The following is a 134,808-nucleotide window of genomic DNA, read 5'->3' on the forward strand; positions in this document are numbered from 1 at the left end:
CACCATCGTCCTCGCCTTCTTGCGCCATCAGCACCTGGCAAGAGGCGAGCTCATCAAAGCTCGCGTCGACTAGTTCAGTCGACTCCTCCGTCACGGTGGCTAGCGGTCTGCCCTTCTGGAAAGGCAAAGGCTCGAGGTGTGCCACAAGTCGATCCTCAGCTTCGAGTAGATCAGAAAGGCTCATGCCTTCCCAATGCACGAAGCGCCCCTCCGGAGTGGAGGTGATCATCAGACTGTTGGCACCGGAACAACCCGAAGCCCCCCGACGTGCGGTGGCTTCTGGCTTCTGGAGAAGAGAATCTAAGTCCTCCTCCAATATGGAGAGGGACTTGGAGCTGTTGGCCTCCTGAAGATCAGTGGCCAAATCGCGTTGACCGAGTCGTGATCGGTTACGCGAGTCCTTAGATTGGAACGAGTCCAACCCGAGGAAGGTTATCGCTGCGCCGGATGAAGTCGTGCCGGAAGCAGACTCCACCTTGGTTTTTGCGGCGGATGCATGGTTTGACAGGTCGTCAAGATCATCAACGAACTTGTCAAGATTGCTACTAGGACCCGCCGCGGAAGTTTTTGGCCTCATGTCGATGAGGAATCGACGGAAACTACCTGCATCATCTGCGATGCAAACCCACGAGCCAAAAACAAATGTCGTGCCTTCAGAGGGAACTGACCTGGTGAACTGAAATGATGCCATCGAGTTCGCTGGTGGATCTTCGATGCGCTCCCCTACCTGGCGCGCTAGCTGTCGGTGTTTTACCGGCTGCCCACCGATATGCCAAGGTGGTAAGTTTTATGTGAGGAGACGTCAAAATCAGGAACTCGAAGGTGCAAGGAACACAAAACTTAGACAGGTTCAGGCCGCGAGGTGCGTAATACCCTACGTCCTGTATGGTGGTTTGTATTGCCTTGGGTGTAGAATGATCTGATGATCTTTTTTGTTTCGAGAGGGTCCATGTCCCCCATTATATATATCCGGGAGGCCAGAGTTACAGGAATCCTAACCGATACTAGCCAAGAAATCGTACCAGAACATATCTCAAGTAGATTCCCTCTGTACCGACTAGTTTTATCTCCTACTCATATGGGATAAATAAGAGATAAACGAGATGAATAAGAGATAAGACGGACTTAATCTCTTAAACCTGTTTAAACTACGTTATGTACACAGTCCCGTGGCCCCGGGACTGACAGTATGCGTGAGGCTTGAGGTATGCGGTTCAAACTCTGGGTGATGCAAGTGTGCATATTTCATCAAAAAAATTATACCTCGACAGTAAGGGTCCTGTGGTGGTGGCTGGTTGGCTGCAATATTTTATCTTTTATCTTTTGCTATTTTTGTTTTTTATTTTTTATTGTCTGGAAATTGATTTGTAGGGGCGGGTTATGCCGTGACCCGCCCGTAGAAATCGATTTCTAGGTGCGGGTCACAGCATGACCCGCCCTAGAAATCATTTTTAGAGATGGACACATTACCCGTCCCTAAAAATAGTATTTCTATCTGCGAGAAGTAAGGACAGGTACCGCACCCGCATCTAAAAATACATTTTTATCCATATCTAAAAATACTTTTTTAGTAGTGGGTTAAGCTTAAAGGTACAATTTCACGGTCATCTTTGCTAACCATCCAACCGATGCTCGAAATGCAGATCTTCTCTTCTTGGAATAATGTTGTGTGATCGGTAATCCCCTCCCTCAACAGTTATTGGTCCCACCCATATGAATTAGCATATGACGTGGCAACCATATGTGATGGAATCACTTGCGAGGAAGAAGAAAAGATCTGGCCAATAATGTTGGCAAAGGCGGTTGCAGTGCTGGTAACGAACAGCACCAGTTAGTTACAGATTCTCCCTCCACGGGGAGGCGTCGCCGTCCATGCATGCATCTTTCCTAGTCAGACCACAACTGTAGCCGCCGCGTGGAAGTGTGATCCTTCAGACAGTCATGCCACGTCAGCTTTTGTTTTTGTTCTCCAGGGTCAAATCATCAGCCCGCCCAATGTCAAAGGGAATACTTCTACAGGAGTCTGACACGTGGATGGCTGCCATGGCGTGGCCTTTCTATCGGCATCCCCCTACTCTTCAATAACAAGCAGAGCTCGTGGCGCCTCAAGCACTTTGTACAGCAGAGAAACCTAAAAGTCAAAACGAATTAACAAAATATTATTAAGATAAAAAGCTTCCCTCAGAAAAAGATTAGTAACAATAATGTCGATTAAATTAGTATTTGATTGAGAAATGACCTTTTTTTTCGCTCAAGTGATCATGCTAAATTCTTTGGGCGATAGATAATGCCCATTGATCTTGATGTTTTTTTATTCATGGAGAGAGATGCCATCTCAAATAAAGTTCATTTTGCGACATTTCGAAAATGATGCATATAAGATTCACTCACTCGTGTGGGTCCTGGAACCATATGTCAGACTCACTCTCTACTTGCATTCTTTTGGGGTGAATCATCTTTTATTTATTTGTCACTTTTTTTCTCAAAAAAAAAAGTTCCTCCGTATAATTTGTCGCCACTCACTTACACTCCCCTCAAGCATCTTGTGTATTCACAGATGCTACATACTGCATGTCCATGGACAGGTGTATCAAATCATCCTTTTGACCCAAAAACTCACATCAACAGGCTCACAAAGAAAAGAAAAGGCTACCTTGCAGAGATGCAAAAATACGTCTCTGCATGATGCATCCAAGTATAAAAGTTGTTGCCATTGCATACATGCTGGTCTGGATGACTGGATATAAGCTAAGCCGTGTACGCGTCTTTGTTGGAAGTTGGGACGCCACGTAGCAATTCTCATCGCCAATGTTATCCTCCGATGCTTGCATTGCATGCTGCCCTGCTGGCTTTCGCGACAACTCATATTCTGTCGCTATCTCTCCATCCCTACTAGCTGCATGCATTCCTACACGAGGCTAGCTATAGCAGCAATCTATTGGCTACATAGAGTTCAGATATTTCATCTTACAGTGCCATGCATGAACCTAGCTAGCTAGGATTATTTCTATGAGAGATAAATGGAACATTCGAACAAAAGAATTATCTCAACTCCTATTTTAAACTGAAGGTAGTTTCAGTTTTGTGCTAAGTCAAACTTCTCTAATTTTGATCAAATTTATAGAAAATACATCATCTACAATTATCAGATTAGTTCCGTTAAATCAACCAAGAAATATTTCTTAATAGTGTATTGAGATGTCTATATATATTTTTAACTTAGAACAAAACTAAAACGACCTACATAGCTGGTATATATACCTTTTGTCGGCACAAAATAGGAACACCCTGCGTGTGTGTAGTCAAAACTTTTTGAAACTTTAATTTGACCATTCTACAAGCCTATACTCCGTATAAGCTGTCACATCAACATGGTATCAATAGTGTTTCTGCCTAACAAAATACTCTAATTGGTATTATACTTTATTTATTTTGGGTAGCGTATGCTTACGAAAAGTAATGGTCAAAGATTCTTCCAAAGAATACTTGGTGTGCTAACAGTACATGAAAACAAATCGGACCGAATGTAGTATTGACTATCTCTACTTATTTTCTTCAGGAGAGATATACCTCATCAACTGATTTCTGAAGAGCTCATGCATGTCAAATATAATCTTTGGCAGTTCACTATTTATCTATGGTAGAAATGAGATTCTTAGCGGCCACTTGGTTTCTCTAACACCCCAGTTCTCTAGGCAGAGGCATTACATTGTTAATGCTCATGCACCCAAGTGGAAGGAGAAATATGTCTAAGGTTTTGCTAGTAGAATATGCAAATGTGCCACAATTTTCTTTATGAGGTAAAGGAATATGCTGTCTACTAGGCTAGCAAATAGCATACGAATGCCTAAAGTAGAAAAGCGCGCACACAGATTGCCCAAGAAAAAGAACATAGAATTTCAAGGGATGCGAATGTTGTGAATGATTGAATTTCAAAAATCTTTTGTGCATAACCACCCCCTATTTCTTCCTATTATGCATCCTAATATCTTTATTTCACTAGTGAGATCTGAGCAAACTAATATTTACTGCCTCAGAAAATCTTAGTCCTCAACTTCCTAAGCTAGATGAATGTACTCGTCTAATGTGCATAAGTTGAGGACTTAGATTAGTATCACCGCATAAAAATGGCATGGGTGATAAAAAGAGTGGAGTCCCCATAAACGAGCACACCCACGTTCCTACGAGCCTTCGAGAGGCTGACATAGTCACCACAGGCGACTCATTGTTGAAAGACACTTCACCAACCACTAAGGCTACATTTGGTTCAGCTTTCTGAACCAGCTTTTCTGAACCTGCTTCTGCTTTTAGAAAGATAAAAGCAGAAGCTGAACCAAAGGGGTTCAGCTTTTCTGCAGCTGTTTTGAAAAAGCTGCTTTTCTGTAGTACAAATTTGAAAGCAGGTTGTATCCTACTTTTGCAGGTTTTTCGAATTTGTGAAAACTACACACCTACTATTGGTCACATATATATACCCTTTCAATTCTTTTTTATATATAAGAAAAAATAAAGATTTTCATATATAGGAAAATAAAAATAAAAAAGAATACAAAAAAGTTAACTCCAAATATTTTCATATATATATAAATAAAGATTTAAAGGAAAAAGAATTTGGTCATCACAAAGAAAAAGAAATATTGTATACTGTCAATTTGCATGAAGACAATATATAACTTTTTCACAGTCGACAACTCACAGCAGTTTGAGCCAAACGACTTTCAGCTTTTTCACAACAGGCATTCACAGCAGCTTTTCACAGCAGATATTTGACAGGAGCTTTTTCACCGCTCACAGCTGAACCAAACGCACCATAATAAAGCAAGAAAAATTCAAGCATCATGCCGATGGGTAGATTATACCATAAGAAAAATTTTTGATATGTCCTCTACATAATTTGCATGCAGCTGCCACGATTTTGTGCAAGGAATGGACATTGCGATGAAACTTTCAAAGAAAAAAATGTTTGGTGCTTGCATGCCAAATGAGTGATTGAGAAGCAAAGAATAGGAATTGTACCTGCATGCTGCATCCCAACAACAATATCTGAGAAAATTATGATATCGATCCAAAGTGGCCGAAAGGCTAAACATCGAGGGCCATTCCATCCCCCATTCCCAAATCACTTCCTTTCTCTCAGAGGAATCCAATCACCTCGATCAATCAAGCTGAAAGTTCTCTATCATCATCGTCTCAAGCTCTTGCTTTTAGTTTTCTACGGTCTATAGCAGCTAGGTACTAGGTAGAGAGAAGATTAGTGCCTTAATTTGACAGACGAGAAGACATTCAGACAAGCTACAAGTGCGCATCGAACAAGCTAAGATTATACAATACCTTGGGCGATGGAAGTTTTCAAGCATGTGAAACACGATCCCAACTGTAGAAATTGCGACTTGTTGCAACTGTAGAAAAAGCCACGATTTGATTCACTCGATTGCTTTAAATTGCTCTTTGAAAGAGTAGCTAGGCCCGGCCTGAAGTCTAGATAGGTTGCTTGGTGTTGGTCATGCATGCATGTAATCTTTTTCTCCTTGATGAAATATATGTGTTGCGCATTCTTCTCGCCAAAAGAAAAAAGGGTGAGAGAATCTAACTAGCTAGCTGGTTTGAAATAAACGTGTAGGCAAACTTTATGGACACTTAACTTAGGTTTAAGTACAAATGAAAAGGGTGGTGTATAGTACTCCCTCGGTTTTCTAAATGTTTGACACCGGCATTTGACCATTGATATAATTTAAAATTTTAGTGCAAATATGCAAAAATATAAGTCATGCTTACAGTACCTTTAATGATAAAACAAGTAAAAAATTATACATATATAGATTTTTTAATAAGAAAAATGTAAAACGTCGTCCTGCATAAAAGTCAACAATTTTAAAAACTTACAGAGGGAGTATTTCTTTAGTAGAACATATGGACAAACTTACAGAAAAAAATACATACATATGTTAGTATCTACAGTAGTACTGTATAAGTAGTCAAAGTTGCACTGATGTTAACATAAAACTCGGTCAAAACACCAAAGCACTAGAACATATGGACCGCAAACTGACCAATCTGTTGAGGTATTTGCAAAAATTGACCTAACAGTTTTCTAGAAAAACCAGCCTCAGAATTCTTGGGCTTCGTCGCCTTGCTTGCCCAAGAGGGATAGCTCACGCTTTCGTGGCGGAGGACAACTAGGTTTATGAGCAAACTAGTAAAGGGAAGCATCACACTTATATGGCAAAAGATAGATATAGTTTAAAGGCATACTAGCAAAGATGGTTAAAACTCTCATCCGGGAGGGACCTCTTTAGGGCATGGACGTGGGCGGTGTGCCCTAGGTCGACTAGCAAGCCTAGGGCATAGTCGATGGTCATCTGGTCAGTAGATGAACAGTAACTATGGTTTTGAGGAGAGTTTAGGGTGAGAGGTAAAACGTAAATGCATAGTTGTCTGGATTGGATTGGGCGTTTATGAATTGGTCATGGTCTTTCATATTTATATATTTGTAGGTTGGGAAAGTCTTGCTCCAATAGAAGTAGAAACTCCTACAAATCTCATGCCAAAATATATCTCCTAATTTGACAGATTAGGCTGATAAACCACTCCAATGTTACTGGTGGGGATTTTCCCATAGCCACACCTCTCTCATCCAGAAAGAAAAACTACTTGTCCTATATGACCGTCTCGATAAAAGCTAGGCAATGGGTTTTTTAGAAAAAGGAATAGTTTCGGCCTCTGCGACGCACACAGCCTGATTCTTACATCATTCTCAGCATAAGCACTGAGGATACATAAATTAAAGGGAAAGAGCACACACAATATGAGAAAAATTAAAAGCAAAGTCTATTATTGCTTCTCCATCCTTTTTAGCGAAAATCCAGTGCCTTGCTTGCCGAGCGGATGGTCTCCCTTGTGTCCTCACGCTGCAACAGGGACAAAGCTAGGCAATGGTGGAGTCTAATTTATAATTTGGAATAATTGCATTTGGACTCGTGTCCAAATTCATCGCACTATTGTCATGAGAGAGAGAGAGATGTCATTTGGTGCCATGTGTATAATGAACATAATAATTGTGTAGTAAAGCAATGCAACTTTTATTACTTGTGTGGCATCGGCTTATCACATTTCGACACAACTTATCGCAGAAGCTTATATTATATTTGGTTGATGGACTTATATATATGTTGGATTTGATTCTCCTACGGAAAAACAAAATTAAATTTGTGAAGTTCAGAATCGTTGGCATGATGAACTGGAATAGCTTTTCGTAATTAGGTCTGGAAAAGAAACGGGATCAGTTGTAAACAAATGGCAAAAAAGAGGAAAGGATGAGACTTGTTACGTGGCAAGGGTCACTTTACATTCAATCAAATATTCCCCCAGATCACATCATCTTGTAGAAGTTATACAAAAAAATTTCTTTTCTTTTAAGAAAAAAGATGTAGATCTTTTGCGTGGAAAAAACATTAAAAATAGTAATATTGCTAGGAAGGTTAGATAAAATGTATATTACAAGTTGTTGGAGACTTTTTTTTGGTATAAAAAGATTGAATACACTGCTTTACAATTCAGATTAGTATCACACAACTATACATAAAATGCCCACAACAAACTCAAATCAGCATCACAAAATCAATTCGAGATGTTCATACATACTAAACAGGTTCACCTGAATCAAACGAGAGTTAATGCGTCATGTATAAGGACATGTACAGTAGTGAAGGTTTTTAATGGAGTTCACCTCTGCCTAGCTAGAAAATATTGCGGCTTCGTCAAGTTCTTTTTTTCTGGATTTTTTTCCCACGAGGTAGTCGCTCCATTGAAGCAACTACTACCTGACCATCCTGCAGGCCGGAATGAGAACACAAATTGAACATGCATGCTAGCTTGTTCTTGGTCAGTGCGTTCGTATATATTATCCGGTCAAAAATGCAGGTGCTACGTACGTAAGATCATCGAGGTGCTAGCTTATCGTCTCATGTCTCGTCATCCATGGATCGTAGTGGTGTTCCAGGATCAGATACAATCGTACAAGCGTGCGTGCGTGGAGATGCATGCATGGTTACTTCCTCGCGGAGACAGAATCAGGAGACCGTCATCAAAACTTATCCCTCTTGTGGGAATGTTAGATAATAATATTCAGTGAAAGATCTTGACGGGTAGAAAGAATATACAGGATAAATTTTATCTACGCTCGCTTGTAGCTACTTTCACTATTAGTATACCACTATATGTATGTTCATGTCCTCATTTATCACTTTGAGTATGTTCATATACTAATTCTAAGATATTTTAAAAGGATATGTATGAAATATTTCGAAAGCATCCCTATTTTTTAAATCCATTCTATACGCGCTTGTAGCTACTCCTACATGTGTATCTCATGATGTAGGGCGTATCTGACCAACGAAAGATATGTATGAGGTGCATGTGATCATACTAGATCATCTATGATGATATATATTTTACGTATATAACCATATATGGAGTATATAGACATACTTATTTTTATATACCAGTACTACTGTATAATTGATTATGATACCCACACCGGCTACTGGCTGTCAGTTTATGCGTGTGTGAATCGAACATTCCATCCCACGCCCCACAGACACAGACTCTACTCTTTTTGGGTTCGCAAATATTATAAGTATCTCTACTCTCATCACCCTGATATAAGTATTTCTGAGTATCTTAAGTTTGACTAAGTCTATTGGGGATAGTATTAATATATAACACGTCAAAAAGTAATCTATGAAAAATATGATGGAGTTACTAATGATGCTAGCTCGTTTGATATCTTAAAATTATTGATCTTTTTCTACATAAATCGACCAACAACTCTAGACGGTAACCTATACAGACTTTTTTTTTGAGGAAACCTATGCAGAAATTTTTTTGAAGGATTTTTTTGACCTATACAGACTTTAGAAACAGGGATCTAGTTAGTTTTGCGGTATTAACAACAATAACAACTAGTTATATTCACGGTAAAGTTCTCGTGGCTGCAGCAGAACCAACAGCTCGTTGGGCCGACTCAGGTCAAGGCCCAGACCAGCTCGAGAAGCTGCTGCCACGGATCCAATGTCCTCGACGCCTCCGCTGCTCCGTTTGTTACTTGGACTGATTTAAAAAGATGTTCGGATACCGAAACTAAATAAAAAATTAAATATAAGTTAATTGTAAAATTAATTGTATAAAATTAATTGTATAAGCGGGTGCTGATAGACGAATCTATTAAATTTTCTATTAAATCTAATTAATTTATTATTAGTATATATTTATTGTAGCACAATCTGATCATCGTGAACTAATTAGATTTAATAAATTCAGCTCGCGAATTAGTTTATACTTATACAATTAATTTTATAACTGATTAATGTCAAAATATGTGATATGATAATGACTAAATTTAGTCGTGGGAGCCGAAGAGAACCTTAATTGAAGTTCATTTAGGTTGATGTTCGAATTTAACAAGGATTCTAAAACGAAGCTCCTCTACGATTACTTGACGATCCCGGATCGCCCGTTCGTTCCCTTATTATGAATAGTTTGCCAAACGATTGATTGATCACCGAATTCCTCCTCAAGCGGCGCCTGAGGACGCGGATTTCCCTCGAGCAGCGCGCCGGCGGCTGCACCTCCGGCATCTGCTTCGCCGTCGCCTCCAGATCTACTATAGCCGTCCCTGGTTCGGGATTGAGGTGCGCTCCCGGTTCCCCTCCGTCCCCCCCATTGCCGCCACCGCTCGGCTCTATTTTTTTCGTTGGGGGCTGATTTGTGTCCGGATGTTTGTGTGATACTCGATTCAACTCTTCGCCTGCTGCTACTTGATGGTGCCAGTGTAATCGATTCATCATCTATTCGCATGGTTCCACTAACTTGTTTCTTCTCAGGGCAGTCAAGATTTTGGCCATATAAGATAGTCCGTTGTCTGTGAATATGGGCATGCTTCACTTGGCCCTTGCTAGTATGGCCCTTCAGTCTGGCTTCGCCGCTGATGAAGGAGATGCCTGCTTTCATTGGGCACGAAGATGACATTCAACCTGGTTTTACCGACGAGGAAGATGACGTGCTTAGTGATACTGATTACGAACTACCTAAAGCTGAAGAGCGTATGTTATCTGTCCCTCTCTCTTCTTTTTTTTTTGTACTATTTACATAATAAAAATGTGTCTGTGGCTTCATTTGAAAGTCCGCGCTTCAAATAAGGCCTAAAAGAAGCATCTGGTATTTGAAAAAATCCTAGACTACAAACTTTTAGCATGATAGGAAGTTTTCAGTGCCTATTCATCGATGAATTTATTCAATCATAATTGATGACAATATATGCTTTCTTGCTAAAGTGGCAGGATTTATTGAAAAACTTGGCCCAGTGGAACACGAGGAGAGACTAACCTTGATGAAAGCTTCTTTTGGCATTCCATCTGAGCCTCGTCTCGACCATGGCTTTGATGCCCTTCCTGAATGCTCTAGAGACCAGAGACATGTTGGGGATTGAGTTTGGCATGAGTAATACCGCATGAATAGACTTTTAGAAAGTAAGTTATCGTCTACTTCCCAATCTTATACACATTCCAATACATTAGCTTATCTTTACATTCTTTTTAAGATTTAAGTGGGTGGTTGTGGATGGTTGCTTCACTTACACCGCTTCTCTTAAACCTATTGGTCTACATTGGTATATATTAGATTATTAAGGTTTAAATTTTCGTTACTGATTTGAATGTCATTTAGAATTAGTAAGGTATTAGAGTAGGTGAGTACTTTGTGTATTATTAATAACTAGAAACTGAGCAGTTAGTGGGAAGTGTGGGTGTACACCCCACAAACCAGGTTCAAGTTCTCTTTAACTTGAAATTTAGGTGCCTATTTCTTCTTGTTGCAATGTCACATAGTTTCTCTTAGATTGGTGGAGTGTTTATTTTTTTATAATCAGACATGCATAACCATAAGAGTAAATTTGACAAAAGTACACCTATGTGCAAAAGGTAATCACACCGTTCTCACAAAACTTTGACAAAAATTTCACACCTAGGTGTTTGCTCTAGTTATCTAACGCATAATTCAGGGTATAATTGAGCATCTTGATTTACATGATAATATAATCTAATTCACAGCCATATAACAGTATCATTTATTTTAAACCTCATCATTATGCATGGTCACTTCGCTAGTACTGATCTCTTCATGTGTCCTTTTCATTATAGCTAACTTGCCGGCGATGCGCTACACCCAATGCAATGATCCAAGTGCTGGGCAACAGTGTTTTCATATTCCGACCCCTATTCTACAGATTTTCAATGTGAAAGTGCAAACATCTCTAGCGGATGTGTCTGGTCGAGTCAAGGTGTATGGGATTGTTGCTGTCCGTGATGATGAGGACTATCATTGTAATTATCTTTTCAACCGATCTTGAGAAAATCCACTCGATATCAGTCTTGTAAGTAATCCATAACTTTGTTTTGATGTGATGCTTTGGAAGTAAGGGTCTTTCATTACGCTAGAAATTTGTATGAATATCATTATAGAATCTACTAGTTCCTATTTTGATGTTCGATTTTTGGGTTCATAGATTATCTCAAAACACTAGGTTAGAAATTTAAAAACTCTACAGAACATCAGGGATATTGCGCTAATTCAAAACATAAAATTATAAATACTTTTCCACTTAAAGTTAAAAACTACGAGCTTTTGTAAAAAAAAAGTTGCCTTTGGGCTTCGGTACTTATTTATGATCTAGGGTGTTGCAATATTAAGCACGATTTTTGGTGATTTTGTTTGTATAAACAACCCTGCTATACATATGACTAGACTGTACCACTTGGCTCGGCTATACGATTGGTTCAAAGTAGTGACTACTAGACACACACTATTACATTGGCCATACAACTCAACCGTACAGGTCATAATGTGTAGTTATTTCCACATGCAAAGATGTGAAAGTAAGACGATGTTTATATATTCTTGCTTTGTTACAAACTTTCAGACCGGTGGCTATCTCCACTTGTTGAGCCCTAGAAGAGGCATGTCCATGAAATTTAATTGCCTGATTGAAGTTGATATCAGGGCGAAAGCAATGGGAGATGATGGTACAGAAGACAAGACTCTGGCTGATGGATGCATGGAGTTCGTCGAGGATCGAGTTTGTTATGAGAGGCTCTCCAGATGCTCTATGAGCGGTCCATATGGTTCTGTGGCTTTTGATTATATTATATTTCAGGAGGGTTTTGAGGCAACCATAGAGCTGGACTTGTTGGAAGTACCAGAAGGCGGTTTCAACATGCAGATGTGTGGGTACACCACTGCTCAGAAGAACTATTATACTTTCATTGACAAGAATTGTGACTGTGACAGCTTCGTCAGCTCGACCGGGAGATTCCCGCAGTATTTTGTGGCAGCTGGGCACATGGATGACTACTTTCTCGTGGGCTTTGTGGAAGGAAAATCACCTCTTATTTTCAAACCAACTATTCATGGCAGCGAAGAAAAAGAGTACTCTTTCGAAAATGGCGCTCTGCTGTCCGTCAAAGTGTCATGGTCCACAGCCTGCTACTACGGACAATGTAAGGCTTGAGCAGTAGCGGTTGACGTTTTAGAATCGGCTCTGCCATCATTTAATAACGCTGCTCTATAATGGCAGCAGTTCCAAATCCATGTGTCAAATCTTTCATATTTGATTGTTGCTGTAGGTTTGAAGAAGACTACCTGCCAAACAACAAGATGGCTCGGTCGGCTTTAACAGGTTATGGAGCCGATACAAATTGGTATGTTGATAGTGGTGCAACGGACCACATCCCCAGCGAGCTCGAGAAAATGAAAATGCGAGAAAAGTATTCCAGGCATGGCCAAGTACACACTGCGAGTGGATCAGGTATACAAATTAGTAACATTGGTCATCCAACTTTACAAACCCCAACTTGTGATCTACAGCTTAATCATATCCTTCACGTGCCTAGAGCCCACAAAAAATCTTGCATCTGTACATTGTTTAGCTGCTGATACTAATGCATACCTTGCGTTCATCCAAACTTTTTCCTTATAAAGGAGTGGGCAATGAAGACAATCCTTCATCAAGGAAGATGTGAAGGAGGTCTCTTTATCCCCTTGTGGCGAGTTCTTCAGGAGCAAGTCAAAATAAGCAAGTCCTTGAAGTCAATAAGCCGTCTACATTAAGATGGAATAGTCGTTTAGGGCACCTCACTTTGCCAATTGTTAAGAGTGCTCTCAGAAACAATGAACTTCCTTTTGTTAATGATGATAGTGTTGGTTCAGTTTGTGATTCTTTTTTTTTGTGTGTGTGTGAAACAGTTTGTAATTCATGTGCAAAAGGTCATCAGCTTCCTTTTTTTCCTCTGATAAAATGGTGGATTTATTACTTCTTTACTAGAAAACAATCGAAAAAAACAGGGCCCATTCTTTTTCCAGGGAAAGGCGAAGTTTTAGGCCTTACGTTCCAGGCCGCTTAATTTGTGCAAAGCTACCTTCTGTTAGAATAACAGTGTCTCCTTGTTTCTATGGCCACAGGTAAAAGCTGCACCGCAGTTTTGAGAAGGCCATGAATTAACTTCCTATCGCCTCTCTAGTCTCTACTGCTTTTTTTGTCCGTATATTTCTCGCATGTCTAGAATCTTCCGTCAGACCTTCACCTATCACGGCCTATATAAAGGCCGGGCACCTCTACCTCCTCCCTTCACCACACCAAGCACTCTCATCTGTAGGACAAGCGCTTTGGCTGTGCATGGTAGCTTTGCATTGGCAATGCCATGGCTTGAAGCTGCAAGGGAGTTATAGAGATTCAACTTCTATAGGCAGGTAAGCATAGGTTACGATGGTTTGAGATGTGCCTGGCTCCCTGTATGCCACTCATCTAGAGCAACAACTCGACTCCTATTGTTGCCTACGATGGATGGCGTGCACGGTGCCAAGCATATCTCTATTTCCGAGCTCGTTCTCGATCCCTTCTTTCATCTCTTTTGTTTTAGAATTTAGTTTTGTTGCATTTTATTGTGGTTTTTATATAGTGTATAGACTGCTATTATTCTCTCTATGGCGATTGGACTCCGGCTTGGTGAGGTACAATGGTTGTTTTCAAAGGCTGTTTTTTCTTCCACATTCAAAGGAATGCTTTTTAATTTCCATTGTCCATGAATGTTTTCTGATGTTCATGCATTAAACTGAAATTTCAACGGAAGATTTGCATGAGTTCAATCAAAATATCAATGCATTGTTTCCAAAACCACACCCACCCACCCAATCAATGGAAACATGGCTAGTCTTCAATGTTTATTTCACAACGAAATATTGTGCAAATGCATTTTTTTTTTTGCTTTGTATACTAAGTGTTGCATTGTGAGCAAAGATAAGAAGTATTGAAATGGATAAGGGTCGCCTACAAGGCCTGAAATTAATGGCATTTTTATTTCAAAGTCTTTGTAATGCCATTATCTCATTACTAGCCGAATACGTGTTGCAAATTGGACATAGCAAACGGAACCATTTCTGAAGAGGGGAAGCAATGGAAGGATTGGTCAAAACAGTTTATCTTGAAGCATGGTTCAGATAACCAACAGTGACCAGCAACTATTCCACAAGTGTCCTGAAAGGGTGGAACATCATCAGATCATGACCGCCTTGATTCATAGAGTTTGTGCCAAGTTATGGAGAATGAACTCAAAAAAATTTTGTCACTGTTACGCCTTATATTTTGTATTTGAGTGTTTCACTCTGCAGGATATATACCAAAAGGCAGCTGGCAGCATTTCAGGAGTTGATCCTGTATTTGAAGAGCTACATGGCTTGCAGTTTTGAATCTTCACTGCATGGTTCAAATGTAACTATTTCATTTTGTCAGCAAAAAGAAAAGAAAAGAAAAGCTGAACACTGGTTTAAGTGATGTTAGTTCCACATCTGTATATTCAAGCAATCATACATGTGCAGTATATAAACAGTGTATGAAAGTCTGAATTCAATCCAAATTTGTTCATAAGTAATCTGCCAATTACTCTGAATGCCGTCAAATCAGTCGACATTAGGTTCAGTCTTAAGGACTGTAAACTGCAACTTGCCAATTACTACTCCGATCGCAGAATCGGCACGTGAAACCGCCCTGTTCCGTGTCTCCTCTCCCTCTCCCTCTTTCACTCTCCCTCCCTGTCAAGAAATTAACTGAAGAAGATGGCTGCACGACATGATTGAGCCACGCCAACAGTTGCCCATATAGTAGTCGCCCTGAAAAAAGCCATCCGCAGATGATTCAGGTAATGGTCGGCGTACCATCACTCACCGAGGCCGGCCGGCCGGCCGGCTGTCACTCTGACGGCCGCACAGTTTATATAGCAGTAATTGTGTGTACCTCAGATGTGTGCCATAGAGTCTCACGTCCCATGTGCAACCCTACCTCCAAACGCATGCATCCATTGGTGCAGTGGTTACTGCTCATACTGACCAGGCAATGCACACTGTCGATCAGTGTATCATCAGGTAAAGAGAGATGCAGAAGCAATGGCCCCTCCCTTTCATATTCTCAAATCCGGGATCCATATTGTTGCATCACATTCATCCGTTAGCGGGTAAAAAGTTCCGGTCGGCGTCGCGCCTAGCCGCCTACCATGGCGTCCCTTGAAGAAGAGTATCTCACCACCAAGGCACCAACCATGGACAACCTTCCATGCATAAGGAATGTGGATCAGATATAGATACATGTGCATATAAACAAAGGACCAGGATGAGGGTTCAGCACCAGGCAGGCAGACACAGCTTCTCCATGTGTGTAGCCAACAATCATGCATGCACCGGAATTATTGGAGGCGAAGCCCTGGCGCCGGCGAGGCTCGCCGCGCCGGCAGCCTTGTCGCCCACGTCGAGGTGCCGACACGGCGCTACACGTCACGACCGCTGAGCTGGCGGCATCCCCTAGGCCTCGGGGGCCCAGCTGCTGGTCGGGCTGCAGATGAAGCTCGAGGCTGCCGGCCAGCCGGCCAGCCAGCCATTGCTGCCCCTGAGGAAGGACAGCCACCATGTTAGGACACCCAGAGCAGCTGCAGTGATGGAATCCGCCAGGCTCCAGTGTGTAGACAAGCTAGAAAATGCCACAGGGGTGAGCACTATGCAGATGCAGGCGGCTGCTCAGCGGCTGCGTCCATTTGCAAACTGCAGTGACCTCTCCATTGCTTGTCCCTGCAGTGGACAGAGGAGGGAGCACACTCAGATCTTGCAGCAGCCCATTATGCAGGAGATGTCCAGCCACAGATGGAATCATGTACTAACATCTAAACAGTAGTGACAGGGCTCCAAGAAATTTTCATGGCAAGCCACATTGTGCAGACAATGTGAAATCAGTGGAGGAAAAGATTCTCTCAGTGACAAAACAGTGGCTACTGTGAGAAATTGGTAACCAGGCCACCAGTTTTTACAGATGCCTTGGCACAATAGTGACAAGGAAAATATATACAGCTATGATGATCGCGGTATGATTCGTCGACTAGCTAGGAGTACGAATGATGGGCTCTGATGATATTTCGAGAGTATTCTCTAGATCTGAATCTAAAAAAAAACGACCCATTTCACCAATCCCTCTGTAGTTCAAACAACATGCTAATTGAAAGAAGAACTTCCACCAACAGCAAGGAACACTGGACATAGTTACACAACATTTTGGTTGACCTCATTTGTGATTTCCTGGAAGACCCGCAGACGGTTCTGTGGCCTCCATGTCACTGTACCTGCCATGTTATTATGCCACCGATGAGAGGCCTCAGTACAACCAGGACCCTGAGAGTGCTCATTATCACCAAACGGCACATAACCATGGCCATATCCTTCACCCTTTGAGTTCCAGTCAGGAAAAAGCGCGCGCTGAGATGCGCTGCTTCTCCATGGTGCTTGTTTGCTGCCAGAGGCGTTCTCGTTCAAATGAGCTGTGTTAGGCCTTTGGCAAACTCGGTCGCTGTGATCTTGTACCTTATGCTTGCTCCATGTTGGAGCGGTCCTGACAAGATCCCAGTTCACTCTGTTATCCCTTGAGATTTTGGAGTCGCTGTGTCTCCATGAATTCGCTGAAGAGCCTTGTTGGTGACCACCCACGACTGGTCTGTGGAGGGTGCTGCTTCCTTGAGAGGATGATGGTATTCTGTACTCCTGCTTACTTGCATGCTTGCTGCTTTCAGTTTGCTCAGTAGTGCCCACACCCACTGTTAACTTGTCATCGTCCAATTGCTGTTCATCCTTAGCCACCATGTCAGCCCATGGCTTGTCCTCACCCAGTTGTTGTTCCTCCTCATCCACCATGTCAGCCCATGTTTTTCTAACACCTTTGGCCAATTGCTTGCCCCCTTGCACAGGATTCTCACTAGCATCTTGATTTCCATCGGAGTTGGGCAAACATTCAGTTGCTGTAGGAGTCAGAATCTGATCATGAATAATGCTAATTTTTGGTGCCTCTTTAACTAGCCGCTTTCTTAGTTTCTCAAGCATTGAATGAGGTGTAGCAGCATCATTGAACAGTCGAGAAAGATCTTGGAACTTTGCACAGCCTTCATTCTTTTCTGCATCAACGATAGCCAAAATTTGTGGTTCTTCGCGCTTCAACTGAGTTATGGGAGATGGAAGCCATGAACTGCAATTCTCATGCTCCTCTGCTGAAACAGAAATATGTGGTTCTTTACATTTCAGTTGACTCAAAGGAGTTGATAGTATTTGTGGCTGTGGATCTTCAAGCATCTCCACATCAGCAGCAAGCAAAATCCGTGATTCTTTGGACTTCATCTGAGTTATGGGAGAAGGGAGTGATTGCAACTCAAGTTCCCTAAGCATTTCAGTGGCCCGGGAAAGAGATTTCACATGACTTTCATCGTCGCAGTTGTATGGTATAGCTTGGAGCAGGTATTTAGCTTCAGCCAACTTTCCAGTCTTCATCAAACAGATGGCTAAGTTACACTCTTTATTGTAGTCAGCTTCTACAGCAAGAGCTTGCCTGTTCCAAGTCAGTATTAGCCAAAATTAGTTGGTTTTCCCTTTTGAGATATAGGGGAGGTGTACACAGCACACCACATGCACACATGTGAGTATGGCCATACATGCACTTAGTATTGTGGAGAGTTTGCAGGTCCATGTCCATCCACAATATGCCATTTGAGATAGTTCATGATATCTAAAAACAGAAGAATGAACTCAGAATGTACCTGTAGAGCATTTCTGCTTCCTCGTAATTTTCAGACTGCATATAGGCCCATGCAAGGTTCCCCAATAACCTTTACAAGAAACAAGGGACTTAGTGCTTACAAGCCAAATTTCGAACGGGAATATAAAGAATTTCAGTACCTTGCTTTTTCATCTCTGAGAGAAAGGTATACTACCCTTCCATGAGATTTAGACTGTTTTGTTTTCCACCGGCCAGAAGCTAGCTCCTCATCAACAATTCTTAGCTTTATCGTCAACATCTCAATCTGCTCTTCTGTCCTACCACATTTCTGGTTTAACATGGAAATTATTGGTTTCACGAAATTGTATTGGTGACATCTTCATCGAAAATTCACATGATAGTTGATTATTTTAAGATGACTCAATCACAATAGACAATGCCATATTCTAAACGTGTTCCATATCTATCTTCATAGACTAACCTCAGAGATACCTTGTATAGGGGCAAGATTTAGCTTATGAAATTAATCTTTTTCTTTGGAAAAAGACAGAGATACCTTGTATAGGTCAAGAAGAATATTGTCAAGGGACTCCTGAGCTTCATAGGGACAACGATCACGAAAGGATCTAATTGCCTCAATGGCTTCTTCAGCCCTATTTGCTTGTTTCAGTACGTTGGCCATATCTTTCAATGCACTCTCAATCCGGTCACCACTGTTTATAGCTGCCCAGAACAATGGAACTGCCTTGTTTGGGTCCTTTTCAATTACCTGGAACGAATAGAAACAACACAAGGAAACAAAAATCTGCATATTCAGCTTATGGTAGTTCCTATGTTCAGTATGGCAAATGCAATTTTCTTTAAAAGACAGAAGAGCTGAAGAAGATGCGTAACTTATTTTTTAGCATGTTATGGCAAAATAAACAGAAGAGCATGGAAATGAATATCCACATTGAAAGAAACAGCTGATGCCAGTACACATAAAAATCTTGACTTAATAGTGCCAGTCCAATCTTGTGGCCGTACAATAAATTTTTCGTAAAATGATGTACAGTCAGAAGGACAAATTTTTGTTTCCCTTACTGGCTTCATGCTAATGCTCATTTAATCTACAATTTTATCTGTGCAATGCAATTTTCTGGTCTTTTGTTACAGCTACATGGTATCCTAAAACGATGGGGGCTTTAGCATGTTAAACAACCAAAGCTTTCCTTAAAGGCTACTGCATCCTTATCTCCCGATATTTTACTCTCGCATTTGCAAAAAAATATGAGAATGAGCCTGCTGCACATACAGCAAACCAAATGCCATCACAATGCAGGGTAACTGTGTGTTCGCTGAAACTTCCAAGCTAGAAGACTTGATATAATTGAAATGTTAAGGGACTGCACGTCAAGGTACTGATCACTGTAACCCTGTTGACGAGAAATGCCTAAACCATTTCGTTCTAGCACCGTAGAAGTAGCAGAGGCTGGTTCCACGTGTGAGTCCAGATAACGATTTAAACCAATTGCCGACTTTATGGTAGCCATTAGCCCACAATTAGTCGCGGAATGACCAAATTCTGAGCCTGAACATGGCGGGAATGGCACCCGAGGCACGACGATCACGAATTACCTGCGCCTGCTTGGCCCGCACGTAGGGCGAGTCCAGGGAAGGCGGCGGCCTCGGCGGCCGCGACGAGCACCCCCCGGCCGACGGCGGCGTCACGCGCGCGCCCCCGCCGCCGCTCGTCGGCGGCGTGACGCGCGTGCCGAAGCAGCACCCCGCGCTCACGGGCGGCGTCCCGTAGCCCGATCCCGGGCCGCCCGCGCCCGCGGGGGTGCCAGCAGCGGGGCTCCACCTCGGCACCCCCGGCCCCGCGCCCCTCGGCGACGTCCACGGCGGCAGCCGCCTCCCGCCGCTCGACATCGGCCGGCCGGTCCCGGGGCCCCGACTTCCGTCGAACACCTGGCGAGCGCGCGCGCGGTGGGCTGCCTGTCACCACCTGCACCCAAGGATCCAGGGTCGGATGCGATCGGCGATCAGCACCAGCCTCGTGATTCTCCGCGGGGTCCGCGCGCCGTCGGGGAGGGGGAGGCGCTCACCTCGGCGAAGCGACGCGGGCGGGGCGCCGCAAAACCCTAGCCGCCGTACTTGCTCGCTTGCTTGAGCCGACGCCGCGGCGAGGTGGCCCCCGATCAAGACGAAGCGCGCGCGTGGAGGGAGGGAGAGGCAAGGCGGCGGGCGGAGCAACCATCGGCGTCTTATAGGACACGCGTCGCGTGGGGGAGCGTTTGGATTTCGAATGGGCAGGGGGAGCTGACGTGGAGGGGGCCGCGGGGCCCGCCTGCCGACGTGGACGTCGCGGCGTCACGGGAGGCACGCCCGCCGGGGAGGGTGGGCGCACGAATGGAGTGAATGATGACTTGGCATAGTAAGTGCTGCTCATGCGCTTCCTGTGAACTGTGATGGAGAGAGAAGAGCATGAACTGAAACGGTTAATCCAATTGGACCTCATTTTGCAATGAGGATTTTTTTTCCTCAATCGTGGAGGAATTCGAGTTGAATTATTTGCCTTTTCTAAAATCCGTGCGATATTTTAGTCGAATTCAAGCATTCTACCCAACCATTTCATGGAATATGTGATGGATGCACGACGGGAAGAAATTTGGTGTTGCTATGGTGGTAAATTGAAAAGGGAAAATTTTGGTTACAACCTCGAACTACCATAAAAATTTAATTTTAAACCTTCAACTACAAAACCGGATAATAGAAATCATCCGCCTGTCAAAACCGGGTAAATTTAGCCCTTTGGATGGTTTCGAATGTAGTTTTTCATTTTATAAAAATTAAAAATATTTAAATTTTAAAAATTATAAGTAATTTATTTTAAATCAAAAAATACGAAATGGGTACTTATCTTTTGGCACTATACTTGTTAGTTATTCAGATCTAATTTTTTATGTTCATAGTATTTGGTTGCTTGTAGTTATGCCTATTATTTTTAAATAAATAAGATTCAAATAGAGCAATAATAGATAGGTTACATTTTTAGAAAATTTTTGGTACTAGTTTCATATTTTTCTAATTTAAAATAAATTAGTTTTGATTTTTTAATCTAATTAGAGTTTTTTATTTTTAAAAAATATAAAACCACATTCGAAACCACTTTAACAATTAAATTTGCACGGTTTCAACAGTTGGATGTACTCTCTTTACAGTTGAAGGTAGAAAATCTGACTTTTGTGATAGTTCGAGGGTATAAATCGAACTTTACAGGTTAGATATGTTTGGATATCTAAAACTCTTCTTAGGCTAATCCCAGTGCAAGTTTCATAAATATTTCATGCGCATTAAATATAGTGACACATCATCATTTGTGATGATATGGCAAGGTAATTATAAAGAAAGAGAGGGAAGGAGTTTCATCAGGATGAAACTGTGTATACACAATTTCCAAGACTATGAAGCTATAGAGTTTCATTTTATGCAATTGCATCCGATCATATGCCTTATAATTAAATACTATAGCTAGTATATAAAATTATGAAATAAAATTTTGCATTGGAGGATCTTGTTTCATTCGCGAACTCAAACTCAAATGTATTTAGATGACATTGTACTTTTTGAAATCGTACAGTGAAATCCAATCCTATGCTGGTAATAGCCTTATATCAATCACATTCGGATTGGTTCAAGTGTAGAAAATTGTTCGTGCCACTTGCACCCCTATACAACGGTGCATGGTAACCGGTAAATAGAGGTTTTATTAGTAGCACAAGCAACTTATTTTCACTACCTTTTACTCTTCAAACAAAAATTACTTCGTGCGACGGTCATTTGATTTCTTGCCTCACAATGCATGATCTGACACGAGTAAAGAAGGTATCACAAAGTAAAGGTGCTGTGGCATGAGGGTGCTGAAAAACGCCCGAGGCATGAACGCATTGAATCCAGAGCTTTGCACGCACGCCCTGCATACCAGACTGCACATTCAGTGTGTGTCACTCGCCATTACCAGGGAGCAGAGCAGAAAGCAGAGACTCAGAGAATGGAAGTCACGCGCAGGCTGTGATTTCTGGAGGCAGTGGAACATGAGCAGATACGGGAGGCAGAGGAGAAACTTCATGCTGGTGGCATTGAGATTCTGGAAAGGCAGACGCTCGAGGCATCAAGGCATTCAATTCAGAGTTCCACACGCGCAGACAAATCAGAGTGGGCCTGTTTGGATCATCTAGACCAAATTTTAATCCCAAATATTAAATATAGACTAATTATAAAACTAAAATGCACAGATGGAGCCTAATTTACGAGACGACTCCATTGAGCCTAATTAGCCTATGATTTGATAATGTCGTGCTACAATAAATATTTGCTAATGATGAATCAATTAAGTTTAATAGATTCATCTCGTGAATTAGACTTTATTTATGCAATTAATTTTGTAATTAATCTATATTTAATACTTATAATTGGTGTCCAAACCTCCGATATGACAGGACTAAAGTTTAGTCACCTGGATCCAAACAGGCCCAGTCTCTACCTCTCAGGCGATTTCTTTCGAAATACGGCAGTTTGAAAAAAAAAATATTTGGCAGATTTTAAAAAGATTGTTGGGAGCGACTTTTCAGGAGCAACCCTGGCCCTATGTATCATATACTTTGAAATAATGCAAGATTTGTTATGGTGAACGCCGCTTTATCTAAGCATAGTTGTGGCAAAGTTGAATGCTGCCCTAAAAAAACATAGGCTTGGTGTTGGGATTGGGATGAATTTCTTCCGCATGGATCAAAACTTCAGTGCGTTTTTAGCTCATAAGCTCACTATTGATTTTGGTTGGGAGTCAGTGTTTGATATTCCTTTCCCCTAGTGCTCCTGGCACAAGAGTGAAAGTGTGCGTGCAACACACACAGCACACACTATGTTGGATTGTTCTACCTTTAGAGTATTTCTATTTGGTAAAATTGTTTAAGCTTATCTGAGTCTGAGTGTAGTAGTAGATTTGAGAGGTGTTTTGTCAGTTTGGGACACTGTAATTTCACCATAGGGCAGATTTGTAGATGTTTAGTTTGGGTAGTAAAACCATGTCCGATTGAGCTGAATTTTTGCGTTCTTGTAAGTGGTTCAAAAAGATACATGTCTGCCAAATTTTGTTCATTGTAATTTTGTAGTTTGCAAAATATGAACTATAATTGAAGGAGTGGATACAACATGCACAGCTCCAAGGAGTCAAAAATGTGTGCAAGATCTTGACCTGTTGTGTATGGTGGCAAAGACATAAAACTGGAAGATGAAGCCAGCAAAAAGAACTATTGTTATTGAGAGCGTCCTACTAATCGATGTGGGTCAATTCCTCTACATTCATGATGTAGCTTGTTACTGTAAATGTATATTTTTCTGGAGTGTTTTTTATTACTAACTCTATTACAAATTATAAGTTGTTTTCATTTTTCTAGATATATAGTTTTTACTTATATATTTAGAGATGATGTATATCTATATATAAATATATACATCAAAACATCAAAATGACCGGAGTATTTGTTTAAGTTGGATTTAATTCTTGGAGTTGGGTCAGAACTATAGAAGCAACCAGTGCAAGTGAGGAAAACAATCATAATCCTACAAATGGGAACAACGAACCAAAATGACATCAACCATGGACCGAAAAATACACTTATTTGCAATAACCTCTTTATTAGCAATGTCTCTAATTAGCATTGTTTGGCCAAGTTAGATCCAGATGCTTACATCTATGATTGGCTCTCAAAGTAGATTTCTTCACTCTAAATTCGGTAGAGTATTTTGTCGCTTTTTGCTACTATCTTTGTCCTAAAATATAACAACTTTTAGACTTGTCAAAGCCAAATATTTTTTTTATCTTTAACTAATAATATTTTTAAAAATAATTACTTTTAAATAGAGAAGGTTATATATTATGATAGCTGGTTTCATTATAAATAAACTAATGTTATTTTTATGTTATCAATTTTTATAATATTTTTACCATATATGGTCAAAGTTTAAAAGGTTTGATTTAAAAAAGTTTAAAAATAGTTATATTCTGAAACAGAGGGAATAGTTTTGTTTGAAGAAGCCATGCTTAAAGAACGAACCTAAACGCTACAGAGACACAAAAAAGTCCTTTTCCGTTTGGATATTACACGTGCTATCCATGGATTAGTTGGTGGTTATAAGCTCATGAGACTGAAAAAGGAGGGACTAACGATGCTCTGCTCTCAAGCACACACGCTACAAAACGAATCCTTCTCCTACCTGGAAAAAAAAAATCTTCGTCAGGGTTTGACTCCCTCGCCCCCTATCTCGCCGCCCGAGAAGCGAGGAAGGGGCCAGGTGCGAGATGGGTGGCTACGAGAACGGAGACTCCCTGGCGGCCGTCGCGGGTGAGGACGGCGTTGTCCTGGGCGTGGACGGCGGCACCACCAACACCGTCTGCGTCTGCCTGCCGGCCGCAATGCCGCAGCCGGAGTCGCCCGCCGCCGTCCCCGTGCTCGCCCGCGCCGTCGCCGGCAGCTCCAACCGCAACTCCGTCGGAGGTAATCGCCAAAGGATCTCCCCGTCCAGAGGGTGGCTGGTGCGTGCCTCGTGTGAAAAATTGGATCTTGCGAAATAGGCCGCGGGTCTTCGTGTCAAATTTTGGGGATTTCGTGTCCATGAGTGCCACAAGTGTTGCGTGGTCGCGGTTTATTGGTCGTATGTAGCGTGCGGGTGTCTTGAGGCTTGCAGGTAATATCGGATCTTGGCAATTAAGGGAGAGTTTCAGGAAAATAGATGAATTGCTTGCATAACACTGATTGCGTATGCCTTATTTTGTTTTAAGCTTTTGTTCGAATATTATCTAATTATCCTGTCCATCCTGTTTGCTGTGAATTCTTTGGGTTCCTACATATTAATCATTTAATGAAGTTACTGAAGAGATAATACCATTACTTGCACTAAGCTTGGTGCCTATAGTCTAGTCTAGTAATTTTTACTGATGGGAACACATTAAGGCTGCGTTTGGTTCGACTTCGGGAGCGAGCGTTCGCGTTCGGAACGCAGAATCCGAACCAAAGGCATCCGACGGAGGCCTCTGCTTATCGAACGCAGCTGCGTTCGCTGTGTACAAAAACGAACGCGCATCGGAGCTGCTTATGGAGCGTTGTGGGCGAACGAAAACCTCAGAAAATTACCCGCATGCCATCGATTATAGGATACCGCTTCGATCTTCTTCTTTTCTTTTCTATTCTTTTTCACAGCAGCTTTCTCACAGCAGCTTTATCACAGCAGCTTTTCACAGCAGCTTTTTCACAGCTCAAACCCTAACTTTACCTCATGCTGATACCACTGTGGCTAGCACTTCATCTGTGGTTCTAAAGGAATACTGCGCCCAATGTTTAACCAGAATCTTTAGTTCTGTACGCAAATCATATATGTTTTTCTTTGGGTAAGCTGTAACACAGTATACAATTGAAGCATGGAATGTTTTTCCAGTGATATGAAATATTTTTTTTCTTGCCATGTTGTGATATGTGTACGATAGCATAAAATTCTTTGCTCAAAGACATACTGAGCTCTTTATCTTCTATTTGCCAGAAAGCGCTGCGTTGGAAACTCTAGAGCAGGTCATGACACAGGCTCTAGCAATGGCCAACACAGTTCGTTCAGCTGTCCGTGCAGTTTGTTTAGCTGTATCTGGAGTTAACCACCCATCAGATCAGCAGAGGATGCTGGAATGGATCCGGTATAGTTTTCTCTATATTTTAATTAAAATCCATTTATCCTAATACGTAAATTGTCGCATTGTTGTGATCCATGTCAACTACTTGATTTCATTTTATGCCTTCCATGCTGATATCCCCAAATACTTACTGGATGCTCAAATAACCGAGCTAATTGTCTTGTACATTGTGACACCATGGATAATTAGAGTGAGTGGTGCTGCTTTTGTGCGTATCATTATGAATCACAAGAAGCTGACAACTAATGGATAGTAAAATCATCATTTTGTTGTTCATTTGCACTCAACCCTAAATGCTATCAACCAAACAAGGAATCCCTCACATTTGTTCTATTTTACTGCTAAGTGAACCTTGTTTGTTCTCCAGGGATCTGTTCCCAGGCAATGCCAAGTTTTATGTGGAAAATGATGCCGTAGCAGCTTTGGCTAGTGGTACAATGGGAAAGCTGCATGGCTGCGTGTTGATTGCGGGCACTGGAAGCATTGCTTACGGGGTCACAGAAGATGGAAAAGTGGCAAGAGCAGCTGGTGCTGGGCCTGTTTTGGGCGACTGGGGTAGGTGAGTTATATTATTTATGCGAACAAGATACTTTAAATGATCCTCAAGATAAATGCCTTGTTCGAACTTTGAAATTGGATAGTTGGAACATCATTCTTTGTTTATGATTTGGGCTTTAGAATAGATATAAGTGTTTTCAGTTGCCATGTGCTCTTTCTTCAAAAGTTTATACCTGATTTGCAACATGAGAATCAGATAAAAGTTTACACCCAGTAGAGATTATGCAACTCTTTTCAGATCTTGTATGGATCACCTTTTAGTCCCCAGCATTGGCAGGAAGGCTACTTGTATGTGCCGGGGGTTGCCGAACTGTGAATTGGGAAGATCAGGGCCGTTCCTGGGGGCGTCAGACATGTGTGATTGCACAGGGTCTGCAGCATGCAGGGCCCGTAATCATATACTTAACCTGGAGTCATTGTGTGCTTTAGAGAAAAATTAACATTGCATATGCTATGCTTGGCATATTTATATGAGAATCATAAGGTCGTGATAAGACTATATTTCACATGGCTCAAGTAATAATATATTAGTGAAGCCTAGCCAGCCAATCTTAAACAAAGTAGCTTAATTTGTATTTTTTATGAGCTTCATGTAAAGTTAATGTAGTGTCTAGTGAGCAAATTTTCTAAAGCAAGATTCTCAAACGTTGTTCAAACATTACTGCTTTTACTTAAATTCAATTTAATTAGTATTCATGCAGTTACACAAATTAAGTTCACCCACAACATCATCACAAAAAAAAAAACACCCACAACATTGAAGCACATTTTCACTACTTCCTCATTTTCTGTCTTCACTGTACTCAAAATACATCCTAATCAATGAAATAACCATACCACTCACATGAGATATAGAAATGAATAATGGACAATGAAAGTCTCTGTAGCATCTACCTTCAGAACATGGATTTGGCTTTAATTATGCATGTGGTTTTGCTACCGTTTGTCATATGGATTGCTCTTAAAAAACATACATAACTCCTCTGTTCATATTCACAAGGTGTATTTTGTTTCACTAGAACAAGGCTTTGGCCTATAATTACTCTATTAATATTTCATTTATGTAATAAAAATCAATTATAAGTACATATTTTTATGTGAATCTAATAACACCATTTTTGTGTCACAAAAATGATGTATTAATGCAGTAATTGTTAGTCAAAGGCTTATCCTAACAAAAAAAATACGCCTTATTTAGATGAACAGAGTTGTTTCTTCTGGGCCTAAATTTATCTATGTCACAGGGTCTGTGATGTCAGGGACAGCTGTGGGTCGATGCCACTTGTTGCTTCGGTTAAGGAGGGGTGGCCAGGGGAATTGCCAGACTGAATTGGGATTCAGTGTGAGTGATTTGGTGGTATTAGGGAGAGAGACCATTGAGTGAATAGTTGGCCGAATAGTTTGCCCGTTTGTCCTTCCTGCAGTCCATTTGACTCAAGTGTTGCAGCTCCTGCCTCCCACAAAAATTGATGGGTCCTCCATTATCTTGATTGTTCACTAATTGACTGTTGTAGTTTAAACGATTTGTTTCTGTGCTTGTGAAACCTATTATTGTGTGACTCCAATACCACTTCTTGTGAGAAGGAACTTGTAGGTGACTATATGTGTACATTAATGCAGTGGATATGGCATTGCTGCACAGGCCCTGACAGCAGTAATAAAAGCACATGATGGTCGTGGACCACAAACTAGTCTTACACAAGATATCCTTAAGAAGCTTGAACTTTCTTCACCAGATGAAATCATTGGGTAAGTTCTGTCATGCTATTGGGTCCTTTGTATACAATTCATATGTCCTTGGAAATAGAATGATAGCTTAATATGTTAAAAATGGTACACAAGTGTTATTGCATAACTTAGGTATTTCGTGTAAAAACAAATGCACGCGGCACTTTCCATGACCATTCTATGGTACAATATGGCTCGTCAACGTAAAGGATAAATCTAACCAGGCCTGCATCATTTCACCAGGCTTTTGCCATTAGGCATTGATACTTTACTTTATTTGCCAGTATTGCACTAAGATCCCTGCATTCAATATTTCATATTTTTAAGCTCCTAGAAAGATTAGCGGTGTAGTATTCCATAATGGTTTGATATCCAGAGTTTGATATTTGGAATTTTATACTTGATTGTCACTCATGTATCTTGAACAGGTGGACATATGCAGATCCATCTTGGGCACGTATTGCAGCACTTGTACCTGTGGTGGTATCTTCTGCTGAAGATGGTGATGAAGTAGCTAACAAAATCTTGCATGATTCAGTGCAAGAGTTAGCTGATACTGTTATAGCTGTTGTTCGGCGTCTTAGATTGTGTGGTGAAGGTAATGAATGCAGCTAGATCTCTACTATACTCTTAAGTTGCTAACTATGCTATGTGTTGGAACTCACAGTAGTAAAGCATGCTCTGTATACCTGATTGTGCCTTTTTAATCTGGCAGATGAAAAGGACAAATTCCCTCTTGTTTTGGTTGGAGGGGTCCTTGAAGGAAATAAAAAGTGGGATATTAGTGGTGAGGTCATAAAGTGCATTTCCAAGGTCTTCCCAGGCACCAATCCTATTTGGCCTGAGGTTAGTATATTTGCTACTGTCTTCTTTGGAACTTTATTTCTCTGCTGCGCACATAGCCACGCTGGTTTTTGGATGCTTGAGCATTCCAAGGATTCAAAAGAAGGATATAGCCATTCTCAGGATTAATCATTTTTTCTCTCAGTAACTTGAGATGATATATGGCATCTATAGCTGATATAGCTGGATTAAAGGTGCATATATTTCTACCATCACGAAAGCAAATAATCAGTTAATTTGAAAACACCACCAAGTATCAAAACATTCAGTCTCAAGAAAGGGGGGTAGGCATCAGTCTACTTGAAATTGGATAAATTGCCCCCTGTTCAGAGGCTTTGTTTAACAAAGTTAACAAAATGTTATCACGGAATTCAAGGTTGAACCTGCAATTGGTGCCGCCTTACTAGCCTGGAGCCATCATCGCAAAGGATTGAAGCTGGAGAATGGAAGTTGATTCCTAGCATGGGAGGAATGTGACTTGTACATTGAGAAGTTGGCCAACTTAAGGATAAATTTGGCCCCAAAGACACATTCATCAGCATGGAGGCTGCTGTTGTGTAAATAATAAATCTTGGATGGGATGCAAACATAAGGCGGGGACCTGGGATGAAAACATATTTCTGATGTAAGTAGGTAGAGTGTCCAAAGAGTTGTAAAAATAGACCTTTGATCCTAACTCTTGTGATCTTTGTATGTGTGCTGTTTGCGTTTGGAGGGGCGAACATGTATCAGTGTATCAATGATAATTGATCTTTCAAATGTACGATACTTTTTTACATCTTCAGTTTACTTGGCCTCTAGACTTGGTTGAAATATTGAACTTGAGATTAATGGCCAGCATTTTTTTTTTGCTGTTTATGATTATGTCAAAGGGAAGAGCTTGACCAAATTTGCATTGAATTTACCTGATGAGAAGAAGCCTGTTCCTGCGACAGGGATAAAAGGAATTCTGAATAGTCTTCATTTCAATCAGTCAATTCTTGACAGCAAGGACCAAATGATAGCAAAATCCAACCGTGTCTTTGGAACACAAATTTCTCATCAGGTTACCATCACAGACCGTCAAACTATCGTACCAACGCAAGATCATCTGAAACTCATCCTTCAAACATAGAATCCATTACAGCTCTTGCTCATTCAAGTCGGTCACTGTTACAAGAGTTCACCTTTGCAACCGAACAAAGCAGGTGACAAAATACATGGCACCAAAAGCCAAACACAACTAATAGCTATGGTTGGGACATTTACAAAGTAGTCAAAGGCTACCAAGACTACTTGCCTACAAAAGGGAGCAAGCCACTCTGCATCACCTAATCCTTGAGTTGGAATTTGGAAACAAAATCTAGCAGCCTTCTACAAAAGTTATCTCAAACCACTAGAAGTACTATGCTACTATCCAAGCCAATGATACCACGGTTAAGTACGATGTCAAGCCAATGATACCACGGTTATGGTTGTTAACATTGACCACCTGGTGTTAACAGGAAGAAGCATTTCACTTTGCCATGCTAATATGTTTCTTAATCATGGTCAAGGTCTCCATAACCTACAAGAAAGAGAGAGTACAGTTAATAATGAACAAAAAGACTAACTTGTAAGGATACATGATGCAAATTGGGTTAGTACAATTGCTAGTAGTTATGGAATTACTGGTAACTGAAATTTCTGTTAAAGTCTGTGCTGGGTCACATCATATTTTTTTCACTGAAAATTTTGAGAACATGAGATGGGCTAAAATAATATAGATATTTTGGCAGGAAAACGAGGAAAATGTACTTCATTGACAACATATAAATTCTTGCAACTAAAGAGTGAACCTAAGCAGGATATCAATGGACATCTGTTTATTTAATTGAAATATGACCATAAAGAAGCAGTTTATGGCCAAGATTTTAGGTAGAAAACATGTAGGATAAACAGAAGCAGAAAACAAAGGAATCATGCCAAAAGTATGCTACAACATAAAAATGAAACTTACACCAGTATAGTGTTGCAGGACAGGAGAATAGTGATCTAGTGCGATATAGATTTTTGCAAGAAGATCTGTTAAGGCCTCAACCTCATCACCAAGTAAATCCACCTGAACACCAAATAAAACTAATTAATTCTGTTATTGTGCTGCAATCCTTGATCCTTAGCTTAGCTAAATGCAAATCTGAACCATATTACATCAACTTTAACCTCCTTAGGTTATGAATTTGTCATGGTTTGCAGGTTAAGCTCTGAAAAGGGAAGCCAAATCACTACTAGTTACTTAGCTGCTAGGCTTCACAGATAAATTACCTCGAGCTCAGCTTTCTGAAGATTAGAGCCTCTTGTCTCAGATATCTCTTTGTATCGCAGTGCCTTCTTCCTTAAAAGATTGCCTTCTTTTACAAGGTGTTTGCATTGTTCTTTTAATACAAGGAACCTGAGAAGAAAAGTGTGAGCAAGATTATGGCGAACAATAGTAGATTGATTAGATGCTGTAGAGTACAAGCATTTATATAGGCAAGGAAGACCTATGTTGGTTTATACAAGTATAACCACTGTCGGATATCCTTGCCTATCATAATTCATAGACACATCAATCTACAAGTGCACGCTAGCCTCTTTATTCACAGAACATTCTATAAATAGGAAGTAAGTACCGACAACTACCGAGGTAATAATATTAAGACCAAAAAGAGAGAAAGATGAAACTTATAATGACATAACCAGCATTTGCCTAGAATGAATAAGTTCAAGGTGAATGAGAAAACAGGCACCTTGATTCATTGTGCTGGACTTTATTTGCAACAATAGTTTGTTGATCCATCATGAAGTTTCCAAAATCTCTCACAGATTTAATAATAGTTTCCATGAACTCTTTCAATTCCTTGTCTTTGAAAACAGCAGATGTTAATCTCTTCTCTTTTTCTTCAATGATAGTACGTAGAACTTGATTTTGTTTCTCCAACTCCTTTAGAGAGGCTGAAACAGTTCTAAATCTATCATTCAAGTCACTCAAAGTGGCATCATTGTTCTGAACATGGTGCTGAGCTTGCTCCAACCTTCCCACAACGATATCAAACTCCCTGTTCTTTTCAGATATGTAGGAATCTTGCTTTCCCACTTTGTCCCTTAGCAAATCAATTTCACGGCACAGAGAGCTCACACGAGCCTCCATTGCCCTCAATCCAATCTGTGAAACAAATTCTTCCTTTTCCCTCACTACTTCAGTGAAAGAATCCACAATTCGTTTCAATTTCTCAATCTTTAGCTTCTGTTTAGATTCCTCTTCAGCACAATCCTTTTTCTCCTTGCACTTCAACAACAAAGAATCAAGCATTGCTCGAGAAACAGCCTCATTCTGAATTATTGAGCAAACTTCGTGCTTCATATCAAGCTCCATCTCATAACCATGCAATCTTATTTTCATTTCACTAAAGAACTCTTTCATGACAATCTTTTCTACCTCTTCTCTAATGGTGGCTGCAGTACTGGCAACTTCAATGTCAGATTCGAGCCTTATAATATGCTTTTTATGATCTGCTTCTAAAGATGCAAAATGCGGAGCCTGAGTTGGAAGAGACCAAGGTTCTTCGTTATTAGTTGCACCACCTTGTAGCTGCATGACATCAGAATCTACTACATTGCTCTTGTCATGTTGACCAGGAAATGTATCTGCCTTGCTGCGAACAAAGGTTCTTTTATTCTCCAAGAGGAGCACATCCAACTTCGAGAGGACTTCCCCAATTTCCTTCCTCATGTGTTCAAGTTCTTTGTTGTTCCGTAAATGCCAAGGATTAGGTCCTTCTCTTTTTAGGAGCTCGCGCTTTAGTTTGAATATCTGCTCTGTCTGCTCATGCACAGTTGAATCATGCTGCCTTTTCATCTCATTCATCGATTTATTAAAATAGGATATCAAAGCATCATTGTCCATGTGCTTCAGCAGTTTCGGATCAGCAAAAATCTCTTCTTCAGAACATATTTTCTTTGCTACACCATTTCTAGATTTTTCCTCGCTCCTCTGCTTGCTAGCATCTTCTGAACCTTCTGAGTTAAGCTGTGACCCCAAAAACCCCCATTCAGAACTCAATAGTGACTTTGAAATGGTATCAAGTTGCTCACGGAGACAATAAAATTCATCATATCTTTTATCCCTGCCCTCATGTGAAATTAAGCTGCTATTTTCGACCTGCTGAAGCTTTTGGTTCAGTGATGCTATCTCTTCATCCTTAGAAGCAATCTGCCGAGCTGCTTCTTGCTGCACATCAGTTAAAATCCCCTTCATGACTGTTTCAATCACAAACTTTGAAACATGAAGCCCGGCATTGACTTCTTCCCAGAACGAGTCCATCTCATCTAGGAACGACACACCCTCATTAGACGAAGGCTCACAGTGAACTGCAGCACTTCCATGGGCATCATTAGGCCACACATCTGGGATATCTGCCATGTCTGGCTGAGTGTGACTTTCGAGTGACACCACAGCTGCATATATAGAAAGGCACAAAAAGGTGCATTAAAATCATGCCTCATGTAGGCAAAGCAGATTGCTAATAGTTTCTCAACAAGCATAAGCAGGAAATTAATTACATGTATTGAATTAACTAAATCAAGAATAAGCAAGATATTAACTACATCATGACAAGTTTCTAGCAGCATGTCTCTGAGCCAAATCCTACCTTTGCAAGCTGACCAAAGCTTACAAATTTCCGGAATCGGCTACCACAATACGCACGCCTAATAATGGCATGTGAACCAGTCGCCCAGTCCAAAACAACAGAATAGGACATCTGGCTAAGCTAACCATGAAAGGGACATGTACTGCAGTCCAAAGACCGAAAGCGGACTTGGCAAACAAACAAGACCAAACTCCCAGCTACCCAATCTGGAGACTGATTCCGAGAGGAGGTCAAGCCAAGCTCGAATCAAGAAACGGAGATCGAAAAATCCCCCCAAAAAAAGTCCCGGCGACGAAGCTCAACAAGAAGAGAATCACAATCACCAAGAACAGAGCTGCATCCATTAATCCATAGAGCAAGAAGCAGGTACCGAAAGGCGACGCAAGGAATCCTGCCCGAAAATACAACAGCAGAAGGGGGAAAGAAGATGGTGCGGGGACGAACCATGCTTTACCTTTCTCGCCTGCCGCCGTCAGTGCCGCCAGTGGTGGGGAGACAGCGAAAGCAGCCGCCTTTCTCCTCTTCCCCCCGCCGCCGTTCCGTACTGCCTGCTTTCGCTGTCGTGGTGGTGCTGGGCATGTTGCCGCCGCTGAGCCGCTGACCTCCCCTATAGTTTGCACCCTGGCCCATGGTTTTGGCCCAAATTTCCTTTTGGCTCTGGCGGCCCAATACTCCATTTTGTTCTCCTTATTTTCCGGTCAGGACTCATGTATTATTTTTCATTAATCAAATTGTTCCGGTTTTCGTTCAAGTCTATCAAAACAATTACTTTTCTCAAGTTGAAGATGAGTCATGGATGTCAGAATTCACCAAGAATCATATACATCGTTTTCAGATTTGTGGTGAAAACATTCAGAAATGAGGTTGCAAAAATTATCCACCAGTGCTCAGAAATGACAATATTTCAGTTGTCAAAGTCGCTCACATTTGCATGTTCTCTCTCTCTGTCTAGCATCTCAAAGTCTAACCTGATCAACCACAACTGAAAAAATTAAGATAAAAAGAAAAGGAACACGTCATTGAGACACCAGATAAACCCAAGACTTAAATTCAAAGCAAATTGATCCACAATTTGGTTCATAATAAAACCGATCTTTGCCTCAAAAAACTACAAGTTGCTGGGTATTTGCATTGTTGCTAAGATTTCCCTCTTGAGCTCCTCTCTTCTGATTTTGCCTGTGCTGGTCACTGGGAACGGCTGCCTCCACTGATAATATGACCTTGGTACCTTAAATCTGTAGCACAAAAAATTGAGAACAATGGTAAACTGATGATAGCTTCATTGGTAATTAATTTGTTCTCGAACATTGTTTGGGAAAAAAATTCAAATGGTTGCCCATTCGGTTTCAAAATGATACTATATTTCTGGGGAATACATGACAAGATCACCTGCTCAATTTTTTCATCCTGCAGTGGTCATGAAGGATCTGAGGAGAGACTTCTTTGGTTTCGTCTTGGTGCTCAGCTCTTGCATCAACCCACTTCCAGCCATACCTGATGCTAACACAAGCAATAACTTTCTCACCAAGACGACTATCCGGTATACCAACTACCACAACTCTAGCTACTCCAGGGTGCTGGGACAGCACCAGTTCAACCTGAACAATTTCAGGTGATATATTGTCAAATCAGATGTTTACAGTTAAAGATTGAAGAACATGTCGAATTTTGACTTGTTATGGAGAAGTACCTCTTCTGGGAAAACATTTTCACCTCCTGTTTTGATGCGGCCCTTTTGCCGACCCATGAGCCATAGATTACCGGCGCTATCCATCCATCCAGTGTCACCAGTGTCCAGCCATCCGTTCCTGACACAATCTAATGAATCCACCTTCTTGTTTGCCCAGTACCCAACCATGGTATGCAAGCCTCTCGTTAAGATGTTTCCAATTGGCGAAGAACTAGGGTTATTACCATCCATGCCGATTTGTATCTCGACATGGGGTGCTGGTTTACCAACACAAACGCCCCCAGAATGGTTGCCTGGTTGGTTCTTGGGTTCTTGGAGTTTTGGTTTGTTGAGAGCCATGAATGTCAGAGATGAGCATGCCTCAGTCATCCCTGTTTAAAATAAGGCACACTTTTTTAACAGAAGGAGCACTGCTATATAATTTTAAGGAATAAGCATGCCAAGTTTTTACACTGGTGAGATTACATAAATGAGATGAGACTCTAGCTCTAATAGTCCTTTCCCAAAGTGTTTAACCCAGTAGGTAAATGTGAAGAGTTAATAGCAACAGAAATTTGGAGTTCATGAGGATAAGGTATGACAAGGTGTTGCTTCATGCTTGCAAATGGTAACAACAATTAAGGAAGTCCAGTGTAGTTGCTGGTAAGAAGATATACCATAAGCAGAGAAAATATCAGCACGAGGAAATAATTGAGAAGCTCCATCCATCAATTCCTCTGACAATCCACCACCACCATTCAGAATCTTGGTCACTATCATCACAGGGCTTGATATCCTCTCCTTTCTGGTTGAGAAAGTCCCAACAAGTTAGTGAGCCACCAATAAATTATGCATTCCTAGGCTTTAAGAAAATTTGAGCACTTCCACAAACCGAGCATAAGACAGTAGATCAGCCATGATCGCAGGGACAGTGATGAAAGAAGTTACTCCATGTTCCTTGATGGCATCGAAAGCTGATTTGGCATCAAATTTCGGTATCAGGACATGACAGCCTCCAGCCATCAGGATGGCCATGCATGAGGAGATCCCACCGATATGGCACAGAGGTGCTGTATGCAGGTAGACCTGCAGATCAACAAGGGAAAACATTAAAGTTCATACAACTATTGTTTATTCTGAAATGAAACCGAATTACATTAACATGACAAAAGTTTCTTTTTGGTGATTTATGAAATTGTCAACTACAGCTACAGGTCAATGCAATTTTGAGGGTAAAGCTGTAACACAGAGTACTTGGGATCCTGAAAGCATACATCATCCTCACCGTAGCCAACAATGGCGATCTTTGCTAGGGATTGAATGATCAAAGATGTATGGCTTATCGCTACACCCTTTGGTCGTCCAGTAGTACCTGAATCAAAATAGCTTACCACATAGCATCAATTAGGAACCCAGTTTCAGTTCCAATTGGGTACAGATTGAAGTAGGAAATCAGCCACAAAGTTTGGAGATGTACCAGATGTGAAGCATATCAAAGCAACATCCCTTGGAGCGGATACGGGCTCTGCCGCTATAGGTCCTCTCACGCTCCTCTTGATGTGATCAACTAATCCAACTGAAACAGCATGTTGAAGACAGAACATGGACATTTTATATATGCTAGATGTCGTGCAGTTTCTTTTTAAGCTTCAATACAGATCAACCCAACAGGAACAACAGGTTCCAGCTCCAGCCAAAATCTTACAGTTTGCAGCATGGCCTGTGCTGCAAGCGTCCCCCAGGCCCAGAATGAGGTAGAGGCCAATGGATGAATACTTGTTGCTGGCCGTCAGTCGGAGCGCCCAAGAGCTGAAGACGCCGGCGAAGATGAACGCCGTTGGCTCAACGAGCTCCAGCGCCTGCGCCGCCTCCTCAAAGCTCTGGCTCACAAGAAAATCAATCGCAGTTTCAACTGGTGCAGATAACTAGCAGTAGCTGCTGAAACTGAAGATTACGACGAATCAATCGCCGTTCCAAACGGCTGCAGGAGAAGAAGCAGAAGCTGGTTACCCAGCGGTAGTTGAGAGGGGCGATGATTGCTCCGACGTGTGCGACGGCGAGGAACAGCTCGACGTACTGGATGCTGCGTGTCAGAGGATGGCTCGGTGAGACTAAATTTTCAGAAACGATGTTGAGCGAAACTAACCGGCTCCGCCGCTCCAGCTCTCTGCACGTACCTGTTGAAGGCGACGGCGGCGACGACGTCGCCGGGGCGCACCCCGCGGTCGACGAGCCCCGCGGCCAGCCTCCGCACGCCGTCGACGAACTCCGCGCCGGTGATGCTGCGACCGCCTGAGTCCACAGCGACGGTGGCGCCGCCGCGGCGAGCAAGGATGCCGCCGAGGCACTGCGCAATGTGGCCCTGGCAATGCCGCGCCATCGCCGTCGCCTCCCTCCGTCGACCGTGGTGGTATTAGTACGCCGGTTTGACGCGACTTTGCAGACGCGGCACGGCGGAGAAGAGCGGTCATGTTGCGGCCACAGGAGGCAGATAACGGGATAGGGAGATACGCCCATGCTGTCATGTTGTTGATAAACTGGGCTAGGCGACCTTTTTTTTAAAATATAAACATGGAGCTTCCTGACACTTTGGACTACACAGCCATGAAGATTTGTGACACTTGGACCATGAAACATTATTTAAGGCCCACAGGCATGCTGCTTTGACTGGCAAGCTTGCCAATTTAAAAGGTGATGCAGATGATGACTTTGGAGCATTTGTTCTCTTGCAGCACCTAAAGGCTGTTCGGTTTCTGAGGTGTAAAGTTTAAGGCTGTTCGGTTTCTGAGGTCTAAAGTTTAAAGGGTCATATCAAAAGAGAACCTTATCATTTAGAAGTATTAAATAAAATCTAATTACAAAACTAATTACAGAATCCCGTGCTAATTCGCGAGATGAATCTAATAAGGTATATTAGTCCATGGATGATTACTGTAGCATCACTGTGGCAAATTATGGATTAATTAGGCTCATTAAATTTGTCTCGCGAATTAGCACCCAGCTGTGCAAAAAATTTTATAAACAGATTTTATTTAATACTTCTAAATAGCAAGATTCTCTTTGATGTGATGGGCCTAAATCAACGTTGACACAAGAGCAGTAGAACACAAGGCACGTGCTTAACATAACCAGATTACCATTACCATCGTCGATTACACACTAGGTAGGGACACAACTGAGTTCTTTGTCTACTAAAAGCATGGTACGCTAAATAATAAGGTGACAGTACTTTGGTGTCTCATAAGCAAAAGCCAAAAACTTGCAGCAGCACAGGCGTTGCGAGCAGCTTAGTCGTCGAACAGGCTGAAGCCCATCTCCTCGTCTGACTCCTCAGCGGGCTCGGGCGCCTTCTCTTCTTCCTTGGGAGCAGCCGCCACACCAGAGTCCGCAGCGGCAACAGGGGCAGCAACGGCGAACTTGCTCGGGTCCTGCAAACCAAAACCATCACAAGATTAGGACCGGCTAAAACACCGGCTTGCAAAAATTCTCTGTAATACTCTATTTGCTGCACAAGAGGGGCTATGCGTGGGGAAATAACATCACTACAAAGCAATTTCCCAGTTATTCGGAACCAGTAATGAAAGCAGATATAAGAAATTTGCTTGCTCGTATTTTTAGCACAGCTAGGATACAAAAGCAAAAGGATTACCTTGAGGTACTCCTTGATCTCATCAGCATGCGGGTACGAGTAGTCCGTCTCCACAGCAACAGCAAGCACGTTCTTGTACCCATTGATGAACATGTGGGGCGCAGCGGCAAGGGTTGGGTATGAGAGCGCCAGGGACAGAGAGGCAACCATGGAGACACCAGTGGCGAACTTCTCAACCAGGTCGTCCTCGGTCAGGTCGAGCACCTCAGGGCTGAAGACCGACCCATCCTCATAGACATTGATGACCTGAAGACCGTACGAGAAGGGGCGGATACCAAGCTTGGCGAGCAGGGCAGACTCGGATGAGCCCACCTTGTCACCCTTCTTGATGAGCTCCACTGGTGTGATGATTTCAACAGTACCCTTGTTAATCTTGGTGGGGATGTTGAGCACCTGAAACAAACGATAGGTTTGAAGTTATGCTGTTGGTACTTCAAACATACTGTTACAGAGATGTATTTCCTCCAATGCTCACCTGGAAGAAAGATGTCTGGGAGGGATCCAGGCCAGTGTTGCCAGGGGGGACAACGACATCAACAGGAGCAACCAGCCCAACACGAGCTGGAGCGCCAACCTGTATTATGCCAAAATAAAACATGATTAAAACGAATTGATATACTGTATTCTATAAGTAATTACTGATGTTCTGATTAAGCTTTGGCCATACAGTGATTCTGTCTGTATCTGAGACAAAAGAGTTGACATAAACTAGAACGTCACTTGACATGCCTCTGCTGAATATTTTAATGATAAAACTATTATTTTCAATGTAATAACAGGCATCCCAACACGGGCAGGTACCACAAAGCCTATAACATCAGTGATAGAGCAATGCAACAGATTACAGAATATTAGATTTTTCGCAGTACAAACTTTTTACTGCTAACTAAATAGCTATTTCAAAGCAGATAACTACCCAAATTCACAAAAAGAATAGCAAGCACCTTATAACAAGAAAATATCATCAATCTGCAAACCCCCAAAATATCCCAACAACACAAATCTGCAACAAAAATTGAACGCACATGTACAGGCTTGTCACATACAAAGCAACAGCCCTACCTCCATCATTAAAAACAACTACAGATCTACAACACGTAATGGTGCCTCTTAATTGACCAGCCACAGGCAACACAGATGGAACTATGAACTGCAGTAAACTAGGTATGATGTATATAAAAGAAAAATAGGTTGATACAATACAGCTCGATGTGAACTTGGACCTGCTATGTGACATTAATCCACAAGCATTGCACGAGAGACAAATAGCATATAGAACATTGGCAAATCGGCGCAGTTTCTGAATCGTCCAACTCATATTCAGAACAATAAAATTGAATTGACGAGTACCAAACCATACTGCATTGGCGGGTAACAAGCAGATGCAACGAAACAGAAACTCACCTTGTACTTGGCCACCTCCTCGCGCACCTCCTTGAGGTCGCCCTTGGTGAAGATGAGCCCGACGTTGCCGACGAGGAGGTCCATGAGCGGGTCGAAGGTGTGGTTCCCGGTCTTGTCGGCGTAGGCCTTGATGCAGCGCCTGATGAGCGTGTTCTTCCCCATGAGCACCACCGAGTCGCCCCTCAGGCCGCGGCGGATGTCCTGGAGCTGCTTGGAGCCGACGTTGTCGGCGAGGGCGATGAGCACCTTGGTGTACTCGTCCAGCAGGCTGCACAGCTTGCGGTCGTACGCCTGCTTCTTCTCGGCCTTGGTCCGCTTGATCGCCATCGCTGCTGCGGGGGGTGCCTAACCCTAGCTAGCGGAAGGTTAGTGGAGGTGGGAGCGGGGAGGACCAGGCCTTCGGGGAAGAGGAAGGGCAAGGCTGACGGCTGGCGGCGGCGGCGTCGCTTTAACCTAGAGGATGAGAGGCGGCTGGCCGTGGGTTTCTATAGGGGAGGGAGGGAGGGAGGAGGAGGCTGGGTGGGGCGCGCTAGGGGGTCCGTGGGCCAAGTTCTGTTGCAAATTGGGCTGGGCTGGGCTTCTTCTTCTGTTCTTCGCGAGGCAACTGGGTTGGGCCTCAAGTTGGACGCGGTTTGATCTTAGAAATTTCACAGTCTCAAAGGATACTACTGGCAAACTCTTTTGAAATTGATGGACATTCCTTCAACGAGGCAACCGAGTACCGAAGCACTTTGTGTCAAAAGATGCTGATAGTGCTATGCATTTTTCACTTACTTAGCAAATGTCAAAAAAAACTTTAGCATAAGATGAGATTTTCATCAGGCGCCAAGTTCATCCTGGGTCTGTACTAGTATATGTATGTAGAATAGCTAACAGGTTGACAGCTTCATCTTGTGCTTCCTGAGCTTCAGCTGCGTCGCCCCCTCACCGCCGGCACCACCCTTCACCACGGCCACCTTGTCCTCGCCCTCCGTCGCCGACGTCTTTGACGTCTCCGGAGCAGCATCCTTGTCCTTCGTGCTGCAAACCTGCGGCTTGGCGGCGGCGAGCGCGAACGGGAACCTGCTCTTGCCGGCGCTTCGGCTGCGGCCAAGCCGCTCGATGTCCTGCCGCATGGCGGTGCACTCCTTCTCCAGCTCGGCCACCCGCTGCTTCATGCTGTCCATGCCTTCACGCAGGGTCTGGTTTTCCCTGGCGGCCAGGGGCCAGCCGGCGACACCGCGGTGGTGCTCGCCGGAGACGGGTTGGCCGCCTAGCTGCCGTGAGACACCGCCGTCAAGGGGCTCGGAGATCATGAGGCATTCCGCGATGGAGCTCCGCAGCTGGAGCTGCTCGAAGAAGAGCACCTGCACGATGACGCGGAGCGGGAGGCGCTCGTTCTGCGCCGCGTGGGTGCACGCCTCCAGGGACAGCTTCTGGCAGTCCATCACCCGGCAGAGCTCTTCTTTGTCCGATTCAGACAGATATGGATGCGCCTATCAATGAAAACAAAGTGAACTATGACCAAAGCATTTTTTTAGTCAAAGAGATGCAAATTAATTACATGTCAGAATATGACTGTTGCTAGCATTAGTGGCTATATATAGCTGATCAGTGGGATACAATAGTATGCAATAAGCAACATCACAGTGCAGCAAAAATAATTGATTCATTAACCTATACAATTAGGAAAAAGGCTACACACACGTCTGGAGTGTCAGACTACCCTCATGTGAAACAGCAGGTGGTCTGTGGGACCATACTCCTGCTTTGCACCTGGTCGGACATGAGTCGTACAACTCCGTCAGATGTATAGCATCATTCATACAGTTAGTTTGACAGACTTTTGGAACAGGGCAGTGAGAACAATACCACCATATTATTGCAGTGATACCATATTGAAGGATCAACTGTAAAATGCATGTACAGTACAAGAATCGAAAACAATACAAGTATACAATATGCTTTGTCATCTCAAGGTATATGAAAATTTTTACATATGAGGGTACGACTGTGTTCACAGAGAGAAAGAGCAGAAATGAAATAATGTTACCTTAAGATATATGTCGATAGCACGATAAAGTCCGTCATCTATTGGTCGGGCATACTCCGGTATAGCAGCTGCCAAAGACCGGAATTTTGGCAGCTTCAAGTTCTCATCTGGTGCAACTTCAGCCAGATAACCATCAATCAACTTAGCAACCATTGTTATCGGCATTAAAGATGGTGAAGCTAAGATTTGCCCATCTTCACCAAGGCCAGGGGAGGCCCCACCAGTTTCTTGGTCCATTGCCAAGAAATGGTCTACAATCCTCTGCACACAATCCACATCATATAGTGTTTCTACAGACTCGGAGATGTTTGGTATCAAAAGATCTTCCAGACTGGCCTTGTCAAGCTGCATACCTATCCGTCTCTCCAAATTGGACAAGCAGGAGGGGCTGGCTTTCAGAAAAATCGCTGTGCGCAGAAGGCCAAACAGTAGCTTGCAAGATGTAACACCCCTTTGGAAAGGTAGTAGTCTATCGATCTCCTCAAGAAGATACTTCTGGTCATCTTCAGAGGGGATGGATGTTAAACTTGTAATAGAAAGACAGTTACTGGCATCACTGATGCTTTTACGCCGATTCAAACCAGGCAAACGCCTTTTTGCATAATGGTTAAGGGATCCAACGATAATCTCCTGACTGATGCCCCGATATTCCATGGCTGAGATGAGTTTTTTGTATAAGGGAAGGCTTAAGCATGAGACGTCATCATACCACCAATCTGGGCTGCTATTTCTGGGCCTTGCTCCCGTGCTAATACCATTCCACAAGAGGCTGCCTCCAGGACTCTGCATGGGGCCTCCATACTGGGCTACTGGCCAACCAAATAAATCAGGATCACTGCATGATCTAGTTGCAATGGAGTCTACACACCTCTTTATAATTTGCAATCTTTCGGCAATATCAAGGACGTCATCACAAGTTTGAAGCGCCTTAACCGAGTCTTTCCAGCTCCTGAGCACTGTTTGGGTAAGGAAGTTCTCTGTCTGTGCAATCAAATTTCCCTCAGACATCTCTTCTGTCATTTCAAGATAATCAGCAGCACAACGGAGGTGTACGACATTGGATGCAGTCATTTCAAACTTTACACCATAGCAAAACTTAGCAGCTAGTTCAAAAGCCTTTGCTCCACCAGGGATATCAGATAGATCAATAACCCAACTGTCTTCCCCCTTATCAATTTTCTCTCTGATACGCCCCTCCAACAGGCCACTTTTTGATAATAGAGGAAACTGAAATGGCCACCCAAATTCAAAGGAATGATTACACCAGTCCCATGAATGCTAATGAAAAATGGTGTAAAACAAAGAAAAAGCTGTGTGAATCATTCTGGTGAAAATTTACCTTGTGAAGATGGAAAGACTGCTCCCCAACTACCACAGTCATATCACTAGGAAGACCAGATGTACAATACCTGCATAATGGATAACTCAATTTCTAGCAAAAATGTATCTGGACAACTCTAACAGACAGACATGCATGAAAATAAGTAGAGAACTCATTTCGTAAAACCATAAAAGGTACTTTTCTTGCCACAATCCTAAAAAGGATCCACAATAGGCATCATGTCAAGGTATCCCTGGACATGGAACATTGATAGAGTTGTGAATTTTCGACCTTGAGTTAGCTGATACGGTGTACAGATGCTATTTGGAAACATAAACTGTTTAAATGTAGAGATTATTGAGCAGCATGAAGCTATCAAAGTCAGCTATTTCGGAGAGAATAAACTTAGTATTTTACCAAGAGAGGACTTAAAAAGATAAAAAAAGAGAGGGTATTGGATTAATTGATAAATTTGAAATGAGTTGGGAGTCGTCAAGGCAATTGTCACATTAGTTGATATACATACAGTTGCTACTAGGAAACATTAAGCACTGTTTTAAGTGTAGAGATTACTGAACAACATTAAGATATCAAAGTCAGCTACTATATTTCAGAGAGAATAAACTTAATATTTTACCAAGAGAGAAATCAAAAACAGGATGCTTGATTAATTGATAAGGCATTGGTCACACTAACTCTTTTTTTTCCCTCCTCCAAGTAGTCAGTTCTGAATAATAGATTTGTCCAACCAAAAATCGTTCTTAAAGGTTTATGCATTGGACTAACTACTGCGATAAGTTATCTCAAGTAGCAGGTTTGCAGTAGTGTATTCACACACTGCAGGGCCAGTATGGCAGTATCTACCACAGAGTAATCAATATAATGTGGTAACAGGGCAGAGTGTGAAGCAATAAATTTGGTTCATTTAGTGCTCAACATGTGCAAACTTACAAGTATGAACATAATTAGAGCCCCTAAAGTCAAGGGAAACAATTGTTGCACACAAAAGGGGAAATGGCAGCTGTGAATACTAAATCTAGGACAAGATTTTCTGCCCAGTACGCGTCCTATCTACCCACCAATGCCTTCACCTCTATAACTTCAAAAAAGTAGTACAACAAAATTTAGGCCTACAAAAATAGATCGAATTCGGCTGTGCATAGAGCACATCAAATGGAAACCTTAGCATATTCATATTAACAGGCTGTGTTTACTTCACCAGGCCGTCCAGAAAGGTGTATCAGCCAAAAACAAACAACAAAGTTGTAGTCTTATAGCTGGCTCCCATCTCTTGAATAAAGCCGTTCCTCAGGAATTAATTAGCATATTATAATGAGAGCCCCAGATGAAGCCAACAAGAAGCGGTTTGGCAGTGGATGTATGGCAGCTTCTAGTATCATGCATGGCGCCTTTCATTCAGCCCATAGACAAATACTAGTGGTTTATGTGGTCGTAGGTATAATAATTGTATCAACGAATTAGTCAATTACAAGCATCGCACAAAATAGAATGTAAGCCAAGTCTAAAAGAAATGCATGATTGCACAGATTTAGGCGTGGTAGGGCAACATGGTGGGGAAAGTGTGGAGCAGCACATACCATTCCTGCCCTTGCTTCCTGAACACATCTGCTCTGGATCCCAGCTTCTGGCAGGCCATCCTGGAGCTGCAGCTGCTGCTTCAAGGCCTAGTACAGAGGACACCACACTACATCAATGAGCTGGCCGCTGGGTTCCTGAGATCAAAGGCAGCAAGGTTGCAGCTTTCTTTTTGTTTAATTTTTTAATCCTCCACGCGCTTGAGCCGAAATCTCCAGAAGAACACTGACGAAGGACGCGGACAACTTCCCCCCACGAGAAGAGGCTCAATCCAGTGGCGAGGCCGCTGGCCGCGGTGAAGTGAAGACCACGGGGTGGAGCGTCAGAAGGCGACGCTGAAGATCCGCCAGATTACGCGGAAGAGCCACACGAAGTTGCACATCTACAGAGGAGAGCTTCTGATCCAGAAGAAGAAGAAATCGCAGAAAACTTGATAAATTCGCGCGCCAAAAAAAAGTGACCTTCGGGAAGGGAAAGAGAGTGTGGAAATCGTGGCACACCTGAACCAAAGCGGAATCCCTGTTCAGACCCTCGCCTCCTCTGGCGGGTTCTGGCGGCGGCGGCTCCAATTGACCCGGCAAGATCCAAACTTTGCGCGGGAACCGGAAAGGAAAGAAGCCAAGAGGCTGGCGCGGCGCGGCGTGGTGCACCTAAACCCCAGCCAGCACCTAGAGGAAGAAGAGAAAGGAGAAACCCCTGGGAGCCCAAGAACCCGGGACGCTGCAGGAGAGTAGGAGGAGGAGGATTAGGGGTCCGGATTAGGGAAGGGGAGGTCGAGGCCTTCCTCTCCTCTGTTGTTTACGGAAGGGACGACGGATACAGGGGAGGGAAGGGAATGTTCTGGCCGCAGGAGCATCCAAGAACATTCTGTTCTATGGCGTGGTGCGGCGCGGTGGACTCGAGAGGGTGGGGGTGTTGGGGGTGGGGGGGGGCGCTCGCGGTTTTCTATGGGAAAGAAACGCAACGGACAGGGGCCGCCGGATTGGAATGGAAGGAGCAGAGCTGGAGCTCAAGTGGGGGGAATCCACTGTTCCCTGCCTGGCCCTGGCGACGAGGGATGGAAGGTGAAGAGGGAGGAGAGAGGACTGGAGGAGGTGTGCGTGTGGGCCCGGGACCAGCGGGCCCAATCCACTTTGTCGCTGTGCTCCCCCTCTTTAATTTCGGATTCTCTCCATCCATTCCTTCGAGTGACAGGCGGCAGCCATGGGGGGAGGAGGGGAAGGTGATGGAGAAAGGGAGGGAGGAGACGGCTGTGGCTGGGACCCCGTGGATCCGGGAGTGGGTAGGGTTCACCGGCTCACACTGCTTGCCTGGCAGTGTGGCACCCAACTTGCCCAACCCAACCCCTGGTCAGGTTGTGATCGGTTGCTGCTGGCTGCTGTTTTGGTTTGGTTGGGTTCTCTCCCGTACAGATCTTTTCCTTTTGGCTGTGGACTTGTGGTCTCCTGATCGTGGACCAGTCCAGCGGTTAGGCGTAGAATGTTCTCGGCTTTTTCAGGCCAGTTCCACAAAAAAAAAACTTATGAAATTTTAGGACAAAAAAAACATTTCTAGTCTGATTTTTCTGGGATCTAAAATCCGACCCCCGACGATAGAAGCGGTGAGCATCTCCAACGTTGAAGTCGTAGAATCCTTGGCCACCAGGCTGATGAGACGCGTTCAATTTTGCAGCGTTTTCGACGAATTTGAATCCTGCAGGGAATCCGAATGGATCGAGGAGCGCCATCGGAAGTACCGCACGTATAATCATCACAGAGATGGAGAGCGACGGATCGAAATGCCGGAGTTGGACTTCTGTTTTTTTTTTTTGAAGGAACGGAGTTGATTGTTAAGCTGTAGCGCTCCTGCCTCCTGGGGTAGTGTCACTGTCTGATAGCCTTTTTGACTCAAAAGACGGGCCACCAGTGTCACTGTACATGTGCATGCCCAGGCCCAGCTGCACATGCATGATTAGATTGTCGATGATGATGAGCTGAGCTCCCATGGCCGTGCTGCTAGGCGCGCACCGTGCCTTCGAGCTGCCTTGTTTCTGAAGGCAAGAAGATTCTGGCTATGTAGTCTGCAGTCCCGTAGTAGTAGCAGCTAGTGTAACTGAATGAGCAGTGTAATCCCTATCATGGGCCGTGATTTAGGGGGAGGGGAGGGGACGTTACTACCGAGGCCCAGGAGAAGATTTGAATGAAGGAATGATGATGCACGATCAACCATCACCATCCTTGATTCCTTGTCTTGTCTAGTAGGGAAGCTGGTGGGAGAACGGGAAGAAAGGAGACGAAGATGAAGTGAGGGTACGTTCGTTTTCTACGCTCTAAATTTTAGATCCATCATATTAAAAAGAATCTTGCTATTTAGAAGTATTAAATAAAATCTGTTTATAAAACTTTTTGCACAGCTGGGTGCTAATTCGCGAGACAAATTTAATGAGTCTAATGAATCCATAATTTGCCACAGTAATGCTACAGTAATCATCCGCTAATCATGGACTAATATACCTCATTAGATTCGTCTCACGAATTAGCACTGGGGTTCTGCAATTAGTTATGTAATTAGATTTTATTTAATACTTCTAAATAATAAAATTCTTTTTGATATGACCCCTCTAAACTTTAAACCTCGGAAAACCAACGCGCCCTCGATCGAAGATGATCGAGCGAGCTCATGCGATTCGGGCCCATCGCTGGGATGGGCCCACACCTGCCGCCGGTGCAGCGTCCAGGAACCAGGAGGCCCATCGACCAGGGGACAGCGCCGTCGACCTCCGGCGTGGCGGCGGCGTCGCGTGCCGTGCCGTGGTCTGGTCGGTGCTCGGCGCGTGCGTTTGCCTTGCGTTTGAAGGCAGCGAGATTCGAGCTACGGCACTTAGCATGGCAATGGAGCTGGACGAAGACCATCAAGTGTGATAGGAACATCATCAATTCATCAACATATTTGGCACTTGGCAGGAAGGGGTGAAAAAGGAAAAAGAGCGAGATCGTCGTGTTCAGGGTGGGTGAGCTGGGCGCTCCAGCAGCAAGAAGCTCACGGGTCCTGACATGGGCCCAGCCCCGACAGGCACACCCCGGCCCGCGAAAGGGGGGGGGGGTGTGGACGACGACGGCGCAGAGGCCCATCTGGGGAAACTGCTCCCCGAGCCTGCTTGCGGTGGGGCCCACAACGTGCGGCCAACCTCAGTTGGCCCCACTTCCAAGGACCGCGCCGGCGGCGTGAGCTCCGGCCGGGCCAGCGCCGCCTCGACGCTCGCTTGTCGCCGGCAGCCGGCTAGCTAGGCGAGGCAAGCACGTCGGGCGATCGAAACAATTAATGTCGTGGGCGCCGCCTCTCCCAGTCTCCCGCCTCTAGCGCCCGGCGGTAGCCATGCCGGCGCGTCCACCTGGCCCTGCCGAGCCTACGTGGCCGAGGAGGGCCCACATGGGACCCACTGACCTGTCCCCACCATCGCGCCAGTCGCATTCATTCACGCCGCGGCCGGCCGCACGGGGCGAGCAGGCAGGCGAGCGGCCACCACGACGCCCCCGCCCGCTCCCCCCGCGTCCACCTCCACCACCACCTCCATTCCCACCGATCCCGCCAGCCCCACGCGCCCGGCGCTAGATCCGGCCCACGCGTCTCCCCCTCCCGCCGCCGTCGAAGCGGGGGAGCTGCGCTGAGGGGGGGCCCGGGCCGCGCTTCGCTCTCTTCGGAGTGGAGGAGCGCGATGGCGCGGCGGGTGCGGCCGTCGCACCTGGTGCTGGCGCTGGGGGCCGCGTACCTCCTCCTCGTCTCCCTCAAGTTCCGCCGCGTGCTCGACCTGGCCGCCGCCGACCTCGCGGGCGACCCCGCCGCCTTCTCCTCGCCCTCCTCCTCCGACCACCTGCCCCCGGGCGGCTCCCACAACGCCACCTCCACCTCTACCCCGCCGCGACCTCCACCGCCACCGCCTTCCCCGTCCAGCCCTTCTGGCACCGCTACGACCGCGTCTCGCTCCCGGACCCCGCCGCGGCGCGCGCGTCCCGCGGCCGCACCGCGCTCGACCGCATGGCCGACGACGCCTGGGCGCTCGGCCTCGCGGCCTGGGAGGAGGCCGCCGCCTTCGCGGGGGACCCCTGGGCGCTGCTCGCCTCCGCCACCGCGCGCGCCTCCGACGCCTCCAGGTGCCCCTCCGCGGTCTCCCAGCGCGCGCGCGGCCGGGTCGTCTTCCTGCCCTGCGGCCTCGCCGCGGGCTCCTCCGTCACCGTCGTCGGCACCCCGCGCGCCGCGCACAGGGAGTTCGTGCCGCAGCTCGCGCGGATGCGCCAGGGGGACGGCACCGTCATGGTCTCGCAGTTCATGGTCGAGCTACAGGGCCTGCGCGCCGTCGACGGGGAGGAGCCGCCAAGGATACTGCACCTCAACCCCAGGCTCAGGGGGGACTGGAGCCAGCACCCCATCCTTGAGCACAACACCTGCTACAGGATGCAGTGGGGCGCTGCGCAGCGCTGTGACGGAACGCCAGCCGACGACAATGACGACAAGGGTACGACGTGCTCTGCTTGTTTTCGCCTAGTCTTGTTCGTCAACTCTAGAAAGATTCCCTCAAATGCTACTTGTTGGTAATGTACTTCGCATAGTACCATCTCTACAAGTCGATGGAGCTAAGGTGATCGTGCGTTTCCATTTTAGGATTAGATGTGTCGCCAGCCTAATAATGCATTGCTCCTGTTAAACAAATATGAGATAGCTTGCAATGACTACTGTTGGACGTGGACCATCATAAAACAGTTTGCAACTAACAGAGTTGGTAGCACTTATGGTGAATTTTGAGTCGACGATTTTGTTACAATTGCCCTTTTCCCACAATTAGCTGCTATTAAGATTAACATTCGTGGCTACAATGGATTGTTTCATTTCATGTGGATAGATAGCAAACTAGCAATAGTTGTCTGGAAATTCACATCTTTGCTATTTTTACCTCATGGTCCTATTAATTGTTAGTGAACTGACGACGGTCCACTGGTATCACTCCCTTAGTCAGATTGAATAACTATACAAAGATTAATTCCTGTTAAGTTTCCTATTTTTCTCTGAGAGACAATTCACAAAAGCGTCTGCTTTCTGTGATTTACAGTGACATGATGTCCTTTTATCCTCAGGCTAGTATATTTGGTTAAAATTTACAATTTCATATTTTTTTTAACAGTTGATGGGTTCCCCAAATGTGAGAAATGGATACGTAATGATATTGTTGACACCAAGGAGTCCAAGACAACTTCATGGTTGAAGAGATTCATAGGGCGTGCAAAGAAACCTGCCATGACATGGCCGTTCCCCTTTGCAGAGGAGAGACTATTTGTTTTAACTATACAGGCTGGAGTTGAAGGTTTCCACATTTACGTTGGTGGCCGACATGTGACATCTTTTCCATATCGACCAGTATGTTCTTTAACACATGTTCGTCTGCTGTTCCTTTTTAAACTTTTTTGTATGATATTTAGGACAAATACTTAGGGGTACCTGGTGATGATTTTCAGGGGTTCACTCTTGAAGAAGCAACGGGATTATTTGTTAAGGGCGATGTAGATGTACATTCAGTTTATGCCACTGCTCTTCCTATGTCTCATCCTAGTTTTTCTCTTCAACAAGTCCTTGAGATGTCGGAAAAGTGGAGGTCCCGGCCACTCCCAAAACGTTCTGTTTCCCTTTTCATTGGAATATTATCTGCGTCAAATCATTTCGCTGAGCGCATGGCTGTGAGAAAAACATGGATGCAAACTCCAGAAATTAAGTCTTCGGAAGCAGTAGCTCGATTCTTTGTGGCACTGGTAAGCAAATTATCCATCTAATTAGATTATTTTTGCAGTTAAGCATTTAAGCCCTTACATGCAAGCAGAAGGGACACAAACTCAAGATGTCTATATTTATGCTTAAATGCATATGCCCCCATTGGAACATACGATTGATTATAATTATCACGACTGAAAAGCTATATAACTAACAAGGGGTTGTAGCACTGTTATTTGTGGACCTGATTTGTGCCAGATCAAAATGCATCTTCAGGTCCCTGTGGTATAACTTGCAATTTGTATTTAGTTCTATGCCTAGTAAAATGCGCATAGCATGGAGTGCTCAAAGTGCAGTTAATCTGCATGACAGCACCAAGCTGTATGTGAAATTGAATATATGTTAGAGGGCTCTGTCTCTGGCAGCTATCCACTTTTTCTCACCATGCTTGTAATGCAATCATCTTAAATTCTGTGGAATAGCTACTCAGTAGTGACCATCATTACTGCCTTATCATTTCATGTACTTTGTGGAATATCTTGCTTATCAAACAAACTATTATCATTTGGCACCAATTCCTAGTTTTCTAATGAAATTATATGTGCCCCAATGATGGGAAATATTAGTGGCATGTTGATTTCCTAAGAGAAACTATAAATGTGCTAAGAAATAAATACCAGCTGCTGCTTCATGGTAGAACTGTGGTTGCAGAATTCAAGGAAAGAGGTCAATGTAATGCTGAAGAAAGAAGCTGAATACTTTGGAGACATTGTCATTTTGCCATTTATAGATCGTTATGAGCTGGTGGTTCTTAAGACAATTGCTATTTGTGAGTATGGGGTAAGACGCTCATCCTGTTATTGCTGTTGCACTTCTTGCATTTGTATATTTTGCCAATGTCAACTCAAGTGAACTTGCAATGGCTTGTGATCTATTTCTATCTATGCTCAATAATTGCAGCTCTTCACTTCTAGGAGAAGTTAAGCCATTCCAAAATAGGCTAATGGACTATGGCTAACATTAAAGTTTCTAGAAATTTTAATTGCCTCGCAAAACCTGCCAAGCAACAATAAGCACCCTGTTTGACTAATCATGAACTTATTGTCTGGTACTCTTGTCATCTTGCAGGTCCAGAACTTGACTGCTGCAAACATAATGAAATGCGATGATGATACATTTGTTAGGGTAGATGTGGTTCTGAGACACATCAAGCTGAACAACAGTGGCAAACCACTGTATTTGGGGAACCTGAACCTCTTGCACAGACCATTGAGAACTGGAAAATGGGCAGTTACAGATGAGGTAATACCCTAATTTTGAAGCAGGAATTGCCAGCTCACACATCATTCCTTGTTAACTTCTATTTGCAGCCCATTTTGTGTCGTCTACGCTTGCCTCATTATCTTCATCGTCAGTCCTGACTCTTTACCAATAAATAATTACTGCAGGAATGGCCTGAAGATATCTACCCGCCTTATGCAAACGGACCGGGCTATGTAATTTCTCGTGACATAGCAAAATTCATCGTATCTCAGCATGCCAACCAGAGTTTAAGAGTGAGTTTGCAATGCAGCCTGCTACAGATATCATTTCACATAAAGTCTGTATCCTGATGTTCCAGCTGGTCTATTTTTTTCCTGGTGCCTGCAGCTATTTAAGATGGAAGATGTAAGTATGGGTCTATGGGTTGAAAAATTCAATTCCACGAAGCCTGTCCAGTATTCCCACAGCTGGAGGTTCTGCCAGTACGGTTGCCTGGAGAACTACTACACAGCCCACTATCAGTCGCCTAGGCAGATGCTGTGCTTGTGGGATAAGTTGATCCGCGGTCGGGCATCCTGCTGTAACTACAGATAGCGCAGTTAAAGATTGGCATCCCACATATCCCACTATCCCAGCCAGGTTTAGTTTGGTTGGCTGGTGTTTTCTTTTTCTGACACGGATCGATAGCGTAGGTGTTGTTGCCCGTCCATTGCTGGCTCAGTTTGAGCCAAGAGCATGGATGCAGGGTTTGGAGCTTGAAGATTAGGAAGCCCCAGCCTCTTTGGTTCAGTGCATTCGCCTGATCTGCATTGGTCATCTTGTGGCGTTACCTTTGGCGTCCTTGTTCTTGTAATGCATCCCAATTTTGATGTGGTAGATCAGATTAGCATACTCAGATCAGATGTATGTCTGTATTCCTGTAACTAGATGAAACAAAGTTCTCCTGGTGCTAAAATCACCACCATTCCTTCTTTCAAGCTTTGTTCTAATTTTGTAATTTTGTGGCACGTTTGAACCCAAAAAATTTGGTGAAATATGCTTAAAATGAATAAACTTGATGAGAATTTTCAGGACTTGAAAAGGGAAAACTACTACATGGTACTGTACTTATTTATAACTCGTGAACAATTTGGTTAGAATAATATGAGCTGAACTGTTCACAGTTTAACAATGATCCAAGTGATTTTGAATTTATTTGACCTCATTGTAAACGAGTTGTATCAATGGATTTTTATTGTATAGCAATACTCGTGATGAAAAAATATACAAAATAAACCTCTCAAAGAAAAAAATACAAATAAAAGGCGGCATTCGTCAGCGTTAGACGAGTGCTCGAGCCTCCCCTGGCAGGCTGGCAACGGCGACTGGCGGCAATGGCCGCGCTGCGGCTACCAAGAGCTCCAGCCACGGCGGCCCTGGCCGGCACCGGCGTCCCGTACCGCCTCCCAACCCCGAAGCAGCCCCCGCCGGCGCGGGGCCCCAACACGGCCCACCTCAACGCGCTGCTAACGGCCTACGGCCGCCGCGGCCGCATCTGGGACGCCCAGCAGCTGTTCGACCGGATGCCCCGCCGCGACGTCATCTCCTGGACGGCCCTCCTCACCGCCTACGCGGACGCCGGCGACCCTGGCTCCGCGCGCCTCGTCTTCGACGACATGCCCCGCCGCAACGCCGTCTCCTGGAACGCGCTGCTCTCGCTCTACCTCCGCGCGGGCGCGGGAACGCCCGCCGCGGCGGCGGCGGCGGCCGCGCACGCGCTCTTCGCGAAGATGCCGGCCAAGAACGCCGTATCGTACGGAGCCATGATCACGGGGCTCGCCAGGGCGGGCATGCTGCGGGAGGCCCAGGCTGTCTACGGGGAGATGCCGCCGCGGTGGCGGGACCCTGTGGGGTCGAACGCGATGATGGCCGGGTACCTCAGAGCCGGGGAGCTTGACATGGCGCTGAGGGTGTTCGACGGAATGGCGTTGAGGAACGTCTTTTCCTGGAGCTCTATGGTTGATGGACTGTGTAAGCATGGGACTGTATCGGAGGCGAGGAGGCTGTTCGAGGCAATGCCGGAGCGGAATGTGGTGTCCTGGACCTCGATGATCCGGGGGTATGTGAAACGTGGGATGTGCAGAGATGGTCTCTTGCTGTTCCTGGACATGAGAAATGAAGGTGTTCAGGTTAATGAAACGGCACTGTCAGTGGTGCTGGATGCTTGCTCTGAGGACAGTCTTGTCAGAGAAGGAATTCAGATTCATGGGTTGATTATAGCAATGGGTTTTGAAATGGACGTTTTCTTGGGTGACTCGATAATCATAATGTATTCCCGCTTCGGTTGGATGGTCGATGCTAGAAGGGTGTTTGCTTCCATGGAGCAGAAGGACATAGTATCGTGGAACTCATTGATCACAGGGTATGTTCAGAATAACATGATTGAAGATGCACATGTGCTTTTCAAGCTGATGCCTGAGAGGGATGCTGTTTCTTGGACATCAATCATAGTTGGGTTTGCTAATAGGGGTTGGATGAGAGAAGCCGTTGACCTCTTTGAGGAAATGCCAGAAAAAGATGAGGTGGCTTGGTCTGCAGTTATTTCCAGTTTCATTGCAAATGGAGACTACGTAAATGCTGTGCAGTGGTTTCGTCGTATGTCAAAGGAAGGGTGCAAGCCTAATACAGTGGCTTTTAGTTGTTTGCTGAGTGCTTTGGCTAACTTGGCAATGGTGAATCAGGGACTGCAAGCTCATGCTTACGCAGTCAACATGGGATGGATATTTGACTCAGCTGTTTACACTTCTTTGGTGACAATGTATGCAAAATGCGGTAGGTTGGCTGAGGCTCATCGTGTTTTCTCAAGCATTAGCAATCCAAGCCTTATTGCCACTAATTCTATGATTACAGCATTTGCGCAACATGGCTTGGCTGAAGATGCACTCGAACTGTTCAACAGAATGCAATATGACGGCCAAAGGCCTAACCACGTGACATTCTTGGGAATACTGACTGCTTGTGCACGAGCTGGTTTAGTTCAACAAGGCTATTACTACTTTGAGTCCATGAGATCAGTCTATGGCATTGAACCAAACCCTGACCACTATACATGTATGGTTGATCTTTTAGGCCGTGCAGGCTTCCTTGCTGAAGCACTGGAAATGATTAATTCGATGCCCCAGAAAGATTATGCTGATGCATGGGCAGCTTTGCTTAGCTCTAGTAGCCTCCATTGTAATCTTTCTTTTGCAAAATTAGCAGCACAGAGGCTACTTGAGATGGATCCTTACAATGCAACAGCTTACACAGTCCTGTCAAACATGTTCTCCTCAGCAGGGATGAAGGATGATGAAGAGATGCTAAAAGTTGCACAGTTATCCAACACGGCTACTAAAAGTCCTGGGTATAGCCTCATCATACAGGAAAAGACTAACACAGAATGAGCACCACCAGGTGCAAATAACTGGCATATCGTAAGACAGGAATATTGGATTCACAAAGAAAACAAGTCTGATGCCAAGAGTAGATGTCAATTTGTTGATATCTTTTGAATGCCACTGCAGAGTCAGTATTGATAACTCAGATGGCATTGCACGTGCATATTTTTCCTTATTAATGCCTAGTAAGTATATGTTTGTATCTGACAAGATAATTAGTGATATGAAGATCAAGGAACCTGGTTATCTGGATAGACTATTTGGTTAGTTTAATTTCATACTTCACCGTATGTTTTTGGGAGAGCTATTTCAGCATGCAGCTGATCGTTGTATTCTATTCAGGCCCCATTTGGATCCCTTCATTTTGAGGAATTGGAATCTACTTAATAGAGTAGGCTATTTGTCTTGGAATGTGGAATTCCACAACTTTCTAAAGTATATATATAAGCTTATCTTAAATTCATGGGGGTGGGAGATGGAAATTGATTCTATAGATCCTCATGTTATGTTTCTAATGTACAACTTATAGCATACTCTTCGACTCGCTTCCCTATAGCAGAAGTGTAGTACATAAGTATCTCTCCCATATGGCCAACAATAATATACAAATATATTCCACATACAACTATATTAGTTTAATTAATTTATGTCTAAATTATGATATTAGAATGGAATTCAATTCCGAGGATCCAAACGGGGCCTCATGGATAAGTTTTTTGTTTTGATCACTGCAAGGTAGTTTTGGCAGATGTAAATCTTATCCACATAGCAGAATATGGTGCCATATAATGTTTAGATTCTTTACAATCCTGATGTTTATTGCATCTGTTACACCCTTTTTCAGACACTGGAGAGTTGATGATGCTTCTGCAAATAATTCATCTTCTATCATGGCATGTTGAATAAGAGCAAAATCCTTTGGATGCTGCGCGCTTTCAACTTTCAGGAATATTTGTGCAAGATATAATATTCTCATCCATTGTTAGAGAAGAGAGTCATTTAGTGAGGTAATCTTTATGCTGATTCAGTCATTTGCATGAGACAACCATACCAAGGTGAATTGTGTGATCACTAAGCTTTTCTTTTAGCAATAGAAGTTTCCAAGTAATTCATGGAGGTCTATGGATGCTTTCCTCAATAAAAATAGGGCTTTATCTTTGTGCCTTTGTTATAACCTTATAGATATGGCAGGTGAAGTAGGACTTGCATGGTAAACTAGTTTTTTCTTTTTTGGTTGAGCAAATTGCTGAGTAACGGGTAAAAGGTCCTAATTTTGGGAACACAACATCAGCTTGCTCTCTCTGAATACATGATCATGTTCTGTGAACTTTCTTCTATTCTAGTCTTCTTCTATTTATTTTTCAGTGCTCTACAGTCTAGGTTGCACAGGTCATGTCAAGATCATGATGTTTTTTATATACATGATGGTAGTTGAGATGCTTAACCATATAGATCAACACAAGAATCATGACTAGTCCAATACTGTAACTAATTCGCCTCAACCTCAATCACTCAATTTTCTTTGTACTTTACCAGAAGCCTTGATGGGATCCCATAAATAGGCCGACATTTGCTATTCCACTTTAATTGCCATCTGTTGCTGAACCATGGATCCATTTCTTATCTCCATCCTCTTATGCTTATGGATCTTTATTGTAGTGTATTGGAGAAGGATGAACAGCATGAGGCTAAGGCTTCCACCTGGACCTCCAACATGGCCAATCTTTGGTAACCTTCTCCAGTTGAGCCCTCTTCCACACAAAGACTTCGCTCGATTCTGCACCAAATATGGCCCCCTTGTCTATCTCCGCCTAGGAACCATCGATGCCATCACCACCGATGATCCTGAAGTCATCCGTGAAATACTCATCCAGCAAGATGAGGTCTTTGCTTCACGGCCTCGGACACTGGCTGCTGTCCATCTTGCCTATGGGTGCGGCGATGTGGCTCTAGCTCCACTGGGGCCAAACTGGAAAAGGATGAGGAGAGTCTGCATGGAGCACTTGCTGACGACCAGGCGGCTCGAGTCCTTCGCTGCTCACCGAGCTCAGGAAGCTGAGCACCTCTGCCAGTTTGTGTGGGCTAAAGCTCAGTCTGGGAAGCCCGTGAACCTCAGAGAGGTTCTCGGTGCGTTCTCTATGAACAACGTCACAAGGATGCTGCTGGGGAAGCAGTACTTTGGGATCCAGTCCGCAGGACCTGGTGAAGCGATGGAGTTCATGCACATAACCCATGAGTTGTTCTTCCTGCTGGGCCTGATCTATCTCGGGGACTACTTGCCGGCCTGGAGGTGGGTTGATCCGTACGGGTGCGAGAAGAAGATGAGGGAGGTCGAGAAGAAGGTGGACGACTTCCACCAGAAGATAATTGATGAGCACAGGAGGGCTCAGGAGGCCAAGAAGAGTGCTGTCTCCCTTGATGACGACGATACCAAAGAAGAGATGGACTTCGTCGATGTGCTGCTATCTTTGCCTGGTGAGAACGGGAAGGAGCGCATGGATGATGTCGAGATCAAAGCTTTGATGCAGGTATGCTTGCTATTACATAACCTGAAATTTATTTTGCTGAAGCTAGTTATTTTGATTAATGTTTTTATTCTTTTTCGGAGAAAATTAAGCCTTCACATCTACGCGTGTTGCCATGTTCATATGCAGGACATGATCGCTGCTGCTACGGACACTTCGTCGGTGACCAACGAGTGGGTGATGGCGGAGGTGATCAAGAACCCGCGCGTGCTCCGGCGGATCCAGGAGGAGCTGGATACGGTGATCGGCCGCGACCGGATGGTGGTGGAGTCTGACCTCCCCCACCTCCCCTACCTCCGGTGCGTGGTCCGGGAGTCCTTCCGGATGCACCCGGCGGGTCCGTTCCTGATCCCGCACGAGTCCCTAAAGCCGACGACGATCATGGGGTACCACATCCCGGCGCGCACGCGCGTATTCATCAACACGCACGCGCTGGGCCGGAACCCACGCGTGTGGGACGCCGTCGACGAGTTCCAGCCGGAGCGGCACCTGCCGGCGGAGGAGGGCGCCCGGGTGGAGATCAGCCACCTGCCGGACTTCAAGATCCTGCCCTTCAGCGCCGGGAAGCGAAAGTGCCCCGGCGCGCCGCTGGGCGTGGCGCTGGTGCTCATGGCGCTCGCCAGGCTCTTCCACTGCTTCGACTGGTCCCCGCCCGACGGCCTCCGCCCCGAGGACGTCGACACCCGGGAGGTGTACGGGATGACCATGCCCAAGGCCGCGCCGCTCGTCGCCGTCGCCACGCCGCGCCTGCCGCCGCACATGTACGCCGCCTCCGCCGTAGTCTGACGCACGCTAGCTACCACCTCGCGCTCCATGTAAGCCAGCCAAGGCTAATAGTAACAGAGAACTGATCCTATACACATAAACAAACGATGAATGAAAATGCAAATTCCTGCCTAATTTGAGTTTGAGAAATATGTTTAAGAATTAAGATCACTTGATGAGCTTCTCATGATCAAACTGTTGAAACTTGTAACGGTTGCCATGGCCTTGAGATCATCCACGGCATGTCGGCATGGCCAGAAAACTGAAAACCCTATCCATCTGCCGGCCATTTTTGGCATACCAATGCATCACTCGCGGCTGCCATTTATGAGCTTGGCATCAGCACCAACAGTCCCAACAGAAAGCTGAACGGCCTCGCCGACCCTGAGCCTTATAAATCCCCAGCTGCTGAGCCACTCCATGATCGCGACTCGCAGCAACACCACCACCAAACAGCTAGAGCAGCAGCAACACTAACAAGGAAGCTAGCTTAGACAGATCGTCGAGATGGCGAGGAAGGGCGGTGCGGCGGCGGCGGTCGTGGTGCTGGCGGCGGCCATGGCGTTCATGGTCCTGGCGGCGAGGCCGGCCGAGGGCGCCGTGACGTGCCCGGAGGTGGACGCGAACCTGGTCCCCTGCGTCGGGTACGTGACGGGGAAGGAGGCGGCGCCTCCCGCCGAGTGCTGCGCCGGCGTGCGGCGGATCCGGGCGCTGCCGTCGGGCACCGCGGAGCGGCGGCAGGCGTGCGAGTGCGTGAAGCAGGCGGCGGCGAGGTTCCCGGGGCTCAACGCCGACGCCATCCGCGTCCTCCCGGCGCAGTGCGGCTCGCCGCTGCCGTTCCCGCTCACCCTGAACTTCGACTGCACCACGTACGTGGTCTAAAGCAAAAGCAAGCGCGCCAGCTATATACTATGTTTGCACAAAATTTATTAAAATTCCGCATATATAGATGTATATATGCTAACTTTTGAACATAATATATATATATATAAATAATTATCTAGCTTTTACTTATGGTACCATATATTTACTAATTAGTGCTTATTTTCGTTTTGGTTCCTGACATTTCAGAATTCCATGAGCTAGCTAAACAACACGTGCATGAAGGCAAAGAGGCCATCCTGAAAATGGAGAAAAGATCTGCTGGACGGGTTCACTCTAGATGAACCAGTTGCTTGCTCTTGCAATAAGGCCCTTGCTCTGCATGCTAGTTTCTGTCTACTGCACTATTGAAATAATGTATTGGTGCCCCCATGCTTTTGTGGTGGTTTCGCATCTCTCCCTGCGTGGAGAGTTGTCGTCTTGAAGTTGTTCATCAACACTAGTGATGATCTTCGGCTGTTTGCACTTGTTTTTTTCAAGCTTGTCTTTTCTTTATGTCGTCTAATAAAACCCATGGAAAATCTCTTGCCATCCTTTTAGTAAAAATATAAAAAAGGAAAGAACCGTCCGATATCATGTAATAATACTAAACAATAGAAATACCCGTGCTGGCCAGGGACGAGTTCTACTTACTTGTTCAGGCGTGGCAGCGACGATCCCCAGTTCATCACATCGCCGGCCGGTCCGTATTCAGTTCATCCATCCATCTGCATTTTGTTTCAAACTGTTCACGAAATTTGAAGTCTAGGATTACGTACAAAATGGTAGGTCGTTCTCAGCAGAAATCTTTGAACAAGTTTTGGTGTTAACAGAACCTTTGAGCTCAGTTGAGTTCAGAGATGTGTGTTCCTTCAACTTCAACCATGATGTTGGATGGGGTTTGATTTCATGATTTCACTGGCAGATGCTGTTGGGGCATGTGTGGTCGTCAGTTCACCGGCAGATCGATTGAAGTGGCTGCTTCAACTACTGGAACGACCAGAACTGATCAATATGGATGATGAATCCATCTAGCTAGCATGTGTGGTTCTTCGTGACAAAAAAAAAAACAAGGCCTTGTAGTATTCCTATATTTGTCAGCATTTTTGTTCATGAGAGGATTTGCAGAGGAACCTTAAGCAGCTGAAGATTAGGAGGAGTTACAAACAAAAGTTTAAATAACCTTATGTTAGTTAGCCTGCAAATTTGAAAAACCCTTGAGGTGGACCTCCTGATTGTATTCTATACTTCTTTACCCAAAAATATACAATTGGGAACTACCCTGTTTTGTTTTTGTAACTATATAAAAGTATCACCCAACACGATTACAAATTTAAAAGTTCACAACAAATGGAGAGTAAAAATGTAGCCCCTGCTTCCAAGTTTCACAAACAACACGCGTTCCGCGACGCTCTGCATGCGTTGCTCGCGTTGCGTGCGTGGCACATCGCGAGCTCCACTACGACGCCGCCGGCGCTGACCTAGCGTCGACGCCGTCGTGGCCGGCGATCATCCGGTACTTGTCCCTGCGCGTCAGCTCGGTGCACTCGAACCCGAGCTCGTCGCCGATCGTGCGCTGGACGCCGTTCGCCACGTCGCGGCTCGACGCGCCGCCGCCATACGTGGCCACCGGCGCGAGGAGCCGGATCTCGTACCACGGCGCCGGGTTCATGAGGAAGAAGACCGAGTCCAGCCACTTGTGCCCCCGCACCGTCGAGCCGTGGAACATGGCGCCGCCGGCGCGGACGGCGGTCGGCGTGACCTCGCCGGCGATCTCCGCGAACAGCGGGCTGAACCGGAGCAGGTACGGCTCCCGGCAGGTGGTGCCCTCCGGGCAGACCACCAGGTCGCCGCGCGCCAGCTCCGACTGCATGATCCGGCTGTCCCGGTCGCGGTCGCGCGTCAGCCGGACGGTCGGGATCGGCGCGATCAGCTCCGAGAAGCCGGAGAGGCTGTACGTCACCGCCGTGACCTTCCGGCGCAGCACCGTCGAGAGGATCACCGGGTCCATCAGCGTCTGGTGGTTGCACGCGAACAATGTGCCCCGCCGGCCCGCCGCCGGCCCGGTTGCTCCGCCGAGCTCGCCTCTTATCCGGAAGCCGGTGGCCGCGGCGAGGAGGAGGCCGGCGCCGTGGGGGAGGAAGCCGAGGAGGAGGCGCGTCACGGACAGGAGCGCACCAAGCGGGAGCCACAGGAAGATGGCGAGGCACGCGAGCGGCTCGGGCCGGCAGACGAGGCGGCCGTCGTGGAAGACCAGCGGCCGTGGGTACTCGCTCCGCGGCAGCGGCGTCGACGGCGCCTTCTCCGGGGTGGACACCACGCGGCGCTCCTGGCACAGCTGCAAGAACGCCGGCTGCCGGTCGCCGGCCGCGCCGGAGCACAGCCCGACGTCGACGATCCGGTCGCGCCCGAGAACGGCCACCAGAGCTCCCAGGCTCCGGTCGGCGCCAGCCGCGACGCCCGGCGAGGCCACCGTCCCGGAGAACCTCCTCCCGACCACCCGGAGCTCCGCCCCAACGACACGGACGTTGGCGCCGAGGTACTCCCTGGCGAACGGCTCCACGAGGAGCCTCGGCAGGCGCGTCACGACGTACCTCTCGCCGGCGTGGCGCGCCAGGGCCCGGAACGCGCTGCGCCGGAGGTCGGCCAGGAAGAACCTGGGCAGCGTGGCCCCCGCCACCGCCGCCAAGTCGCCGACGCCGAGGCCGGCGGTGGAAAGGAACGTCATGGCGAGGAGAGGGAGCTCGTCCGAGAAGGCGGCTCCGAGCAGCGCGGCGAGAGGGTAGACGGCGAGCAGGACGGCGGCCCTGAGTGGCCCGCCGGCCTCGAGGGCGACGAGGAGGAAGTATGGGAAGAGGCTGCCGGAGATGAGGAGCGTGCCCTCCAGCTCGGCGGCGACGCTGGTGCACCGGTGAGAATCAGCCGCCATGGGTGGAGTTGCAGTCTCACTTTGGCAATTGCAGCCAAGGAAGAGAAAGGTAAGCTTAAATATCAGTGTTGGGTACGACAGGCTTGTCTATGCAGATATATGTAGTATAGTGGACACTACTATTTCAATTCTTTTGCCATTGGTGAGTCAAACATCTACAGTAATATTTATTTCATTCAAAGAAAAAAAGTATATATATGTGTAGCGTGTAAATTCGCCTTTTTGAAAAATGAATGTATGCCTATACTCCATCGGCTCACAAATGCTTACATAGACATTTTGGACACTTCAGTAAAACTTGTCAAACTTCGGCTTTAAATTATTTAGTTTGGTAGCCTGAAAATTATACATGAAAGTTCATCTTCGAAACAGTTCTTTCTGGTAGAGAACAGCAATGGAGAAGAGATCCATGGCGGCGGGCCATACGGATGCTTCACATGAGCAAGCCATGCATGGGCGATAAAGAAAGATATGGTGCATCCAGATAAGTAGCTAGCAAGTTCCTTGTGACAAATATAAAGTGATGGGCAGTGTGCTAGCAGTTACATGGTTTAGAGAACCTACCAACGACCTGCATGTTTGGCAATCTGAATTGTCTCTTGATTCTTGTTCTAGTGCTAATGTGATGGAGAATGGAACTTCTAAGAACATAAGGTAGAAAACGATGAAAACAAGTAAATAAAAAGATAAAGTCTGAGATTCAGTCATATGTATAGCTGACATTGGCACACATCCAACAGGTTTCTCATGACAAAAATAAATTGATAGCAATATAAGCATTGAGTTTACTGGACCTACTGGACTGCAATGCATGCATGTTTGGTTTTCTAGACCTCTTGGGATTTTTTTTAAAAAAAAGTGTAAATGTGGACAACTAAGTAGTACAAACATGTTATGAAAATAAATCAAGCGCACCAGGAAATACAAATAACCTAGTAGATTAAAACTTACGATCTTTTTTTCAGGATTTTTTTTTGGAATATTAGTCAAATTCCTTTAAAAAAGTCCTTGATTCAAACAAGTTCCAAACCTTCCAAACTACCTGGTCCATTAACACATTTCCAATAACCTAAAAAAGGCGATTTAGGTGTAATATATACTTCGAAACCTATGTTATTGCCCTAACCATAGGTTTACATCATGCAGCAGGAGATGGCTACTGTTTTCAGTTGTTAATTGCAAGCAGGAGAGATTAGACCTGCTTTGCTGCTCGGTCCATCTCCATGTTACTTTACAAGCTGCCCATCACGACCGATGGTCAAACTTTTTGTCATCTTGTTACTGTCGTCCACCGTGATGCAACAACTAGAGGCAATTCATTTGTTTAGGGCTTTAGGCGTAATATTACGCTAATCCTATGAAGCCAAACAAATCAGGAAGCAAAACAAGCCAAGGCAAGCCTTTGGACTGACAAGTCGTCATAACATGAGGATGAGGATAGCTGCGTGCATCTCATGGTGTAGATGCTGGGATCTTTTTCGCTCCATAATTATCTTCTTCTTTTTAAAGAAAAGTTGCAGCATGAGGGTGGCGAACACCTCATGCGAAGTTACCATGAATCCCCGGCGTTCATTCGTACTTAGTTAGAGATCATGGATATCATGAAAGCAAGAAACACGAAACTGATGAAGGAAAACAACCTTTTACCCGCCAGAATCGAAAAAAGGATATAAAATTAGAGGAATTGAACAAAGCATTTTACATCAGAGGAATTGTACAGAGCATTTAAAATTAGAGGAATTGTGCAAATCATTTAAAACTAGAGGAGGGTGTACCAACAAGTACTAGCAAGCAGCATGGCATGAATTGTTGTCAAAAGAACTGAGACCTAACATTTACCTACCACATCCTGAGTTAAGATTTGGGTAATTGGCAGTTGCTACCAATCCATAGCCAGACGATTGATGGAGCACGGATTTTTGTCTCCTCATAATCAGAGGCATGCGTTAAATGTGAATATCTCAGAAAAAGCATGAAAACCAACTTGTACTATATTATCATTTTTGGTTCTGGCAAGGAAAACCAGTATTTCAAGTGAAAAGGCGACTAAGTAGGACATGGATGGTACAGGAAGATAAACCAGAAAATGCTTTATGTCGGTAGTTTACTGAACTTGGCAACAAAAAGACCACTGGTTTGCGAAGTTACAGGATCAAATCGCAAGGTCTTGGGGATGCCACCACTTCTGCAGGGCCAACTATCGGACAAATCAATTTTTTGTAAATCTGCAAGTTGTAGACGTGACATCAGGGGATATTGGAAAAACAAGCAACATATCCCATAAAGGCCATCAATGAAGTTTGTCATCAACTTGAATGATTGAAGACAAATATCACATGATACATAAAGCATTTCCATACTCCACCAACAAAAAATTACTGAGACCTTGTTTGAACATTTCAAGATCAGATTCGTGGTGAAAGAAGTTCAATACCAGAACAAAGAAGCTGATTTGCATTCCAATTTCCATAATTTCCAAAGAAGAACATTTGCACTTTTAGAGTTGTATGTAGTTAAAAAAAATCCTATAGTCTTCCCCTTTTTATTTTATACTTTTTATTCTTGAATTTTTGCTTATTGGTTCTACAGTATAGGATACAATATCATTTTTTCTACTAGTTCTTTTTTTTAGGGCCGTTTTTTCTACAAGTTAACACCTCCAATCTTGCCTACATCAAACAATATATTCCCTAACTGCTGTGTAGCTAGTCGAACATCATTTAAGTTCAGGATAACTCTGGTCTAGACAAGTCCAGTTAAACGCTGCACACAACTATTTACACATTGGTCTAGTCCACTAGGCAAGCTACAAGATCAGGCCAAGGAACACCATAGTTGGGACGACATTGCTTGGCCAGATCTGGTCACCTACCCTGACCATGAAGTGGGCTGATTTTGCTCCAACCTCATGAGGGCATAAGAAAAAAAAAATGCTTTGGACATTAGATTTCTCTGTAAGTGTAATTAGCCATGTTCTATATCACTAAGTGAAACCGCACTGAGTACAATTTACAAAGTTTTGTTTCGGAAAGATATAACAGCATGGAACTCTAAATGAGAAAAAAGAGTTTCTAGTCTGCAAACTAATAATAATGAAATTACCGAAGCGAGCAACATAGTTCTTACCTGCTGAAGGCTGTGTTGAAAGGAATTGCTGAACCACATTCTCATTTTGTGCAATTGTCATGCTATATGAAGGCAAAAGCAGAAGTTATTACACAATATGACATGCAAATACAACAGAAGGTACAAATTTGGTGAAACTGAAATATATACGGTTTCAAGTTCGAAGTCAAATAAGACCAAATTCCCAGAATAATTATTGTTTTTTTTCTAAATTGTTTCTAGGAGTTACAAATTTGTTCTGAAATTCCTAAAACAAATGTAAGAGGCATGAACTGTTGCACTGATAGTTGAAGAGATTACTCACCTGCAAGTACTATATACAAGTGATCCACCAGTTTTCAACAATCTAAAACCATTGGTGAGAAGATGTAACTGCATAACAAATGAAGTTTGTCAAACTACCTTCTGTGTATATACAGCATAAATTTCATGAGTAATGGAACAGAAACTTCATAGCAAGCACATATTAAGATATCAAATTGGATGTAAAATATAGATAAGAGGATGCCTGGATCAGGTCCAACCCACCAAGCATTATAATATCAATGAAACAGGTACCTGAAGCTGAAGCAGGTTATCAGTTCTTTCAGCATCGAGTACACGGCGATCTAAAGTTTTCCATCCCCAGAACTCAAATTTCTGAATGTGTTTTATGGATCCATCATGAGTACACTCCGCATCCACTAGGACCTGCATATATTTCATTCAAATGAAGTGAGAAACATGCACAGTTGTCTATGAGGGCTTCAAATTTCCAGTTTCAGCATGCTATTTCTTATTTCCAATCATGAAGAATAGTAGCTACAGGATGTTCTAATATAATTTGTTAATTATCACACACGATACTTTTTCCATTCAGCGGACGAAGATATAATTACATACCTCCAATGACACCCAGCAATATATAACATAACCCAAGCCAAAGATGCTATGAGGTTACAACACAATACCTTATCATAGCCAGATGTACAGGCTTCATCATCAACTGCCGGACAAAGGACATCAGCTTTACACAGCCCAACTAATCCTGAATGTTTACCATAGTATATTAGTTCAGGTTCTGAAGATGCCAGTAGATGTTGTGAACCGGTTGCATTTAATTTCTTAGCCTTCTGCCGATCCTTCCATGATCTCCTCGAAGTCCATTCTGAGAATGTACCTCCATTTTCTTCAAGGCCAATTGACCCTGTGACAGATAGCATGAAGATAAGTCCACTCCAACAATGGTATACCCTTTCACGTGTTCCAAAACAAGAAAAAACAAAAAAGAGCAGGAGTTCTTTAAAACCAGAATACCTTCCATTCTTCGCAGGTTGGAGTTCACAGGCAAAATGGAAAACAAAGTCCCATCAGCAACAAAGAGCCGGGTACGGTCACCGAGAGAATACTTCTGCAACATTGTACGACAGGCTGAAAGACGGTGTTTTGCAACATCAACGCCAGTCAGAGAACCTGTGCTTCCAAGCATATCTGCAAGCATGCAAAGTTTTGCACCTTGCATATAATATATCGGCATCATCAGCATGGTGAAAATATCACAAACAAGGAAAGATCTAACACAAGCTACAGTACTAACAGAAAGATAATCCAATTTAAAAATTACGATTGGAAGGATAACAGCATGAAGTCAGTACCAGACTGCTTGATCTTTGGTTCGGGAACTATTTGGCCCAGTTGCATCTATTTGGCAACATGTTCCACTTGTATAAAACTAGTTCGTCTATACTGTGACACCCATGCAGTTAATGAAAAAAAAGCATGTTTGTTCTTATGTAATTCATTTGATATTGAAAATGATGCTCCACATATACACGAGACAAATTATAGGAGAAATAACTACCTGGGGCTGCACAGAGATCAAGAACATGGTCTCCTGGTCGAACATCAAGTGCTAATATAGCAGCTCCAGAAGCTGCATCGATTCCATAGATCTGCAATGCGTGAAAAATATGCTTGGCAGGAAGCAAATGGGGCAAAAGAAAAACATGATAATATGGTAAGTTTGGCTTGGGCAATTCCAGCTTCTGCCTCAAATTGAAACCCGGAGTAAATCCTCTAAACTTTAGGTGCCTATAAAGGAAGTACTCTCTCTATTTATTGAGCATTCAGCATAAGTTCTACCTACACCCCGTCGATAGGAATTGGAAGGCAGTGTGTCATTTGCCGATTTAGTTATTTTGATGTCTATTACATATTTCTTTAAAAAATTCACATACAAATACCATTTATATAGGTGTAAATTTACATATGCCACCATGCGACAGGTACCATCAACTTATACTAGTGTGCTAAAGTTGATTAAAGATATATAACAAAACAATTGCGCCATGCTGGCATTTAAAACAGGACACCTGAAAAAATTCACAAATTCCTTCTCACCTTCCCTTGCTGATAAGCCTTGGAGCCAGCAATCAGAACTTCGGGCGGAATCGCATAGAAACCTGGCAGCCATGAAACGTTCTCGAGCACACACTTCAACTCACCTTCGATCTCCGCTATCTGGGACTCCATGCCTGGTTTTAACCTTGCATCAGAAAAAAAAATCAAGCTCCCTCTTTTCACTCGCTTGCAGCAGCAAATAAACAAGCGAAGCGAGCATAATGCGAGACAGTAAGCAAACAGAAGCCTGCAACCAGCCACAGGTGCAGTGCAGCAAGGATGTTGTCAGTGCTGCCGTTGCGCTGGCCGGCCGAGCCTCCTCACCTTATGTAGCGCGGGATGGTGGCCGCCGTGGAGTACAACGCTGGGTCCAGGCCGTTCTCGCAGAGGAACTCGAGGAAGGCGGGCGGCAGCGGCAGGGGCGCGTCCTGCTGCTCTTCTCCGGGCTCGGGAACGGAACCTTGTGCACGATCCGTCTCCTCCATTCCCGCCGGGCCGATTTCCCCTCAAAGAAGCTGGGCACAGAACGAACCTTGAGCGTAGAGGATGGGCGGCAAGGTCCGCCGCCGCCGCTCAGGGAGGGCTTTGGGCTGGGACCGGCCAGAGACGGTCGGGTTCAACCCAATCGAACCCAATGGCCAGTGGGACCAGGTGACCAGGGTGTTCCAGTCATCATTTTACTTGTATTTTTGTACTTATTTGGGGCACAATTTTTTTTAAAAAAAATCTTTGGGTTGCAAATCAGTACTTGCAGTAGCTAACATCTACTATTACTGAAAAGGATATTGCACAAGATTTGCAGTACTGAAGAAATTTATTAAAAAACAGAAAATTGAGAATGCTCACATCTGTAATCAGAATTGATGAAAAAATCGTGTAGCAGAAGACCAGTACCCCATGCCGTTTAGCCTTTTAACAAATAAGCTCTTTTAGCATATTGCAACATACTTAGCAGAAAGAAAATGCTCCAAACAAACTACCAACATTCGAGAACTGTTAAATACTTAGCAGGAAGAAAATGCTTCAAACAAACTATCAACATTTCACATTCTTTGATATGCCAAAATTACATATTGTCCTTGCAAGTTGCAAACATACTACATATACAGGTAACATCTTAGTTCCCATGATCCCCAGTCAACCAAGTACAAAGAAGGATTCAGGGCTGCCTCTTTTGGAGCACCTGATGTGTTGCTACAGCAGTTCCAAAAATACGAAAAATTTACATGGCCTAATTTTCATCTGTATGGCATGCTCCCACCGTTTTGAGCAACAATAGTACAAATGCGATGGGAGTGTATTATCTTGACTTCTTGAGCATATTATTGTACAAAATGTCTTCCCTGACGATTGGTGGGAAGAAAAAAGAATGTATAGTCCAAGGAGAGCTGGCCAACCAACAAAAGCAAGAGCGCAATTCTCCTAGATCACAAGTAAATGCAAACATCATATCAGCAAATTTTCTGGATGACATATGTGTGCTTTGTGCAGTAGCGGCATCAATAATTTATATTACCTTTCTGAAAAAGAAAACTGTTTCAGAGTCTTGCTACTTTTGGTGCTATGAAGCTTCTTTTGTAGAGTTCATTGATATCTCAACATCTCGAGGGTTTCCTGGGCTGACCTTGTTCTCATCACCCTGCTGTGGGTTTGCTTGAGGTTTCACCTTGAGCTTGTGATTGTTATATGCAACAACACCTGCTATGGCTGCAGGATGCAGGATTTCAAGTAAAATGTTACCAAATAGGTACAGAAAAATCAATCATTAAGGTCAATGATTCAGATTCATCAGTAGAATACCTATGGCATAACCAAATATGTTTATGAAGGTAAGCTGTGTATCAGCAAAGATGGCAGCTGACAGCAGGACTACAGACCAATCCCTCACGACTCCAGTCACACGTGCTGTCAGTGCACTAGTCCGAGATATCACAAGGAAAACCGACATATTGAGTACGAAAGTGCACAGGCAGTTTAAGAACAATGTAAATGGTGGGAAGTTCCACGAAATACTATCATCCATCTTTGGCTTCTCTAAGAACAACCAGGGAATAAAGAGGCACAGAGCACTGCATGAAAAATCATACATGAAGTTAAAACAATAGCCGATATTTTCAAGTTAATTAATCAGAAGAGTGAACGGACAACATACCTGCAAGGGCTAACATAGTACATCATGGATATCAAGTTCAGCTTGACGCCCTTTTTCTTCAGAAATATCTCAATGAAGATAAGTCTTAAGGCTTCTGCAACAACTCCACCCATCTGGTAAACTACTCCAATCCAACTAATTGTAATTTCACCAACAGAAGCCACAATAACTCCGACGCTGATGACAGACATGATAGCAAGCATTTTATAGCTCATTTCTTCTAGGCCGAATGCTGCTCCGAGGAGAAACACGGCTACAGGCACTGTGTGTTCAGTAACGAGAATATGAGCATTATGTGTACAATTAGCGAAAGCCTATGTTTGTCCATCTCTATCAAAAAAGGGTGAAGCACACATACTTATTGCCTTCAACATCTGTGCAAACGCGACAGATATGTAGAGGTATGCACTGTTCCCAAGCCAAAGTGTCATTGCGAACATTGCTCCAATTGGAATAACTGAATTGATGTATCTGAAAGTTCAGGTGAACTGGTAAGAAAAAAGATAGTGCAATTCCAGCACATAGTATGAACAAAACAATAAAATCATTAATTTTGACTTGCGTGGTGAGAATGCTATTATGTTCGCTCTAAGGAAAAGTAAGCCTATTCAAAGGTAAAAGTAAACTGATGTTTCTTCAAGAACTTAAATTTCAATATTAGAACATAAGACATGTATGTATGCGTCTTGCACAAGGTTGAATAGGTAACATAATCATTCAACAGAAAATTTATTAGTAAGAAAGTAGTTTATATGTCTAAGAAATTAGAGTGAGCCGAGACTCACATATCTGTAGTCATTCCCTCCTCAATCTTTATGATCTGGGAAATATCATCAAAATAAAAGGAAATAGTAAGTGTGTGCCCAGACCTATAGAATATCAATGGAGCAAATGAAACCACAGGAAGTCTCAGTTATTACGCCTCTAACTACTAATACAGCAAGAAATTAGGGCGCCATTATAACTGCATGGATAAGTACCTTGAAAACTTTCGTAATTGCAAAGCACACTACAGATGAGAAGACCATGTGGAGCAGAGTCAGTGCCACTGGATAGGGGAAGTTGATCTCTTTTGAGGATAAGACCCACTGCACCAAGCGACAAAAAGTACTTAACAGTTAATAAGGTTGAGAGGCAGTTCAATGCCATAAAAATTTAAAAGATCAAAATTCACCACATGAACGAAGTTTCATGCAACTGCTTGCAACTAGCGAAGGGAAAATCCATTAGGGCATGAATTTTGCTACTACAACAAAACTACTATACTCAATCAATTAAAGTAATTTTGCAGAATCCTGCTTTACAATGTGAAGTCAAAAAGAACCAAGGCATCAAGAGACCTAACTGATGATGATTAATCTAATAAAACCACAACCAGTTCAAATCTACCCTCTTATCTGCTTTACAATTCATTCTTAGTCTTGTTTGTATAGAAATGGGATAGAGCCACTGGAAAATGCAGAAATTGTTGGTTTCTAAATTTCTATGGGGCGATCTAATAGAGGTTATCCAATTGACAGAAGAAAGAAGAAGTATGCAGAATTTGACAAGTGCCCACCGCCCAGGTGTTGATTTTCAATATCAAATGGTCTATCTGCTAGAATAGGCCTTCAAGTCAAGGAAATCACAGGTTTCTCAAACCACTTGCCATAAGAAAAGCAATGGCAGGAGAAACCTGGTCGCTGGGGGGGAATTCTTCAAAATTGCTAGCAGAACAAGTCATGGTATCAAAATGACCTCTATATCCCCTTCAGGCACACTGCACTACACTTGACTAATTGCTGCATGTTTCAGCAAACTTTTAGCAAGGAAAAAAAAACAGAAATAATTTTCTCATTGTTGAAGCACATACGAGCTGTTGCATGAGAGCAAGTCAACTCGCCCCAACCAAAAGGAGATCCACATTGCCCGAGCAAAGGAAACAAGCAAGCAACAAAGTGAGCTTGAAGCGTTCCCCAGATCTCAAGCTGCTGTGCAGTGAAATTGACGGTAAAGGGGATCTGCGCATGACATTCACAAAGCCCAGTTGAAGGCTAGCTAAACGGGTGGGATAATAGGCTCCAAGGACCAGCAATTTTGTTATGAAATTGTACAGTAAAATTATTTTAAAAAAGCTACAGGTACATGAGCGTAAACGCTTTTCCCCTGGCCTGCAGAAGCAGATACTGATTCGGTGACGAACACAGGGGGCCAAGGAGGAATCCATCGCCGGAGCAAACCAAAACTTTCACTCCACGATCACGACCAGCCCCGTCCCCAAATTCTCAGCGCACTCACCCCACGGCATCCACCAAAAAACACCCCAGCCGGAGCGCATTTCGCCCTCCAGGCTTCCCAGCAGGACCCATTTGTAGACGTTGATCTACGCAAAACCCTCGAGGAATCGGACCCATTTCTCTCACGGACCCGAAATCGACTAGCGAGATCGAGCGCGTGCCGGGCCGCCGGGGGGGAGCCCGGGCACGAGCCGCGACTACTGGGAGAAGAGGGGGCTGGCTCCGGGCTTGCCTTGTTGAAGAAGATCTGGCCGCCGGAGATGGCGATGTAGAAGAGGAGGTGGAAGTAGGTGACGGCGCCGTCCCTCCACGCCGCCTTGCTCTCCGTCACCGGCGGCTTCCCGCTCCCGCCATTACTACTCCTCTCCATGGGGTCCGGACCGCGGCAACCCCGTGAGCTCGCCTCGCCTCGCCGTGCCTGGCGGCGGTGGTGGACGCGCTGGGGGTGTGCACTAGCACTGGGCGCCTCGTGATTGGGAATGGAGGGAGGGAGGGTGGGAGAGGAGGAGATCCGGGAGGGGGATGTTGGCGTGCGCCGCGCCGGCCACCGCCTCGGCCTCCCCCCGGCTGGGTCGCTGCGTGTGGGCCCTGCTGGCCGCGCGTGGCCTGGCCCACGACCCGCCTTCGCTTTGCGTTGCTTTGGGAAGTCAAAATTAGGCCAGTCAAAGGTGGGCACGCACGACATCGTCGGCACGATACTGTACTGTACTTGCACGCGTGCGCCGGCCGGCTCCATGGAAACGGTGAGCCGGTGAGGTGCCGTCTAGCCGGCAGTTCTTCCACGGCGGCCACCCGTGCGAATCAAATCGTCACTTCGGGGTGCGCCAATCCTTGGCTTTTATCGGGACAGATTCTCCAGGCTCCGTCCCAGTTTCCACAGATCCCGACTGAAATGTTTCATGTGGGTACAAAAACTATGCAACGTGTCAGGCCGTTCCTTTCCACACCGACAAGAGCCCTCCATCACGACTGCCTCCAGCAATGTACGTAGCGGCAAACGGTGGTGCGTGCCATGACAGACACGTCGACCAAGAAAAAGAAGATCGGAATCGGAATCGGAACCGCAACCGCTAGTCCAAAGAGACGTCGATCTTGAGGCTGGACTCGGTGCTGATGGTCTCCTTGTTGGTGGCGCCGGCGGGGTGGTCGCCGCACTCCAGCCGCAGCCGCAGGTGCACGGGCCTCATCACCACCAGGTCCCTCGCGTCACCGCCGCGGCTCCCCATCAGGAGCTCCACGCCGGCGTGCTCCTCGCGGCGCTGGCAGCCCATGATCCACTTCACCAGGGCTTTCTGATCCACATGATCGCCGATCGTCCTCGCGAGCTTCAGGTACAGCGCGGCAGAGGCCACCAGCTGCAAATGACACACAACATCGGTGCGATGTGTTTGATCCTCATTGTGGTATGGATGGAAGCATGTAGGAATGATCAGGTTTTTTTTTTTTTTTTTTTTGCTTCAGATGATAATGTACCTCACATGTCCCAGGGCTGACGTTCACCGCACAGGTGAACTGCACTCTTCGCTGATCTTGGTAGCTTTGATCAGCGGATTTATCGTCACCCCCATGCGCAGTGGTAGGTTCCTCGGCGACTTCAGAGAAGGCTAGGTTGTCCAGCTCGTCGTACCACTGCTGTGCGATCCCAACCTGACGGCATGAGTGTCCACATGAAGGATTAGACTTTTGCCGACTAGATTTGCACTTGAATAATTAGGAAAAATTATGATGCCCGCGATGGCAGTGCTTTTTACCTTTTCCATTGCCGTGTCTGGTCCATCGCAACCAGAAATCTCAGCACCAGATCCCCTCACTTGGCGCCAGACACAATTCTCGGCCAAGGGTGCAGCAAGTTCAGTGTCAACTGGAATGTCTATGTAGACCGTGATATTGCATCTTCCTGTTAAATTGGACCCCTCCGGTTACAAAGATTTCTTACTTGAATAACATACTACAGAGCAATGGCCCACTAAGTCAGAAAACAAACAGAGTTCCTCTTAGGTTATGCATTAGAATATCTTACCGTAATTTTCATGATTATTTATAGTGTTGTGTTCATTTAATTCCTGAAGTTCTTTAATCATGCAGTTGCATTATACAAATAAAGATAGCTCCTTTGTAACCCTATTGTCAAATCACAATATAAGAATTGATGGCAAAAAAGAATCCTAGAAAACACATGTAATGAGTAGCAAGCAGTATCAGTTTCTGAGATAGAAGGTGTTCTGTACCACAGTCATGCAGACAACACAATCATGAAACGGTTGCACCATCTCAAGGAAAAAGGAGGAGGGGAGTGGTCTATCCAACAATTGCAGGTAGACATCACATGAATGCAATTGACTATGATCAACACTAAGCATCTACTACCAAACGTATCAGCAGAAGAAAACGAGCAATGTGAAAATTACCAGGAAGCACATCTACTTGACGGACATGCTCTTGAAATTGTTCGGTTGAACGTCCCCTGCAAATTCAAGGTAATGAGAAAGAAATGTTAGAACATTTAAAAGGAAGGCAGGCTTCTGTCATCCCTTAATCAGCAAAGTCAATTGCATGCATAATAGAGAATCAGCAGCTCACCAGGTTGATACTCTCTCGAGATTGCAAACAGACCAATATGGCAACCCCAGCACCTCACAGTTAGAGAAATTAATCGTTGAGGTAATCTTGGTATCAAAGTTGTGCTTCAGAACCCTTTGACCATCTTCAAACAATGGAGGAAAAATTCGAATCGATTTTTATATGATTTGACACCAAAAAAAACCTCAATATCAAACAACTTATAGATCAACCTGTATCGCTGAAGATAATGTAATTATGAAATCTGGAGACTGACGATACAAGCTCCTTGCCGGTGACCTTCTCCAATGAATCATACGGTTCCTTAGCACCTGATGGCCGATTCATGTGTATATCCTTAAGAAGGGCAAACCTCTCATTTATAGTTTGCTGATATGACTCCATTACTTCAGCTCTACCTTCACACAACCTTAGCTCAGTGAGCTAGGAAAAATAAGTCTTAACATATATAACAAAAGAAGCCATGCTAACCTTCCAATATCCTGCTTTTTGCCGGTTGATATTCTCAGGATCCATGGACTTTCAAAGCTACAAAATAGCAAGTGTCACGAGTAAGAAGAATTACTAATAACTGAATAGCCAAACTTGACTGTTGGCATACTGTGCCTGTATGCAACATTAAAACTGAAATATAGCATTAAGCCATGAATCACCATTAACATTGTTTGAACACTAACGGAAAATGCAGTGAATTTCACTAATATGTGCTTTGTCCCTCGTATAAACCAAAAGAATAGAAAATTAGTATTTATCATTCGACCTCAATATCAGTACCAACATAAATTTGCAAATAACGTTGAATTTCAGAAATGTATAGCATATCAAGCCCAAAACCAAATTGGCCAAGGTCAACATAGGAAGGGTGGAGAAGAAAACATGCGTGAGGTAGATCAGGCCTCAGATTATACACACAGCTATTGAAGCATTACACTATGAGAGTGAGTTAATCAAATTGGCATCTAAAAAGGTCAAGATGTAGGGGATGAGAAGAGGCACCTACCTGCGGTCTGCAACTAATAAGACATCCTCTGAAATTTGTATCAAATGCCATGGAAGTGTTACTGAATCTGCATCAAAATCTTGAATAGTTGGAGTAACTTCTTTTCTCAAACCAAGCTTATCAGTAATCCAGCCCCAGATACCATTGCTTTTATTAGACACTGGATAAACTGTTTCTAAAGTCCTCCTTCCCAAATCTGCTTTTCTAACAGCATGATTCTGCAAAAAGATTCACAAAGGACAGATCAGACTATTCTTTAGTGTTGTGGATAGTCGTCAATCTTCACAATTAAGAATAACTAGACACTGCAACTTCCAACTAAGAATTAGATATATTTCCAAGCACCTTACTAGTTTTTACTGACCTAATATAAAATCAAAGAAGTGTGTATTTATGTTGTCAAGAAGAATAGGCAAAAGCAAATCTTCTGTGGATAATACCTCCGAATCTACAATATATAGACAATCTTCATCAGCATGATAAAATGATGAAGCTGGCCGTAAGAACTTGGCTGATTCAAACTCGCCATCCTCAAAGCCTGGGGAAGATCCAATCTGCAAAGGAAAAGAGCAAAAATTAATTAATCGTCTTCATATAATAAAATTGCAACCCAAGTTACACAGCAAGCCATGCTTACATAGTCTAAAATCATCCCATTGCTGTTGCTAATGATGATCCTATGATGGTTACTGTCAGAGAAAAAAATACGATCCCCATCTTCATCAACTGATACGCATGCTGCAGTAGATTAAATTGTATATTACCACATCTGGATGGAAAAAACAAAGATACAGTTGATTGCAATATGCAATATATCCATATATTTAGGAAGCACACTGATCTTTAAGTAATAAGTTACATGAAGGAATAGCTGCAACTGGGTACCTGGGTGGTTAAGTAACAAGTTTTTGAAGGAACCAACATATGGCTCTCTGACAACCTCTTCTTTCTGCCAAGAAACTCTTGATAGAACATTTCCAGAAAGTTCTTCTTTCAACACACTAAGTTCTTCTATGGCTGCATTCAGAAAGGTTCAACGTTTAAGAAACATTATCAAATATGGAGGATACCAACTTTTCAAGCAAATCACAGCGAAGCTAAAGTGGTCGGGAAAAATAGACAAGAAAATAGCATTTATAGCATCAAGAGTATAGCAAATGTTGTTCAGATTTTACCCTTAATCATCAGATCAGGCTCCTCAACCCACTTTGGGAATAGCATAGGGTCCTTAGAACCTTCAAATAGCAAGTAGCAAGCACCATTTGTCATCTGAACACTCATCAAAGGACAATTTTTTGTTTTAACAAAGTATTTTATATAGTAGCTAAAATGCATAAAAGAAATTAACGCAGATCTTCAACACTTATATGGAGAATCGGAGATGGTATCCTAGTATCCTACATATAATGTGCTCAGCGATAAAAGAAAACTTCAGCAAATTTCTCTAGTAATGTGACAATTGACATGGGTGTGAGCCTCACATTGGAGAAGTCTTTGTGTAAGATCAAGATAGGAAATGCAATATAATCCGTCACTATCGTATGGACTGCTTGGCTTTGAGCAGCTAAGGAAGAAACATCACTCCCAAGTTGCACGGCAAAAACATTCAGGTGTGGATACCTAAAAGGGGGGAGATTAGAAAAGTTCAAGATTGCAGTCGAGTATAAAGCTGGCAAGTTTATATACAACTACCTCTGTTGCAGATATTTCAATCTCTCAAATGCAACTGAATGATTGTTGCTGCTGTTTAATGTTCCACAAGATTGATATAAAAGAACAAGATATATTCCTTCTTGATTCAAGTTCTTCCAAATGCCATTCATGGCGTTCAACCAACAGTGATTTTGTCCTGCATCACAAAAATAAATGAAAGGGTTAAAAGATAGCAATAATCCCTAAAAAAATACCATTACATTAAAACTTATTGTTTACATGTAGGAACAGCCACAACTATCATGTTCTGTAATTTGCATCAGATACAAGTCCACGAATCTTCAAAAAAATGGAACATTTTGTCATGTCCATGGAATAGTAGTTCTGGCAGATTTTAGTTCCCTGTATGTATTTACTTGCTGGTTGCCTGTGCATTCCATCAGATTTCCAATAAAAAATATTTACAGTTATAGGCTCTAGAAATTAAATTGCATATATAGTTAAGTCACAAAGATGCCACAAAAGTACAGATGACAAAAAACTCCTGCAGTATTCCAACCATCAGACATCATTGAAAAGAATACACCCATCTCTGCATTGTTGGGACACGAAAATTGCAAAGAACATAACTCCTACATAACCAGCATGCCAAATAGGGAGACGTGGCCATGCTAATACTCAACAACAGTGAAAAAAAATTGGTCTGCTCCCATAACAAACAATGACAGCATATAGCAGTAACGAAATACTCCTTCCGTCCCCAAAAGTATTACGAGAAGTCAAATAATTCAAGTTTGACCAAATTTATACAAAAAGTTACTAATATTTATGTCTCCAAATAGATTTAGTATATGAAAATATATTACATGATTGATCTAATAATACTTATTTTCTAACATAAATGTTGATGCTATTTTGTATAAATTTGGTCAAATTTAAAATTGCTCGAGATGCAAGAGTTCCAGCTGAAATGGTAGTTTCGCCGGGTGCTAACTATGAGCATAGAACACAAAACCACAAAAGCGGTCATATAATTACCTTCAAGCTTCCCAAACGTCGACTTGATGAAATCCACGATCTCAGACTGCGCGGCAGCAGTGGTGGTGCTAGTGCTTGCATCACTTGACGCTGCCGTTACAGGGCTGTCAGGGCTGCAAGACGGAATGGCTGCTTCGTTAAACAGTCGCCAGCTGGGCCAGCATTTCGGGAGGATAGAAGAAGCTAGCGAGGAGCAGTCGCAGGGCATCTCTACCTGGAAGCAGCTTGGTGCGCCGCCCTGGTAGCCATAGCGGCCGCATGCTGCCGCCGAGGGAACCGGGGTCGCGGGTGGGAGGCGGGCCAAGCGGAGCGGCCGCAGCCGCTTCCTCCACCATCTACCGAGAGGTGGCTCGGCCCGAGCACCGCACCCAGCGAGGATGAAGCGGGCGCGGGATCGGAGGAGACGAGCCGGCGAGGGAAAAGAGCGGCAGCAGCGGGGCCAGCGCGGTGACGCCTGAGGCGGCGCAGCAAGGCCGAGGCCTGCGCCATCGTGGTACCGTCCGTCGACCTCGCTGGCCGCGGCGCGGCGGCGGTGGGCGGCGCGGCGGGAGGGAGGCGGAGGTAGGGCGAGTGGGGAATGAATTGATGGCGAGTCGGGTTGGTTTGTTTTGAATGGGCCGAATATTTGGGCGGCATTGGGCTAATCTGGGCCTTTTCTTTCTTTTCAATGATGTAAAAAAAATCCACCCATCTCTGCAGTATTCCAACCCATCACAGACATCATTCGTTGCTGTCGTGATTCAGCTATATCTTTTCCTCTTTTCTTTTCTTGTTGCCTTTTTATAGACTCACATTATCTTCCCACTAATACATATAAGGGTAGGAGTGTGCCCCTTCTATTATCCTGAAATAATGCTAAATCTAGTAATTCTATCACCATTTAAAGCAAATACCGAATCATTTAATTCTTTTTTTTCTGGAAACACAGTATGACGCGCACGCATACTAACTCCTACGAATAATCTCTTGGTCGCAAAGGACACGCATAGATAACAAAATCGTATGTATAATGAACTCGCATTGGAAAGGAAAAATAAAAGTGTCTCACTGCTGCAAAGCAGTGCGCTTCAGCGGGAAATATATATTCATTATGATTTCATCTTTTGACCCAGTAATAACTAGAAGAATCCTTAAAGAGCCTATTGTTTGGAGCGAAAAACCATCGAACTTTGCATCTTTCAACCAAACCTGTGGTTTGATCATATTATATACTTATTATATATGTAAGTGCGTGAAGTGCAAACCGTCAAACTAAAGAATCTTGATACAATTGGCTCCTTCTAGAATAGCTTGAGAAAGGGGGAATATTTCCAAACATTGAACATATGCACCTCCTTTCAAAAAGCTACCATTCCTTCCACGGGCTGTGACCACAGCACCGGAAGGACATCATCCGACACTTTGGCGCCATCTTTCATCGCTTATCATGTATACAAAATGTCCTATGAAGAACATGATCCTCCACTCTACATGGCCTATGGGACGGTGACCAATGCGCACAATATCGACTTCATTTATAGGATGAACGAAAAAAAATTCAAGTGTATGTTGTTGGCAAAATTCTCCACTGTGGGACCAAGGCCAGTGCTATATCCACTTTTTAACCACATGGAGGAAATGATCAACACTTCAGATCGTGGAACATTGCCAGGTACTATAGCAAAGATGGTTGTGGAAAATCAGATTTGCAGGGGGGGCTGCTATGAAAATTCAGAAGCGTGTCACAGTCGACTTCTCGTGCCGAGTCGAGAACCCAAACTTCAAACTTTGAGGGAACAAGTTCAGCCTCGGTTGGTTAGGAGTAAGTTCGGACATCAAGGTAGTTTCATTTCATCTTCAAGCGTATCCATCCATTTGGAACTTCCTGGTTCTTGCTCTGATCATGACTAGGAAGTTTCTGACTTTCTTCCCACAACCACTGTACATACGAAGGCGACCGACCGAGCAACTCCGGTCCCTTTGTCTAAAGCTTCCTGTTGGCTGCGGGACAGGATGACACGGCATGGTGCATCGATTACATGGCTCGCCATCAATTCCATCACATCCGGACGAACATATCGTCTGCACGGCGACGACACGCCTGCCGCCGCCATTTCTCATGCAAGAATCTCGACGTAGCACACGGCTTTGCGACGAAACTTGCGATACAGACTCAGCATCTCCTTCTTGAGAGCGCTTTACGGCAAAGAGCAATGCAAAGCCTGGGTCACCAACCAACGAACCTAAAGGTGGTCCCAGAGACTTGCACGGAACAACAGTCTTCCCTGAGCATCAAAGGTCATCAACCGCTCGGGTTTGCATGCTTACTTAGTACTACCTCTTTGACCAATAATATCGCTAAAAATAATTACCTTTAAATAGAAAAAGTTATATGTTATGATAGTTGGTTTTGTTATGAATAAATTAATATTATTTTCATATTGTCAATATTTATGAATTTTTTATCATTATAATCAAATTTTAAAAGTTTTGATTTGGAAATAATATAAAAAGTAGCTATATACTGGGATATAGGGAGTAGGATTTATTCCATGTAACCATAGACCGAGAGCTTGTTTGGCTAGAGGTCCAAAATCCAACTCTTGGATTTGTTGTCTAAGAAAGGCAGGGTGATTAGGGTTAAATGCAAACAGGTTTTGAAATCTCTGGACCTCTTCAATATCGGTGCTAGAGTGATTGCGTATGGGGAACCCGATCGTGCGGGGTGTGACTAGCTAAGGGCATCTCGAATGAGCTAGCGACATCACCAGCTGACATCACGTTCTGCTCAACGTGAAGTTAAGAGGAGGAGAAAAAAAAAAACATGACGCTAGTACTATGTCGAAAAGTGAAGGCTTCGAACGCGTCCCTATTGCATCTATCGATCTTTGAAATATAGGAGCAAATATACCATAGAGAATATCTCGTGCTCATGCGTTGCTACGGCCGAAAATTAATACATGCATTACTGCTTATTGTTTATTTTAGAAATAGTAGAGAGAGATTAGGAATCTGATTAGAATTCCAATTAACTGACCAATAAATTATTGCTTCAGAAATAGTAGAGATAGAGATTATCTCTACAGCAGGCGTTTTAATATTTTGGTATGATCAGTTTTCCTGTTTTATTTAACTTATTGACCTTTACCTCACCTAATGATATCGATAGCACAGTTGGAGATGCTCAAAAGAGGCTAAGCTAGCATCCATAAAGATGTTTCCTCTTCTCGCTCTCCCATAGCAATGCCTGCGACGACCGACGAAAGGCTCAAGAAGTTTCATCGCAACTTCCCGAAATCTCTTCCTTTTCATCGGAAAAGAATCAACTTTATCTTCTCCATCCCTCTGCTTGTCCAGTTGTTCTTCGCGTGCGCCGGACTCTGCGCAGATCCTTGCCACCAGCTGCGGCGCCTTTCTGTTCGTTCCAACAAACGAAGAGCTAGCTCTCTTCCGCCCTCGCATGTTAGACGGCTGCCACCGGCCAGCGCCAGCGGCAGCCTCTACCACCGTATTGGCCACCGCCGCCGGCGCATGGGCGGCGTGTTCGGCGCCCTGTTCGGCGGCCACCGGCGGCCGGGCCGGAGGGCGCCGGCCGTCCGGCGGCACCGTGGCCTGGTCCCGCAGCCGTCTGCGGCCTACGACGGCGGGCACCGGAGGGCCATGCTCAGCAAGAAGTACTCGTACATACCCGACACCTTCACGTCGCTCGACCAGGTGCCCATCCACCTATATAGCTTCTTCTTTGCTTCGATTCCTGTTAGAACTGGAAACCTTTCTCGGGATTTGATTTTTGGCACGAAAAAAACCTTTCCCAGGATTTTTTTTTTGAAAAAACACGGGCGCGACAAGGTGATCGTCCTGACCTGTGCAACTGCGGCAATCTGCTCGCAGGTGGCGGCGGCGCTGCGGCAGCAGGGCCTGGAGTCGTCCAACCTCATCCTCGGCATAGACTTCACCAGGAGCAATGAATGGACAGGTACGGTGAAGAAGATCTGAGGATGCAACCTGCAGAGTTTTTTTTTGGATGATGTTGTGTTCATCTTGTTGTTGTTCCCATTGATCTGACGAAATGTGCGGCGATCTTGGGTTGGTTCGGCGTGTTCAGGGAAACAGTCGTTCGGCGGGCAGAGCCTGCACAGGCTGGGCGACACGCCCAACCCCTACGAGCAGGCCATCAGCATCATCGGCAAGACGCTGGCGCCGTTCGACGAGGACAACCTCATCCCCTGCTTCGGCTTCGGCGACGGTGAGCTCCACGACATGGCTAACGTGGCTACAGCCATGCGAGCTCCATTCGATCCCATCAAAGACCACAACATGCTCACTGACAGTCTACTGTTCATACACCTTCTTGTGCTGTTCTTCTTCTTGATCCATTTGTTGCAGCAACCACCCATGACTACAACGTGTTCAGCTTCCACCACGACAACTCCCCGTGCCACGGCTTCGAGGAGGTCCTGGCTTGCTACAGGAAGATCGTGCCGCACCTCAGGCTATCCGGTGATGATCAGATCAATCCTCTGAAGAACTGCTGCATTGTTTTGCTGCTGTGGAAGTATTGCCAACCTCTCTCGTGATGCATTGGTTCATGCCATTGCCGTCTGCCATGGCAGGGCCGACGTCGTTTGCGCCGATCGTGGAGGCGGCCGTCGACATCGTGGACCGGAGCGGAGGACAGTACCACGTTCTCGTCATAGTTGCAGATGGACAGGTGCTTGCATTATCAGCGCATTGTCAGAGAATCCATGGATCAGCCAGCTCGTGATCTTTTTGTTCGATCTCTGACTTGGATACTGACTCTGTTAAAGCAAATGATGCGATTCAGGTGACTAGGAGTGTTGACACGGGTGACAGCGATCTGAGCCCACAGGAGAAGAGAACAGTGGACTCCATTGTCATGGCAAGGTAGTACTAACTCAAGAGTCAAGACATACCATGTACTACAGCCACAATGCCAGGTCTCTGAACTGTGAAAACTTCTGAAACTTGGCTTCATCTCAGCTCCTATCCGTTGTCCATCATCCTGGTTGGGGTCGGGGATGGCCCATGGGAGGACATGCAAAAGTTCGACGACAAGCTCCCCGCCCGCGACTTCGACAACTTCCAGGTGAAGTGTCGATCAGCTCGCCCACAGTCTGATGATATGATCACAAAATTTCCTTCACATCTCTCCGATGTGATCCTCTCTGCATGCAGTTCGTGAACTTCACCTCGATCATGGCGAGGAGCACGACGGCGCAGCAGAAGGAGTCGGCGTTCGCGCTCGCCGCGCTCATGGAGGTCCCCATCCAGTACAAGGCCACCGTCGAGCTCGGCATCCTGGGGTAATGCAGGATGTGGTAGCCAAACGAACTAAGCATTGTTCTGCTAAGTCTGAAGCTTTCTGAACATAAACTTTCTCGATGGTGTCTGAACATGAATGCAGTCGGTTGACGGGGAACGCCAAGAGGGTTATGCCGGCGCCGCCGCCACTGCCGCCTGCGCAGAGGCAGCCGTCGTTGAGGACGGGAGCCAGCAACGTTAACGCCGGATCGGCACAGCCTGGAGAGCCGAGAGATGATCAGGTAACAACTATCAATAGAGGACCAAGAAGACAAGCAAGACTGTCAAAAGTTTCTTCTGTTCTGAATTTGTGAATCTGTGGTCACACTCACACATTGGATCAATGTCGCAACGAATGTTCTCATGTCCATGCAGGTGTGCCCAATCTGCCTGACCAATGCCAAGGATCTGGCATTTGGCTGTGGACACATGGTGAGGACAAATTCAGAGTCTCTGGTTCATGACAATGCAATGCAAGTATGCAACCTATATAACATCTGAAAAAAAACATGCTTGCTAATGTTCTAGTTTTCTTTTGGATTTTGTGCAAACAACAGTGCTGCAGGGAATGTGGGGAGAGCCTGACCAGATGCCCGATATGTCGACAGCCGATACGGTCGAAGCTGAGGCTATATTCGGGATGAACAATATGCTTTTATGCTAAATCATACATAACTTAAATTTCTATAAGAAAAAACATAGCTTAGCCGCCATAAGAAAACATGCCGCGATCATGTACAGATTGTCAAATGTGTATGGAAGGGGTCAAGGTCAGGTCCTCTTCGTCTCGAATTTGGATAAACAACCAATGGTTCATTTGCCAGGAAGGGTTTATTAGTTTGTGAATTTCTCCATTTGTTTTTGTTTATGTCATGTTAATTTGTACACATGTGTTTGAGGAAGCTACAAAAGGTTCAGTTGGGTATGTAACTATTACTTGTATAGCCAGCAAAAATAAAGGAAATACAAGGGGGGAGAAATTGTTTCTGTAGTTCTGCTGCGACGCCAACAGATGGGCTGATTGTTAAAACTTAAAATGCGTCGAGTCGTTACATTGTCCGAATTACCCACAAGATATTTTAAATTTCGTGAGGAAAAAAAGGGCACACACAAAATCTTGGGAAAAAATTGTTTGGATTTCTACTGTTTCCGTACCAGTTTGGGAGCATGAAAGAGCCAAGCCCAGTTAAATTTCTAACTTTTTATCATGGACTATTTTCTGCATTTCCATTTTTTTATATGCGCTTTCAATGTTTCGATGTCTAATTTGTTATTGGGAAAAGGGAAAAAAACCCAACAATACTTGTACGGTTTTGTGATTATTTTGTTCCAAAATATTGCCAAGCCCTATTAAATTTCTACGATTCTCAGAATAAATATGTTGCTTAAAAAGATAACATTTCTCTCAGCTCCATCCAGCTCCACGTCATCAGCTGAAAAATGAGAAAATCATTCTGATGATGGAATACTAAAAGTGTGGCAATGCTGCAACGGACACAGCCGTTACTACCCCAGTAAATGCGGGCCATAAAACGCGTTGATAGCAACCGTTTCTGCTGCTCACGCCCTTTGTGCTGCTCCTTTGTTTCAGTTGCTCCTCCCCGTCCTCCTCCCTATAAATTTCTCCAGACCAAAACCATCTCGTCAGCAAATCATCTGCGAAAAAAAAGTCCCCTTGTTCTACTTTGCTGTGGCACCAAAATTGCACGCGAAAAGTAGGTTTCTTGCATTCTCTGATCCAGAAAAAAACACAGAAATGGCGTCGTCCAACGTCAACGTCACAATGCTCGCCTTCTGTGTTGTCTTCGCGCTATCGGTGCTTCACACTGACGGTAGCATCTCTTATGAATTTTCCTTTTCAAATCTCTTCCTTTCGCGCAACAAAAATGCGCTCGAAACCGACAGATTTTATCTGCTTACCTGATCATCTTACACTGATACATTTTCATTCATTCAGCAGTAGCAGAAGCAGTGGCACAACCGTTACGGCACAGTCACAGAAAGGTAGGTAAATCTTCTCCTGATCATCCGTAGCATCCAAACCAGCATGACCTTCCTTCTTCTCAGGCGACAAAGACCTGGTGCGTCGCCAAGCCGTCGGCGGAGGCCACCGCGCTGCAGGGCAACCTGGAGTTCGCCTGCTCCGAGAGCGACTGCGGCGCCATCCAGGGCACCGGCGGCTGCACCCGTCCGGACAGCCTGCTGTCACGGGCGTCGGTGGCGATGAACGCCTACTACCAGGCCAGGGGGAGGAACTCCTGGAACTGCTTCTTCAACGGCACCGGCCTCATCACCATCACCGACCCCAGTAAGCAAGCAGAGAGTGGAGTACCTTGCTGTGAGTAAAAACTGTTCGCGGTTGACATGGCTGATGTTCTTGCAGGTCTTGGCGCCTGCAAATATGCTTGAGATGGGAGGACTGCGGCGCAGCTGAGCACCGGATCTGATCAAATAAGAATTTAGGGTGTATGATGAATGGTCGCTTTTAGTTTGTTCATGTGCTACACCATCAGATATGATAGAATTTCACTCAATATGAGCTTTTATGTCCAAGTAATCTCTAAAGAACTACCAATCTGTCCAAGTAACGTTTTAGATAATAATATGATGTTCATTCACAATACTATTCCGTTCCATGCCAGGGGCTGGATTTGAGTTGTAAGTCCTAAGAACAGGAGTATAAGGGAGTTGAAGACCAAACTACATAAAAGAAATCCCAAATGGAGGCAGCCGATAAGGACCAGATCCATCCACAAGAATACCAGCACAATACACTCATAAAAGGCCAGACAAATCCAACAAGAATACAAGCATCCGATACGTTAATTCTTGATCCACCAGGTGCTTTCGGAATATCAGCACACAAAAGTTGACGAGATACATTTGGCTTTCATGTTTACAGATCTAATCAGTTGAGAATTTAAGAAGACGTGATAAAGGTTATTCTGGCATTCATGTCTCCACCTTCATCGCTATCCATTCATGGGAATAATTAGCTTTCAGAAAACCTGTTATGGCAGACATTGGATATTATTCAACAGGACAGGACGAATAGTAACACATGGAAAAATTGATATTAAGATCAACATATGCTAATAGCTTCAATAAATTGGTTCCCTTTCAGGTCTATGGTTTTTTAGTTATTTACTTTGTGCACCTAGAAATCATAATAATGCTAAACATCACAAGGAAGATATTGTCCTAAAACCTGTTATGACCTATGGAGTCGCCATGTAGAGAATAAGAGTGTATATTATCTTTGGGTGGCAAAAACTTCCTACTTCCGAAAATAATTAGAGTAAATTCCTTGTATGGCCCTGAAAGAAATGGCAGTCCCTTATTTGGCCCTAAAAAGTTCGAACTCCCTTCTTTGGCCCCATTTTTATCTTCTATCCCTTCCTTGACCCTAGCATGAGCTCTGTTAGCCAGTTCCGTGAAGGCCGTCATTCCCGCCGCCGCGACCGCCCCTGAGCCTGCCGCCCGCGCACGCTGCACTCCCTGAGCTCCAGCGCGGCCAGCGCGCGCTCCACCGTGGCCCCCGCCGCATAGGGCACTAGTATAGGGACTGGGCGCAAGCGGGTGGAGCGCGGCCGTCGAGGCGTCGACTTGGGTGCGACTGGGCCACCGGCGCGCTTGCCGGCGGGGGAGGGGGGGGGGGCGCAGCGGAGGCCGAACACAGGGCCACAGGTGCGCTTGCGGCCTGGCGGGTTCTCGGCACCACGCCCTCGCACAACTCGGTAGTCAGTGGAGCTCGACCACGCCCGCGAGGTCTCATAGGGGTGGCGCGGGGCGAGCAAGAATCTAGAGCGCGCACGGAGCCCGACGGCCAGCGGCGGCCGGCGTGCGCAGGTGCAAGCGGAGCACGGTGGCCTATTCGCGTGGGGGTTGGTTGGTTGCGATGCCGACCGACGGCGGTGACAGCTCCGAACTCCACCAGTTGCTGCTGTCCGTCGCAAAGTTCAGAGAGAAAAAAGAAAACTCTACCGCCCAAGCCTAATGGAGCAAGGCTAGCAGACGTCACAACAGGCTAACAGAGCTCACGGTAGGGTCAATGAAGGGATAGAAGATAAAAATAGGGCCAAAGAAGGGAGTTCGAACTTTTTAGGGCCAAATAAGGGACTGCCATTTCTTTTAGGGCCATACAAGGAATTTACTCAAATAATTAATATGGAAACCCAAGCTAGGACTGTCATGAACCAAAAGGAAAAAATAAAGGGTGAATTGGAATTCATCAAAGCTTACATGCATACTAATCTGGCTTCTTCAAATTTATACAATTGTCTGTCGCTTCATTAAACAAGACCTCAACCTGCTTCAACTCCAGTTCTGTAAGAGCAGCAAGATTCATCATATCAGTAATCAGCCATACCATGTTAAGAAATTCACAGAGATGCAGGAACTCAAAACAGTGATGAGCATGCTACCTGCAGCCTCAAGTTGTTTCTGAAGCTCCAATCCCACAACTTCATTCTCTGCCTGCCAATATCAGATTTATACACAATTTACAGTAGGAGTTAGCCTGATGCCCATCATAGAAAAACCAGTGCTTGATAAATTAATCTGATTGTCTGATATCTACCTGCAGCTCTTGGATTCTTCTCAGCTGATCCTCTTCTGATGACAGTGGCAAAGCCGCAACAAGTGCGTCAAACTGCATAAAAGATCATAAGTATTCCTGTATGAGAAAAGAACAAAGTTGAAAGCAATCAAGAATCTGCATCAAACTGCATAAAAAGATCAAAATTATTCATCTCTGAGAAAAGAACAAAGTTGAAAGCAATCGAAGTTCAACTTTGCTTTTTCAGATGGACAAAAGATACACAGACACAAACAAAGAATTTTTTTTCTTGGGAATATCATGTTTGGATCACTCTGCCGCCTGCGAAAATCGTAACAATGGCGCTCTTAAGTCTTAACCAGCTGATTTCGTCAGCACAATGGAGCTGAAAATGCGCACTTCAGAAAAACATTGCACAGACACAATAAATAAAGACTAGTAAGTGGCACCACAGTTTCAATGTTAAAGGCATGGTTTTGTATGCACTATGCAGTACTCCACGGAAGCACAATCAAGCAAAAGTTTAATACAGTAACTAGTCCTTCAGTCTGCAGCCACAGACTGTAGCCAAATCAAAGACATGATAAACTAGGAAGTGAGTAGCTACAGCCTACAGATAGATCCCTGCCCTCGCATTTTCGCAGCAACCACAAAAAAAAACATTGAGGAAGTCCTGGGTGGGCATTTGGTCGAGCAGGTGGCGAGGCCGAGAAGTGAGGGGCGGAGAGGGTACCGTACCTTTTTGGCGGCGAGTACGAGGGCGTGGCTCATGGCCTTGGGGTGCTCGGCGAGGTCGAGCGCGGGCGGCTGCGGCGGCGCGGGAGGCTGCGCCTGCGCCGGCGCCGGCGCGGCGCCGGGCTGGGCCGGGACCTGGGGCTTGGCGTCCTCCTCGGGCTTAGGGTTGGGGTTGAGCGGGTCCGGGTAGCTGCTGGAGAGGCGGTCGGGCGGCGCGTCCCGCTGCAGCGTGCCGAAGGTGTTGACGGCTACCATGGCGATCTCGCTGAGCTGCTCCTGCAGCTGCGTGATGATGTCCATGGCGAATCCCCCTCGCTCCCCTCCTCTCCCCCCCTTCTTCCTCTTCTCCTCCCCCTTCGTTGCAGAAGCCTCCCGAGGCGAGAGGGAGGACGGCGAGGTTTTGTTGGGCCAGGCCAACCTTCAAGCTGGAATGGGCTGTGGAGTGTGGGCCAGGCCGACGCCTGACTGGGCTTTCAGTATTCACCCGTCGTCTGTCCGTCTGGTACTCCGTATTTTTTTATGCTATAAAAAAAACTACGTATTTTTTCCATCAAAATATTAATTGTGACTCCTAAATAATTTTTTGAAATAAACTCTTAAGTAAATATTAATGAGGAATATTAGGTATTGATCACGATCGGAAACCAAGTTAATTACGTAATTAATCAGATCCGACTCGGAGCAACTATAATCAGAGAAGAATCTTCGAGCGATATAAATATGGGCGCATAGGGCAGGTGATCTTGAATCCTTTGATCATCATCACGACGAGAAGCCGCCGGAGCTAGCTTGCCATCCATCCATCCATCCAGTAGAGACATGGCCACCGGCGCCGCCGCGGCAGCCAACGCGAGCCAGCAGCAGCGGCAGGCGCTGTTCGAGGCAAAGCACGCGGAGCTGCTGTCGGAGGCCCGCGGCGTGGCGCGTGAGTTCGGCGTGGACGTGTGCGCCGTGGCGTTCCGGCCCGACGGCACCGCGGCGCGGCACGAGTTCCTCGGCGTCGCGCGGGAGGCGCGGGCGGTGGGCAGGATCCGGCGGGCGGTGGCGAGGGACGTGTCGGCGATGGGGCTGCGGGAGGTGTCGGAGCACGAGAGGCAGCTCCGGGCGCTGAGGGCCGTCGTGGAGCGCGAGCTGCAGGCCAAGGCGGCGGCCAGGGACAAGGCCACCAAGGCCGCCGGCGCCGCCGCGGGGGACAAGAGGGCGCCGGAGCAGCAGCAGCAGGCGGGCGGCGCCGGCGACAGCAAGATCAGGAGGATAATCATAGGCTAGTTTCGTCGTCGTGCACGGTGGGACGATCCGATTGGCCTCTGAAGGACCGCAGCATCGCCGGTGCACGCCAATCCGTCACAGTTGATGCATCATTCATCAGCCTTAATCTGATGAATTATAATAAATCTTTGAATTGAATTGATTCTTTGATTAGTTAGCGTTAATGTGTACTTACTGCCATACCGTGTGCATGTTGTGTACTTTCCTTGTCAACCGATTTTTGCTGATGAAAAAGGATAAAAGAAGAGAAACTACTTTTGTGCCGTCTAGTATTTGCTTTGGAGATTATATGCGTGTGTTTTTAATAAAGTTAGTGTAATCGTGTAAATTTGTTTGAACTTGTTCAAAGTTTAAACTAGGTATAAAGAGCTGATTAACAATTTGCTCATTTATTGCAAAAAAAAGTTGCTCAATATTTTGCCAATTGCCATGTGATTCCATCCATAATTCAAAGTTGTAGTGCTAGAACTCGCTTTTGTCATCACACTGACAATATGATCAAATACTCGGTAGCATGATTCATCAGCAATCTCCCATGCATTAGATGACTCCATTGTACCAATAGGTATAGCCGTGTTTGTTTTTTTTTTTGAAATTGTACAGCCGTGTATTTGATGAAGAGAATAGAGTACTGTTTACGTGGGAGGTTAAGCACCCTGTAGACTACGACATACAAAGGGTGCACAAAAAGCACCGACTGAGTCGAGGAGAATTCGAATTCTTTCTCTACACAGGCAGAGCATCTCATTGTTCCCGTTTTCCAGCTCTGAGTTAACCATAGCAAAGGGATGCGAGTTTTTGACTTTTGTCCCAGCTATAATGTTCGTTTAGCGCATAATTTTGATTTAAATTGTAGTGAACCTACCTCGAGTTGGAAAACGCTCGGATCGCTTAATAAATAGACCTAGAAGCTCTGTTAGGGTTCTAGATCAATCCCTTAATTTTATTATTTCACCTGCCAATTCTCAAATTTTAGAGGTGACCAACAGCACCACTAAAATAGATGATCCCTCCGGGATGCCACCCCGATTTCTCGAGGTAAATCCCTCGATAAATTGAGTACTCTACCCCATGGGGATGGGGCCCCTGCCTAAGCGCCTTCCCGAGATCGGACTCGAGGGAAGGTAAGACATCCCTCCGGGATGCCATTCTCAAGAATACCGAGGCTTTAGGCCTCGAATAGTGAAATACAAAGAATTATCCTCCCGAGGGGTGAGGGCTCGGCTCCCTCTGCTCTGCTGTCAGGAAAGGTACAGGGAAGTGTTCAGTTTTTTCTACTCAGCCTTTTATGGCAGCAGAGCTATAACCCTGAATGAAAATACTACCTAATAATCCCAAAACAACTCCCCTAGCGAGGGGAGGTAGGAGGGGTGATCCTAAGAAAGGCTTCTTAGATGGGTTTCAAAACCTAAGTCCCCTTGAGGGGGTTTGGGGCTGGGGCGGGAGCAGCCCGAGGGCGGGAGGTAGTAATTCCATTCTTCCGTCAAGTAGTAGGTTGATCAACACCGAAGATCCTAATAGCCAGTTGATCAACCATTCCACTTGTTTTGGAGGGGGGTTCGGGGGGAACCTTTAAAATTCCCCCGAACTGAGTTATTTCATGATTTTAGAAATCATGAAATGACATCCGAAAAAATTCGGCAATTTTTTCGGTACACTTCCTATACAAATAGCACCCCCGAAGGGGCCCTTTCCAGTATAGCGTCGCGTCGGTCACTGTCGCAGGACGAACCCCCTTGGGATCCGCCCAGTGGTGTCTTCCGCCTAGCAAGGTTCGTCTCTTTTCTTCGGAAGATATGCCACAGTCTGTACCTTCTTGTCCGATAAATGCTCAAGTCTTTTACCTTTTCTTGCCAGGGAAATATGAAGGATCTCAAGCAATAGGCAGAAGGTACACCGATAATACAATCACACATTATAGATACCAGTAGGTTGGAAGTTGGCTGTTTATCCTATATGTTTTCGCATATCAAGTTCAGCACCCATGGTAGAGAATCGTAAACTATCCATATCATGTGTGGAGGAAAGTGTAATATTATTATTCGGGAAAAAAGGAATTTGCAATATGCGACGTGCAGTGTTGGATTCACCAAAGGAGGCTGAGGGGGGCGGGGGGGGGGGGAGGGGCTAGTCTATGGAGCTTTCTTACAATTTCCAGTTATGGTTGAAAAGGAGAAGGAAGAAAATGAGAAAGAAGAAGAAGAGAAAGTGAAGGAGGCGGAGGAAGAAAGGGAAGATCCGCCCTTGGCGACGTGGGGTATGTTCGAATCTATTAAAAAACCATCATGGTATTAAAAGATGAAGATTGTATGGACATGCAAAATCACCGTTTATAGGATAAGAGATTCTACACCTCCAAGAGATTGCACACCTTTCGAGCTTGGTGCAACGTGCGCGCCAAGCTGTGCACCAATCTCAAAGCACACTTGAGCTGCTGGATAGCACACGTGCCCTCACGCTGACGTGGGGAAACCGCTGGTTTCGATTCGAACCAGAAAACTAAACGGGAGGGAAAAAAATAAAAAATAAAATAAAATCCCGTCGCCCCCGCCCCGCAGCCCTAACGAATCGAGCCGCTCTCCCCGTTCCCCTCCCGACCTCCGCTGACCGCCGCCGAAACGCCACCACCCGCCTCCCCCTCCCGCCGCCGCCACCGCCCTCTCGCCCTCGCCTCCCCGCAATTGGCCGTCCTACTTCCCCCCTGCCGCTACTGGGCTGGCGTCGCGGAGTGGAGTGGAGATCCGCCAGCGCTCGGACTGGGTGCCCTTGCCAGACGGTAAGGAACCCTACCCTTGCTTCGCTTCTTCGTCCTTTACCCCCTCCGCGCGCGGAATATTCCTCGCTCCGTCGCTGCGAAGTTAGCTACGGTTATATACTTATCTCGAAACCGAGATTTTTTTTTTTGGCACCTCGCCTAGGTAGGCTTCCGAGATTTGCGCTAGGGTTTACGCGCGCTCCCCGCGTTTGTGAAAGGGGAGGGTTTGGATTCTCTGGGGTCTTTCCTTTTCGCCGCGGATGGTACGGGTAAGCTGATGTGCTCCCAGCCGCTTCGAATCGCGTAGACGTAGGGACGTGTTGTTGTTAAATATGTTTCAGTTCTTCTAGTGATAGGCTACGTTGTGAGGATTTGGACCTTCGCATTGTGTTGCGAGACCGCCTTGGCTTGGCTGGTTCCAAAGTCTCCTCTTTTACAATTCAACCCGGTGCACCATATCCTGTTCACCCTAGCCCTGTAGAGTAATCGCTAGACTGTTTTTTCACCACATTATAGTGAATATTCAGTTTTTCTGGTGGCCTATGTGCCTAAATTTGGCTTGTAACCACTCCTAGTTAGAGTAAGATGGCTTTTCTGTTTTCAGTTTTTTAGCCTTTCAGTTTGATGCATTATATATGATTAATTTGAAATTTTGCACGGTTTTAACAAGCTGATTTGCCTTATTTGTCAGATGGACTGTAGGCGGAGTAAGGTCTCATGATTCCTGCTGGGTGATCAGGAGCTGTAGTGCTGGTCTGAGTCTTACTGACTTATCATCTGAGGATCACTGCCGAGTACAGTTTCAGGTTGGTATCTGTGTTACTCTCTTGTCTCGGTTCTTCCTATATAAACAAGCAAATCATGTGACTTTATGTTTCATGGTCTGATTACTAGTTTGTTCAAATGGGATACCCTACAATGCTCTGTCTGCCATTGTTCCTAAAAGAAACTACTCTTTCTGGATAATATGTACTTGCCAGTTTATCCAATACGCCATTATAGATTTGTCCGTATCGACTGGTATTTTTGCCTTCTTTTTGCTGCCTTCATTTGTGATTATCATTGATTTGGCTGCTGTCAGAAAATAGGCCGTACTCTTTAGTTGTCATTTATTTCACCTTAGGAAACGTAAAAGCCGGGTGTGCTTCACTCTCTTAAAGCTTGGCTGCAAAGCCAACTATAAACAAAATGTTGTTGTGGATAATGTGAATCTTTCAATGACATTTCTTGTAAAATCTTACTGACTTAGAAACCCTATTTTATTTCTTTGACTTTCAGAGGAAACTGGTAACATTGGTCGGTCGGTACATGGGTAGGGGGTTAGGCAATTTAACCTTATTATAAGGTTGTCATGTGCCTAGAAATGTCACATGAAGATGGTTGTCGTAGCGAGAAAACAAAAGGAATTCATGGGAGCTGATAGAATTATCTTTCTCATATGCAGGAAGGATTTTGTAAATGCCACTTTTTGGAGTTACTGGCCTTTTGGTTTAGCCCTCAAGACTCTAGCTAGCAATTATCTAAAGAAACAAATGAAATGTTAATTGCCACCAAGTTGGCGAAGTTGTCAGAAAACAGCAACCGAGGGAGAAACTTCACTGTAATGCTAACAATAGCAGTGCCCCGCCCAGCTCATGACAATCAGAGCCAGTAGCAACTGAACCTTAAGTATCCACCAAGTTTGGCAAACCTGCTGGAACTCAATAATTGAGGGAGAAAACTTTGATGCAACTTGTTGATGCCCAAGATTTCTTCAGTTGCTGCTTGAATTATTTTCTTGGTAGGCAGGACTTAATTTTGTAGATGTATGTCTTGTCAATGTAGAAAGCATACCCTGTGGCCTGTAGTCCTCTTGTTATCTGTAAGATGTATGGTCTATGTGAGTTGTAATGAGATAAGTTGCAGAAAAGAAATTTCTTTGATGTGTCTCGTGAAACTCCCTGGCTAATGAAAATGGAAATGTTTGTGACAATCCTGGTTGTGGAATTGCCTGTATGAAAGTATTCTATAGAAAATTCTGTGATTGCCCATTCAGCTGTTAACTCTTGCCATCCAGACTTCTTGGTTTTAGCTCCTGAAATTGTTGACATTGAAGAAGATGCAACCGGTAGTCTTAAGAAACAAAAAACCATAAAGAAGATGCAACTGTAGTCTTAAAAACAAGAAATCGTAAAGATAAGTAGGAAATTCGATCAATTAACCCATGGAACTAATCATTTGAAAAATGCATTGCCAACAAGTCTAGATGTACAAACAAGGCATCCATTCTATTTTCACTTGGCACTGTCGCTCCGCGTATGATGGTCCCATGGATTTTGCTTTGTGTTTCCTACAATCTATGTTAATGTGGTCGCTCCATTGCATGGTAGACGATCTCCTGGTGCTGCCTAGGCACTGACTTAGATGCTGCTTTATCTTTTCGTTCTTGAATTCTGCTAATTTCCAATCATGCTTAGCAGTTTTTCAGTTGGTGATGAAGTTTGGTGTTGAAGGCTTTGAGGGCTAGTCATGGGATTTTGAGACACAGGGTCTGGTTTATTTTTGACATGAAAGACTTATGATCCACTAATAAAAATTTTTAGCAACAAACAGCTGCCATATTGTAGGGGAACATATTTGTGGAGTTGACAAGCCACATCCTGCCAAGGGGATGTTCATAGTTAGATATTTTTAAATTGGCTTGTTTACGACCTGCAAACTTTGTCACATATTTTGACATAAATACAGCGAGGGAGGCCCCCGCTGTGTAAAATTTTATTCAAAAGGAAAGAGGGGGGGGGGGGGGGGATGCTATACGCAACTGCAAAAAGAACGTAACCAGAGAGGAGTAAGCTGGTTAGCTGTAGGAGGTTCATTCCAGCTAACGAAAGCCGCTCTTCTATCTTTACTCAGTCTGTGAGCTTGTAGGATGCTTTCATCGATGAAATATTTTTTCCAATCTTGCAAGCTGGGCTAGCTTCTTTCAAAAACGAGATTGTTCCTTTGCTTCCAAATTTTCCATGCTCCAATTATGAATGTTTCCATATAAAAGGAGTTTGGAAAGTTCATTTTGGCTGAAGCCAACATGTCAAAAAAGTTAAGGTGTGTGTTCCAGTGAATGCCAAGAAACTGCCAACAATGTTTACTAAAGATACAACCAAAGAATAGGTGAAAGGCAGTTACTTGTGTATTTGCCTGGCATAGGACATAATTTTAGTTATTTCCTTCATTTTCGCGATTCTTTGGTTCGCGCGCGCGCCGGGGGGTGGGTGGGTGGGTTTGGGGGGGGCATGTTTTGAAAAGGGAAATTGTAAAACCTGGTTGAAGAATATTTATCTGTCCCCCAGATGTATGACCATTTGTCTTTTGTTCCTTCCTGAATTTGTAGTTTTTTAATTATGCTTTGGAGCTCTGTGTATGCCTGATATTCGTCACAGTATTGATTTGAAGATTTAGAATCTTAGGCCTTTAAGGGATAATTCCATTTTCATCTTCCTGTCAGTTACTGCTGGTTTTGTTCCTAGCTTCTCAAGCTTTGATTGTTGTAGCAGTACGTTATTTGATTAATTGTAACCATATACATGTTCCTTGACTATTTCAGAGTTTCAGAAGAACTTTTGCAAGAGGAAGGAGATCTTGCACTTGAAACTACGTGGCATCCATATCTTTTTTAGAATAGTAAAGAAGGGACAGAATGACTGGTGATAGTAGGAGACAGCGTTCCAAGTGGGATGCGAAAGAAGCATCTCATGATATAGTTGAGATCAGCGAAGATGAGTCTCTTCCTGATAAGACCGGTGTTCACCGCAAAGGTGGTGATGTACACCCAAAACCTGATACCTCCATGCACCACTGTGGTGCTGGACATGAGAAGGAACAGGCTGATGGGTTCAATAAAGATACCAAGGAATTGCAACCTAAGGCACCCTCTGAAAGATCACAGCCTCTTAGAGCGGCTGATGAGCGTGATAATAACGAGTGGAGCAAGGCAGCTGGTAACCAAGGCATGAACAGATATGCAGATGATAGAAGACGCGGTGATGGATGGGGTACAGCTCGTAGTCATGGTTATTCTTCTAGGGTGCCTTCTGATACAGATGCATGGAGGCCTCGCAGTCGCAGTCCATCTCCAAGAGGGGTTTGGAATAGATCACGCAGGTATGATGGAGCAAGTAACTAATTTTATTGACCATGCACGTATTGGCATTTTGGTTATGTGTTCCCTGCATGTACTGTGTAAACAGCTTTAGATGCTATTTTTGGGTCAATTTTTTATTATGGAAGCATGCAAGATGGAATTCACGAGCATTATATAAAATAAATGAAGTTGAGGCCAACATTTCTGCATTTGGTCTCCTGTCGGACCACCTGTATTTGTACACAAGCAACATGCTGTATCCTTACACTACCATCTAGTAGCAAGGAGTTGAGAAATGTGGGCCTTGATAATATCTGTACTTGTGAAGAATCTATATCAGCCAGTTTTAATCAATATTGATCTTGAAGATGGTATACGAACTTAAGAATCAGTCACAACATCTACTAGAATTCTATTATTTGTAAATTGTAATGTCATTCGGAAGACATTTTTTTTCTACAATGTGTACTATGGCAGTACATTCTTTTCTACAATGTGTATTTCTGTTATCAGGAATAGAAGTCGTTCCAGAAGCAGAAGCAGAAGCAGAAACAGGAGTCGGAGCAGAAGCAGGAGTATAGGGCGAGGCAGAGGCAGGAGCAGAAGTCCTTATTTTGCTGATCGTGGATCTGACTGGAGGGTTGAGAGAGGCAGAACATCTGGAGGGCCTGCTCTTCCCTGTAGAGATTTTGTGGCTGGTAGATGCAGAAGAGGCTCGAATTGCAGGTTCCTTCATGAAGATGGCGGGCACAGGCCATTTGAAGATCATTATCCTGCTGACCCAAGGGAAAGGTTTGGGTATCAGAACAAGGAGTTTATGGATTCAAGAGAACCAAATGATTATTTGCGTAGTAGGCAATCTCGAGATCATTACGATGATGGGCCATGGGAAAGATCTGAACCCCGAAGGGATTATCGGTCTACTGAACAATGCTATAATTTTGCCAAAGGGAGATGTGCAAGAGGTGCTAGTTGCCGATTTGCTCATGGTGATTCTGCTTCTCATGGTGGATGGAGAGATGATGCTAGGGAAAGTGCCCATGATAGAGGTGGTCCTGATTCATCCTATGGGAATAGGACTGAGAATCGTAGGGTAAATAAAAACCCTTGTAAGTTTTTTGCTGAAGGTCGATGTCGCCGTGGTGAAAATTGTCCATATCTCCACGAGGAAGCCCCCCAGAGTCAGATAGGAGTTAGTGCACCTGATGCGCCTTTGAATTACAGTGACGGGCGTCCAGCAAGAGGAAACTATTCAAACTGGAGTGAACAAAATAATGCTATGCATGAAACTTCTCAGATTTTATCCAGGGATGACAGGGACAATCCTATTTCTCAGAGTATTGGCAGAAATGATTCTCGTTATGAGTATGAAAGCCGGCATTCAAAAGATGCTGGAAAGAGCCAGTTCCAGATTATTCCTCAGGAAGATTTTGGTTCACAAGTGGAAAATAAACATGAAGTTGCTGTTTCACAACAGCCACAGCTATTAGCTCCTGTCCAGACTACTGCAGATAACATGAATAATGAGAATGTACCTGGCATGGGTGGTCAGAATGCTCCTGCAACTGTTGGAGATTTGAGCATGCAGTCAGGTATGCATAGTGCTAATAATTTAGCAGAGCAAAGCTTGGGCCAAATACTTCAGAGACATGATGCGATTCCTCATATTCCTGGGCCGTCAAATCTTCCAGTCACCACCCAATTGCAGAACGTTACTTCCTCGTTCCCTTCGAATAGCCACGTGAAACAAAACAACTTCCCTGTACATCAGAACAGGCAAGAGCAATTTGTAGTTCCACAGGCAGTTGCAAATAACCCAACTCCCGGCATGCAGGGCCAGCCGGTTGCTCCTCATATGGGCCATGGCCAACATGTCTATGGTCTAGAGCCACAGGCTCTGCCAAATCCCTCTGCTGCGCATAATGGACATAACTTCAGTATTGCCAGTCAAGTTCCACAGAATCTTCCAACAACTGTGCTTCTTCCAACAACTGTGCTTGCTGGGCAGAGTCAGGGAACAGTTGACATCCCCAGACTGGGTCAAGACAGTGGTTCTCAAAGCACACGAAACATGCAGAATTTCCAGTCAGTTCCAAATACGCAAAATCAATCCTTGCAAGGTTTACCTCTTGTGCCAACTTCCAGCTCAACTGATATGGCTGGACCTACTGTTTCTCACAATGCAGCAAAAAGCGAAGAAGTTAGCCGTGTTACTGCTTCCTTGGCACAGTACTTTGGAAACACGGCTTTTGGTGCTGGTACAGGATTGCAATCGTCACAGCCTAATGTTAATTCGAGCCTGATGGCCAATTCATCTGCTGTACCTCCTGGTGTTCAACCTAATCAGTGGCCCTGGGCACAGCACCAAACAGGCATAGTCCAACCTGGTCTCTCTGTTCCATCTGAACAGCAGCAGCAGCATGCTCCTCAGACCTTTCAGATGCCAATTGCAGTCGGTAGTAGTAATGGCAACTCTATGCTCTTACCTCATACAGGTGCACCGTCTGGTCCTGCTGCTGCTGCTTCGGTGGTCAATGAAACTGTGCCTCCAGAAATTAAGAAAGGAGAGAACAAAGATAGTGACGCTGAGGGACATGAAGACGGTGATAATAAGAAGAGCAAGGACTCCAAGCCACTGAAGATGTTCAAGGTTGCACTTGCGGACTTTGTGAAGGAAGCACTGAAGCCTACATGGAAAGAGGGTCAGATGAGCAGGGAGGTCCATAAAACCATCGTCAAGAAGGTTGTTGACAAAGTTACAAGCACAGTGGAAAATACGCCTCCAACAAAAGAGAAGATCGAGATCTACATGTCCTACTCCAAAGAAAAACTGAATAAACTCGTACAGGTCAGCCCCAGCCCCATGTTTCATCACTTTTCTTTACTCCCCTCGGATCTTTTCCATTGTGCACTCAACTTCATTTTCGCCTTATACCTGTGCTCTAACCGAGCCGTGCTGCATTGCTTGCAGGCATACGTTGGCAAGTATGCCAAGGCGTAACATTTCACGAATAACATTGCTGCGAGAGTTCTCTGCCTGAAGTTGAAATTTACTGGAAAGCGCCACATCTGTGGTCGAAAGGTTTAGGATTCTGTAAAGTATCGGCGCTTCACCCCCAGCTTTTGCTTGCAGTTTGGGAGTTTAGTGTGTCGGTTGGTAGACACCTGTAACTTTTGTAGACGATTTATCTGAAGATTGGACCTTTTATGTAGCGAAGTACGAAAGGTTTGGATCGTTTTCATGAATAGGATAGGAAGCAATTTACATGCTGTGGTGTGTTTTGTGCTCAGCATGCCTCGGAGTTGTTGGCTTGCGCCATACTCAGTCGATCGTGGCTGGTTATTCTCTGAATTTCGATTTGCTTTTTCCTTTTGTATCATTGTACCACTGATTGCGATCGGTAATCAGAGAGATCAATAACGTGATGAGGATTACTGTCATCTGCCTGTTGGTTGAGGTGCGGAGTGTCAAGGGCCTTCGGTTAAGTTGCGCCCGCGGCCCAGTATGCGGAGCCCAAGCACACACAAGGCCTGCCTTTTTGGTTTGTTGGTTCTTATGCGCCGCCCAGCATGCTGAGCACGGCCCAACTAGCGCACTCCATGGCGGCGGCCGAAGCTGCAGCTACCAATGGATCTGGGGGAGCCGGAGCCCGGAGGCTTGCAGCAGCCAGCAGCCTACGGGGATTCACTCTGTTCAGATAGTCGGAAATATTGCAGGCTTGCTATCAAACTGTTCTAGTCTTGAGGACTTAGAGCTCATCGCGTGCTCTTGTTTGATTGATCCGAATACACCGCAACAGCTCGGTAATCTCAGGCATTTGCTAAGAAGCTGATGAAGCTTCACGACGGCTGTCGTCGTAGACGGAGTGCCTTCATGTACTCCTGCCTGTTCTGCCCTTTTGTGATGGTAAAAGCTGTAGTAAAATTCTGGACCCTTTTACGTGCCGGGCGCTCTTGGTTTATTTTTTTCGGGTAAAGGAGAGCTCTGTTATTAATTAGACAGAAGGTTTACAATCCTTGATCAGATCAGCGACGCACGCATGCGAGTGATCCAACCAAACTGCAGTATGAGTATTCCTTGTAGCTAAAGAGGCTAACTCGTGAGCAACTAGATTACACTATCTCTTTACCTTGGTGACGCGCCAATCGACCAATAGATTGGCATGGTCCTTTGCCTCAACCATAATGAAGCTGATCGCAAAACGGTCCCTCTACCTCCTCCATCAACTGGACGATCCGTGCACTGTCAGTTTCTATGGTCGCCTGCCCCTGCGACCACTGTGCCGCGAGCCGGAAGCCCTCCAAGCAGAAGCTCACACGCTTGAGCTTCTGCTTCTGCGGCATCTTGACATCTGAAAAGAACAAGCCATGCTGTGTGAATAACTTTACCTTCACTGTCGCACGCCACCACGCGACGCCCGCCGTACTCGACTGAGGAATAAAGGATCCATCGACATTGAACTTGACCCAGCCAGCTGGGGGCGGCTCCCAAGCTGCCTTTCGGTTGCATGTCCTCCTATTGCCGGACGATGAACATGCCTTCTTTCCTTTGCCGGGGACTTGGTTACCACTGGCACACGCTTCAGAGAGTGAGGCTTGTAAAGCATGCAAGGCATGTGTCGCTTCTGGTACTCCCGTTGGGCCACACTGGTGAGTAATGTTATTGTGGACTGACCACGTTTTCCATAGTAGCAATTTTGTCAAGTCTCTCTCCTCGGATGTGCACTAATCAAGGAGCTACAACAACCACTCCGGTCCTATGTATCTGGATTTCTCTTCATTCGGCAGATGCCAGCATTCTCTCATTGCCGATCGCAGTTCCATAGCCCGTGGGCAGGTCACCGTTGCATGGCAACTTGACTCAGCCTCGCGATCACAAAGAGGGCAGATGCCATTCAGCTTCAGACGCCTGATGAACTTAGCCTGTCTGGTAGGTAAGATGTCTTTGACAAGTTCATATGAACACATTTACTTTGGGGGGACACGACCACAACTTCCTTTCACCATTTTGGGGCAGAGCTTGTAGCCTGGCTCTCTTGGCCTCCATTGAGTCTGAGGGCTAAGTTGTATGCACTTCTGACAGAGAAAATGCCAGATTTCTCCATGTGCCAAGCAATAAAGTCTTTAGGAAGTCTGTTCGGGATTTTTATCTTAGCAATCTTCTCAGCATCTGCCGGATTGAAATCTGAATAAGCTTATTGAAATCCCAGTTCCTTCCATCAATATCCAACAACTCTGACACACAGCGTAATCTGCATCTTCCTTGTCTGGTGGTCACTCTAAGTGAAATTTCCCTTGGATCCATGGATCACGCCAGATGCGGATTTGCATGTGCCATTGCCCACCCTCCAAATGATTTCTTTTTTCAGTAGCTCTAGGCCATGCATGATGGTCTGCCACGTTGTTGAAGCATTGGCACAGAAGGCGGTATCTACCAAGCACCCGCGCGGGTAATACTTTGCCTTTAACGGTTGAGCGCAAAGGCTGTCCGGAAACTGAATAAGCCGCCAGGCTTGTCTAGCAAGCATTGCTTGGTTAAACAACCGAAAGTCTTTAAATCCCATGCCACCACAGTATTTCTTCAGAAGCATTGCATCCCACGCAATCCACAGTGTTTTCCTTTTCCCATTCTCCACCCCCACCAGAAATCCCTGATAGTGCTTGTGAGTTCATTACAAAGCCTGAGAGGTAGCTTGAAGACGCTCATGATGTAAATCGGTAGAGCCTGGGCAACAACTTTAATTAGTACCTCCTTCATTGCAATTGACATGTTCTTTTCAGTGAAGTCCCGCAGATGCTTAGTCAATCTCTCCTTCAGATGTTGGAACCGAGCACCCTTCATCCTGCCTGAAGGTGTCGGGATGCCCAAGTACCGTGCATCAAACACCGCCTGCTAGACTTGCAATGTACTTTTAACTTGTGCTTGCGCGACTTTCTGATTCTTGCCATTGAACATGATCGAGCATTTAGCTGGATTAACTTGCTGTCTAGTGCATCTTCCATAAGTCTCCAGCACATCCTTCACCTCTGCTGCCTGCTCACCTGTCGCTCTGAAAAACAACAGCGTGTCGTCTGCAAATAAGAGGTGGGAGATACCTGGTGCATTCCTGCACACTTTCAGCTCCTGGATAGCTCCTGTACTCACTTTTCTATTAATCAAGATCGACAACCCATCAGCAACAAAAAGGAATAGATAAGGCGAGAGAGGATCACCTTGCCGTAGACCACGGGTAGGAGTGAACGGTGCCGACAAGATACCATTGAAACGTACAGTATAGCGAACCGAGGTCACACAAGACATCACCCGATCCACCCATGTACTTTGAAAGCCCAGTTTCAGCAACGCTTGATGTAGAAAGCTCCACTCCACTCTGTCATACGCCTTGGGTAGATCCAAATTATATGCACAAAAACTACTCCTTTCATCTGCATTAGAGTTGATAGAATGCAAACACTCAAAAGTGATGAGGGCATTATCCGTAATCATTCTCCCGTGTATGAATGTGCTCTGATTTGGCGAAATGAGATCCTGTAGGAGAGGTCGCAGCCTGTTAACAACGCACTTAGAAACCACTTTATAGATAACGTTACATAAACTTATTGGGCGAAAATCTTTAAGTGTTTCCGGGTGCGGCACTTTCGGTATCAGGACAATGCAAGTGCCATTTACCCCTTCGGGCATGCTTCCTGATGAAAAAATTCCTTCACACCTCGAACAACATCCTCCTTCAACAAAGCCCAATTAGGTTGGAAAAATCTGCTTGGGAGGCCGTTCGGACCCGGCGCTTTGAGAGGACCAATCTGAAATAATGCATCTGCAATTTCCTCATCGCTGTACTCCTTACAAAGCTCTGCATTGGTTGGGCCGTTACAGCCGGTTCCATTAAATCAACAATTTCCTGGGGGTTTATGAGCCCGTCCTTGCTGCATAAGTTTTCGAAATAACTGATGGCCATATCCAGCATCTCCTGCTGCTGAAGGATGACAGCACGATTGGATATTGGATCATCTCTCTCTAGTGAATCCAATTGTCTCAGCTGTTCCAACTGTCGTGTCACATGACCAAACTTTTCTCTACTCCATATCTTTAAATCCTTAGTGATCTCCATCAAGGCCGTCGAGAGGGCGCCCAGATCGTTGCCTGGGTTCCGTCGTAGTCACGCCTCCTCTCTTTCCTCCTCTGATCTTTCCCACATGATTTCATACCGGAAACAATTTCCACGCCTGGCCCGTGCATCCTGTTGGACAGTAAGCAGCAGAGGCTTATGATCAGAGCGAGTAGTAGTAATATGCTGAATACCTGCCTCTGGAAACAGTGCAGACCAATCCGTACTAGCTACTCCACGGTCCAGAGGCCCGCGCTCGACCCTGGTTATTGTTATAGGTCCATGGCAGGCCTGAAAAACCCAAGTCATGCAAATCACAGTGACTCAAAACTTCGCGAAAGTCCAACATCTGCCGCTCAGGACGGGCCGGGGCGTTTCCGAGAAGTGCTTATATTGCTACATTGCTTCGTTAAAGTTACCTATCATCATCCACGGGCCAGACCAAGCCCCACATGGTGAGCGCAAAAGCTCCCACATGTCACGTCTGTTTTCCACTCCAGGTTACCCGTAAACAAATGTTGCTCACCAAGGCACACCATCAGGGCAATCACTCACCAACACATCAATATAACGCTCCCCCTACGACAGCAGGGTAACACAAATTGATTCATCCCAAGAAAGTACAAGACCATCACTATCTACTACTAAACAGTTTCAAAGCCAAGCTTCCAACGCAAATTCTTACTTCTACTAGCACTCATTCTCGTTTCTGAAAGGAAAACGAGCTTGGGGTGGTGCAACTTAACCAAGTTGCACAGTTCCTGGACTGTCCGGGAGTTCCCCAACCCCCGACAGTTCCATGCCAATGCATTCATTGTTCCTGACGGGGCTCAGCATGAAACCTAGATCGAGTCGAGACGTCGTTGGCTTCAGGCGGGTAATTTCCTCACCGGAAATCCCTTGTTGGCCCCCACCTCAAAACGTGAGAACAAGAGCAATCAGGGATTCAAACTCTCGCAGGACACACGCAAGCACGGAAGCACAAGATCAAACCCTAGGCTCGGAATTGTATTTATGGGACACCACCGTCAACTCCAAGTCGTATTCAACCTGGACTACGGGACAAACTCGTAAGCCGACTCCAGATCGTTGGAGGCAGCTACGAAGGAAGGACTCTCGGCTTAGTCCGAGACGAACATAGCGAAACAATCCGCTCCCACAAAACCTAGAGAAGGAATTGTGCAGCGGTTGCAGCCCAGAGGACCCCCCGCCGTCTGCCTGACGAACTCGCTGGCAGTAGATCCCTGAACGCCGGGAAGCATTAGATCGCGACGGTGGTGGCGGCGCCGCCCCAGAATTGCCAAATCGCCTGCTCCGTCATATCCGGAGCCTTTTTGGCTGGGCCGCCCACACGTTGCATGGGTTCTACCTATTGTTGATGGCGCTCTTGGTTTATTGCTGGCTGAGAATATGAACTCTGCAGCACCAGATGGCACGTACTGAATCGGATAGATGTATAAAAACAAAATCATGGCCCTTCTTTTTCTCATGTTTTTGACATGCATTGTGAGGGGATGTGTATGTTTTCGTGGTTTTGACTTCTCGAGTGATCCGAGCGAATTTTGTAGTATTTATCGACAACAAGACATCTACGGTGACTTCATCGAGAGTTTTCCCGGCTTAGTCTTTGAATATGCTCGTGTAGGTAGGGTTTGCGTACGTGCGTTCATAGAGGTGGGTGTGCATGCGTTGTGAGTATCTGGATTGTACTGTGTAATCTTTGAAAAAAAAAGACAAGAACCACCGTGTTTTTTTGTTGTTGCTGTTGTTATTTGTGTAAGATTTGGTCACGTATCCATGTCATTCCTGCTGATGTCGCCGCCGCCGCCGCACGCTCTGCCTGTCTCGTCTGAACATAGGTGTAGTTGCAGTTCAAATTTTCTTTTGGACACGTCGTCACAGAAGCAGTTAGATGCCAGAAAAACATCTTCTGAAGATCTTCCGAAATGGGACGACGAGCATCGCCACTACTTCCATCTTTCTGAAACCACCGCTGCAATTGGTTTCCATGACCAGTGCATGAGCCTGCTTGGTTGGCTTTTTCAACGTTTGTCCAGCTAATAAAATCTAAGCATGCCTGCCTACAAATTTTAGTTCCCAAATCGACGCATCAGTCTTTGTAGTTGTAGCTAAAATCACACCTAGAAATCTCGTCTCTCTCACTCTCTCTGGTGTGAGGCCGGCGTGGCGTGCGAGTTGTGACCAAGAAACTAGACAGAGTCTATGCTCTGATGGAGCCGAAGCAAGTGGGTCTGGTGGCAGCTAGAGTCAGTTTGACCTCACCTGCAAAATTAAACGTGTAAAAAATACACAGTATATAGGATCGGATCGGACCGCCGGGCCACGGCCCATGGAGCGAGATCGATCGAATCACGTGCCGCGCGTGCCATCGCCCCATCGATCGATCGACTAGGTACGATGCCTGCTGCCACCCGCCTTGTTCGAGACTACTCTAATCGCGAAATCAGCAGTAATCAAAACAATGTCATCTTTTGGGGTACGCGCGTGTTAATCCCGTGCACGTTGGGCCAGCCTCAGCGGAGGTTTCATAAGCAGTTTTACGGACATTAAATGTTGTACCACGTCAGCAAATTTATCATAACAGAGTAATTATAAGAAGAAAGAAGGGAGAGTTATTTCATGGAACGAGAGGGAGAGTTTCATCACCGTATGGATACTCCTCTGGTTCGGTTACTAAATTCTCGGTGTCAGTAACTGTTTAACGAAAACTATGCACTCGGACGGGCCTTAGGCTGACTCCATCAGCGTTCCCTAAAGCATCCTGTACTCTATATATAAAGGAAGATTCCGTTCTCTATTGCTCCAGCAGCGTTCTCTAAATGGTTCTCTAAAATAGAGAACGCTACAGGTTTCCTCTATATATAGAGATTCTCTCTCCTCTTCTCTATTTTTTCTTTACGTTTCAAACACTGAATTAAATAAAAATAAAATATGTCCATAGCGTTTGAGGTATGATAAATACGTACGTACAAAAATTTGGAACAAAATACGTTTCTAATATAGGGTTTAATGTATAGAGAACGAGATTTAGAGAACGTTGTTGGAGAGAAATGAGATATAGAGGAGAGAATCTTGTAGAGAATTCTGTAAATAAAGGATGTAGAGGATGGGATTTGGAGGATATCGCTGGAGACAGCCTTAGTTCATGCGCGTGCGCTGCAGACGCAGCCAGAGGCCGACCGTGATCGAGAAGGCTAGACCTAGATGCAGGGGGTTGGTGAGCACAGCAAGCAGGCAGCTGGCTACCGTGCCTAGCTCGTGCCTCGCTCGTGGTGCACGAATCCAAAGGTGGAATCGAACACATGTGCTTTGTCCTTTGTTAATTATTTTGACATGCGTGAGTGTTGCATGTAAATTAACCTTGATTAAACACCACTGATGATAATCCATATGCATCAACGGCGTACGCACCACGGTGCTGCTTGCGTCCATCTCTCTCTCTCTCTCTCTCTCTCTCTCTCTCTCTCTCTCGCTGCTAGCAGGAATATCAGAATATGCTACACGTTTCTGATGAATTGATCGAGTAGGTGTAGTGCCATGTTATCTTGACCCTGTCCGTGTAAGATCGAGTAGGTGTAGCTTAGCTAGATACATACGGTGCCGTCAGAGGACCGGAGCCTCGTCTCTCTCTCTCTCTCTCTCTCTCTCTCTCTCTCTCTCTCTCTCTCTCTCTCTCTCTCTCTCTCTCTCTCGTCTCTGCTGATGCCAATTCTTGACCGCCAACGATCGTCCATGCAGGTCGCAGGACTAGCTACTTGTTGCAAACTGAAACGGACGCGTCCAGAGAAGTAGCAGGCAGCGTGCGCTCGCAGCTGCTGGGACGACGACGACGACGACGACGGGCCGCCTCCTCCGTCCGTTGCCCGGAGCGAGCACGCAGCAACCTCTAGCCGGCCTCCTCGAAAGCTACACTACTAGCTCGGAGGACGATGACGACGTTCGAGCACAATGCAATGGGCTACTCCTCCTCCATCGCGACGCTGTCGATCTCACGGGAGATTTTATTTGCTGGGAGGTGGGCCCCAGCCGCCCGCGTCGATTTCAACCACGCCGGCCGATTGCTTGCTCGGCCCATCAAGCTAGCTAAGCTACTACGTGTATAGCTACTACGGAGCTAGAAAAGCCAAACTTTAATCAGCAACAAAGCAAAGCAGCAGCATTTTTTTTTGGCGGCGCCAGACACCGTAGCTTGGCGAAGCGTGGCACTAAACCAAACACGCCCATCATCACCCCGGGCAACATATCTCCAGCCAGCAAAGTTTGGCGTTACTACCGGTTGTAGTCGGAATCGTGCCAAACGAGCCTATCTACAATGTAAACCTGGCATTGATATACCGGTTTGTTATGGAAAATGTTTCTCAATAACATGAACTCATGTCTCTGCTCCTCCATTCGAATAATAATATAATATTTTGTCGGTCAAGTTGAAACGGTAACGATAACATATCGAAACTCTGGTAAATTTACTCAAGAATTATGTACATGTATTCATTAGTGAGGTGTACTCTCCTCGTTTTTATTTACATGTCATTTTTGTTTTTTATAGATTTAGTTAAAATTGATCAAATTTAACTTAAAACAGAGGGGATATAAGGGACCCCGTGTTTCAATAAGGAAAAAAAAATCTTTTACCAACACCCCCCCGCTCGAAGATAGCCATACGACGACACGTAACGGATGGTCTGGATACACGCACGATGCACGATGCCACGCCACCAGATAAGCAGTAATCTCCCCCCCCCCCCCCCCCAATAAATCGCGGAGAACTGCCTCCTGTCACCGTCGCCAGGATCCCAACCCCACCACCGCGCCCGGGTACTGGGTGGACGGCCTCCGCCGGCGTCGACCTCGCCGTCCCGATCCGTCGACGCCGGCGACGCTCCGGCCGACGTGGACGCCCACGAGCTTCCCGGGATCCGGATGGCGGCCTCCCCAAAATGCCCCTGCCAGGGCAGCCGCAATGAAACGAGCGGCTGGCCTCGCACGTGCCTTTCTTCGTCACTCCACCCGCCGCCTCGCCACCACCCCTTCTCTGCTCCCGATCCGGTGGGCCCGCGCGCGATCCAGTCAACCCCGCCGCTCCTCCCTGCACCCGGTCCACCAGCACCGGTCGCAGGGGCAGCGAGGGGGCGGTGTGCTACGCCACCCGGCGCCCCGTGCGCCGGGTCCGCCCGGGCCGCCGTGGACCCACCTACCCCGCGTGGAATTCGAAAGGCTACCGCGATATATACCCGCCGCGCGGGTACCCGCACCCCGACCACCCAACCCCACACCCGCCTCGGCCCGGCCTCTATCCTTCCTCCCGAATCTCATAAGCCCCCACCGCGCCGCACCCATGGCCGCCGCAATCGGGAGCCCCAGCCGCGCCGCCGCCAGCGCCCCGTCCCGCGCCGCCGCCGGGACCGCCCCCTCGCGCGCGGTGCTGAGGGTGGCGTCCGCCGGTCCCAGTCCCAGGAGGAGGGGCGCGGTGGCCGCGGCGGCAATGCAGCCGGCGAAGGCGGTGGCCGCGGAGGCTTCCACGGCGGCGGCGGAGCTGAACGGCGCGGCGGTCGCGGGGATGGCGAGGCCCGACGCGATGGGGAGGTTCGGAAAGTTCGGCGGGAAGTACGTGCCCGAGACGCTGATGCACGCGCTCACCGAGCTCGAGAGCGCGTTCCACGCGCTCGCCACCGACGAGGAGTTCCAGGTGACGCCACCCGCCGCCGCACCCAACTCCTCTGCCCCTGCCGAACTTCGGATTCGGGGGGATTCCGTAGCCGTTGCTGCTCGGAGATCCATTTTTCACTCGTGGGGAGGATTTGAGCGATCTGGGCACCGTCGTTCGATGGGGGTTGTTTGACCAGGGGATTAAGTTAATACCGGTGCTGATGGTCCGTGATTCACGGTAGTTAGAGGATGCAGCATCTAATTTGCCGGAAAGATTGCACCCTCAGTGAGTTTGATTTGTCGATGGCAGCGGTTCCTGTAGCCATACTGTACAAACTAGCGTTCCACTGTTTCTGATCAGGGACAGGGACCTACCTCAAGAGGATTTGCAAGGAGGACACGAACAGTCCATATATGTCTGACCCTGTTCTCCTACTTTGCAGAAAGAGCTTGACGGCATCCTCAAGGACTATGTCGGCCGTGAGAGCCCCCTGTACTTCGCGGAGCGCCTGACCGAGCACTACAAGCGTGCTGATGGCACAGGCCCTCTCATCTACCTCAAGAGGGAGGATCTGAACCACACTGGTGCCCACAAGATCAACAATGCCGTGGCGCAGGCCTTGCTTGCCAAGAGGCTTGGGAAGCAGCGTATCATTGCCGAGACCGGGGCTGGCCAGCACGGTGTTGCCACTGCCACGGTGTGCGCCCGTTTTGGGCTGCAGTGCATCATCTACATGGGTGCCCAAGATATGGAGAGGCAGGCACTCAATGTTTTCAGGATGAGGCTTCTTGGTGCGGAGGTATGATGAAAACATCCATCTTTCTTAGATTAAGTGTGGACCTGCAACAGTAGTACTTATTAAGAAAAGCATCCTCTATGAGTAGCATGATCTTTGCCTTTTGCAATGTTTGTTGTTAGATATGTGCACACTTTCCTCATCAGTTTCTTGCTTCCTTTTTGCTAAATAACAGGTCAGGCCAGTGCATTCTGGGACAGCAACCCTGAAGGATGCGACTTCGGAGGCTATCCGTGACTGGGTCACTAACGTGGAGACTACACACTACATCTTGGGCTCGGTTGCTGGTCCGCACCCATACCCAATGATGGTGAGGGAGTTCCATAAGGTTATTGGCCAGGAGACCCGGAGGCAGGCCATGGACAAGTGGGGTGGCAAGCCTGATGTGTTGGTTGCTTGTGTTGGTGGTGGATCCAATGCTATGGGCCTCTTCCATGAGTTTGTTGATGATCAAGATGTGAGGCTGATTGGAGTGGAGGCCGCTGGTCATGGTGTTGACACTGACAAGCATGCAGCAACTTTGACAAAGGGTGAAGTTGGAGTGCTCCATGGATCAATGAGCTACTTGCTGCAGGATGATGATGGACAAGTTATTGAACCCCACTCCATCAGTGCAGGGTAAGTTTGTTTGATGTTTACAAACATTCACAGGATTTTAGTTGTCATACACCATGCAAGCTAATTATCTTTTTTTTTTTTAATCATAGCCTGGACTACCCTGGTGTTGGACCTGAGCACAGTTTCTTGAAGGATATTGGACGTGCTGAATACGACAGTGTGACAGATCAGGAGGCACTGGATGGTATGTTTGCTGCTTTCTCTTACCATCTTTTGTAATGTCTGCACCAATTTTTCTAGTTGATTTCCAATCTACCTACTGAATGCTGATAGCATCAGGTTGATGGTGTGAACTTTGAACGCCCTTATATCAGGACTAACTGTTCTAATTAACAACATGCACATTCTGAATTTTCCTGATGTAAATGGAGCAACATCCTGGTCTACGTACTAATTAGCAATAATGAAAGTTACTAGGGGTGTCAACTATCCACTAATATCAGTACAAATGCTCTTAGTGGTGGCACCCCATGTGGAGTGCTTCAAATTGTTGGAAAATTTTAATCAGTGAGGACATCACATGTGCATTATTTTAAACATGTAGAATCAGCAAGATGTGATCCATCACTCACTGATTGTTAAATATTCAGTTTTCAGTTTAGATGTTGGAACTCCAATGGTATGGTCTAGTCCTGGGTTTCCCTATGAGATATGCGAACTGTTTAATGTGTCTTAGCCCTGAGTGTACAAACAACATTTCTGTGTTTTTCTTGTGCTGATGCAGACATGCGATTTTCCCCCCAGAATTATTGAAACTTGTCTCAACAACTGATTCAGTAGTGTACCCACAATTTTCTGTCCTGAATGCTATGTTCAGTATCTGACCCCAGGATGACATTCACATGCAGCTTTCAAGCGTGTCTCTCGTCTGGAGGGCATCATCCCCGCCCTGGAGACCTCCCATGCCCTCGCCTACCTTGAGAAGCTCTGCCCGACCCTTCCCGACGGTGTGAGGGTGGTGGTGAACTGCAGCGGACGAGGAGACAAGGATGTGCACACCGCCAGCAAGTATCTCGAAGTCTAATAAAACACCATAGAGGAGGCTGAACAAGGCTTTTCCATGTCAAAGTTTTGAAGGGTTCGATGATAAATTTAGCGCTGTTCCTTCGGATAAACTACCCAATAATTGCTGGAAGCTTGTATTGTATTAGCTGGTAGCGCCTTTGTTTGTTTGTTTGTTGTCATGTATCAGAATGATGTTGAAGTGGATAACTGAATAAATAAATGCCAAGCTTTCTCCCCTGTTAAACTCTCCGCCACTGCGAAGCTTGCTTGCGTTTGTTAGTAACTCTGATGGTTGAGATTTGAGAAGATCTATCTTTGTGACGCTGTCTCCAGTTGATCCGTCGCTGCTGGGTTGGTAAGGTAATCTAATTGAACTCTGTTTGCTTAACCAGTTGCTGCGCTTAACTGCAATCTGATCTCCATATGTTTTCAGTGGTTGATCCCTCAAGCCGTCACTCTGTGATGTCCATTCCTGTTGATTTGTTGGCCTTTTGCCGCTGGGTAGGTAAAAGGTGATCTATTCGGACTTGGTTTACTGAACCAGTTGCCGCACCTGACGGCAATCTCATTCGAGTGGTTGATCCCTCGTGCTGTCTGAAAATTTGTCATGATCTTTCAGCTGGGTCATCTTCCTCGTGCGAAAGCGAGACGTCAGCCTGCCGAACTGAACAAGTTGGGCTTGTTTTGGTGTCTGGAAAGTCAAGCTTCCCTTCCTGCATTGTTGGTGTCATCTGAGCCCAGCTTTTCAGTGGTTGAGCCCTCACGCTGTCTGGAAAAGCTTTCGCCGCAGGTCAAAAGACAAGATCTCTTCCTCGTACGAAAATGAGACGCTGGGTCGAAACGAAAAAGTCGAGGTTCGCTGCTTCGGTGGCGGAATTCTCAGTGGTGTCAGGGAGTCGTGTCGTGTGTGTGCTCTTCTCCGTTGTAGCAAGCAAGCTGGGTGCCCATGGTTGCCGGACTTGAGGATGGTGAGCCGTCCTGGCGAGCACAGGCACTGAGGCACCTTGCAAGCCCATGATCACCACACCTTGTTGTTCTTAAACTCTTAACACAGAACTCTTAGGCTATTACCATAATTGAGAGAAAAAAATGAATGATGGACGGATAAGAACAGAAGGAATGCTTGATAAAAAATAACAGTCCAATTAACCGGTTCAAACTTTTGAAACCTTCAAAGTCGAATTAACCTCCATGCACGCAGAGAAGAGAACACAGCAAGGTACAGACACATTACAACGGAAGAACTAATCCAATTAAAAGCTATGCATGCATGGTCTAGCTGCTAAGCTGATGAACTTCTACTACAACCCCTGGAGAAAAGAGTGGCAGGTCGACGGATGGGAGGACAGAGAGGAAGAGAGTCAATGCCCGAACCAACCCCCTTGCAAAGTGTTGCGCCCCTCGCCTACTACCTCTGAATCAGAAGGGCAACACCTTGCAAGGAGAGCACGCGGTGCGTTCTTGACTCCCCGCATTGCCGGATCCTCCCGTATCTCAGTTCCATCTGATTTGATTTTGATTCGACCCGCTCTTCATCAATCTCCAGATTCGTTCATCCCCTGCACCCACCAAATTCCAACCGAAATTCATCATCAGTAGATAAAACTATAAAAGATATTGATTCGAATTCCGTTCTGTCAGGCATTCATGCGAGGAGGAAGCGGCGCTGACCATAGGGGTGGTGGTCACCGGGCGCCGCCGCCGCCGCCGGCGGGGTCGGCGGCGAGGGCGGCCTTGATGCGCTCGACGGTGCAGGCGATGAGGCTGTTGACGGTGGCGACGGAGCCCAGGGAGAGCTTGGCGGTGGGGACGGAGTCCACCAGGATCTGGAACGCCACGGTGAGGAGCGACCCGCCGCCGCCCGCGCCGGGCCCGTCGGGCAGGATGGCGAACCCCGACGGCAGCAGTGCCACGTAGTCCGGGTCCCCGCCGTTGAGCACCACGTTCATGGCCACCACGTCCACGGGCGCGTAGATCACGTAGGAGCCCGTAGCGTCCGTGCAGCACTCCTGCAGGATCAGCATGTTGCTCTGGTTCGAGTTCGCGTTCTGCGTTCAGTATCCATGGCCATGGCACCAGTGCTTCGTCAGATCAGATGAGCAGGGAAGAAGAATTATTAGCTACTACTGCTACTGCAGGTGATCTGGATCGACGTACGTTGACACGGAGAAGCGAGACGGCGTTGCCGTGGTCGCGGCCATTGGCGATGTGCGCCATCTCCTGCACGTCGCCGCCGTTGGACAGGATGTCCCACTCGCTGCGGGTGGCGTCGTCGCGGAGGAAGCTGAAGACGCGGGCGGGCGGCACGGGGAGCCAGAAGGAGGTGGCCGCATTGAGGATGATGCCGGGCGGCCGCCCGGGGTCGTCCACGCTCTTGCGCGTCATCACGCGCACGTCCTCGGGCCCGCTCCCCGACAGCGTCGTCCACTGGTGCGTCGTCGACGCCGTCACACCGCCGCAGAAGCTCGCCACCATCCGCTCCGCCAGCCGGAGCATGCTCCGCCGCCCCTCCGCCGAGGTCACCACGCCCGTGTCACCTCCCGCAGGTGCCGCGGGGACACCGCTGGCCATGGCGCTGGCAAGGCGCTCGCACTGCCGCTCCAGCACCGCTGCCCACCGCCGCGCGCCGAACGCCAGCCCGGAGCTCACCAGTGGGCGGTACAGTTCGTGCACCATCGCGTCATCCGCCTCGACGTGCTCCACCCACGTCACGCGGGAGTAGCCGTTTGGCATCTCCCGGATCAGGCAGCCCGAGGGGCGGCGCCGCCCGCGCGTGCCCGCTGCCCCGCCTGTGCGCAGGCCGTCGAGGGACACGTCCACCACTGCCCAGCCGCCGTCTGCGTGCTGCTTGCAGTAGCGCACAAACTGGCTCTCACGGGTCGGCACCAGTGGCGACGGCATCTGGAACTCCGCCGTCATCTGCATCCATTGATCACCTGTATTAGTAACAAGAAACAATCCATACGATAAAATTGAGATGAACAAAATGAATTAGAACTTTTGAGACTACCAGCTGCAGCGCGCCATTGTAGTTGCCAGCGACGCCGGTGGAGAGCACCTCAAGCGTGGCAGCTCGTGACACGATGCTTGAGAACAGTGTCGACCACTGGTTCTGCACACCATGGATGGATTGGTTAGCACTCTCAAATTGTGTACTGATGTGAATTCAGAAGGAAATTAACATCCCAACTTTACTAGTTTCTTACCACGTCCATGAGCATCTCAACCAGGTTGACGTGGTTCATGATCACAACGACAGTCTCCCGCGAAGCCTCAGAGCGGAGCTCCGGAGACTTGGGGCCAACACCCCTGGGGAATCCACAAGCGTACTCCTCCTCATTGAGAGTTTCAGTGGCAGCGCCATCGATGAGGGCGGGGACCCATAGTGGCTCGCCGAGCTGGGCCATGCGCACCAGCTCCTCCATAGCAGCCACGGCGAGCTCGATCACCAGCGGCTTGTCGAATCCTGCCGCGGCTCCATGATGGTGGAGGCTGCTAAACATGTCCCCTGCTCCAGTGATGAGGTGGTGGGTGGAGAGCGGCGGCGGGTAGGGCGCAGCCACAACTGAGGAGATGTTGGATGAGTTGGGCAGCATGCCGGTGGCGGATTTGCCGACATACTTGGCAGCAATGGCTGAGATGCGATCAATCTCGTCACGGAGGCGCATGTTCTCAATGCGGAGGTGGTGCTCGTCGAAGGACATCTCACCGATGACAGCGGTGGCAGGTCCGCCACAGTTGGGGCAGGCAGCATTGGTGAGTGCATCCTTGTATCGTGCATTCTCAGCGCGCAATTTCTCATTCTCTGCCCGCAGCTGCGTGTTCTCCTGCCGCTCCTGCTGCGTCTGCACCACCCATCATTGCAACGCCAATGCCATTCCATTAGCACGAAGCAACATACACACAGCGCAATAATGCAAAGAGGTGATGATCACTCAGTGTCAGTACCTTCATCTGGGTGCGCTTGTTCTGGAACCAGAACTTGACCTGGAGAGGCTCCAGGCCCAGCTCCCGGCTCAGCTCCTTCCTCTGCTTGTCATCAGGGTGTGGGAACTCCTTGAAGAAGCTGCATCATCCATGCATTTGCAACAATATCAAATACTGAAGAGAAAGAAAAGTGCATGTATCACAAGCTACTGCATTGAGAATTTGAGATGAGATGGAATGACGAACTTACGCTTCAAGCTCCTGGATCTGGTGCTGGGTGTGGCGGTGATAGCGCTTCTTGCGGGGCCTCTGCAGGCTGAGGTCCTCCTCCTGCAGTTCCTCCCCGCCGGAGCCCGACCCGATGCCACCCTCCATGTTGTCACTGCCGGACTTGCTCTCCATCAGCAGCTCATCATGGCGTGGGCCGTGCGTGTCACTCCCGCTTGTGGCCGCCTGCTGCTGGCCATGGTTCTGCTGCTGCTGCATCACCACGAGCTGATGCTGCCCATCCATCATGTTCTGCATTACACATTGCAATGTCAGCTGCAGTTTCACCCCAAGCACAATTAACCGAGATAACTTAAACCCAGCATGAAAATTGAACAAAAAAACATGCTGGTGGTTCTTTGGCTTGATCTTACATCACTCCTCTTCAACTGCGACCTCTACATTTTCTGAAACAGAATTTCTCAAGGTATGTATATCATTGTTTCAGAAGAAGGAAGACAAACAGCACGTACTGCAGTACATTTGCAAAATTAAGGTCTCTTGTACTACTTCCTTAGGTAGGAATAAAAACAGGAGCGCATGCATTTACTTGCTGGAGCAAAACGTGGAAGGTTTTAAGATGCCAGCATCTGTACCGACTTGCAAAGACTGTAGGAAGTTTCGGTACGCACCGGGTAGCAATAAATTCCAGAAAGTACCGATTAAGTTGTCGAAAAGGAGCGGTTAAATCCGGAAGAAGAGCACAGCTCCGCACGCTTGAGAAATAAAGGATGCCCCAACTTGAACACATTCAAGTGCACAGCTGGTGCAGCAGCATATACCCAGCAGAAAGCGCTGCACCAACCGTGCATTTCTCAATCTCAGGTGAGTGATGATGGGTGTAGTGGGAGGGTATTACGCAATGCAGCGGATTAATCCTGGAGATACGAGGCCCGCTTTCGGCATTCAATTATCTCCTACTTAAATGCCCGTCTTCCCTTTCATTGAATTTCTAGAAATACGCCGCATAGCTGAATTCATTTCAAGGATGGGGATAAACCACTCAATTTCTCCTACTAGTACGAAAGAAGTGGGGTTTAAGAAATATTGACATTGAAAGCACAGATTCATGAAAAATAAAACATGAGAAGATGACATCCGTCCTCCGGTTCTCACACTACCTACAAGTCGAGCACTCGAAGCCGGGTAGCCGGACAGAGTCCTCAACTAGAGGCTCGACCAACCGAGAGCTATCGCTTGGCTCCAAGATTCATGCACATACACACAGAATCCGTGTTCGCAAGGACAAGATCAATAAGCACCTTAAATATCCCAAACTAGCTAGAACAGGTACTTGTGTAGTACTGCATTTTTCCGGTGAAAATTTCACATAAAAATCAAACAGATACTATGCATAATCAGGTATATGCGCTGGCCAGAGTGAATCCCTGCTGATGAATCACGGAGCAAGAGTTGCACACAAATAAAGAGGTTGGGATGATGGCGCGAGGTGACGAAGATTGCCGTGTTACCTGGCCGAGGGAGGCGGCGTAGCTGGCGAGGCCGCCGATCATGCCCGCCGCCGGCATGTTCCGGCCGGCCGGGATCATCATCCCGCCTGCTATTGCTAGCTATACCCTCCTCCTCCCACGAACCCTAGAACCTCACCATGAGCGCACCTGCCCCTTGCTCGCTCGCTCCACCGGCCGTCCCCGAGCTTGGATCTACGCCTCTGCGACCCGGCCGGCTGCTCGCTGGCTAGCTCCGATCCGATCTTCTTCTTCTTCTTCTTCGCACACGCGCGAGCCGATCGACCGATTCCGAGCTCGCCGATCAAACAGTGAGAGATCGAGTCCAGTGAGCGACGAGGACGTCGGAGGAGCTAGCCAGCGAGCGAGGAGGGAGGGAGAAAGGGACGGCGGCGATGGGGATGGGGGACTGGAGGAGGAAGACGAAGTGGTGGCGGTGGGGAGGGAGGGGTGGGAGGTGCCGTATTGAATACCGGAGTTATTGCGGAAGGGAGCGAGAGGGTGCAATGGCATTCAATGTCGGCGTGGAGTTATTGCATGACACACAGCAGCCTGCTGCGGGTCTCTCTCTCTCTCACTGCTAGAGAGAGAAAGTATGAGGAGAGAGAGAGAGAGAGAGAGGGGTACACCGTACACGTATGGGAGTGATGTACGTAGTGAGCATCCATGGGTAGATGCATCCATCCGTCTGCCATGTTTGACGCTTGTAGAGGAGCATCTAGAGTTCTACTGTTCTAGACATGCATGGTAACTTTCGTACAAGAATGATAAAACTGGACTGGGGCTCCTCCCCCTCGATCTCCTCCGATCCATGGGCAAGTATCCCAAGGATATTGTAAAACAAGCAGTACGTGCGTCTTCTTTTTTCAAAAGAAAAAAAAATCTGATGTATTCACGTACTCATACATGCCTTGTGGCTTGTGCTATGTTAATCAGCGTTACTTTGACGCCCATTTCCTAATTATGTTTTTCTGTCGAGTTAGATCCCCGCACACGTGTTGGATTCCGACACATGTAACGTATTCCAAGTGGCATCCGATGTGTTCGCAGAAAGTCAGTCGGATCGGATACTCGAATGATCGAACCCTAGTCGGACATAGACACGTGCATCTGTGTTCATGTAACGCCAACATTAATAGAAAAGAACCGGCGGGCCTAGAATTTAAATAAAATTTTATTTCTAAAGCACGTAACGTTTCCACCTAAATTTTTAACAGTCCGCCTTGTGTCATTAACAGGTAAATCTTAGTCCATCCCGTATGCGAGTCGGACCAGTCCTCCGTCCACGATTCGATCACGTAAATCCGTACAAATTAATGTACAGATAACTATACGTATCTGATTCTTATACAACTTTATCCATAGCAACGCACGGGTATATTCTCCTAATTTGAATATAATGATAGATGGAGCGGAGGACATTATAGTTATAGAACATGTGCGACTCGGAGCGTATTTCATGCAACTCCATGGTTTTTAGAAGTAAAACTATCCCGTTATGTTCCTAAATATACTGCAGTTTAATGGTCTTAGTTGTTGCAGTTTTCTTGATAATTAATTAGAGGGAGATTGTTGAAATAATCTACCTCTCGTATTTGTATGGATTTCTCAATTTTCATTAGAGAGTGGAGTGTTTGTTTGTATTTTTGTGCTAAACGTATATCGGGCAAGCAAGCCTCGTTCGACCAGCCCCATTTTACTAATTAATGAATAAATACCAATAGATTACCAACATTAAATTTCACATTCACATAGCGTACAAAACAACATCCTGAGATATGCTTACCATTATTAAATTTGACCACTAAATCTATGTTCACTATGAGCTGTATGTGTCCATTTTGGTATGCTCTTGAGATATGCTTACCATTATTAATTTTTGTCCATGTATATTATAGTAGAACTAAATTTGTCTACTATTTAATGAGTAGAAAACAACTCATCAGAGGCAACCGAATTGGACTCTCTTTTGACTAGATGCAAATCATGGGTTGAGGTTCAATACCAACAGAACATCAACACTCAGTAAATAGTAACAGCCAAAAGTTACAACCTGATGACATTCATACAGCATTCAAAACATCCTATAAATATGTGCCATGTGTCTCTTAGTAGAGAAATCTGGATTAGTTGAGTGTGGGTTCATTTTGATACTCTCTTGAGATATGCTGTCGATTTTTAATTTTCTCTCCGTCCATACTTGGTAGCTCAAAATTTGACTAGTATTTATTGAGTAGAAAATAACTCATCAGAGGTGACTTAGGCTCTTTTTGACTAGATACAAATCATGGACAATAATGATACTACGCTAATATTTACGATTCAATGCCAATAAAGCATCAACACTTAGTAAAAGTTAAGCTACATTTTCAACCTGATCTTTTAGATTGAGTTTGCATCCTAACTTTTGTCACAAAGTACATCGATGCACGCACTATGGATGTGCATCATTTTTTTTAAAAAAAATAATACTTCCAAGTATGATTTCTAAAGAGTTTTCACGTTTCCACGGAGAAGATGGTTTGCACCAAATATTTGCCCATCTCTCTCTTGGTTGAGAAATCAATGATCACTATGAGCTGTGTCATGTCTTCAATGATCACTTGAGATATGCTGGTGATATTCAATTTTGTCACCATGTATGTCAATTTTGTCACCATGTATGTTTGGTACCTCTAAATTTGACTACTGTTTATTGAGTAGAAAACAAAGGAAACTGACATGGACTCTCTTTTGACTAAATGCAAACCACGGAAGTTCAACTCATCCGCAAGAAAAGGGTAACATACTTCAACTTCGAGGTAAACGTTCATGTATGTGTACATATGCAGTACACTTCCCTCTCGCACCATTTCTTTTAGAGAAAATTCTACAAGATCGAGATATTTTATCTATTTTTGTGTGCTCTAAAACCATGATACCGGAAAAAGATGAACTTGTGTCAAGATCGAGATATTTTGTCTATTTTAGTGTGCTCTAATATATAGTTGGAGCTGATACCATCTTGTGGGTCCAACTGTTAGACTGTTTAAAAGTGTAGTTTTCCTTCTTCTTCTTCTTTTTTTTTTTGAAAAAAACTCATTCCAGGATTATAAAAAAAATGTGGTTCCTCGTGGTCGTCACAATTGATTCTTAAAGTATTCTTTACCTTCAGAAGCATAAAGATAATTCTATGACGACTTACCATATTTTCTTTAGCAATAATTAAGGTGGTGTTTCCTTTCAGTACCCATTTGTGTGTTGGCTCTTTGGGCTGCTGTTCTGTTCAGTAGTATGCTAGTATTGACAAGTCATGCAGCATGGGAGGGGACGCCATAACAAGCATTTTTTTTAAAAAAGATGGAGAAATCCCTTTGGTATTTTTAATATAAATAAATCTGCTTCCTGCAGGTTTAGAATTTTAGTAAGTGTACTGATCAATCGACTATGCGCGCAGGGATCAATAAGGAAGGAAGGAAAGAAGAGAAAATCATTACACAAGCAGAAGAACTTTGTGTTGAGATTTTCTTTTTAATGTTGGCCTGCTCTCATATATTGTTTGAGCATATTCATTCGAGTGGGCCAACCCTTAAAACATACTGAGAGTATAGTTTTCTAAATTAAAGAAACAATTGGAGAAAAAAATGAACGTAGTCCCTCAAAAAAAGGTTTTTAGAGTGTACTTTTTTAATAATGTAAAGATAGATGTAAATCAATAAAATTTACTATAACACCTTCTTCAGTTGAAGAAGAACTAGGCGTGTTTTTCTTTCACGACCATGCCTGAGCACGTATGAGAAGCAGAACTGGACGTGTTGTTTTCATCTCATTCTTCGTGTGCCCATTTACATTATTGCCTGGCTGGGCTGCTGGTCCAAACAGTGTTGATAAGTTCTCATGCAGCATGGGATGGGATGGTAAGCCTTGCAAGTTGCAACGCAGAGCTGTGCTGGAGACTGAGCCCCCCTGCAGCATTCAGTTCTGGTCAGCAGAGCCATTTCAGCGTCAACACTCCATCTGAGTTATACAGGAAAGGTCAAACCATGCTTCACAGTCGGAACTCTCCGGTTTTGCACACACCTCTAGTCTATGTTCCAACCTTTGTTGCGACAGAGTGGGCCCATTTTTTCGCTCTGGAGCTGGGCCTATTCCCTGGAATTAAGGGCGGCCTAGCCCAAAGAAAATTTATGTTAAATTTGATAAATTTATTGGATTATGTTAAATTTATGATCATGAGAAATGTAGCATAAGAGATAATAATGATCAAAGTATAGGCTTAAAGACCACAACGAGCCAAACCATGCCTTGAATTTAGAAAAAGGAGGTAATAATTTTATGAGTCATTCTGGAGATACTTTAAAATAAAATACTCAATAAACCGCTGTCACAAGAAAAAGGCATGCTGTGTTAACAAAACGGTGTGCTACCAAAAGTGAAATGGGTGCATCAGGAAAATATATATAATATTAACTATTTCCTTCTATTGGAAATATAAGTCCATCATAAGTTAAACTCTTTTACCTTTCACCCTGACTATACATCTTTTTATAAAATGATAATGTGAAAAACATTTTCATAATATATAACCCTTTCTTGTTTTATACTATTCTTTGCGAGCTATATACTATATTTTTTATACATAATACTCGACAAAGTATGATCTTAAAAACCATGTCGATGTCCTAATGAACTTATATTTTCGATAATCGGAATGAAGAAGTTAAAACCACACAAAGTGGAAACATGATATGTAAGTAAGTTGCTACAAACTAATTAAGCAATCCTCTATGAATGATTGATTTGTCATACGACAACGTAACCCAATCTTCTTGTGTACACGCGCGATGTGATGTGACGCAGCAGGTGCAGAGAGGAAGCCCACCTACGCGCGCGTGTGATCTGATCGCCGGGACGCCGGTGCTCGAGTCATCCAGGAGGACGCTGCCGTCGTGCGTCGTTCTCACACGTCAATGGCCATCCCTTCTTGTCTCCAGGCCGATTCAGCTCACAAATATGAAGGCCCCAGCCGTTTCTCCATCCTTTGCTTGCCTGTCTAGGGCAGACATGGCACACGGCACGTCTAGCTATGTTAGCGACCTTCGTGTACCTTTCAGATGGCACACATTTTTTTATTTTTTTTCTCTGGTTATCTAGATATGAATAGTAGTAGGTGCATTGCATTGTACACCGTCTAATTGATTGGTTTTCTGGTAACGTTGTGACCTGGCAACTAATTTGCCTACCTGATATGGTTGTTAGGTTATCTTATTCTGATTGTCATTTATTAAAAATGTGATCGAAGGAGGAGAGAGATGCCCCCTCCAACAATTTAAGTTGAAGCTCGTCATTTCAACGTTAAGAGAGGAGCCGAACCTGGTTCGTTCTCGATCTACTTACACTTTTAGAATTTTAGGTTTGTTTTCTACATGCCATGGTAATTCAAAATATCATAATAAGGTCAATTTTACTATCCCGAGCAATTTATTTTGTCCGCTTATTCCCATGAACAAAAGTTTGGCTCAATTTAGCCCTCTGAATTTTTTAGGGTGGCATATGACATAATGACTTAGTAGAAAAATACATCAAGGACTTTTCATGATCATTTTCATAGGTTAGGAGCATCTAATTCTCAATTAACCCGAGATATACAAAATTGCATGAACAATGATAAAAAAATCCTAAAGTATCTGTTTAACATAGTGTATCGTGTCCTCCGTTATATCACATAGTATATTGGTTAAATTTTGTTCATGGGTCAAATGGACAAAGATGATTGCTCATGTGGTAAAGTAGACTTTTTCCTATTGACAGTTGTACAAGCACGTCATGAGAAAGGATTACTGTGACATTTTTTAAACACATCATGATGATTTACATTATTTTGACAGCTCCAATTTACACGTCACAAAATTCGTGGCTGCCAGGCTATTCTAGTTTCTGGTAGTGAGTTGCTTGCTCAAGATTAACCCAGGCCACTCAAATACAAGTTCCTTTATTTTTATTTGAAATGATTGCAGGCTGGAAGAATAACCATGGTTATACATAACTGTTGGATATAGCCCAGTCAGGCAGTCACCTTAACATCAATCATTCTCTGGCTAACCAGAGTTCATTTATGATCAATCGCAGCCCGCAGGTTATAAGGGTTCTGTGTATGAATCATTCATCTCTTCTTTTTTTTATAATAAATCATTCATCTTGAATATGCTGACAGTGAGTTGCGAATCTTAGACGATCATGCCATGCAATTTATTTTTCAGAAAAACCAATGCCATCCATTGCGAAAAATTAATTGAACAAGTTGGTACTAAAGTTCTTGAGACAAATATGAAACATAGAGGATTGCTTGTAGCAATCCAGAAAAGATTGCAACATTTTTTTTTATTTGCGCTGAACCCTTCAGAAAACAGTTTCATAAAGTCCTTGAAAAAATATGCTGACAGTGAGGTTTGTTCAGCCAATTCTCTCCAACACAAATTACTATAAACCCCCTTTCCCTGTCCTCCGACACACAAGTTACACGGCCATTCAATACCGCTGTCTTTGTGTATATAAATAGACAGCTCCTCAAGGCCTCACAACCTACCTGCACCTTCTTCCCAATGGAGAACTCAGGCGAAGACCTCTCTTCCACGGCCAACCACTTCTCCTCCGGTGATGGCAGCGTCGCCACCTCCGAGGAGAGCGGCTGGACGTCGTACATCGACTACTTCATGGAGACACAGCAGCGACAGAAAGGGGAGGCGAGCCTGGCTGCTGGTGCTCTCTCAACTGAAGATGTTGGACGATGCCGTTCTACATCGGAGTACAGTGGTGATTGTGGAGTAGGAGCCCCCACACGGCTGCCGGCGCTCGTCGAGCCGTCGGTGGTGTCGAGAAGGTTGAGCCTCAAGGAGGGTTGGAGGAGGAAGAAGGTCCTGTATGATGAGTCCTTAGAGGATACTGCCACATCTCCTATCAGTAGCCCTAAGGTTAGAACTTAATTACAGGCTTATGCTACTATACAATTTTTCTGGGTTTATTTTGCATTGCACATCATTAAATTGGATTATTTTTATTTGGAAGATTTAAATTTGATGTATAAGTAAATTCTATTATATGATCCAGTTGATTGATGAGTTGAGGGACTCAGATGCCAACCACCAGAGGAAAGGGAATTCCTGTGATGAGATTTCACATTCTAAGGTGATGTCAGTTCACATATATCTATCAGAACTCTTTTTCTTCGCCTTCGCTCATTTTCTTAATTCTTTTGCAGTACATCTGATAATAATTGTCCTTTATATCTGAACCTGGTGAGCAACTATGTACCTCATTATATAATTTAATTGCACCATGTTTACAATCCTTTGGAGAAATCAGAATGCAACTTCCACGATGATGAGCTTTAAAGATTGATCGTCATCTATTTTTTTTGTGAAAGAGATTGATCATTGCTTTGATACAGTTGGACCTTCAAGTCACATAAAAGAGCATTTAAGAAAAACTAAATCTCACTTTGGTGTACGTTATCCTGAATTTACAGAAGAATACAACTGGTGATGTAAATGGAGCAAACACAACAGCAGACACAAAAATCAAAGAAGATGGTGCATATGACAACAATGAGCTAAGGAAGAAAGGGCTTTGCTTGGTCCCAGTGTCTGCTTTTCGTGTATAGCTGATTGATCCCATTAAACTCATTGGTTGCTACCTGCTTGTACATATGGTAATAAGCTTGCATCAACCCTATCACAAATGTATATGTACACACACTTGCACATATGAAAAGAAGGTAGATAGTCTTGTGAACCAAGGTGTGGGGCAGTAGGTACAATTCTTGTGAACGTTAGTCTGTTGCTGTTCATGAAAGGGTACAAAGTTCACATGTGAAACTAAGGATTTAGTGTTAGGTGAGGCATCACAATGGTGTGTTAGATATGGGGTCTATTCCATCTTGTGAAGATTAGTTATTCTGTTCATGTATGAGCTAGTTGTTGATCTATCTGTTCCTTCCTCATTTTAGTTCCATCATGAATCCATGACCAAGATATACAATTGAAAGTGCACAACGTGAAAACGACATTGTATCAGGATTTGTTTAAAATGGCAACAGCTTGATTGAGTGAAAATGAAAGGGGTCCAAAATCGATCTAAAGAAGCTGCGCACGCATGGGTGCACGCGCATTTGTCGGGTGAAAATTTCCCCATCATTTTCAGAAGAAGGTCGGTCTTGATGTTAAAATCGAGCGCATTAATTTGGGGAAAGTGATCTCTGACCACGTGCCTGTTGAAGTGTGTCCGCATCAGGACCATAGAAAGCTGAAATTGAATTACAAGTATACAAGCTAAGTGGAGAAAATAAAAAAATTAAGTCCAGGAGATTAGAGGCAATTTACTCTGTTGTGGATGTTTTTTGTTAGCAAATTGTCTCCGCACATGATTGGCTACCTAAATGTATGGGTGATCCTTATAAACAAGCAGAGAGAGAAATTTGATTAAGTGGGTGTTGGACAAGGCATTGTTCTGTAAATTCTTTAGTTTTTCTTAAAAAAATTCAAACTACATATAGGATCTAGTTTCAATACAAATCATCAAATATTTAGTAGTTTAATCCAAAATTTTTACTATCCTAAAAACTCATAAGTTTTTATCCTTGAGGGTTTACGGAAATTTGAACTGAGATACCATTTTATGTTGAGAAGAACATTGTTGAGACCTTGAACTAATCCAGAGCTAGTAGCTAGCTAAATACTTTTTGTACACGCACTGAAATTTCAGTTAACTGAAGAGAACTGATGTATTTTGTTCAGTTTCTTAACTGGTGAGATTAATAATTTGAAACACACAATTTGTAAAGGGCTGCGTGCTATAACTGGGATTTTTCTCTAACCGATAAATGAAAAAAGGAAGCCCACAAGTAGAGGCTCAAGTTAATTGACTTGAAGAACTTATGTTTTTTTGCGGGTAAAAGAACTTATGTTTTAATTTGGCCATGATGGGTTATTGATTAGGACTTCTCCATTATCCATTAGGCTCATCATATATAAGAAAGAAACTGAAAGGATATACCAGAAACTGAAAGGATATACCTTGCACAAAGAGTAAGAAATGTACTTTCTAAATGAAAGTGTTCAAATTCAAATAAATGAAAGTGTCACCATTAAGCCTCAAATAAAATGTGTCCCTGATAACATGAAAGTGATTTCAGGATGCCTTTGCATTAACAAGATGCATGCTTGGGCTAGCCTTTTTTTTCCGAGACATGCTTGGGCTAGCTAGGTAGTAGGCTAGTAGCTAGTACCAGGAGTAGAATGGGTAGAGCCATGTGCCGCAACAGATAGGCAGTTGAGAAGAACAAGGTCAGTACTGTTGCAGTTGGTCCTTTTCAGACTTATTTTTCTATAGAAAAAAGGTGCATTTTCTATTGGGCTATTGAATTACATTCTTGACTCTTACTGGCAAACAGCCACAAACATTTCAGATTGTGTACACATCTCCCCCAACTCTGCCAAACTTCACTGTCGGATTTGACTAGGCGCACCTGTATAAACAAAATCCGATTTGAAACTCAGAAATCTGTCCAGGGTGTTCACCGTTGAGTTAGCCCTGCGAAAAAGTTAGACGTAATGCATAGTTTTATTTTGGATGCGGCAGTAAGAGTATCCAAACCCTTCACGCGGGATGATTTTCATAGCATTAATTATATCGCCACATATAACTTTTAGCTTATGTGGTACCATAATAAATAAGAGAACGGAGCGAGGAAGAAACTGGATCTCATACAAGATCTAGTATCAGACCTGGGACCATGGGACTGTGTACATAACGTGGTTTAAAGAGGTTTAAGAGATTAAGTCCGTCTTATCTCTTATTTATCTCGTTTATCACTTATTTATCCCGTTTAAGTAGGAGATAGAGCTAACCGATACAGAAGGAATCTACCCGAGACATGTTCTGGTACGATTCCTTAGCTGGTGTTGGTTAGTATTCTTGTAACTCTGGCCTCTTAGATATATAAGGGAGGACAGGGACCCCTCTCGAAACAAGATTCCAGATCATTCTACACCAAAGTCAATACAAATCACCATACAGGACGTAGGGTATTACGCATCTTGCGGCCCGAACCTGTCTAAGTTTTGTGTTCCTTGCACCTTCGAGTTCGTGATCTCGGCGACTCCTCACCCAAAACTTACCACCTTGGGTATATCCCTCGGTGGGCAGCCGGTAAAACACCGACAGCTGGCGCGCCAGGTAGGGGAGCGCGTCGAAGATCCACCGGCAAGCTCGATGGCAACTTTCCGATTCTCCAAGTCAGTTCCCTCTCAGGGCACGACATTTGTTTTTGGCTCGTGGGTCTGCATCGCAGATGGTGTGGGCAATTTTCGGCGATTCCTCGTCGACATGAAGCCAAAGACTCCCGTGGCAGGTCTTCGCGGCGACCTTGACAAGTTCGTCGATGATCTCGACAACTTGCCGATCCATGCATCCGCTACAAAGATCAAGATGGAGTCAGCCAACACCGGCTCGACTTCATCCGGCGCTGCGGTAACTTCCCTTGGGTTGGACTCGTTCCAATCTAAGGACTCGCGTAACTGATCCCGACTCGGTTCACGCAATCCGGCCACTGATTTTCAGGAGGCCGACATCTCTGAGTCCCTCTCTTCGTTAGAGAAGGACCTGGATTTTCTGCTCCAATCTGGAGGGCCTAAAGCCACCACGTGTCGGGGGGCTTCGGGTTGTTTTGGCGCCAGTGAACTGATGATCACCTCCATACCGGAGGGGCGCTTCGTACATTGGAGGGGCATGGAGCTCTCCGATCTACTCGAGGCTGAGGGTCGACTTGTGGCCCACCTCGAACCTTTGCCTTTCCAGGAGGGTAGGCCGCTGGCGACCGTGGCAGAGTGTAACGCCCTGAAAATCTCGAGCCTAAATTAAGCGATAGGGTGTTCCACTGAGAGCGGACTCACCGTAATACCCCGACCCCTCTGCCACACGTGCGCGCCACAACCCCCGCCTTATGCCCGGCCTCCCCCACGCGCGACCGTTTCCCGCAAATTGCGCCGACGCAAGTCCTTTCTCGCGCGGCGCGTGAATTCCGCGCGCGCGTGGCCGACCGGCCGCGGTCGCCGCCGCGACCGGCGCCGACGCGCCCCTCCTTTTTCCCTCTCTCTCTCCCTTCTTTTTCTCTTCTTTTTCTCTCCCTCTATTTCTTTCCCTTTTCCTCTCTTTCTTTTTCCCCTCCCTTCTCCCTTTTCCCTCCCTCCTTTTCCCTTCTCCTTCCCCCTGCCCGAGCACTGCTCGGCCTGCACCGCCCCCCTGCTCGGCCTCCGCACGCGCGCGCGCCTGTTCCCGGCCAACCACGCCCGCGCTGCGCACACGCGCACGCCCTGGCCGCGTTCCGCCGCGCCGCACGCGTACGCCCGCGCCCCCGCTCTGGCCCACCTCTCGCCGCGCCGCCCGCGCACGCGCGCGCGCCGCCCGTCGCCAACCGTGCGGCCCGCCGCTGCCTCCCCCGCCGCGCGCTCAGCAGCACAGCGCCACCCACGTGCCGCACCGTCGCGTCGTCCCGGCCTCGCTACCCGCGCCGCCGCTCGACGACACGGGCGTCACGACGCGGCCGCCATTAAGGCTTCCCGAGCCGCTCGCCGGCCCTTCACCGGCCACCACCGCCCACCGCCGTTCCCCGCCTATAAATGGGCCCTCGCGCAGCCCCTCGCCTCCCCACACCTCCCACCGCCACCTCCTGCCCCTCCCCGCGCCCCCACCGTCGCCGCGCCGAGCCGCAGTGAGCCGCCGCCGCCGCCCCCGTGGACGCGCCACCTCGCCCCACCCCGGCCCGAGGTGAGGCCGGGGACCGGTTCCCCTCACCCTCCCCTTCCTTTTCCCCCTACCCAGAGCCGCCCGTGGGCCCTGGCCGGCCGGCGCCACCCGCCGCCGGCGCCCCTGCTCCCTCCTCTGTTTCTGTCACGGGGGAGGAGAGGAGGAAGAAACCATTTTGCCCAAAACCCCCTGCTGTTTTTCTGTTTTCCAAAGAAAACCCCCTCCCTCTCTAAGAGTACCCTTATCCGTTCCCGTTTTACAAATGAAACCTCGCCTGTTTTGTATTTCAAATCAAACCCTCCAATGCATACATCTAGATATACTTGACAACCTTTTAGCATGCCTAGAATATTTTTAAGATTCGCAAATAGATCCCTACTTTTTCTGATATTCACGAACAAGCCCTCGAACCCCCGTTTGAGCCCGGAAACCACCTTTGGCGCGTCATTTTATGTGCGAAACGACCTCCGATTGACCCGAAACTTTACCACACCCTTTCTAGTATAGTTTTAGCCATGCCATTAAGATACCACCTAGAGATACCACCCCTAACTCCGTAACTAAATTATTTCCGATTCAAGCCCAACGGGAAAAGCTTTTAGTTCTTTCGCTTGATTGTGTGTCTGTTTGTTTGCGTCGTAGGACACGGAGTGAACGACGAGGTTCCCGACCGCGACCAAGCAACTGAGGACCAGTACTGCGACCCCGAACCCGAAGGACAGTGCTTCGATCAGGACTTCCCGCAAGGGTTTGACGATGGCAAGTTCAATTCCGCCCTTTGATGCATGTTTCTGTCCTAGTTTTTATAAACACAACCCAGTGGCCTGTTTTATAAAATTGCATTGTTTTGCGTGTTGAAAACATGGTAGGATAGCCACCCTTGCCGTGATAGCCATACCTTGAATACCTGATTTTATAAAGAAAAATGCGTGTGTGTGGGAAAGGGTAAAGTGTGGATTTGAGAAACGAGTCGGACGGGATGGATGGCATTTCTGTGTGAACTGCCGTTGGTGTGCTCGTACCTGTGTGGTTGAGCGAGGAAGGGAGATATCCATCCTGTCACCCCTAAGGACCGAGTTGATGTGACATCTCACCTAGCTTTCTGTCGTGCAAGCCACTTGACCGTTGTATGGGCAACGGCTTGGTCTAGCCCCACTAGTTAGTCTGATAGCCATCGGGAGAGCTGGGAGCGACGGGTGATCAAGGAGACGGGATAAGCTCTGTGTGACTTATGCCCCGGTTAAACCTCGGTGATAGGTCGAATGACCCCTTGATAGATCCCGTGGTGGCTAGTCAGGTCTAGCTAAGGTGGGTAAGGGCTTCGATGGGATCTGCACCGGCACTAAGGTGTTCGTGCTGTGGTACCCCGCCTGTGGGTAAAGTTGCACACCTCTGCAGAGTTAAAATCTATTCGAATAGCCGTGCCCACGGTACTGGGCAAGTTACGGTGTGGTCACATAACTAGTGTTTCTCTCTGGGAAATAGTTGAACTGGTGTGAGTTGTTTGAAAAGTATTCGGCAACGGTGCTGTGAGCTACGACGGACGGGAAGTCCGGTGGCGGCTTGAAACTTGGAACCGTGAGGATCGACATCGTGTGTTCTTAGACACTTGAAAACTTGTTTTGAAAAATGCTTTTAAAACGAACCCTTGCATATAATTGTGTTTCCGCAAAAGAACCGTAACTGTATCCTTGGATTATCCTGTGCATTTAATTCTGTCATACCCCCCCCCGTGGGTGTGATTGGACTTGCTGAGTACGTTTGTACTCACCCCGTTCTTACTTTACAGTGGAGGATCCCGACTACATCCCAGAGAACGACGAGTAGGGTCCCGTCCTGCACCCAGTCTTGCCTGTGGGTGAGGTCACCGTCGGAGCTCCGCATGGCGCAAGACTCTGATGATCCCTTGTTCGTAGCTAGTGTAGTTGTGTGGGTTCTGGTTGTAATCCTCGCGATAGTGGCGCTTCACTGCCCATTACCGCGTAGAGTTGTACGGTGATGTACCATCTGATGTAATAAAAGTGTTATCAGTCTCCTGGGACTGATAAAGTGACACTTTTAAGTCTCCCCTGATGGGGGGACGCTTCAGGTGGTATCAGAGCCGTAGGCTGGCCGTAGGATGTGACCCTAGGAGCGAGACCACTTTTTAGGCCCTAGAACTTGTCCCGGTTTAGAAACTTTCTGCACTAACACTCACCACTGGTCTTTGCCTTGTTCCAGATGGCTGGCAATGGATGGGTTAGCGGAATCTGCCACGCAGAGCCCGGCCTCCCCAAGTTACTATTGCTCAGCCTGGAACGCGTCGGGGTTATGGAAACACCGGAGTACGCCTACCGAGAATACATCTCCGGTGGCACCCTTCGGTGCGACACGATGATTTTTGTGGAGAGAAGCCCCCGCTACCCTGAGGTGGACCCTTGGTTCATCTCCACAAAGGGCTTCCGATTCCCCGACACCTACCGAAAGGCCGCCCGTAAAGCCCTGCGCCGATTACGTGTGCTCTACAGGCACTACCTTCAGCGGACTCCTATGGGATTTTTCCCACCCGCTGAAAGAAGTGGACGCACTTGGATTGCCCGGATGAGGGGACTTGGACGAGAAGAAGAAGATTTAGAAGATGCGGTCTCCCACCTATCCATCTACCTTACTGGCTTGGATGCACTCTGCCGCGAACAGTCGGCACAACTGAAGAAGCTAATCCATGGGGTTGAAAAGTTAACCCAGGAGCTGGAGGAACAACGGACAAGAGCTGCAAACGCCGAGTATTCCTTAACCGCCCTCCAAGCCCAGATGCAAGAATACGAGAGCCGCAACGGGATAGGTGGATGGATCGAAGAAGAAGAAGAAGAACCCATGGAGACCCATTGGGACAAGGGTACTCAGACCGAAAATGAGATGGATCGGTTCCTCCCAATAAAGAAGCGCTCTATCAGGACTGAGGAAGAATCCCCATGATAGGATTAGCACCCCTAGCAAAAACCCTACCCTAATGACCACGTATCCATGAAAACTGTACCACCCTTGTTGTAATAATAAATACCATCTACTCGCTTCTGCACCTGTACCATGTTGTTTACCCTACTTCTGTTTCAGATGGCTGAGGAAGGATGGACCCAGGGCGATTGCCAAGCTGCACCTGGATTCCCCAGCCTCTTGATCGACACCCTGGAAGGCCTTGGCGTTACGGAGCGCCCAAGGTACTACAGCCGAGAGTACGAGCACCATGGTACCCTCCGCTGCAGGGTAATCCTGGTCATCGCCAGGAGCAACCGCTACCCCGACATCCAGCCCTGGCGGGCGACCGCCACAGGGTTTAGACACCAAGACACCTACCCCTTGGCCATCAGAAAAGCACTCCGTTACTTGTGCCGGATTTTTGAAGAACACCTCGCCCCCACACCAGCGAAGTTCTTCCCGCCGGCCATCAGAACCCCAGTCTGGGAAGCACGCATGAGAAACCTGGAGCGACGGCGCCATGAAGAAGGCCCCCTATACCAAGTAGCGACTTACCTAGCCGCCCTGGACCAACTCTTTGACGAGCAAGCCAACCTTCTGAGGGAGCAGACTCACCGAGCCGAGCAAGCAGAGCTCGCGGTGAGGATACAGCAGATCCGAGCCGCCCATGCCGAGGCGAGAGCCGCAGCCGCGGTCAGTAGCGAAGCTGTCGCCCAAGAAAGCCTCAGGCAGGCCCGAGACCGGCGTATGCAAGATTGGACCCAAAGCGGAACACCAGTCCCGGCGATAGGGGAGGACCACGTGCTACTCGGGACACCCGTCATAGGGTGGGGATCACTCTTCGGGAGCGCACGAGCCCCACCCGAGAACCCGGAAAGCTCTGCTGCCGCCGACGAAGGGGATGCTGCAACGCAACCCCTGACCGATGGGAACCCGGAAGACGGCGAACGAGAACCTCTCACCCTGTCCGCCCCGGAAGAAGACACACCACGCAAGTAGAGTGACCGACGCCATCCCAGTGATGTCTTCCCAGCCTTTCTGTTTAAGACGTGCCCTTTTGCAAGACCCTGGCCGAGTAGCACGAGACTTAGTCGTACCCCTAAGTTGTATCCTCCCTGCTTAATAAAATAGTTGGTGCTTGTTGCTTGTGATGTTGAGTGCTGATGAGTTGTGTGCTGCTTAATTATATAGATATCGGCGGAAGGTAGATTCTGCCTTATATATATACGAATTAAACAATTTAAACATCACATAACCGTAACCCCAATCTACCCAATCAACAGGTGACTCCCCGGAACGTTGCGAGGGCCTCCCGCGGCCGGAACCCCGTAGCCGCTAGTGTCGGAGCACATCCCGTTGAACAAGATCTTCCCCAAGGAGAACAAGAAGTAAGCCAGAACCGAGGGGGAAGTCAAGAAGGGGAACAACTACCACCACCCCCACCCCTCGGAGACCTGGCGCAGATCATCCATAACCAGACCCT

The 134,808-nt window shown here is 45.7% G+C and overlaps 20 protein-coding genes and 1 pseudogene across 35 annotated transcripts; 10 read left to right on the plus strand and 11 right to left on the minus strand.

Moving 5' to 3' along the window:
- Positions 1–9,468: 9,468 nt before the first annotated feature.
- On the plus strand, positions 9,469–13,349 carry LOC112896829 (annotated as a pseudogene).
- Positions 13,350–14,668: 1,319 nt separating this feature from the next.
- Positions 14,669–20,344, minus strand: LOC112896331. Of its 3 annotated transcripts, XR_003229425.1 has the most exons (9): positions 20,215–20,344; positions 19,745–20,114; positions 18,684–18,896; positions 18,307–18,455; positions 18,168–18,236; positions 16,710–17,959; positions 15,728–16,164; positions 15,341–15,650; positions 14,669–15,216 (listed from the first exon to the last, which is right to left on the minus strand). XR_003229425.1 is itself a non-coding variant. In XM_025964273.1 (7 exons), the coding sequence occupies exons 2-7, from the start codon at positions 20,036–20,038 to the stop codon at positions 16,067–16,069; spliced, it is 2,073 nt and encodes a 690-aa protein (XP_025820058.1). In that variant the 5' UTR covers positions 20,039–20,114; positions 20,215–20,344; the 3' UTR covers positions 15,679–16,066. The 3 variants fall into 3 exon arrangements, 2 of the variants coding, with proteins under 2 accessions (XP_025820058.1, XP_025820059.1); XM_025964273.1 differs by lacking the exons at positions 14,669–15,216; positions 15,341–15,650 and having other exon boundaries at positions 15,679–16,164; XM_025964274.1 differs by lacking the exons at positions 14,669–15,216; positions 15,341–15,650; positions 15,728–16,164 and having other exon boundaries at positions 16,348–17,959.
- Positions 20,345–24,371: 4,027 nt separating this feature from the next.
- Positions 24,372–29,763, plus strand: LOC112896488 (N-acetyl-D-glucosamine kinase). Its single transcript, XM_025964476.1, has 7 exons — positions 24,372–24,666; positions 25,706–25,853; positions 26,218–26,409; positions 28,029–28,157; positions 28,565–28,734; positions 28,852–28,982; positions 29,356–29,763. The coding sequence occupies exons 1-7, from the start codon at positions 24,471–24,473 to the stop codon at positions 29,431–29,433; spliced, it is 1,044 nt and encodes a 347-aa protein (XP_025820261.1). The 5' UTR covers positions 24,372–24,470; the 3' UTR covers positions 29,434–29,763.
- A 302-nt stretch (positions 29,764–30,065) lies between these two features.
- LOC112896484 (WPP domain-associated protein-like) lies at positions 30,066–34,447 on the minus strand. Of its 5 annotated transcripts, none has more exons than XM_025964469.1 (5): positions 34,073–34,188; positions 31,727–33,434; positions 31,263–31,389; positions 30,958–31,059; positions 30,066–30,525 (listed from the first exon to the last, which is right to left on the minus strand). In XM_025964469.1, exons 2-5 carry the CDS (start codon positions 33,397–33,399, stop codon positions 30,475–30,477), a joined length of 1,953 nt encoding a protein of 650 aa, XP_025820254.1. In that variant the 5' UTR covers positions 33,400–33,434; positions 34,073–34,188; the 3' UTR covers positions 30,066–30,474. The 5 variants fall into 5 exon arrangements, with proteins under 5 accessions (XP_025820254.1, XP_025820253.1, XP_025820256.1 ...); XM_025964468.1 differs by lacking the exon at positions 34,073–34,188 and adding an exon at positions 33,999–34,051; XM_025964471.1 differs by lacking the exon at positions 34,073–34,188 and adding an exon at positions 33,952–33,998.
- Positions 34,448–34,512: 65 nt separating this feature from the next.
- Positions 34,513–37,793, minus strand: LOC112896487 (2-succinylbenzoate--CoA ligase, chloroplastic/peroxisomal). Its single transcript, XM_025964475.1, has 10 exons — positions 37,475–37,793; positions 37,308–37,380; positions 37,003–37,177; positions 36,775–36,873; positions 36,572–36,669; positions 36,190–36,383; positions 35,975–36,102; positions 35,319–35,689; positions 35,018–35,226; positions 34,513–34,863 (listed from the first exon to the last, which is right to left on the minus strand). Exons 1-10 carry the CDS (start codon positions 37,675–37,677, stop codon positions 34,737–34,739), a joined length of 1,677 nt encoding a protein of 558 aa, XP_025820260.1. The 5' UTR covers positions 37,678–37,793; the 3' UTR covers positions 34,513–34,736.
- A 604-nt stretch (positions 37,794–38,397) lies between these two features.
- LOC112896489 (60S acidic ribosomal protein P0) lies at positions 38,398–40,817 on the minus strand. Its single transcript, XM_025964477.1, has 4 exons — positions 40,351–40,817; positions 39,422–39,520; positions 38,947–39,339; positions 38,398–38,725 (listed from the first exon to the last, which is right to left on the minus strand). Exons 1-4 carry the CDS (start codon positions 40,675–40,677, stop codon positions 38,585–38,587), a joined length of 960 nt encoding a protein of 319 aa, XP_025820262.1. The 5' UTR covers positions 40,678–40,817; the 3' UTR covers positions 38,398–38,584.
- Positions 40,818–41,080: 263 nt separating this feature from the next.
- Positions 41,081–46,349, minus strand: LOC112896486 (BTB/POZ domain-containing protein At1g30440-like). 2 transcript variants are annotated; one of them, XM_025964474.1, is made up of 5 exons: positions 45,800–46,349; positions 45,302–45,694; positions 43,722–43,791; positions 42,383–43,609; positions 41,081–41,825 (listed from the first exon to the last, which is right to left on the minus strand). In XM_025964474.1, the coding sequence occupies exons 2-5, from the start codon at positions 45,358–45,360 to the stop codon at positions 41,220–41,222; spliced, it is 1,962 nt and encodes a 653-aa protein (XP_025820259.1). In that variant the 5' UTR covers positions 45,361–45,694; positions 45,800–46,349; the 3' UTR covers positions 41,081–41,219. The 2 variants fall into 2 exon arrangements, with proteins under 2 accessions (XP_025820259.1, XP_025820258.1); XM_025964473.1 differs by having other exon boundaries at positions 45,302–45,697.
- Positions 46,350–48,499: 2,150 nt separating this feature from the next.
- On the plus strand, positions 48,500–53,295 carry LOC112897987 (hydroxyproline O-galactosyltransferase GALT2-like). Its single transcript, XM_025966394.1, is given in 8 exon segments — positions 48,500–49,195; positions 49,198–49,791; positions 50,455–50,687; positions 50,786–51,076; positions 51,747–51,875; positions 52,164–52,337; positions 52,484–52,591; positions 52,686–53,295. Coding segments are annotated over 8 exon segments (1,938 nt in total). The 5' UTR covers positions 48,500–48,993; the 3' UTR covers positions 52,893–53,295.
- A 304-nt stretch (positions 53,296–53,599) lies between these two features.
- Positions 53,600–59,131, plus strand: LOC112898024 (cytochrome P450 703A2). Of its 5 annotated transcripts, XM_025966438.1 has the most exons (4): positions 55,729–55,899; positions 56,559–56,721; positions 57,374–58,242; positions 58,369–59,131. In XM_025966438.1, exons 3-4 carry the CDS (start codon positions 57,388–57,390, stop codon positions 59,023–59,025), a joined length of 1,512 nt encoding a protein of 503 aa, XP_025822223.1. In that variant the 5' UTR covers positions 55,729–55,899; positions 56,559–56,721; positions 57,374–57,387; the 3' UTR covers positions 59,026–59,131. The 5 variants fall into 5 exon arrangements, 2 of the variants coding, with proteins under 2 accessions (XP_025822223.1, XP_025822222.1); XR_003229818.1 differs by lacking the exon at positions 58,369–59,131 and having other exon boundaries at positions 53,600–55,977; positions 57,374–57,503; XR_003229817.1 differs by lacking the exon at positions 58,369–59,131 and having other exon boundaries at positions 53,600–55,899; positions 57,374–57,503.
- A 2-nt stretch (positions 59,132–59,133) lies between these two features.
- LOC112898025 (non-specific lipid-transfer protein A-like) lies at positions 59,134–60,407 on the plus strand. Its single transcript, XM_025966439.1, has 2 exons — positions 59,134–59,873; positions 60,076–60,407. The coding sequence occupies exons 1-2, from the start codon at positions 59,512–59,514 to the stop codon at positions 60,083–60,085; spliced, it is 372 nt and encodes a 123-aa protein (XP_025822224.1). The 5' UTR covers positions 59,134–59,511; the 3' UTR covers positions 60,086–60,407.
- A 917-nt stretch (positions 60,408–61,324) lies between these two features.
- Positions 61,325–62,794, minus strand: LOC112896830 (glycerol-3-phosphate 2-O-acyltransferase 6-like). The gene has a single exon (XM_025964958.1). It carries the CDS (start codon positions 62,792–62,794, stop codon positions 61,325–61,327), a length of 1,470 nt encoding a protein of 489 aa, XP_025820743.1.
- A 1,969-nt stretch (positions 62,795–64,763) lies between these two features.
- LOC112896894 (multisite-specific tRNA:(cytosine-C(5))-methyltransferase trm4b) lies at positions 64,764–68,941 on the minus strand. Its single transcript, XM_025965018.1, has 9 exons — positions 68,624–68,941; positions 68,300–68,444; positions 67,761–67,851; positions 67,217–67,414; positions 66,871–67,106; positions 66,479–66,610; positions 66,225–66,292; positions 65,921–65,982; positions 64,764–65,019 (listed from the first exon to the last, which is right to left on the minus strand). The coding sequence occupies exons 1-9, from the start codon at positions 68,782–68,784 to the stop codon at positions 64,886–64,888; spliced, it is 1,227 nt and encodes a 408-aa protein (XP_025820803.1). The 5' UTR covers positions 68,785–68,941; the 3' UTR covers positions 64,764–64,885.
- Positions 68,942–69,321: 380 nt separating this feature from the next.
- Positions 69,322–73,765, minus strand: LOC112896893 (probable sugar phosphate/phosphate translocator At3g14410). Its single transcript, XM_025965017.1, has 8 exons — positions 72,960–73,765; positions 71,432–71,539; positions 71,237–71,271; positions 70,810–70,922; positions 70,452–70,713; positions 70,100–70,368; positions 69,816–70,006; positions 69,322–69,721 (listed from the first exon to the last, which is right to left on the minus strand). The coding sequence occupies exons 1-7, from the start codon at positions 73,461–73,463 to the stop codon at positions 69,861–69,863; spliced, it is 1,437 nt and encodes a 478-aa protein (XP_025820802.1). The 5' UTR covers positions 73,464–73,765; the 3' UTR covers positions 69,322–69,721; positions 69,816–69,860.
- Positions 73,559–79,596, minus strand: LOC112896892. The gene is made up of 16 exons (XM_025965016.1): positions 79,213–79,596; positions 78,999–79,111; positions 78,000–78,156; positions 77,789–77,927; positions 77,483–77,576; positions 77,193–77,324; positions 76,945–77,045; positions 76,748–76,861; positions 76,308–76,525; positions 75,779–75,835; positions 75,520–75,701; positions 75,308–75,431; positions 75,136–75,191; positions 74,479–74,624; positions 74,201–74,374; positions 73,559–74,082 (listed from the first exon to the last, which is right to left on the minus strand). The coding sequence occupies exons 1-16, from the start codon at positions 79,485–79,487 to the stop codon at positions 73,798–73,800; spliced, it is 2,367 nt and encodes a 788-aa protein (XP_025820801.1). The 5' UTR covers positions 79,488–79,596; the 3' UTR covers positions 73,559–73,797.
- Positions 79,597–82,189: 2,593 nt separating this feature from the next.
- LOC112897244 (E3 ubiquitin-protein ligase RGLG4-like) lies at positions 82,190–85,216 on the plus strand. Of its 2 annotated transcripts, none has more exons than XM_025965500.1 (11): positions 82,190–82,691; positions 82,869–82,953; positions 83,083–83,223; positions 83,364–83,477; positions 83,591–83,688; positions 83,803–83,882; positions 83,979–84,084; positions 84,174–84,301; positions 84,403–84,541; positions 84,675–84,731; positions 84,857–85,216. In XM_025965500.1, exons 1-11 carry the CDS (start codon positions 82,221–82,223, stop codon positions 84,941–84,943), a joined length of 1,506 nt encoding a protein of 501 aa, XP_025821285.1. In that variant the 5' UTR covers positions 82,190–82,220; the 3' UTR covers positions 84,944–85,216. The 2 variants fall into 2 exon arrangements, with proteins under 2 accessions (XP_025821285.1, XP_025821287.1); XM_025965502.1 differs by having other exon boundaries at positions 82,304–82,691; positions 82,793–82,953.
- A 212-nt stretch (positions 85,217–85,428) lies between these two features.
- LOC112897246 (major pollen allergen Ole e 10-like) lies at positions 85,429–86,865 on the plus strand. Of its 2 annotated transcripts, XM_025965505.1 has the most exons (4): positions 85,429–86,131; positions 86,257–86,303; positions 86,367–86,607; positions 86,683–86,865. In XM_025965505.1, exons 1-4 carry the CDS (start codon positions 86,056–86,058, stop codon positions 86,706–86,708), a joined length of 390 nt encoding a protein of 129 aa, XP_025821290.1. In that variant the 5' UTR covers positions 85,429–86,055; the 3' UTR covers positions 86,709–86,865. The 2 variants fall into 2 exon arrangements, with proteins under 2 accessions (XP_025821290.1, XP_025821289.1); XM_025965504.1 differs by having other exon boundaries at positions 86,367–86,865.
- Positions 86,866–87,058: 193 nt separating this feature from the next.
- On the minus strand, positions 87,059–89,980 carry LOC112897245 (mediator of RNA polymerase II transcription subunit 21). The gene is made up of 5 exons (XM_025965503.1): positions 89,596–89,980; positions 88,879–88,950; positions 88,724–88,775; positions 88,542–88,625; positions 87,059–87,307 (listed from the first exon to the last, which is right to left on the minus strand). Exons 1-4 carry the CDS (start codon positions 89,890–89,892, stop codon positions 88,549–88,551), a joined length of 498 nt encoding a protein of 165 aa, XP_025821288.1. The 5' UTR covers positions 89,893–89,980; the 3' UTR covers positions 87,059–87,307; positions 88,542–88,548.
- A 3,432-nt stretch (positions 89,981–93,412) lies between these two features.
- On the plus strand, positions 93,413–101,106 carry LOC112896635 (zinc finger CCCH domain-containing protein 55-like). Of its 2 annotated transcripts, XM_025964677.1 has the most exons (6): positions 93,413–93,637; positions 94,308–94,422; positions 95,061–95,396; positions 97,197–97,753; positions 98,247–100,581; positions 100,705–101,106. In XM_025964677.1, the coding sequence occupies exons 4-6, from the start codon at positions 97,290–97,292 to the stop codon at positions 100,732–100,734; spliced, it is 2,829 nt and encodes a 942-aa protein (XP_025820462.1). In that variant the 5' UTR covers positions 93,413–93,637; positions 94,308–94,422; positions 95,061–95,396; positions 97,197–97,289; the 3' UTR covers positions 100,735–101,106. The 2 variants fall into 2 exon arrangements, with proteins under 2 accessions (XP_025820462.1, XP_025820463.1); XM_025964678.1 differs by lacking the exon at positions 95,061–95,396.
- Positions 101,107–110,105: 8,999 nt separating this feature from the next.
- Positions 110,106–113,170, plus strand: LOC112897110 (tryptophan synthase beta chain 1). Its single transcript, XM_025965308.1, has 5 exons — positions 110,106–110,546; positions 110,950–111,306; positions 111,479–111,921; positions 112,011–112,105; positions 112,770–113,170. The coding sequence occupies exons 1-5, from the start codon at positions 110,196–110,198 to the stop codon at positions 112,943–112,945; spliced, it is 1,422 nt and encodes a 473-aa protein (XP_025821093.1). The 5' UTR covers positions 110,106–110,195; the 3' UTR covers positions 112,946–113,170.
- Positions 113,171–114,049: 879 nt separating this feature from the next.
- LOC112896207 (homeobox-leucine zipper protein ROC7-like) lies at positions 114,050–119,012 on the minus strand. The gene is made up of 8 exons (XM_025964128.1): positions 118,593–119,012; positions 117,104–117,372; positions 116,875–116,992; positions 116,133–116,771; positions 115,937–116,038; positions 115,084–115,845; positions 114,598–114,974; positions 114,050–114,485 (listed from the first exon to the last, which is right to left on the minus strand). Exons 1-7 carry the CDS (start codon positions 118,671–118,673, stop codon positions 114,612–114,614), a joined length of 2,334 nt encoding a protein of 777 aa, XP_025819913.1. The 5' UTR covers positions 118,674–119,012; the 3' UTR covers positions 114,050–114,485; positions 114,598–114,611.
- Positions 119,013–125,143: 6,131 nt separating this feature from the next.
- On the plus strand, positions 125,144–126,567 carry LOC112897513 (vascular-related unknown protein 1-like). 2 transcript variants are annotated; one of them, XM_025965821.1, is made up of 4 exons: positions 125,144–125,539; positions 125,676–125,753; positions 125,827–125,863; positions 126,094–126,235. In XM_025965821.1, exons 1-3 carry the CDS (start codon positions 125,171–125,173, stop codon positions 125,833–125,835), a joined length of 456 nt encoding a protein of 151 aa, XP_025821606.1. In that variant the 5' UTR covers positions 125,144–125,170; the 3' UTR covers positions 125,836–125,863; positions 126,094–126,235. The 2 variants fall into 2 exon arrangements, with proteins under 2 accessions (XP_025821606.1, XP_025821605.1); XM_025965820.1 differs by lacking the exon at positions 125,827–125,863 and having other exon boundaries at positions 126,094–126,567.
- Positions 126,568–134,808: the final 8,241 nt, after the last annotated feature.

This window comes from Panicum hallii, chromosome 6, assembly GCF_002211085.1.
Source record: "Panicum hallii strain FIL2 chromosome 6, PHallii_v3.1, whole genome shotgun sequence".
Taxonomy (NCBI): domain Eukaryota; kingdom Viridiplantae; phylum Streptophyta; class Magnoliopsida; order Poales; family Poaceae; genus Panicum; species Panicum hallii.

Coding starts and splice junctions, on each gene's coding strand:
- LOC112896331 (XM_025964273.1), bottom strand. CDS start 20,038: ATGTCGAGCGGCGGGAGGCGGCTGCCGCCGTGGACGTCGCCGAGGGGC. Junction 18,456..18,683: donor TTCTTCTTGACCTATACAAG/GTATCTCTGTCT, acceptor ATGTTAAACCAG/AAATGTGGTAGGACAGAAGA. Junction 16,165..16,709: donor GTGGCATAATAACATGGCAG/GTACAGTGACAT, acceptor TGTCCACTGCAG/GGACAAGCAATGGAGAGGTC.
- LOC112896488 (XM_025964476.1), top strand. CDS start 24,471: ATGGGTGGCTACGAGAACGGAGACTCCCTGGCGGCCGTCGCGGGTGAG. Junction 25,854..26,217: donor AGGATGCTGGAATGGATCCG/GTATAGTTTTCT, acceptor TTTGTTCTCCAG/GGATCTGTTCCCAGGCAATG. Junction 28,983..29,355: donor CCAATCCTATTTGGCCTGAG/GTTAGTATATTT, acceptor ACGGAATTCAAG/GTTGAACCTGCAATTGGTGC.
- LOC112896484 (XM_025964467.1), bottom strand. CDS start 34,305: ATGGAGTATTGGGCCGCCAGAGCCAAAAGGAAATTTGGGCCAAAACCA. Junction 31,390..31,726: donor GTCCAGCACAATGAATCAAG/GTGCCTGTTTTC, acceptor TTTTCTTCTCAG/GTTCCTTGTATTAAAAGAAC. Junction 30,526..30,957: donor TCCTGCAACACTATACTGGT/GTAAGTTTCATT, acceptor TCTTTCTTGTAG/GTTATGGAGACCTTGACCAT.
- LOC112896487 (XM_025964475.1), bottom strand. CDS start 37,677: ATGGCGCGGCATTGCCAGGGCCACATTGCGCAGTGCCTCGGCGGCATC. Junction 37,381..37,474: donor GCCGCCGTCGCCTTCAACAG/GTACGTGCAGAG, acceptor TCTGACACGCAG/CATCCAGTACGTCGAGCTGT. Junction 36,384..36,571: donor TTGGCTACGGTGAGGATGAT/GTATGCTTTCAG, acceptor GTTGATCTGCAG/GTCTACCTGCATACAGCACC.
- LOC112896489 (XM_025964477.1), bottom strand. CDS start 40,677: ATGGCGATCAAGCGGACCAAGGCCGAGAAGAAGCAGGCGTACGACCGC. Junction 39,340..39,421: donor CCCAGACATCTTTCTTCCAG/GTGAGCATTGGA, acceptor CGTTTGTTTCAG/GTGCTCAACATCCCCACCAA. Junction 38,726..38,946: donor AGATCAAGGAGTACCTCAAG/GTAATCCTTTTG, acceptor TTTGGTTTGCAG/GACCCGAGCAAGTTCGCCGT.
- LOC112896486 (XM_025964474.1), bottom strand. CDS start 45,360: ATGGCCTGCCAGAAGCTGGGATCCAGAGCAGATGTGTTCAGGAAGCAA. Junction 43,792..45,301: donor AGGAAGCAAGGGCAGGAATG/GTATGTGCTGCT, acceptor TCCATTATGCAG/GTATTGTACATCTGGTCTTC. Junction 43,610..43,721: donor AGTCTTTCCATCTTCACAAG/GTAAATTTTCAC, acceptor TGGCCATTTCAG/TTTCCTCTATTATCAAAAAG.
- LOC112898024 (XM_025966437.1), top strand. CDS start 57,322: ATGGATCCATTTCTTATCTCCATCCTCTTATGCTTATGGATCTTTATT. Junction 58,243..58,368: donor AGATCAAAGCTTTGATGCAG/GTATGCTTGCTA, acceptor GTTCATATGCAG/GACATGATCGCTGCTGCTAC.
- LOC112898025 (XM_025966439.1), top strand. CDS start 59,512: ATGGCGAGGAAGGGCGGTGCGGCGGCGGCGGTCGTGGTGCTGGCGGCG.
- LOC112896830 (XM_025964958.1), bottom strand. CDS start 62,794: ATGGCGGCTGATTCTCACCGGTGCACCAGCGTCGCCGCCGAGCTGGAG.
- LOC112896894 (XM_025965018.1), bottom strand. CDS start 68,784: ATGGAGGAGACGGATCGTGCACAAGGTTCCGTTCCCGAGCCCGGAGAA. Junction 67,852..68,299: donor AGGCTTATCAGCAAGGGAAG/GTGAGAAGGAAT, acceptor CACGCATTGCAG/ATCTATGGAATCGATGCAGC. Junction 67,415..67,760: donor TGATCTCTGTGCAGCCCCAG/GTAGTTATTTCT, acceptor ATTATATGCAAG/GTGCAAAACTTTGCATGCTT.
- LOC112896893 (XM_025965017.1), bottom strand. CDS start 73,463: ATGGAGCCGGCCGGCGCACGCGTGCAAGTACAGTACAGTATCGTGCCG. Junction 70,923..71,236: donor GAGGGAATGACTACAGATAT/GTGAGTCTCGGC, acceptor CTGAACTTTCAG/ATACATCAATTCAGTTATTC. Junction 70,714..70,809: donor ACAGATGTTGAAGGCAATAA/GTATGTGTGCTT, acceptor CTGAACACACAG/TGCCTGTAGCCGTGTTTCTC.
- LOC112896892 (XM_025965016.1), bottom strand. CDS start 79,487: ATGGCGCAGGCCTCGGCCTTGCTGCGCCGCCTCAGGCGTCACCGCGCT. Junction 77,577..77,788: donor TACACAAAGACTTCTCCAAT/GTGAGGCTCACA, acceptor ATGAGTGTTCAG/ATGACAAATGGTGCTTGCTA. Junction 75,702..75,778: donor AAAAAGCAGGATATTGGAAG/GTTAGCATGGCT, acceptor GTGTGAAGGTAG/AGCTGAAGTAATGGAGTCAT.
- LOC112897244 (XM_025965500.1), top strand. CDS start 82,221: ATGCCTGCGACGACCGACGAAAGGCTCAAGAAGTTTCATCGCAACTTC. Junction 83,224..83,363: donor CTGCTTCGGCTTCGGCGACG/GTGAGCTCCACG, acceptor CATTTGTTGCAG/CAACCACCCATGACTACAAC. Junction 83,689..83,802: donor TCATAGTTGCAGATGGACAG/GTGCTTGCATTA, acceptor GATGCGATTCAG/GTGACTAGGAGTGTTGACAC.
- LOC112897246 (XM_025965504.1), top strand. CDS start 86,056: ATGGCGTCGTCCAACGTCAACGTCACAATGCTCGCCTTCTGTGTTGTC. Junction 86,132..86,256: donor ATCGGTGCTTCACACTGACG/GTAGCATCTCTT, acceptor TCATTCATTCAG/CAGTAGCAGAAGCAGTGGCA. Junction 86,304..86,366: donor TACGGCACAGTCACAGAAAG/GTAGGTAAATCT, acceptor CCTTCTTCTCAG/GCGACAAAGACCTGGTGCGT.
- LOC112897245 (XM_025965503.1), bottom strand. CDS start 89,892: ATGGACATCATCACGCAGCTGCAGGAGCAGCTCAGCGAGATCGCCATG. Junction 88,776..88,878: donor GAAGAATCCAAGAGCTGCAG/GTAGATATCAGA, acceptor TGATATTGGCAG/GCAGAGAATGAAGTTGTGGG. Junction 88,626..88,723: donor GAAACAACTTGAGGCTGCAG/GTAGCATGCTCA, acceptor CTGCTCTTACAG/AACTGGAGTTGAAGCAGGTT.
- LOC112896635 (XM_025964677.1), top strand. CDS start 97,290: ATGACTGGTGATAGTAGGAGACAGCGTTCCAAGTGGGATGCGAAAGAA. Junction 97,754..98,246: donor GTTTGGAATAGATCACGCAG/GTATGATGGAGC, acceptor TTCTGTTATCAG/GAATAGAAGTCGTTCCAGAA. Junction 100,582..100,704: donor AACTGAATAAACTCGTACAG/GTCAGCCCCAGC, acceptor CATTGCTTGCAG/GCATACGTTGGCAAGTATGC.
- LOC112897110 (XM_025965308.1), top strand. CDS start 110,196: ATGGCCGCCGCAATCGGGAGCCCCAGCCGCGCCGCCGCCAGCGCCCCG. Junction 111,307..111,478: donor TGAGGCTTCTTGGTGCGGAG/GTATGATGAAAA, acceptor GCTAAATAACAG/GTCAGGCCAGTGCATTCTGG. Junction 111,922..112,010: donor CCCCACTCCATCAGTGCAGG/GTAAGTTTGTTT, acceptor TTTTAATCATAG/CCTGGACTACCCTGGTGTTG.
- LOC112896207 (XM_025964128.1), bottom strand. CDS start 118,673: ATGATGATCCCGGCCGGCCGGAACATGCCGGCGGCGGGCATGATCGGC. Junction 116,772..116,874: donor ACAAGCGCACCCAGATGAAG/GTACTGACACTG, acceptor TGGGTGGTGCAG/ACGCAGCAGGAGCGGCAGGA. Junction 116,039..116,132: donor TTGAGATGCTCATGGACGTG/GTAAGAAACTAG, acceptor CATGGTGTGCAG/AACCAGTGGTCGACACTGTT.
- LOC112897513 (XM_025965820.1), top strand. CDS start 125,171: ATGGAGAACTCAGGCGAAGACCTCTCTTCCACGGCCAACCACTTCTCC. Junction 125,540..125,675: donor CTCCTATCAGTAGCCCTAAG/GTTAGAACTTAA, acceptor TATATGATCCAG/TTGATTGATGAGTTGAGGGA. Junction 125,754..126,093: donor ATGAGATTTCACATTCTAAG/GTGATGTCAGTT, acceptor CTGAATTTACAG/AAGAATACAACTGGTGATGT.